Source organism: Acinonyx jubatus, chromosome B1 (genome assembly GCF_027475565.1).
Source record: "Acinonyx jubatus isolate Ajub_Pintada_27869175 chromosome B1, VMU_Ajub_asm_v1.0, whole genome shotgun sequence".
NCBI classification, from domain to species: Eukaryota; Metazoa; Chordata; class Mammalia; order Carnivora; family Felidae; genus Acinonyx; species Acinonyx jubatus.
Window position 1 is genome coordinate 119,323,811 of NC_069382.1, and position 118,007 is coordinate 119,441,817.

Here is a 118,007-nt window from a genome sequence, read left to right on the forward strand (position 1 = left end):
AGATTTTGATACATCCAAATGAGGAAATACTATGAAGCTGTTAAAATTAACTGGGAAACTCTTCAAATGCTGCTACGGCAATCATAGCCAAAGTTATTGGTAACTGGGGGGAAATGGTATATTACATCAACCCTAGATGTCACCATAAGCCAGGGGGATTTAACAAAATCCAGAAATGGACTCATCCAAAGTCTAAGAACAGAGGAAGAAGGCTTATGTGTATCCAGGGAAGAAAGGAGAGAGGGATACAGGTTAGAGAGGGGAAGAAGGCTCTTGAATCCATAACCCATGGTTACACACCTGTGGTGGTCCTGGCTGTCTCCAGGAATCGGGGAGAAATAACTTTCAGACACAGAAAGCAAAGCAAGACTAAAGAGGATTGTCCCCAGGAGATGACAAAGTGGTGCTGTGCGTGCAAAGCCAGAGGGACACTGAAGCTGACATTTCAAGCTGAAAGGGCCTGAGATTTTATTTGGAATCCATCTAACCCTTTAATTTTTACATATGAAGAAACTGAACCCTAGAAAAGTTGTGACCAGCCAAAAGTCCCACGACCTGAACGTAGCAGAATTAGGATCGTAATCAGCATCTCCTAACTCCAAGGCCAGTGCGTTTTCTACATATAGGCATTCATTGCCTCCCTCCCCATAAATGAGCCTTTTATACAGCCACTTTTTCCATTTTCAGTATGAGAGAGATACGGTATGGAGGACTATTTTCTTCTTGTTCTGGCAATTGTAGAGTCAAGGCTGCTACAATTCTTGGTCTTTCAGTTTGGGACGACTTCGTAGGCTGGCCTCCCAGGAGGAGCAAAGTGAGCCCCAGCTGGGTTAATGCTGTGCTGTAGTCAAGGCCGTTTTTTTGAGTGTAAAGATCAGAAACCCATTTGAATTAGTTCAGGTACAAGAAGAGCCTATCCTGGGGGTACGGGAGCACTGTTCTTGGAGTTTACATAGTCCAAGGACAGGAAAGGAGTTAGGATGGGTTTCATATGAAGTAGAAAGTTTGGAAGCAAAAATTTTTTCTACACTCTCGCTTTTGCATCTGACAGGACAAAAATCTACAAAGAACGGACTCAGTTCTGCAGCTTTATTTTTAAAAGCCATTGTAGGAGGGGCGCCTGGGTGGCTCAATCGGTTAAGCGTCCAACTTCAACTCAGGTCACGATCTCGCGGTCCGTGAGTTTGAGCCCCGCATCCGGCTCTGTTCTGACAGCTCAGAGCCTGGAGCCTGCTTCACAGTCTGTGTCTCCCTCTCTCTCTGACCCTCCCCCGTTCATGCTCTGTCTCTCTCTGTCTCAAAAATAAATAAATGTTAAAAAAAAATTTTTAAAGCCATTATAGGAAAATGGAATGAGTAAAATATGGCTTAGGCATCCGCTATTGTAAAAACAAGAAACAAAAACAAAACACTCTAATGTGAACTTAGAACATATTAACAGAAGCACAGGGCCTAGGATACCAAAAGTAATTTTTTCTGTATTATTCATACAGTATCTGGAATATTGTGCTCCATTCTAGGCACCATGAGAGAAATACAGAAACAAACAATATCAGTAGTCAGACTGGCAAAAATTCTGAAAACCTAGTCTAGATGAAAGACAGCATCAAAAGGAATGGGATGCTCTTTTTAAATGCTTGAAACATTGCCTGAAACTAATATAACACAGTATGTTAACTATATTGGGATTAAAATTCTTCAAAATAAAAATAAATAAAATTGGGGGCACGTTGGTGGCTCAGTTGGTTAAGCGTCCAACTCTTGATTCACGGTCAGGAGATCAAGCCCCGTGTCAGGCTCTGTGCTGACTGCTTGGAATTGTCCCTCTTCCTCTCTCTCTCTGCCCCTTCCCTGCTCTCTCTCTCTCTCTCTCTCTCTCAAAGTAAATGAATAAACATTTTAAAAAATAATAAATAGGTTACCACTATATTGTACACCTGAAATTAATACAACAATTTATGTCAGCTACATGGAATTACAATGAAAAATAATTAAAATATTAATAGATATAGATAAATAAATGTTTGAGGAGCATTTGCATGGGGATATTGTGTGTGGCTGCGGGAAACTAGGACGGGCTAGTGAGAGGTGTGGAAATGGAATGATCTGTGGGGCCGGCATTCAATGAGAGGGAAGAGTCCAGAGCAAGCTGACTGGCATGGATGCCACATGCTTGGCTGAGTCCTTTTAGCACATGGCCCAATTCAGGCAAAGAAAATATTTGTGGAAAACATTTTTTTTTCTTCAATTCAAAGGAGCTTTCTTGAATTCCATTGGGGAAAAGGTTTTACAACTGAGGTTACATTTTTTAACAAACAGCAGAATGTTGGGACATGTTAGCACATCTTTGTAACCATTAAAATGTTAATATATGGATGGACATGTTTACAAAACAGCAACTTTTTATTTTTTTTTAAAATTTTTTTTTTCAACGTTTATTTATTTTTGGGACAGAGAGAGACAGAGCATGAACGGGGAAGGGGCAGAGAGAGAGGGAGACACAGAATCGGGAACAGGCTCCAGGCTCTGAGCCATCAGCCCAGAGCCTGACGCGGGGCTCGAACTCCCGGACCGCGAGATGGTGACCTGGCTGAAGTCGGACGCATACCCGACTGCGCCACCCAGGTGCCCCAACAGCAACTTTTTAAACTCTGCATTGGTACAGTGCTTGAACACACAAAATGCTTTTACACGAATCCTTTCATTTCATTCTTGAAACATCTCTACAAAATAAATATTACTATCCTCAGGAAACAAATGCAGAGAGGCAAAATCATTTGCCAAAGATCCTAGCAAATGAGGATGATGCTCAGGCAATACTTAGTTTTTCCATTCAGTGCAAACTCTAATGATCAAGATGGTTCCCTGGAGATTTTTTTTTTTTTTATTCACTGCTTAGTAGAATGCTAAAAAAGAACAAACCACTCCATTCCAAGCTAGATATGCCTAGTCTTTCTATTCCCCAGAGAATTTTCAAATGACATTGCATTTATTGAAACAAATGAAACATACTTGATGCAACTAAAAGAAGGCTTTGCTTTTTAAAAAGTAGCATACTGCAAGAATATGGGGACTATACATCCAAGAAATAAAGAGGCATCATGATGAGCTCAAAGATCACTGGGGTGTACCTAGCACCGAGCATAATTCCTAGCAAATATTAGTCACTTTATAATTATTCATTTAGTAAAAGGACTTTTTCTTTTCTTGTTTAAATTTTAGTTAGTTAACATACAGTGTGATATTGGTTTTAGTAGAATTCAGTGATTCATCACTTACATACAACACCCAGTGCTGATCACAAGTGCCCTCCTTAATACCCATCACCCATCTAGCCCATCCCCCACCCACCCCTCTCCATCAGCCTTCAATTTGTTCTCTATCATTAAGTCTCTTGTGGTCTGTTTCTCTTTCTCCTCTTTCCCCACCCTTCCCAAATGTTCATCTGTTTTGTTTCTTAAATTCTACATATGAGTGAAATCATGTGGTAGTTGTCTTTCTTTGATTAACTTATTTTGTTTAGCATAATACGTTCTAGCTCCATTTACATTGTTGCAAATGGCAAGATTTCATTATTTTTGATGGCTGAGTAATATTCCAGTGTGTGTGTGTGCGTGTGTGTGTGTGTGTGTGTGCGCGCACGCGCGCACGCACACATGCCACATCTTCTTTATCCATTCACCTGTTGATGGACATTTGGCCTCTTTCCATAATTTGCCTATTGTTGGTAATGCTGCTATAAACATTGGGTGCATGTACCCCTTTGAATCTGTATTTTTTCATGCTTTGGGTAAATACCTAACAGTTCAATTGTTGGATTGTAGGGTAGTTCTATTTTTAGTTTCTGGAAGTATCTCCATGCTGTTTTCCAGAGTGGCTACACCAGTTTGCATCCCCATCAACAGTGCAAGAGGGTTCCCCTTTCTCTGGATCCACACCAACATTTGTTTCTTGTGTTGTTAATTTTAGTCATTCTGACAGGTATGAGGTGGCATCTCATCATGGTTTTGGTTTGTATTTTCCTGATGATGAGTGATGTTGAGCATCTTTTCATGTGTCTTACAGCCATGTCTTCTTTGGGAAAATGTCTATTCATGTCTTCTGCCCATTTCTTAACTGGGTTATTTATTTTTGGGGGTGTTGGGTTTGATAAGTTCTTTATAGATTTTGGATACTAACCCTTTATCTAAAATGTCATTTGCAAATATCTTCTCCCATCCCATCAGTTACCTTTTAGCTCTGCTGATTACTTCCTTCACTGTGCAGAAGCTTTTTATCTTGATGAAGTCCCAATAGTTCATGCTTTTTTTTGTTTCCCTTGACTCTGGCAATCTGCGGAGTAAGAAGTTGCTATGGCTGAGGTCTAAGAGGTTACTGCCTCTGTTCTCTTCTAGGATTTTGATGCTTTCCTGTCTCACATTTAGGTCTTTCATCCATTTTGAATTTATTTTTGTGTATGGTGTAAGAAAGTGATCCACGTTCATTCTTCTGCATGTCGCTGTCCAGTTTCCCCAGCACCATTTGTTGAAGAGACTTTTTTGTAAAAGGACTTTTTCTAAGGAAAAAAAAAAAACAGACTTGAACAGGGTCTGTACACCAATATTCATAACAGTGTTATTCAAAGCAGCCAAAAGGGACAAACAACCCAATGTCCATCAACAGATGAATGGATAAACTGGAATATCCATATAATGAAATATTATTCAACCTTAAAAAAGAATGGAATTCTGACACATTACAACATGAATGAACCTTGAAGACACCATGCTAAGTGAAACAAGCCAAACACCAAAGAATAAGTATTGTACAATTCTACTTGTATGAGGTCCTAGGGTAGGCAAATTCATAGAGAGAGAAAGTAGAATAGTAGAAAAGCCGATGGGACAGAGGAATGGAAAGCTATTGTTTAACAAGTACAGCATTTCACTTTGGGAAGATAAAGAAAATTCCAGAGGATTGATGGCAGTGATGGTTGCACAGAAATGTGAGTATATTAAATGCCACGTAACTATATACTTAAAAATGGTTGAAATGGCGAGTACCTGGGTGGCTCAGTCAGTTAAGCATTGACTTTGGCTCAGGTCATGATCTCACAGTCCATGGGTTCAAGCCCTGTGGGGGGCTCTGTGCTGACAGCTCAGAGCCTGGAGCCTGCTTCAGATTCTGTCTTCCTCTCTCTCTGCCCTCCCCGACTTGCACTCTGTCTCTCTCTCTCTCTCTTTCTCTCTCTCAAAAATAAACATTAAAAAATGTTTTAAAAATTAAAAAAATGGTTAAAATGGTAAGTTTTATGTTATATACACTCCAGCACAATTTTTAAAGTTAAAAAACATCAATTATTTACTTTAGTATTATGTAATTAGAAGTTATCCTACTATTCTACACTGATGTCTTTGAGATTTAATGTAACTTAGATTTCTAAATAATATTTTCCTTAAAAAACCATTTGGACTTTAGGTTCCCAGTTGAGCATGTAAGAAACTTAGAGGTCATCCCTCTGTCCTAACAAAAGGTACAAAGCTGAACAAACAAAAAAATCAACGACTTTTGTTGGATGTAGTAAAAAGCAAATGAGATCCCAGGGCAAACCTCTGTCCTCAGAACTGGAGAGAGAGCAGACAAATACAGAGAATCCCAACTTACCAGAGCAGAAACCTTTGTGGGAACCAGTCCTGGGGTAGGAAAACCTGAACCATATTTGATTAATTGCTGGAGGCTCAGTATGGACAATTTTAAGTGTTAAAGACTCCAGGAGGATGAAGTCATAGGGAAGCCCCCTTCCCCCTCAATCCTCCCCCCTGCCCCCCGCCCGCTATACATTTTTGTAAGTATTCCCTCCAGGAACTTGATCTTGTTCTCACAGTGACAACCAGAGAAAAATTCCTTCAAGCTTCAAGGAGGAGGAGGAGGAGGAAAGAAATCATTTTGAAATACAACATAGCACTTTTTCTTCTTAACATAATCTGCCTTCAGGAGAAACTATTTAACCAGAGTCTTACCTGTTGGAGTTTTATCAGAGCTTAAACAAACTGAAGGAAAGGAGGTACCTGACTCTAACTCTATCCATCCTCTCCTACCAAAAATGGGAGGGAAAAAAACCCTGAAAAACACTTGTAAAGTTCACAGTACAGACACAGGCTCACTAAAAGCATAAGACCCAATCATAGGACAATAGAACACTTCCCTTATCCCAACACCTTGCCGCCATATTCTACTTTTTTAATTTTTTCAAGTTTATTTATTTTAAGAGAGAGAACATGTGTGTGCACATGCAGGGGAAGGTCAGAGAGAGAGAGAGGGAGAAAGAGAATATCAAATGATCCACACAGTCAGTGCAGAGCCCAATGTGGGGCTCGAACTCACAAACCATGAGATCATGACCTGGGCTGAGATCAAGAGTCAGGTGCTTGACCAACGGAGCCACCCAGGCGCCCTGCTGCCAATAGTCTTAAAGGCCTATTTTAAGCATTTCCTTTTACCCAGTACATTATGCTCAGTGATTAAAAACAAACAAACAAACAAAAAATTACAAGGCATGCTAACAAAAACACAAGTTGAAGAAATAGAGCCAACATCAGAATCAAAGATATGGCAAAGATGTTGGAATCATCAGATGGGGATAATAACTAAATAAACAGTATTTTAAACAACAACAACAACGAGACACCATTCCCCATGTATTAGAACGGCCAAAATCCAGAACTCTGACAATATCTAAATGCTTTCGAGCACCAGGCACTCTCATTCACCCCTGGTAGGAATGCAAAGTAGTGCAGCCATTTTGAAACACAGTTGTCTGTTTCTTACAAAACTAAACAAACTCACCCTATGATTCAGCAATTGCACTTTTTGGTATTTACCCAATATATAAGGCTGAATGAAACCTTACATCCACACAAAACTCTGCACACACATGTTTACAGCAGGTTTATTCATAATTGCCCAAACTTGGAAGCAGCTACGATGTCCTTCAGTAGGTGAATGGATAAATAAAGTGTGGTACATTCAACAAGAGTGTATTATTCAGCACTAAAAAGAAATGAGCTATCAAGGCATGAAAAGACATGGAGGAAACTCAGCTGTACATTACTAAGTGAAAGAAGCCCACCTTTTCAGGCTCCATGCAGTATGATTAGAAGGGAGGGAAGGATAAGTAGGTGGAGCACAGAGGATTTTTACAGCAGTGGAACTACTCTGTATGATACTGTACTTGTGGGTACATTATACATGTTTCTAAACCCATAACATGCATAATATCGAGAATGAACCCCGATGTAAACTATGCTTTTTGAGCAATAATGATGCATCAACGTAGGTTCGTCAGTTGTAACAAATGTGACATTATGCTATGGGATATTGATAATGGGGACAGCTATGCATGTGTAAGGGCAGAAGGGGTATATGGGAAATCTCTGGGCCTTCCTCTCAATTTTGCCGTGAACCTAAAATTCTCTTTAAAAAATTAAGTATACTAAAAAAATCAGTTGCATTTGAAATAACTTATTACTAGATAAGAAGTAGAAAGATTAGGGGTGCCTGGATGGCTCAGTGGGTTGGGCATCCGACTTCGGCTCAGGTCATGATCTCACAGTTTGTGGGTTCGAGCCCCGCATTGGGCTCTGTGCTGACAGCTTGGAGCCTGGAGGCTGCTTCGGATTCTGTGTGTGTGTGTGTGTGTGTGTGTGTGTGTGTGTGTGTGTCTGCCCCTCCCCCACCCCAGGAATGGATAAACATTAAAAAAAAAATTAAAGAAGTAGAAAGATTAGAGGCACCTGGGTGGCTTAGTCAGTTGCGTGTCTGACTTCAGCTCAGGTCATGATCTGTCAGTTCATGGACCCAAGTCCCAAGTTGGGCTCTGTGCTGGCAGCTGGGAGCCTGGAGCCTGCTTCTCCCTCTCTCTCTGCCCCTCCCCCACTCATGCTATCTCCTTCTCTCTCAGAAATAAACATTTAAAAAATTTTTTTAAAAATAACAATGTGGATGGTAGACGTATGTGACATTGTTCATAGCCTTAAATAGATTGGCATAGGGGCACCTGAGTGGCTTAGTCAGTTGAGATCCGACTCTTGATTTTGGCTCAGATCATGATCCCAGGATCATGGGATCAAGTCCCAGGAAGGCCTCCAAGCTGAGCGTGGAGACTGCTGAAGGTTCTTTCCCTATCCCTCTCTCTCTCTCTCTCTCTCTCTCTCTCTCTCTGTCTGTCTCAAACTCTCTCTCTTCCCCTGCCTCTTTCCCCAGCTCATGCATGCTCTCTCTCTTAAGAAAATAAATACATAAATTGGTATAGTTGAACAAATATGGCCAACAGAGGAAAATTAAAGAGAACAAGCAGTACAGAGACCAGTGCTTCCCAGCTGGTGCCACTCAAAGCCATGAACAGGTGTTCTCCACGTAAGGCAGTGCTTTGGTAACAATTCATCAGCAACTGCTCCTCTTTAACATTCCTGTTCGCCACAAATGACATGTGCATTTTCTGCAGATTCTGCCAGCCAGCCATCTATTATCCACCCGTGACTTTGTGACTTGCTTTGGAGTAACAGTGAACACTAGGTTGTTGCCATGATCCTTAGTTTTCTTTGTCCAGAAGGTATCTTTGATGGGGTCCCTCCCAGCCTAAGCTTCCTGCTAAGGATTATCTTTTGCTATCTACCTTTCCTCAGTTACCTTAGCTACCTGTTGTTACTATATTTCATAGTATGTGTTTAATATTATTTGGCTTTAGTGCTCTGTCATTGCCATGACACTAAAATACATTTATTATTTTCATCTTATAATTGAATTTCTAAGTTGTGTTTTACTCATATAAAAATAAAACATGCATTCAATATACTATTGTAATTCTGATGCCATTAAAAATTACTATTAAAAAATAAATAATTTCAGGGAAAAAAATGAGCTGTTCCCATCATGCCAGATCCAGGTTTTTCCATGGGTAAGTGAAATTTGCTATAGGCTAATGACTGGCAAACACTTTCTATAAAGGGCCAGATAGTATCCTTTAGTATTAGATAGATAATAAATAGGTAGTATAGATAGAAAGTAAATATTAAAGGCTTTAGGTGCCATATGGTCTCTGTTATAACTACTCAGCTTTGCCTTTATGGCCAATCATATGCTGAGTTCCAAGACAACTTTATTTACAAAAACAGATTGTGGTCATAGTTTGCAGACCCTGCTATAGACAATACGAACCAATAGCAATTGGAGAATAAAACTCATATATTTAGACTATATATGGAAGGATAGGCAATAAATAGTGTATTCTAGGGAGGGGAAACTGAATGTGAGGCAAGACACAGGCATAGAATTGACCATTAGTAGAACAGGTAGGCACAGTGAAAGAATTCATTTAGGCCTGGGGATAGCAAAGTTGGAAGGTGTTTACATGAATGTTGTAAGTCATGGTGAACAGATTATTAATGGCCCTGAATGGCTATTTGAAGAATGTGGACATTATAGGTTACGAAATTATTATTTATGCCTTTATTTCATTTTAAGCATTATCAAAGGCTATGGCATCTATTTGAAATGTGTCACTGGACAACCTGCAAATCATAAGTAAAATCTCAAGAATTTCAATAGCGTCAGTGATGGGGAGTAGTAGCTGGAAGCAGAAGCATGTGATAATCGCAGTACAAAGACTTTCACACGCATTTTCATTTGATTTTCACAGCCCTGTGGGAGAATTAACTGTATAAAATCATGTATCAGTGTCCCTTTTATAAATTATCCAGCATAATAAGAAAGATATTTAGTTATATAGTATTAACACAACCCTATTAACTAAGGTAAGGCTGTGCGGTAACTCCACTGGACTGACCTGGAAGCTGAGACTCAGAATGATTGAATTTTCCAAGGTCACAAGACCAATGCAGAGACCGTACTGGCAGTACGGGGTAGCAGCAAAGTTGGGTGGTATTTACATGAAGGTTAGAAGTCAAGAGTCAAGAGTCAGGTCATTAGTGAGGTTTAAAAATAACTGCTGTTGTAATTAGCCGTGTGATCTTTGGAAAATGAGTCACTTATCCTTCTGAGTATGCTTTTTTTTTTCTTTTCTTTTTTTTTTTTTTTGAGGTTGTGGGGGGGGAGGGGTAGGGGCAGAGAGAGAGGGAGAGAGAAAAACCCCAAGCAGGCTCCATGCTCAGGGAAAAACCCCAAGGTGGGGCTCGATCTCACAACCGTGAGATCATGATCTGAGCTGACATCAAGTTGGAGTTCAATCAGCTGAGCCACCCAGGCACCCCTGAGTATTATTCTTTTAATTTATGAATTGCAGTTGGTAATAACAATATGACACTACCACAGTAGCTGTGAAAGTAAATTAAGATGATGTATGTCTTAGCTCTTCTAAGCTTTCTCTTTCTTCTCCCTTCACTTTTCAACTTCTTTATTTTTTATTTTTTTTAAGTAGGCTTCATGACCAATGTGGGGCTTGACCTCATGATTCTGAGATCAAGAGTTGCATGCTCTACCTACTGAGCCAGCCAGGCCCCCCTCAACTTATTTGTACCCCAATAATCTGACAGGAATGCGGTCTATCACTTTCTAGTGGTACCTCTTGGGATCTCCTGGTGTAGTCCTTCTTTTTCAATTTCCACTTATATCTAAATCAGCTTTGCTACTCTTCAGTTCAACATCCCAAGTGAGGAAATACAATTGGTTTTGGGGAAAATGTGCCAAAAAGACCTTAAAGCTGAGCAGTCAGACTGACAAAATGAACTCCAAAAAAAAAAACAAAACAAAACAAAACAAAAAAACAAGGGGAAGGGGCACCTGGGTGGCTCAGTTACTTGAGCCTTGGACTCTTGATTTTGACTCAGATCATGAACCCAGGGTCGTGGGTCAATCCCCACAGAGGGCTCCTTACTGAGTGTACATCCTGCTTGGGATTCTCTCCCTCTCTCCCTCTGCCCCCTTCTCTCTCTCTCTCCCTCTCTCTCTCAAACCAAAAATAAATACATCAATTTATTTAAATAATAAATTAAGAAAATAAAATGAAAAGAAAACGGGGGAATTGTGGCTAGAGGTACAGGTTTCCCCCACTTTCTGAAGGCAGAACATTCCTAAAACCTTTCATAGGCTGCGATGGAGACGCCATTACCATTAATTTATATGGAAAACTTTTTCGGTGCTCCCAGACCATAAAAAACAACCTCTCTTAGGCTTTTATGATACCTTAGGACACGTGTTGCCAACAGATGCACAAGATAAATTGAGATAAAACACAGACGCTCACAGACACAGTTCAGGGTTGTGGTGGCTTGATAATGAGGTGCTTGAGTGTACTTCCCCCCAGAAGAACTCGGCGGGACCACCCTCACTGCTCAGGCTGCATATTGCCTCTGTGACGGCTGCTGTGAGATGAGCACTGAATGTTATGTTCATGTTTTGCCTTTTTTCTTAAAAACTAAAATCCTCTTCAAATTTCTTTTGATTAGTGAAAACAGGGACTAATAGAGGTCTTCTGTAAAAACAAAAAGCAAAATAAAAATAAAAAACAAAACAACAACAACAACAAAACACAGCGGGGGTAAAGCAAACTTCCAAAGAGCAGGGAATACCTGTACTTATAGTGGAAGTACTAAAATATGAAATATTTTGTTATTGTTGTGATTCATAGTCTAGGGTGCCTTCTAATGTTCCACACATTGAGAAAGACACACTGTAGTGGGGAATTACCTCCTGGGAAATTCCAACGACCGATTTTTTTAATGTAAATCTCAAATGGTAAATTAGTTACTTATGGACTTCATACTTCATTATTCAAATTTTCGACCAGTGGAGAGAAAACCACACCTTATTCTTAGACTTATGTGGGTGTTTTGTAAGTGAATATTTCATTTCTAATCAGCCATTTTTGCTCCATTGGGCAATTCCCAATGCAAAATACTTTATCCTTTAATGACTTATATAAACCTAAAGCTCTTTTTAGGAGATAAAAATCCCCTCTCGGAGCGCCTGGGTGGTTCATTTGGTTAAGTGTCAGCCTCTTGATTTCAGCTCAGGTCATGATCTCATGGTTCGTGAGTTCGAGCCCCACTGCACTGGACTCCATGCTGACAGTGCAGGATTTGCTTGGGATTCTCTCTGTCCCTCTCTCTCTCTGTCCTTCCCCCTTCTCATGAGCTCTCTCTCTCTCTCTCTCTCAAAATAATTAAATAAACTTAAAAAAAATCTTCTTTAAGATACAGAATGTTAGAGTTGGCAATCATCTTTGAGTTAATTTAGACCAACTGTCTTATTTCATAGATGACTAAACAGAAGGTCCTAAGAGATACAATGACTATCCCAAAGTCTAGAAGCTGGCTGGAGGCAATGACTGTGTAGAACCTTGAGTTTGGATTAGCTCTAGTACAAACAATAGCACTTTACTTTCCAATGATACTATATAAATGAAATGGAGTTTTCCCACATGTATACTTTCCAGGTAACTAAAATTTAAGCACTAACTAAATAATTGTCAGCCATTTTTTTAAGTGTCCTGATGTGTCCTAATTTGAAATGTCCTAATGTACTTTTCTGCCTTTGAAAACAAAGTAAATTGACCTTCACTTTGCTTTTTATGGATGACTCATTCAGCTTTATGAACATTAATTGCTGTGTTACTATATAAGGAAATCATAAGAGACTACTGAAATACAAAAAGGTTGATCAATAGTGATTATCTATGTCTTAAATTTTTTTTAAAGTATGTTTACTTATTTTGAGAGAGAGAGAGAGTGAGCAGGGGAGGGGCAGAGAGAAAGGGAGAGAGAGAACTCCAAGCCAGCTCTGCACTGTCAGCACAGATCCCGATACGTGGCTCGAACTCACAAACTGCGAGTCCACGACATGAGCCGAAACCAAGAGTTGAACATTTAACCGACTGAGCCACCCAGGTGCCCAGTGATTATGTATGTCTTAGTAGAAACTCCATGAATATATGCCAGTGGATTGCCTCCACGCTGTTGTCTCTTATTCTTTACTTGTTAGTAAACATTACTTTTCGGTGATTCAGTTTTTCCTCATCCTCCCTCACACCCCTATTTTTTCAGATGCATGATCTAAAGCTTCCTAAATCATAAACCTGGTTTTACCTGAAAATGTTATTCCTGTGGCCTTAGGGCAACTTTAGTCCTCCTTTTTAGAGAAGAAGATTGGGGTTCATGGCAACTATTTTTCTCAGGCACTTCAAAAGAAAAGTTGAAATCTGGTTCAAATCGAAGGCTAATTCCAGATTGGCGTGGGCTATGTTCTGAATGTTTATTTCCCTCCCAAATTCATGAAATCCTAGTCCCTAAGATAAATACAATTAGGAAGTGGAGACTTTGGGAGATGATTAGGTCATGAAGGCAGGCCCTGGTGAGTGGGAATCACTCTCCTTGTAAAAGAGGCTCCAGAAAGATCATGGATTCCTTTCTACTATATGAGGAGGACACTGTGAGAAATCAGTGTTCACAGCCCAAAAGACAGTCTTCACCAAAACCTGATCATGTGGGTGCCCTGACCATAGACTTCCAGCCCCCAGAACTGGGAGAAATAATGTTTGTTGTTTTGAGCCACCTAGGCTGTGTTTTGTTTTGTTTGTTGTTGTTGTTGTTGTTGTTGTCGTTGTTTTATAGCAAATGAACTAAGACAGCATGGTACCATAACATACATGTATTATTTTTTGTTTATCAAAAAAAAACCAATTACTCAAATTTCTTTTCTCCATCCTCTTTCCTTCACTTGAACTTTCCCTTCCATTCCCCTTCCTCTTTCTGAACAATTCGGTCGAAAAGACATTAGGTGAAGAGATCGAGGCAGAAATCCACCTGAAGGGGCTGAACTGCATGAGGAGTCAGAGCCCACAAGGAATGAGAAGGGGACCCACACTGGGAACAGGGTCCAGTTCGTGGGGTCAGGGTATGAGAAGGGTCAGGAGGGCACCCATTCAGGGAAAGGGGCCTCGAGGGAGATGCCAGCTCCCAAGTGGAGAGAGAAAGGCCTCCATACAGGAATGGAACTTGGGTATGGAGACTTGGAGCCCAAAGGAGTGAGGATGGCATGCTTGAGTGAGAGCAAACTGGCATCAGGTGTCAAAGCCAGAGCTGGATAAGGAGGGCTTTCAAATGGAGTGGGATGGAGGGAGGAGTAGAGCCTGAGCAGGGTAAGGAGGTGTTATACAAGGGAAATGTGTGGGATGGAGTATCAGAGCTTGAGCAGAATGAGGATGACATTGACCTGGGGGGGCAGCCTGTGCAGGGAATCAGAGCCTGAGAAGGATGTCCTTCCTTGGGGACAACTTGGAATGGGGATTCAGAGATGGAGCAGATTGAGAAGGGAGTCCACATGGGAGAAAGCCCAACTTGCAGTGTCAAGCAGAACAAAGAGGCCATTCATGCAAGGAAAGGCCCAATGCAGGGTGTTAGAGCCTAAAGGAAGCAGGGTGGGGGGGTGAGGAGATCATGCACACAAGCAGAGTGACCTGCGGTGGTGCATAAGAGCCTGAGTGAGGAGGGGCGCCTGGGTGACTCAGTGGATTGAGCTCCTGACTTCCACTCAGGTCATGATCTCAGGGTCCTTGAGTTCAAGCCCCGCATCGGGCTCTGTGCTGACAGCTCAGAGCCTGGAGCCTGCTTCGGATTCTGTGTCTCCCTCTCTCTCTGCCCCTCCCCAGCTTGCTCTGTGTCTCTCTCTCAAAAAATAAATAAATAAATAAATAATTAAAAAAAAAAAAAAAAAAAAAGAGCCCGAGTGATGAAGGTGCACTCACAGTGGGGAGGAAGGTACCCAGTGAAGGGAATCAAAGCCTAGGCTCCAGGGTGGAATGGAGGAGCTTCTACACGGGGAAGGGCTGCAGCAGATTGACCAAATAAACATAAAAAGGGAGAAAACTGTTAACTGACTGAATCTACCCTGTGTATAATGCATCTTTCAAGTAATATCTTCATTTATTAAAGTTTGTGAACTTCTGTGTAGAAGGGTACCAAGGGGCGCCTGGGTGGCTCAGTCGGTTGAACGTCCGACTTCGGCTGGGGTCGTGATCTTGTGGTTCCTGGGTTCGAGCCCCGCGGCAGGCTCTCTGCTGACAATTCGGAGCCTGGAGCCTGTTTTGGATTCTGTGTCTCCCCCTCGCTCTCTGCCCCTCCCCCACTCGTGCTGTCTCTCTCAAAAATAAATAAACATTAAAAAAATTTAGAAGCATATGGAAATAAATGTATGCTTAACTCATTGAAAAAAAAGAAGAGAGAAAACTAGAATGGAAACTCATAGTTTTCAATACTTAGAGATGGATGTGGAAATTAATGCAGTTGTAAATGTGTGCACACGTGTGCATACACACACATGTATACATATATCCTTACCTCTTAACCACTGATAAGGCTTTGAAGCAGTCACTATCCCCATCTTCATCCCTGCTCCCAATGTCAGTGATTTCATGTCTCCCTGAAACCAATGTAACATTGTATGTTAACTATACTCAAGTTTAAAAATTAAAAAAAAAAAAAAAGCCTGGGAATCTTGTGCTTCCAAACAAGGGAATGTTCCAGAATGATAGGGACATGTCAAAAACACACCAGCCAAATCTGGGACCATTGAGAATGATAGGAATAGTGGTTAAAATTATAATGCACTGATTAAATGGGAAGTCACGGGTCAATGATTAGATAGATAGATAAATAGACAAGTAAATGAATAAATAGAAAGTTTAATGAGAAATAGAATGAGAAACAGTTTCGAAGTACCTCTCTACAAAACACATATTAATCACAAAAAAAGAAAAGAAATAACTCTCAGAGGAGAAACCTGGCAGATTATACCTTAATCACGTTATTCAAGTTAATAGGATCAATAATGGGAAAAATTAAAATCATGAGCCATTAGATAGAATGCAATGAGAAGAAAAGAGCATTATTTCTATGATATTCTTACCGAAGGTGCAAAATCCGAATGTGCTCATGAGGGAAGATCAGACAAACTCAAACTGAGAGGCATTTTACAAAATAAGAATTTCAGGGTCATGAAAGTCAAAAAAAAGGCTGATGGATTATTCCAGACTGAGGATGAAAAAGACAAGGCAACTAAATGCAATCCACGATTCTGAACTGGAGCTGGCTGCAATAAAGGGCATAATTGGGACAAATGGAGAAGCTTGAATGGGGTCTATGCACCTGATGTGGACTTGATGGTAGCAATGTGAGAATGGCAATTTATTAATTTTGATGGTTATATTGTGTTTATGTAGGAGAATGTCCGTGTTCATAAAGAATATACCCCAAAGTGTTTAGAGGATATGGGTATCAGGTCAGGTACTTACTGTCCAATGGTTTAGGGAGGAAAAAAGAGTTGTTTGTATTGAACCTTTAACTTTGTGTAAGTTTGAGATTTTTTTTTTAATTTTTTTAATGTTTTTTTTGGTTTTTTGGGGGGTTTTTTTTGTTTTTTTTTTTTTTTTTTTTTGAGACAGAGCACGAGCAGGGGAGGGGCAGAGAGAGAGGGAGACACAGAATCCGAAGCAGGCTCCAGGCTCTGATCTGTCAGCACAGAGCCCCATCAGGGGCTTGAACCCATGAACCGTGAGATCATGACCTGAGCCGAAGTCAGACGCCCAACCGACTGAGCCACCCAGGCGCCCCGAGATTTTTTTTTTTTAAGTATGTGTTTGCATGACTCTTGATCTAGGGGTTGTGAGGTTGAGCACCGTGTGGTGTATAGAGATCACTTAAATAAATACAACTTAAAATAAATAAATGTGTTTGTATTTTAATGCTTCTTTAATGATCCAAAGGTCATCTTCTCAGTGAGGTCCTCCATGACAACCCTTTTAAAACCGCAACTTCGATCAGCACAACTTATTCCCCTACTCCGATTTTTCTTCACTGTACGTATCCTCAAATATTGATATAGTCTATTCATTTGTTCTCTGTGTCCCCATACTCCATCCCATTACTAGAATGTGAGTTCCTTGAAGCAGGACTCTGTTTTTATTCACTCTTGCAAATCAGTACCTAGTGGCTGTTATGTTGGGTACTCAATGGATACTTATTAAGTTACGGAATATAGTTGGTTATTCAAGGACAGGTTCTATTTTCACTCTATAAATTGATGGCTCTTTGATCATCAAAACCCCCAAAGGCATTTTGTTACATTAAGTTTAGGTCCAAGTACGTTAAATAAGGTAAGGGGTTAAGAATTCTTAGAATTAAATTAATTGCCTCATCCCAACTTCTAATTAAAAAAAAAAAAAAGTGAACATGAGTACATATCAATAAAGCAATAAAATAGATCTCACAAGTGGGTAATAAGATACATTGCTACATCTCACGCATTAATATGTGGTTCATTTAAAATCATTCTTCTTGCACATGGATGAAAAAATGCATAAAGAAAATGTGGTATATACATCCAATGGAAATATTACTCAGCCTTTAAAAAGGTGATCCTGTCATTTGCAGCAACAGTGATGAACCTGGAGGTCGTTTTGATAAGGAAAATAAGCCAGTGACAGAAGGACAAGTACTATTCAGTTCCACTTATATGAAGTACCAAAAACAGTTAAACTCATAGAAGCAGAGAGAAGAGCAATGATGGCCAGGGGCAGAGGGCAAGGGAAAATGAAGAGTTGCTAATCAATAGGTGTAAAGTTTCAGATAAGCAAGGTGAATTAAGGTCTAGAGATCTGGTGCACAACATTGTGCTTATTGTATTGTACCCTTAAAATCAGTTAAGAGGGTAGATCTCAAGTTGAATTTTTACAACAACAAAATAAAAATTTAAATGCTAAAAATATACATCTTGCTTATATTCAGATTTTGCATATAGTTGTCTTTATATATTAATTCCTGAATATTTTGCAACATAGTTGTCCATATATATGAATTCCTGAATATTAATTATTTCTTACTGTTCCATGGACCACTCTTCATTACATCAATATTTTGCCTAATATTTATGAATTTCACTTGTATTGAGAATGGCTGTTAAGTATATTATTGAGTCATAGGAATGTGGCACCACCATACATATTTAAGCCTATCTTGAGTAAAGTTGTTCCAAAAAATGTCACTTAATTGCAAATTAACATCAGTAATTTAAGGCAACTTGAAACATTATTGGTGAATAGTTGTGTACTTTTAATTCACAGTCTGAAAAATCTGTAACATTGTGAAGCATCAGCATTTTTCCCCTATCATACAACTTAAACTAGAGATTTGGCTTTGTTTCTTATGCCCTAGAAATATACTTCTTTGTTCAGAAATAGGGCTACTTGTATACAGCACTGCATATCTACAAAGCACGTCTGAAAACGGCAATGCAATAGTTTCTTGAATAACACAATATTGTTTCACAGGAATGCTTAGTGTCCACTTTTTTTTTTGCTTTTTTGTGTGTGTCCCTTTGTGGTTTCAGAAATATTCATAAACTAGCAGAAAATCATAATTGCTCATAGTAGCTGAAGAACTTTTTACAACATTAGATAATTCATATTACAATTGAATATGTCAGTCTAAATATAGCATCAGTCAAGTGTGCTAGAAATTCTTTATGTTACTATACAGATTTAGATATTGCTTTAAGAGACAGTATGAATGGCAATATAGGTAATGGCAATGAAGTTTTAAATGTTTTGTTAAATCTTACAGAGTAACAATAACTTACCACATATGAACCCATTATAATGCTGAAAATAATATTTAAAATTCACAATTCATTATTATAAAAACTGTATTAAAGGGCACCTGGGTGGCTCAGTCAGTTAAGCATCTGACTTAAGCTCAGGTCATGATTTCACTGTTTGTGAGTTCGAGTCCCATATTGGATAAGCTGGATAAGTTCAAGTCCCAGTTCAGATGAGCAGGAGCCCTGCTTCAGGTAAACACGAGCCCTGCTTCTCCCTCTCTCTCTCTCTCTCTCTTCCTCATGGGATTCCCTCTCTCTCACTCTCCTTCTCTTTCTACCCCTCACTCACTTGTGCCCTCTTTCTCTCAAAAAGAAAAAAAAAGAGAATTGTATTAAAAATCCAGATATTTTTGCCTCAGTTGAGTGAAGCTTTGCCCAATTTAAATTAATTCTGGGGGTGCATAGGTGGCTCAGTCAGTTAAATGTCTGACTCTTGGCTTCAGCTCAGGTCATGATCTCACCATTCATGAGTTCGAGCCCCACTTCAGGCTCTGTGCTGACAGCGTGGAGTCTGCTTGGGATTTCTCTCTCCCTTTCTCTCTGCCCCTCCATGGCTTGCTCTCTCTCTGTCTCTTTTTCAAAAGAAAATAAATATATTTAAAAAAACTAATTCTAAAAACTATTGAAAAGTTTTAATGAATCAAGAAATGTTGTCTAATTTAGCATAATGTCAACAAGTACCAAATGAAAATCTTGATCATAACAGTGATTTTTCTAAATGAAAGGAAGAAAAACAATCCTTACAGAATAAATATAGTTTATTAATTCCATTTACCTTTATACGATCCAAACACCCCTGGTCCACTAACAGAAGGCCAGACATGACAACCATGATTAAAGTCAGTCATCCTTTGCATTTTCTAACTTAGAGTTACATAAAAATAACATAGCTCTTCACATTTAAAAATTTTTTCATTATACATGCAATTTTGTCATGTAGGAGGATAAAGCATATTTTATTTGACAATGCTGGCTTAATTTTTGGCATGTAAATATTCAGGTATGTAGAATATGAACCTCCACAAATGCTAGGGCTGATGCATTAGAAGTCATTATGCTGGGTGCCTGGATGGCTCAGTCAGTTGAGCATCTGACTCTTGATTTGCACAAGGTCATGATACCAGGATCATGGGATCGAGCCCTGGGGCTCTGCACTGAGTGTGAAGCCTGCTCGGGATTCCCTCTCTCCCTCTGCCCCTTTCCCCAGCTTGTGCTCTTTCTCTTTCTAAAAAAAAAAAAAGAAAAAGAAAAAAAAACTCATGACATAAATGAATAAAGAAACAGTATCTTTATTGGGGCTTTATTATAATCTGATAAATATAACATGTATAGATACCAGTAGAATTATTAAATATATCATGCCAGACTTCTATTATGAATTTAAAAGATCTTAACAGAACTATTATAAAATAGTAGGTTTATTATATTAGCAAAATTCAATTAAAATCTTAGGGATGTAAATTTAATAATTAAAGTTATATATTGACCATGCTTAGTCCCATTAAATAAATAAATCCGTGATAAAGATGACAGCTTTGATCCTGACACAGGTACTTTTGAGACTCCCCTATTCCTAAACTAGACCAACACTCCTAAATGTGAATTATTCTTGACTCTTAGTAAAAACATATGTGAGACAGACTTTATTTAATAATTTCTTTCTTCCCCAAAGTATCTCTTCCATATCAAGCAAATTTTCCATGGCTTCCTTGCACTCAGGGAAGAAGGAAAAGGGATGTGTAAAGAATGTTTTGTGAAGTTTGCCATATGGTTTGCTACTTAATCCATCCTCCTTCAGTTTACAGTGTTAAAGTGAGTTTGGTTTGTAGGTTATAGTTTTTTCTAACAGCACTAAAGAGAAACACTTATCTATTAAGGTAAAAGACATTTCAACCATTTACTATCTTAAGTCATCTCTAGGCACAAATGATATGTTGAAGTGTGTGGAGACAACAGAGGGCTTAGGACCAAGCTCTGGGAAAATGCCATCCTGAAGTCAGGTAGATAAGAGGCAATAGAAGGAGAGGAGAAGAGCAACCTTGTGGTGTCCTGGAAATCAAGAAAAGACTATTTCCAACAAAGTGAGCCTGCTGTTAAGAAGAGAGAAGAAGGCAGAAAACTGATTGTTGGTATTGGCAACATGACAAGTAACACCAACAATACCATTTTTGCATGCCTGATGGGAATGAAAGCCAGATATAAGTGAGTTGAAAAGTGACTTGGAGGTTAAAAGAAAAAAAAAAAGACAACTATCTGCATAGTAAAGCCTTATAAGAAGGTTTTCAGTGAAGGAGAAGCAAAGAAAATATGGCAGCTGGAAGGATGCCTGGGGGAGGAAGAGGAACTCTCTCTTACCCACATCGGTAGCAAAGCAGAAATGGGTACGGTTGCATGAAGGGGTCACGTTTGACATTGGTAGAAAGAGCATGTTTTTATGAAATGGGGTCATAGTCTGAGATCGAGGGCATGGAGGTGGGCTAGGTTACTGATTCTTAAATTTAGCTGCAAGTTGGAGTCATCTGGTGAGTTTTAAATAGTGCTTATGCTTAGATCCCACCCCCAGAGATTCTGACTTAATTGGTATAGGGTAAAGCCAGGACATTATGAGTTTCCAAACCTCCCCAGGTAATTCTTATAGCAGCAAATTTTAAGAATTACCAGGTAAGGTTTTTGAAGATAGAGAAGGTATTAGGCATCAACTATTTGCATGAGTCCAGACTGCCTGTTGTATGGAAAACAAAAGAAACAGGAATCAGTTCTTGCTTTCAAGGAAACTACAAATCTGTAAGCTGTCCAGAAACCTCAAATCTGTTCAGGAAATATGAAAATGATTAAGGAATATTAGCAATTTTAAGCATATTTTTAAAAATTAGGGTACAGGGGCACCTGGGTGATAGTCGGTTAAGGGTCTAACTCTTGATTTCAGCTCAGGTCATGATCTCACAGTCTGTGAGGTTGAGCTCCCAGCTCAGTGCCTGCTTGGGATTCTCTCTCCCTCTCTCTCTGCCCCTCCCCCACTCATGCTCTCTTGTTCTCTCAAAATAAATAAATAAACATTTAAGAAAATCAGGGTACAAATTGTATTCAATTGTGCAGAATAAGGAAAATAAGGGATCTATTTTAGAGGTGATGGCTCAGGGAAAGCTTATTAAACTACATTTTGAAGAAGGGAAGAACAAAAATTGAAAGGTGTTTGAAGGACATTTCAGATAGGGGAAGCCATATGAATAAAAGCAGGTGATCAAAGAAATTTGGGGAAAACACATATTTCTGGGTAATTGAGGGACAGGCATGGGAGTGAGAATTTTCACTACATAACTTATTTTTTTAACATTTAAATGTTGAAACATGTAAAAGTTTAACCTTCTCAAAAATAGATAGATAGGTAGATAGATAGAAAGATAGATAGATAGATAGATAGATAGATAGATAAAATTGTTCATGGGAAAAAGATCAGTTGGGATTGGAAGACAATTAAGACTAGTGAAAAGTGAGGGTGAGGAGACAATGAAGAACCTGTTGATAAACGTACTGGAAATGCTGACAGTATTCATAGAATGTATGGTTTTTCTCTCATCTCACCTGAAAAGATGGAATATTTACAGCTTAACTAAACAAGGTCTAACATTATTGTCGTGAAGTGGGGCTTAGTAGGCACCAAGTAAAGAGACAATGTGGGAACTGTTGGGCTGATCTAATCCCTCTACTGATAGGAACGTTAGAATCTGATGAAATGTGTTTCTTAATGCTGTTTATTAGTGGGAAGAAACCATTTTTGCTCTTTCTTCTTGAAGTTCTTTGTGATCCTTAAGCCTTTATTTATTTAAAGAGATTTCATGTTCTTTCATGTGGCCCCTTTTTTCTGAACAGAGGATAGGGGAAAAATACGTTTTCTTCAGATCCTTTTCATGACTCAAATTATATCATAAGGACAACTTTTCATATTAATGCAGGATGTTTAACTGCCTTACACAGTTTAGGAAAAGCTGCATTCTGGGGCACAGCAACACTGAATATTGATTGCAAATTGAAATTATAAATTACTGAAAACAGGGACACCTGGGTGGCTCAGTTGGTTAAGCATCTGACCCTTGATTTCGGCTCAGGTCATGATCTCACAGTCTGTGAGTTTGAGCCCTGCATCCAGCTCTGCACTGATAGTGTGGAGCCTGCTTCAGATTCTCTCTCTCTCTCTCTCTCTCTCTCTCTCTCTCTGTCCCTCCCCCGCTCACATTGCTTCTGTCTCTCTCAAAATAAATAAATAAACTTTAAAAAAATAATAATAAAAAAATAAATTACTGAAGACAATCTGAGTCACAGTTAATGTTGTCTGTTGCTCCTTTGTATGGTACTAAATTTACCTGCATGTTTTTTAAGAGTTACAACTGTATTAGGTGCTGAAATAAAACACACATACACACACACACACACACACACACACACACACACACACACCTTGATATATTAAAGATAAGGCCTAAAACAGCAAAACTGAGGCAATGATCCGCATTGTAAAATTATTACTTCTTTACTCTGGTATCTTTTAATGGAAATTTTCAGTTTGTTTATTTGATTTCTTTAAAAATCAGTATAGATGTTTCACTTTTGTAAAGTGAAAATGGTCATGTGAGATATTGCCAGGATTCTTTCTTTTTTTAATGTTTATTTATTTTTGAGACAGAGAGAGACAGAGCATGAATGGGGGAGGGTCAGAGAGAGAGGGAGACACAGAATCTGAAGCAGGCTCCAGGCTCCGAGCTGTCAGCACAGAGCCCGACGCGGGGCTCGAGCTCCCGGGCGGCGAGATCATGACCTGAGCCAAAGTCGGATGCTTAACCAACTGAGCCACCCAGGTGCCCCCAGGATTCATTCTTCATGCTAATGATGTTTTATCTTGTTATGATGCTCTGGAGTTGAAAAAAATACCTCATGTAGTTCATGCAGTCTTTTTTTTTTTTTTTTAGGTTTATTTATTTTGCAGGAGAGAGAGACAACAGGAGTGAGGAGGGGTAGAGAGAGAGAGGGAGAGGGAGAATCCCAAGCAGGCTCCATGCTGTCAGCACAGAGCCTGATGCAGGCCTCAAACCCATGAACCGTGAGATCATGACCTGAGCTGAAATCAAGAGTTGGATACATAACCAACTGAGCCACCCAGGCACCCTTCTCATGCAATCTTCTTAGATAGCCCTAGAAAAATGCAACGCCCAGAGCGAGATTTGACAAAACATCTCTTAGCTAGAAAGTATCAGTGTCAGATCCCTGTTGTCTGAATTCAGTTTCCCTCTTTTTCCCCTACTCTGCCTCATTGCTCCTTCTTTTTTGTAGCCCACATTGGTACCCTGTAAACTCTTGCACAAATTCCCCTGCATGTTATTTTAGTAGAGCCAGAGCAAAACAAAATTAACAACAAAAACATTCATACAGATAAACTTATCTGTTAAATACAGCTAAGCTCAACTTCAAGAACATATCCTTTACACGGTAAAACCAGAGTGGCTGAGAAGCCAGCCTGGTTTGTTCAAATCAGATATAAGGGTTGCCCTTTATTACAAAAATGTTTAAAGGGCAAAACTATGATGCAAAACATCGTTTGGGCCCCAAACAAGGAGCAAACTGCATGACTGCAAAGTTGATCATGTTTCCCTTTTCTACACAAAGATGTCATTTGTAGCACCTTCATTGCCATTGATTTATTTATTTGTTTGTTTATTTTTATTTACTTACAGAGAAAGAGTACAAGTGGGGGAGGGGCACAGAGAGAGAGAGGTGGAGAGAGAGAATCCAAAGCAGGTTCCATGCTGCCAGCATGGAGTCAGACGTGGGGCTCAAATCCATGAACCATGAGATCATGACCCGAGCTGAAATCAAGAGTCAGATGCTTAACTAACTGAGCCACCCAGGCAGGAGCCCTTTGTTGGAACATTGTAAAGTAAATTCCAAAAATCATTTCCTCTTCCCTCTAGGTATTTGTGTGCATCCTTTAAAGTGATACTGTAGGGGGCATTTTCTTACATAACCAAATGCCATTATTTTTTTTCTTAAGATTTTATTTTTGAGTAATCAACTCACAACCCCAAGATCCAGAGTTGCACGCTGTACTGACTGAGCCAACCCGATGCCCAAATGCCATTATTTTATCTGATAACTGTAATGCCCCCGATTTAGAATCCGAGAGACCACCAAGGAGCCGATACCGATGCAAATGCACGAGGGTTTATTTGCAAGCTCCAGCTTGGGCCCAAGTATACCCGACACCGCGGAGCAGGGACTTGGGCTCCTAGGTTAAGAGGCGTGGCAGTTTTATAGGGGCCAGTGGCCAATGAGATTGTAACACATACAGAAAGTTGCATAGTCATGTCAGTCCACACGCAGGTGGCCAATTGAATTACAATTTACCCTATAGTAACTGTTTGAACTAGCCTATCACTCTGGTCAGAATTGGCGTGCAAGGTTGTTGGGCAAAAGGCGGGGTTTACATTCTTTGGCGGTTAGGGGTTCCGCATTCCTATATGGGCCGGTTTCCAGTAAGGGTGTGCTCAGCGGCTTGACTAGGGTGGGGGAGTGTCTTAAGCAATAAGTAGGTCATGTGGGGGTTATACATGAGATGGTGGGTGTAGCACAAAATGGACTTAGTCTTGCTCTGCTTGTCCAGGGGTAGGGGATTTTTGTTAAATTCCTTGGGTCCCACAATAACATTAACAATAATTCCTGAATATTATTTAATGCTAAGTTCATATTCAAATGTCCCCCATTATCTAAAAACTTTAAAAAAAATTAAAAGACATCAGCTTTCAAACAAAGTTCAACACATTTTATTGGTTTATTCTGAATCTTAATTGTTTGAAAAAATCTCTTAATCTAAAACAGCTTTATTCTCCCTCTCTCAACCTCTCTCCTTTCTCCTTCGTCTCTGATCAATGCTATTTTCTCGTTGAGGAAACCAGGTCAATTTCCCACATCCTCCATGTGGCTGATGATTCCCTGCATTGCCTGTCTGTTGTCCTTTGATTTCCAGTGGCCTAAACACTTGAATAGATATGAAGTCAGGTACACGGCCCTGTCTATAAAATATTCTTTCAAAAGAATATTCCAGGTAAGCTTAGAAAGAGTGTTACTTTCAATCTTCAGTGGAATATACTATAAAGACAAGATGGTTTTATCATACACTGATGTGAAGATTACAAAATAGAATTTTTTTCTATTATTTCTTCTGTGTTTATCAGCTGGAATTCTTTAGAAGAAGTTTTTCCTCATCAGTTAGTTCAATATAAATGGAAATGTACTTCACAGTAGAACAATAAGATAAATGTTCACTTCCTCACCTTTAATTATCAAATCTTCAGAGTGATAAGTTGGTGCTATCCACACTTCCAGTGGCATCCAGTGAGTTTTCTCTCCTGTTTCTCTCTCCTTCCCTCATCCTGCCCTTTCTTTCTCCTTCCCCCTCTCCTCTCTCTGTCCTCTCCTCTCTCTTTTTTTATCTTAAATTTGAGCTTATTTCTTTTTCTAAATTTAATGTGTTTGACTCAAACTTGTGGTCATTATTCTTTTGATGTTCAAATTAACCCACTTTGGCCAGTGGGAGGTTTTTCTAACTTTTTCCAGTGTTCTTTTTGCAGGGATCCACAGTCTTTGATAGTGTCCTTACTTTCTGGGACTATATAATCTCACAAGTTCATCATGTATATTTTCTGCTGTAGCTCTGGAATCAACTATTTCTCCAGAGATGCCTTTAAGTGGCAAATGGTATTTAGAAACCAAGATGTTGCCACTAGGGATGTTTACTGCTATTGGCTTGTCATTGCTTCTAAGGCTTTTCCTTGGACAAAGCTATCTTTTTTAAGAGGATGGGAAAATCCTAGGTTCTCACTGATATTCCCATTCAAATATAAGATCACAGGATCTTAATTGTATTGATTTTATATCTCTTTTTTTTCTTATGCTAAATTATTAGTATTTAAGAAAAATTAACATACCTAATAATTTGCTTTATCCTGTAATATACATATAATAATTTTTAAAATAACAGTATTGATATAATTTCCGACATTAACTATTGAATTAAGTGTAAGACTTCTTGGTAGTTCTTTTTGTCTTTACAGTATATCTCACTAAAGATTAAAAGTAATATTATTTCTAAGTTTACTTGGACTAATTCTTTTCTATTAGAATATGGCATCAACTTAATATCCAGTTAGGTTTATTTAATTAAGTTTTCTTTCAATATTTATAGATTGCTAATTAGAGGGTTTTTTATTTTTAATTTTTTTAATGTTTATTTATTTGAGAGAGAGAGAGAGAGACAGCACGAGTGGGAGAGAGGCAGAATGAGAGGGAAACACAGACTCCAAAGCAGGCTCCAGGCTCTGAGCTGTCAGCACAGAGCCTGATGTGGGGCTCGAACTCACAAACTGCAAGATCACGACCTGAGCTGAAGTCAGATGCTCAACCGACTGAGCCAGCCAGGTACCCCTAGAATTTTTTAAATTACATAAAAACATTTATAACACCTCACAGTAAAAATTGTGAAACAAGAAGTTTTGCTTCCAGTCTCCTCTTTTCTTTCCTCCCCCTTACTATAATAATTTTTATTAATTTTTGGTCTATCCATTCACCATTGATTCTTTTTGTAAATATGCAAACTTTTACACAAAACATACTAGATACCGTATTCTGCACTTATTTTTCCCTAGTATTTTTTAATTTATTTTTAATTTGTTTTTAATTTTTTAATATGAAATTTATTGTCAAATTGGTTTCCATACAACACCCAGTGCTCATCCATCTTAATTATATATTTAAAAGATCACTGTATTTTTCAGTGTATATATATCAGTGTATATTTTCCATATTCCTTTTTATAGCCCCATCTTGCTTCATTATGTTGATATACCAGTTTATTAATACATTCTCTATTAACGATAATCTGGGTTATTTCCAATCTTTTGCTATTACAAACACTGCCACAACAAATAACCTTTGCATACATTATTTTGTATTTTTGCAAAGCACCCTCTTTTTTAAAAGTAAGGAATAATAAAAACAAGAATTCTTTAGTAAGGAATGCTTGCCAAAATTCCTTCTATTGTATAGTATCAGCAAATGAGACTAGCATTCTAATAATGATGGATCACACAGATAGAGGTCTCTCGAAGACATGTTGTTTGCATGGATTGTTCTGTGGCCATAAACAAGGTGCATTACTTAATGAGGGCTAACTGCTGTAATAAACAAACAACAACATTGTGGTAGTGACAACACAATAAAAGTGTTGGTCTGATGCTTCTCCTTGGCAAGTGATTTTTTGTGTGATCAATCTTGAGAATCTAAAATCCTCTCTTTCTTTGGAGTCTCTTGCTTTGTGTACAGTGCTCAAATACGGAAAAAGAGAGCAGAGAAGGCACACTCACTTTTTAAAAGACATGATGTAGAAATGACACATCCCACTTTCACACACCTTGACAAGTATCCATCACATGGCCACCCCTCCTGGCAAGAGAGCCAGAGTTCTTGTGGAATGCTCAGTAAGAAGAAGTGGGTTTGGTGAAGGATGATCCAGTCTCCACCATTCTGGGCCCTGATTACCTACTTCATATACTTCAGTGGATTTACTCAAATGTATCCAAATCTAAAACCCATATACAGATTATGTCAGTGAAAAGGCACTGTTTCCTTTCAAGATAGCCTTTTGAAGTGTGTGAAGCAAATGGAGCGAGGGAATTTGTGACAGGTGCAGTCTTACAAATGTCTATATTTTTACATGAGCTATCATTCAAGGCAAAAATCTCAGTACCCAAGGGTGTCTTCGGGAGATTTTGGCCACCTCCAAAATATGCAGTTTGAATAAAAATGTAGAAACTGCTTTGTAGAAGCAGTTTTAAATCATGCCCCCCAGTCTTTGAGACCAATCAGATTGCCACGGGCAAGCAACGAAGAGTAGATCCTCAATATCTCAGATCCTGTTCATCTGAAATTTTCAATATGTCATCAGAAATTGAACTATAGTTTGACTTGTCCATAAAGAATGGTCATGAAACAACTTAATAGAGAACATAAGATGTCGACATTTTCAAATATATATTTTAAAAGTTCTTGAGCTTTGAGGGGCGCTTGGGTGGCTCAGTGGGTTGTGTGGGGCTCTGTGCTAACAGCTCAAAGCCTGGAGCCTGTTTCAGATTCTGTGTCTCCCTCTCTCTCTGCCCCTCCCCCACTCATGCCCTGTCTCTGTCTCTCTCAAAAATAAATAAACATTAAAAAAAAAAAAGTTCTTGAGCTTTGATACATTTACAAATAATGCTATCATAGAAATCTTTTTTTAAAGCAAATCTACTGGTATTTTTCCTTGGCAATACGTTTAGCAGCTACTTGGAGTGTTATATATATATTCATATGTGAAAGTATTATAAATGTGTTATATATTTATACTTATATGTATCATATATGTATTTATCTTCAAGATATTGTGTTTATCTTCAAGTGCTCTATAATTCATAATATTCATTAATTTGAACAAACCCTTTTTGTAGATTAAAAGTTTTACTACATTACAAAATCAGTGTTGTGAAACAGGGACTTCTACATTATAATAATATATAATAACTCTGACTTGCCAGACTTTTCCCTCTCATGTATTTTGTAAAATTCCTGAATTGTCAGCTTATTTTGGAGAAAAAGTGACTCGTTTCATTTTTGAGAATTAAGATGAGTACACTGTTTTAATTTTAAAACAGGAAATAAAAAATCTAAACAAAGAGCCAGCATGTAAATTTCCATATCCTGTGGTGAAATATGATAAATGACCTGGACAGTTCTTGCCTAGAGTTGTTGGATTAATCTATTAATGGAGGAAGAGATCGTCTCAGACTGTTTCCTGCTGAGATTTTGAGCAATAGAGAGAGCTTACTGAAGAAATTAATGACTATTTCATGAAACATCAGGACACTACAAGACAGTGAAAACAGTGTTCAATTAGAAAGAATACCACTGATGTCTTAAAAGTTGTTTAGTTACCGAGTCTACATAGTTCATTTAAGACAGAGAGATTCAAGGTATGTATGGTCAAAGGCACTAATTACGTTCTCTCCTGAGAAGTTTTTCATTCAGAATCTCCTTAAGGCAACTACAATAGCTAACAAGATGATTCTCAGATAGCTGTATGAGTTAGCTTTCCCTAGGTTGTACTGTGCTCATAAACAGTTTCAAACCGCTCCCGCTCTTCCCCAAATACCACACAAAACAAAGCTGGGAAAACCTAAGGGTGTGGAAAAAGCTTCAGCTGTTTCTCTGAGCCATTTCCGTCCAATTGAGAGGACTGTGGGGTCACACTTATCTCTACAAAGTTTTAACAATGGATGTCACAGCACCCCTTTCATATGGTTTTTGCCCTGGGGCTGAGTCTGTGGAGGGGTATGAAGTATAAATTTCATGGTTTTAGACTCCTCTTTTTTTGCACTGTTTCCCTTTCCTCCTCAGGATGAAGAAGGCATCTGGATTCCCTTTCATACTAAGATAGCTATGTGGAATTTCAAACTTAGAGAATTTAGCCAATGGGCTTTTCTTAGTTATCATTGCCTTGTAACATTGGGCATAAGAAATTTACATAGCAACCAGGAGTGTAGATAAAACCAGATTTAGTCTCAGAATCTCTAGCAACATCATCATTTTTGGTAAACAGAAGAGTAAAGATCCAAAACAGATTAATGGTCGTTTCCTAGAGCTAGTGAGACACATGTGGAAATGTTTTGGACATCATCTTCTTAGATACTGTCACTATAGGGAATTTTCTAGTTTAGTAAGGAATCCTGCCTGGTGAGACATCACACACACTTAAATTCTTTGGGTCTTTTCCTTAGGTTGCTCATTAGCTCTCAATTGTATTCACTTTTTCCTTGGTGTGGTTATCTGTGGTGTTAAATTAATTAAACAAGGAGGCCATTAGACTGAGGTGGCTCTATAGTCAAGGCAGCCTAAAATCGTAAGCCTGTAAATGCCTCAAGGTTTTGAAATAGAGACTTAAGACAACCAATGAGACAACTGAGCTTTAAACTATAGCTAATCAAGTAATTTCCTTTCTTTGCTTCCACCCTGTATCTAAGTCTTTTTCCCCAGCTCCTGTCAGTGGAGGACCCCTGACTATTTTCTAGTTTGGGGTTGCTCGATTCCAATCAATTTTTGCTCCAATGAACTCTCAAACTTTTTAATGTGTGTCAGTTTATCTTTTAACAGTTCTGACATCACTACCAAACTTTTGTGTTAGGCATACTCCTTGGGATATATCTTTGAAACTTTTTTCCTTTCACAGGCTCCTGCCCTTATTTCCAACATACCTACTTGAAAATTCCTCTTGAATTCTTATGTAATTTAATGTAAACTTAAATATTTCATGACTTTCCTGACTTATCTCTTCTCCCCTCTGTCCATTCACATCCACCTTCTTGGCCTCCCCATTTATTTTATTTTTAATTTTTGAATTTTTATTTTAGGTAGGCTGCACACCCATCACAGGGCTCGAATCCAAGAGTCCAAAACCAAAAGTCACAGTCTCCACTGACTGACCCAGCCAGGCATCCCTCCCCATTTCTTTAGATGCTACTTTATATCCCAGACCACCAATCTAAAAACCTAGGTATCTTCCTTTAAGTCCCTTCATTTATTCATGTCCACCTCCCACCTTCCTAAATGTCATATCAGTTACTAAATTTTATTGATATTTTCTTTAAGATGTTTTACATCCTTCTTTTGGTTACAGCATGATGCTGGTTTTAGGCTTTATACTTAAGTGACATACGTAGTCTTTGCCAGGCGTCTAACAAAATTCTCCCTTTTATGATTTGCTTTATACCTCATGCCAGATTAGTATCATAAAATCGGTGAACGCTGTATTTCCCCTTTTCAGAAGTATTCATTTTTATTTTTTATTTTTTTTATTTTGAGAGAGAGAGAGAACGCGAGCATGAGCAGGGGAGGGTCAGAGAGAGGAGAGAAGGGATCTCAAGTAGGTTCCACACTGTCACTGCAGAGCCTGATGAGGGGCTCTACCTCATGAACCGTGAGATTATGACTTGAACCAGAATCAGGAGGACATTTAACTAACTGAGCCACCCAGGCTCTTCCCTTCTCAGAAGTATTAACTGGTCTCTCAGTTCTGCAGGGTAAAGTCTGCTAGCTTCCTCCAAGATTTACGATGTTGACATATTGTAATGGTTAAGATCAGGTTCAGCTGCAAGTGATAGACAATCCAAAGTGGTTCAAACAAAGTAGATGTAAAAGTTCAGAGAGATCCAGGGCAGGTTTGATACTCCATAGTGTCACTTGGTTTTTCTATCTCATTATTCCTCCATGTGTGACCTATATTCATGGTCCAAAATGGCTTTCCCAGCAGTTTTCATTGCAGTCAGCAAGAAGAAGAAAAAGGCTTGTCTTTTTTAAGCAAACTTCCTGGATGTTGTTCCTACTGCTGCTTATAGTCTTTAGTGAAAACTCTTTTTGTGGCCAAATATACTTATACTCTGATGAGCAAATGTCCCACTAAAAACTGGAAGTTCTACTCCTCAAGAAGATGGGAAAATAGATACAGGGATATGACCAGGAAGCTCCTCCACATCTACCTTCTAACTAACTGCTGCTTCCTTACACGAGCCTGCCAGTCTAGTTAAACTCTCCCCACGTGCATTGAAACAAATTCTTCAAAAACACTCCAGCCCGCAGTTGTCTCTGTCCTTTAAACTAGAGAAACTGTTGATTTGGCAGCCAATCAGGAACTTATTTTGTAACAGCCTTATTAACACAGTCCTAATGATTAGAGCATTGTTTAAATTTTCTACCTTGTCTGATCCTTTCAGCTAGATGGAGGGAAGAACCTAAGCCCTACATATCCTGTCTCCCAACTGCTATCAATTGGCATGTTGCCTGGCACGTAATACAACTTAATGACTATGTTCTAGTTCACCTAACAGGCTGGCAGCACCAACCTAGAATATATCACTTCTATTCCTTTATTAGGGAGGGATTTTGCATCCTGTGTTATGATGTGCAGTATTTACAGTTTAGCTGAAAGGATAGGTGTTATAAGATACTAATATAGGCAAAATCTTATTTGGGAAAACAAGATCAACACAGAGTCCCTTCCTCTACCCAATAAATCTTAAAGACCAACAATAGATAATGAAAGGATATGAGAAAAAAAAATCTTCAATATTTTATTTTAAAAATAAAAAAACAAATTTTCAAACATTCTGAGGACTGTTATGCATGGAAAACAAATTTAGGGCTGTATTAGAAGATGTATTGGGCCCCATGACCTTTGAATTGCTTTTTCTGAAATGGCAGTGGATTGGGGTAGAGTAGATTCAGATGACATTCTTTGTAACCTATGCCCTGTATTTATGAATTAAGAGTATGAAATCTGTGGTCATGGGAAGTGCATAACTGGACAACTGGGAATTTAAATCTATGGCCTTGGTTTCATCATTGCTGTAACACATAAGTTTCTCTTAATGTAATCATACTTATACGATGAATTTCGGGAGGATTACAGCCTTTGTTCCACAACTAATACATTCCTTCTTATATTCTTTATACTTCATGAAATCCTCTCATAGTTCTTTGAGGTTAGTTTATCTGATCCTATGAATCTTTATTTAATAAATGAAGAAACTGTGGCTTAGAGTTTAACTTACTTCAGGCTGTATAACAAATGAGTGGCTATCCAGACTCAATCTGTTTTTGTTTTCGTTCTCATTTCTTAACCCTAGGTCATTATGCTGTATTATATGACATTGGAACTCAGAGTCATTGAAGGCACATTCTTTTCTGGATGCCCTTGGTAGACACCCAGGATTCTCATGTGGATTTCCTCAAGAGAAGAATTCTGCCATTATCTATCTAGACTAATATCTTTTGAAATAACTTGCAAGTCTGTTTGTATTTGCTTAAAAATAAGTGTTTACGGGGTGCCTGGGTGGCTCAGTCAATTAAGTGGTTAAGTGTCTGACTCTTGATTTTGGCTTAGCTCATGATCTCACGGTTGGTGAGACTGAGCGGGTGTCGGGCTCAGTGCTGACAGGGAGGAGCCTGCTTGGGATTCTCTCTCTCCCTCTCTGTGCCTTCCCTGCTCACATTCATTCTCTCTCTCAAAATAAATAAACTTAAAAAAAAAATAGGTGTCTGGGGTGCCTGGGTGGCTCAGTCTGTTGGGTGTCCAAGTTTGGCTCAGGTCATGATCTTGCAGTCTGTGAGTCTGAGCCCCACGTTGAGCTCTGTGCTGACAGCTCAGAGCCTGGAACCTGCTTTGGATTCTGTTCAAACTTTCTGCACCTCCCCCACTTGCTCTCTCTCTCTCAAAAATAAAGTAAACATTAAAAAAAAGAACAAAAAATGGGTTGTTTAAAGCAAGATGTATTTGAGAAATTTAAGATTCCCAAATGTGAGATTCTGAAATTTTCACCGTAAAAAGAAAAACAACAACAGCAGTTAACATACATGCTAGTGTTTGACACGAGATAGTAACAGGTCATAGAAAGTTTGGCAGAGTTAGGATAGGGCCATTAAGGAGAGAGTCAATAATATTGGGACCATCTACTTCATGTTAGTTTAGATTTTCATGACAAAAGAGGACTTAAATAGCTAATTAGATATGGCATTGAACAAAAGAATTATATTGCTCTGGTATGTATATTATATATGAGTATTGGTATAAACACAAGTATAGGAGAGATAATCCAAGAATATTAACATATTTGCACCACACATTTTCCAGGGAAGCAAAAAGAGTAGGCAATCACAAAACTGCTGTGAAACTGAGGAAAGTGATATTATACTGTTACCCAGAGGAAGAGGAAAACTATGGAATGTATTAAACTAATTTTGGATTTTAGTTTGGAGGTTGGATGACTTGGTTGTGTCTACTTGGGCAGGCCTCAGGCTTGCTGCTTTCATTTCAAAGGAAGACAATGTACTAGACAGGAAAAAATATTTAGGAATCAAAGATACTTTATTTCAGCCCTCCCCAGCTTCCAGTGTAGAAGATAATCTCATAGTTATTTTTTAAAATTTATTAGTTTTTAAAAATGTACATCCAAGTTAGTTAACACATAGTGCAATAATGTTTTCAGGAGTAGAATCCAGGGATTCATCTCCTATGTATAAGATAAACCCACAGTTATGATTGAGTGCTTACTGTGTGACAAACACACGTTAGAAGGTACATTGCATACCCTCTCTAATCTTTCAACAACTATGTGAAAGATTTCTTTAAACTGGTTTTTTTTTCAAATGTTTATTTTTGAGAGAGAGAGAGAGAGAGAATGAGCGGGGAGGGGCGGAGAGAAAGGGGGACAGGGGATCTGAAGCCAGCTCTGGGCTGACAGCAGAGAGCCCAATATAGGGCTCAAACTCACAAACCGTGGGATCATGACCTGAGCCAAAGTCAGATGCTTAACTGGCTGAGCCACCCAGGCGTCCCAATACTATACCCTTTCCATAGAAGAACCAGAAGTTCCAAAGAGTAACTAAGATGACACAGTGAGAAAGAAGAGTAGAATTCATTTCTGCCTATTCCTGAGCTCATTCTATTAAACTCTATATGGTGAGGCAACAGTGAATTCCTTTAGTTGAGCCTCATAACAAAGAGAACATATTCTCTAAAATGGAAAATGTACTAATGTCGGTTTGTGAGTTATGTATCAGAAAGGCTCAATGGAGGCTAGGTTAACCATCACATCAGGTTTCATAGCTTTTTATTATCATTATATCAGTGCAGTTGGGGAACTAATTAACTTTTGCTATTGATGACATCATTAACAATTCCTCAGTCCAAGGGGGAGGAATACCTTAGTATCAAAATTGAGAACCTCTTCTCTAGAATATATCTCTCAGAAATTAGACAAGTCCTCTAATTTGATAAAATCTTTCAAACTGAAACCCAATCTAAAGTACGTAAGAATACAGAGTTCACAATTTCTTCACGTCGGAAATACTGTTAAAGTGTAATAACTGTAAATATGAAAGATTTAGATCACTACGAGTATCTGGAGATGTACACAGGTGTTATTAATCTATTAGTTGGAAGACTAAGTAGCTGGCATTACGATAGTACTCTGTGTACAGGACAATTTTTTAAGCCCACCATTTGCAATTGATTACATGGACCATCTGTAACTGTCTGTGAATCATGTTAGAAGTTACCCCACTGACATTTATCGAACATTTGTCATGTAGCAAAATGTTTTGTATAGAAAAGTTGACACATAATGGCTTTCAGGTTTCACTAAATCAACTTCAGATTCCAGGCTATAGGTACAACCCATTGATGTGTAGTATCCAGAAAAATATGGCTTATGATTCGATTAAAGAATACGGCCTCACTCCAAGCCCTCTGTGCGTAGACCAAAAGGTCTTTTGTTGACACCGAGGTGACTTTGCTCCTCCGTTTGTTTCCCTGGAAGTATCTCGTTGGGGGGGGGGGGGGGGGAGCTTCAAAAGTGGTGAGGAAAGAAAACGTGGGAGATACAGCTAAAAATGACGTGGGAGTAGCGGGTCGTGATCGGTCGGAGGCAGGGTATTTGCCCAGGGGGAAGAAACGCGAAATGTCTGTTGAGCTTCTGGTTCACTGAGGAGTGGGGGCTACTCTCGCTCGACGCGTACGCGCCACCTGTCAGACCAGAGGAGACGCTGGGGATGGAGAGGGGGGTGGGGAAGAGGGTGCCCCGGGCCCCGGAAAAAGGCGGCCGGCGGGTCTCGTCCTTCGAAGCGCTCCAGTCCGGATGGTAGGGCGGTTAGGGAGGGGGAAAAGAGGGCGAGCTAGACCCGGAGGCCACAACGCGTAACCTGCGGGATCAGGTTGGGAGACTGGGGGCGCTACCCCGCGCCCTCCCCGGAGCCTCTCAGCTCCTCCTCCCAGACACGTGACCACAGCCGGCGGGTCTCCTCGCTCCCGCTGGGTAGCTCGCTCTGTTTCTTCCCTCCCGCCGCCTTGCCCTTCTTCTCCTCGGTTCCCATCCCTCCGCCCTCCCCCCCACCTCCTTCCCCACGCCCCAATAGCGACTCGAGCTGAGAAGTGCCCGCCCCTCCGCCCTATTCTTCGTTTGTTCATTGGCTGAGGCCTCAAGGACGCGTCCCGAGGGCGGGTGGCAGCCATTGGTGGGATGAGCAATCCGAGTTCCCGGATGAGGGAACATTCTGCAGTATAAAGGGAGCGGGGAAGGCGGGAGACAGCGCAGTTTGAATCGCGGTGCGACGAAGGAGTAGGCGGTGGGATCTCGCTGGCTATCTGACTAGTCTTTTCTCTGCCTTGCTTGTTTGAGCTTCAGCAGAATTCGAAATGGTAAACTTCGCGGAAGCGCTCGCAGACTCCGCGGGTTTTTGCCGATGGGAGAAAAACCCGTTACACACGGGAGATGGGGGTGAAGTGGCGACGGTTGGGAACGCGCGGAGACAGGATTTGGAAGAGCGGGGGGGGGAGGTGTTTTGTCGGCGGCGAGCGGAGCAGCCTCCGATCTCGCGGCGGGCGGCGACGGTTGGGTGGCGCGCGCAGCGCCGCTGGGGGCCGGCGGGCGGACGGAGGCGCGCGGCCGCGGCGGGCGCGCAGCGGGGGGCGGGCGGGCGGGGTCGCCCTTGCAGCGCGCGGCTGGCCGGAGACCCCGGCTGGGCACGGGGCCGCGCTCGCGCCTGGGCCGCGCCGCGGTGGGGGAGGGGCACGCCGCCCTGGTAATCCTATATTCCCCGTTCCTCCTTCGCTCGCGGGCGTGTGCGCGCCGCAGGCTGGCGGTAAGGCTGGGAAGGACTCCGGAAAGGCCAAGACAAAGGCGGTTTCCCGCTCGCAGAGAGCCGGCTTGCAGGTCAGTGGTGGTTCGTGCAGTCCGGGAGCCGTGGTGTTTTTCTTTACTCCTCTTTTCTTGTTTATCTTCGGTCTAGACGGGCGTTTCGTCTTTGCGTGGGTGATGCGGTGTCGCGACTTGGTTTGCCGATACGATAAATATCGAAGGGGGGGCGATCACGTGTGTCGATGCTGGGGCGCGTTGCTGCACCAGCGTCCATACCCCTTGCTTTGGCGCGCGTGTAATATTACCATCTTGGACGCTAACATCTTTGTGCATTTATGTTTGTGTGCTTAAAATTAAGTTCCCGGTGGGCCGTATTCATCGACACCTGAAATCTAGGACGACCAGTCATGGACGTGTGGGCGCGACTGCCGCTGTGTACAGCGCAGCCATCCTGGAGTACCTCACCGCAGAGGTAAATGGGTGTACGCTTTATAATCTGGAAAAGGTTTGGGGGGGTTGGGGGTGGCGACGAGAGGGAAGGAGGAAAGTGATGCAAGAAAAACTCCCAGGCTCTAAACGCGGCAAGAAGCTTCTGAGAACGCTAGAGGGGGCTGGTGTTCATTACGAGATCCTACTGAGCTTGGTTGAGTTTGCTGCTCTTGGAAATAAAATTGCGTGCCCACTTTTCAAGTGTTGCCATTCAGGTAGGTAGTGGAGGAAGGCGACATTTGGTAGATGTATCTCCGTGAAGATTCGATTCTACCCCTTGGGCATTGGTCTTTAAGGAAAGTTGGAAGGAGATTGATTAGAATCTCCCTTGTAGGTACTTGAATTGGCAGGAAATGCATCAAAAGACTTGAAGGTAAAGCGTATTACTCCTCGTCACTTGCAACTTGCTATTCGTGGAGATGAGGAATTGGATTCTCTCATCAAGGCTACAATTGCTGGTGGTGGTATGTAAATACTAAATTTTATTCCTTTGGAGAAAACATTCTTCAGTTCTTAGTAGTAATTTCTAGTCCAGAAGTACTATTTTCACTGATCTTCAGTGTGGTTGCATCATGAAATTTGGTTTATGTATATAACTGAATGAGTTTTTACATACTTGAGCTGTACATGTAAAGACACCTTCCAAGTTAAATGTCAGACTGTCTTGTTTTTAAGTATGGTGTGGTTTTTAAAATGTGTATATTAAAAAGTGGAATTAATCCCTGTCCCTTTCCTAGGTGTCATTCCACACATCCACAAATCTCTGATTGGGAAGAAAGGACAACAGAAGACTGTTTAAAGGATGCCTGGATTCCTTATTATCTCAGGACTCTAAATACTCTTAACAGCTGTCCAGTGTTGGTGATTCCAGTGGACTGTATCTCTGTGAAAAACACAATTTTGCCTTTTTGTAATTCTATTTGAGCAAGTTGGAAGTTTAATTAGCTTTCCAACCAACCAAATTTCTGCATTCGAGTCTTAACCATATTTAAGTGTTACTGTGGCTTCAAAGAAGCTATTGATTCTGAAGTAGTGGGTTTTGATTGAGTTGACTGTTTTTAAAAAACTGTTTGGATTTTAATTGTGATGCAGAAGTTATAGTAACAAACATTTGGTTTTGTACAGACATTATTTCCACTCCAGTGGATAAGCTCAATAAAGGTCATATCCCAAACTAGTTGTGTTTTAAATTTGCTTGATTGCAATAGGAATTCCTTTTTTTTCTTTTTTTTTTTTTTTGAGTAGGTATCTCATACAACAGTAACCTAAGCATATTTCTTTTCTTGAAATTGAACTTGTAGATCAACCAAGTCAGAAGACCCAAGTATAATTTTTTTTAATGTTACATAATGAGCTATTAAAATTTTTTAAAAAGCCAGAAGCTGGAATGGGCCAAGTTGCTGCTGCTTAGGCTAAGCTTGACCGTCCCAGCTCAGATTGGCTGTGCCTGCTTTATGTGATGTCATTTCCCTGGTGGGCTCTTGCTGTGGTGGAGATGGGGAAGGAGAGGGCAGGTAAAGGAGGAAGTCCTGTGTTACAGCTACCTCCACAGAGTGAACTTTCAGTTTAGACTTTGAAACGTGTTTTCTTATGCTACAGTGTTTTGAAGTCTACTTGAATTAAATTTTCAGTAGTTAACCCTTTGGGAGGCCATGCTATTCCCATTCTTAAGAAGTATTTCTTTGTAAGTCCTGAGTTAGGTGTTTATTTGCATGCAAACAATAGCTTGAGTATTATTTTGGTTGAGTTGAATGGCTCATTTTGATACTTGCTTTGTGAGCAGTCCCTAAATTTTTTTTTTTTTTCTTATTTGGAGGACATTACCAAGCAATAAGTAAGTGGTCCCTTTCCCCCTTCAAAGAGACCAACATGACATGGTTCAGCATTTCACGAGGAAATGTCCTGAAAATGGGAGAGGGGAGAAAACCCAACAAGTAGTTTATTTCTCTGATGGTAACACATTAAAAAGGTGGCTCCCGCCTTGTTTGGGTCATAAAGGATGAGGATTTGGGCTTTTCACGAGAAAAATTTGCAAAAAGTACAAAGTGTCCACACCTTCTGGATGTACTGAGAGACAATTTAATGGAATATGGGTCAGAAAAATGGTGTGTAGCTGAAATAAAACAACCCGTGGTTAGGACCAAACGAGGCTCTGATGCGCTTCTAAACACCTGTGCCGGAAGCGCTGCATAGGGACTGACAGCGCCGGTACTCACCTGACCGAAACCTCCCAAGGCTTAAGGGGGCCCAGAGGCGAGCCCTTCGATCCCTGGGAATTTTCCTGTAGGGAGCGTCCCCAGACCCTTCCGTCGCCCCGGCCGCCTGGAAGGCGGTTCCTGCCTGCACTGGCCGCCCTGGGAGGTTAGGGGGCACGGCGCTGCCGACGCGGGTGGCCGGGTCCCCTACCTCGGCGCAGTCCCCCGGAGGGCCCCGGGGCTGGTATCGCCCGCCTCCCCTCCCAACCCCGAAGTTGGTCGGCTCCGAGCCTGCCGGCGCAGCGCACGGACAGGCGAGTCCGCACCGACGTCCAGGCCCGGGAGCTCGGTCCGGGGGCCCGGAGGGATGCAACTCGCGCTGTAGCGGCCCGCGGGGGGCGGGGAGGCCGCCGTGAGGAGGCGGAGCCGAGAGCCCGCCAGTCCGCCGGGGCCGCCGCCACGGTCCTCTGCTCTCCTCCCAGCTCGCCACCGCACGCCCCCACCCCGGGCCGGCTCGCCTCCATCGCGGCCGCGGCTTCCGTCCTCCGTAGCTGCGCCGCCGGAGGAAACGGAAGAAAGCGCAAGCCATGGAGGGGAACCGGGATGAGGCGGAGAAATGTGTCGAGATCGCCCGGGAGGCCCTGAACGCCGGCAACCGCGAGAAGGCCCAGCGCTTCCTGCAGAAGGCGGAGAAGCTCTACCCACTGCCCTCGGCCCGCGGTGAGGCCCTCGGTGTCCCTTCCCTACCTGCCGGGTCCCCAGGCCGCCGTGTAGCCCGCCCCCGCCCCCACCATCGCCCCTCCGGGAACCGGCGGGGGGCCCCCGGCCTGCCAGATCCCGCCTCAAGGCCCCCGGGGGGAGCATCCCGACACACCCCCGCCCCTTCCCCGACTGTCCCGGGCCGGGCCGGGCCGGGCCGGGCCTGGGATGGGCTCCCGGAGATTCCCTCTGCACCAGCTTGCCTTCGAGATGCCGGCTCTCAGCTGACTGGCGAGTGTTGCCGGTACCCCGGTCCGTTTTGTAAAGACTAGCTTCATTCTCCTAGGAGATTTGTCCGTCTTACCTGAGTCGGGCGTTATATATGGATGTTTGGTTGTGTGGCCCCCCCTGCCAATGCATCCTCACCCCCAGATAAGGCCTAGGCCCCTAATGAGGTGAGGAATAGGGAATTCTAGTGGCTAACGTACAGGTCTCGGTTCCACCACCTCTGGGGTAGAACAGTTTCCAAAGCAAACATTTCGAATACCTGAGATGACATTGCTTTTCCCTAGTCGAGAGTTTCTTTAGAAGAGAGGAGCACAAATTTGGCAAGAATCATAGTCAGCAATGTTTTCCTAAATAGTATCTGGTTTGGTAACACCATAATTCTCGATAAATGAGGCAAATCACTAAGGAATAGCGTACTGGACTGACTTTAGTTGAATTCGCTCTGTTCATGTCCTGCTCTGCAGGCTTTAAAGTATTAACAATAGCCAGCATTTATTGAGCACTTACAAAGTGCCAGGACTTGTGCCTAGTGTTTTATATGAATTGTTTCATTTACTTCTCAATACTATGTAGAGGTGAAATTCATTTGACCAGGTTTACCCATGTGTAAACAGACTTTTTGATGAATGAATGAATGAATGAATGAATGAATGAATTTTAACCAAGGTCACAGAGTAATTAGTAGCAAAGTCATAATAGTACTTGAGCTTTCCAGCTGCAGAAATCCTTTAAATACTCTGCTCTATTTTCTTGCCAATAGGATACTGTTTCACTCGAGGTCCAAGGTATTTCCAGGTTAAAAAATTATCGATAAGTTCGAACTCGAGGCTGTTTTATTGTCTTCTCAATTTTTTTACATTGTTGAAGCCTTTGTATTCTTTGCTTTCCTCATTTTCTTTACATTCCTGTTGAATACTGTACCAGGGAGGACAGGAAAAGGAAGTGAAAGAAAAAGGAATTAATATTTTTTTAAGTGTGGCAAAAATACATAATAAAAGTAAGTACTTAACCATTTTTGAGTATACAGTTCAGTAGTATTAACCATTTTCATACTGCTGTGTAACAGATCTCCAGAAGTTTTTCATCTTACAGAACTAAAATTATGTGCCAATGAAAACAACTCCCCATTTTCTCTGCCTGCCAGCCCGTCACAACACCGTTCTTTATTTTTAAAACTTGACTACTTTAGATACCTTATATAAGTGAAATCATACAGTATTCGTCTTTTTTGACTGCCTTATTTCCCTTAGCATAATGTCCTTTGAATACATGTTGTAGCATGTGATGTGATTTCCTTTTTTAAGGTTGTATAATATTTCATTCACACACACACACACACACACACACACACACACACACACACACCCCACATTTTCATTATCCATTCATCCGCCAATAGACATTTAGGGTGTTTTTATATCTTGGTGTTGTGAATAATGCTGCTGTGAACATATGGGGGGAAGTATCTCTCTTCAAGTTTTTCTTGTTTTCATTTCTTTCCGATATATACCCAGAAATGGGATTGCTTGATCATATTGGTAATTCTATTTTTAATTTTTTGAAGAATTACTATATTGTTTTCCGTAGCAGTTGCACCATTTTACATTCCCACCAGCAGTGAGCAAGAGTTCCAGTTTTTCTACATCATCACCAAAATTTATTTTGTTTGTTTTTAATGTTAGCCATGTTGAAAAGTGTGAGGTGATATCTCATTGTGGTTTTGATTTGCATTTCTTTAATGATTAGTGATGTTGAGCATGTTTTTATGTTTGTTGGCTTGTTTATATCATCTTGGATAAATGTCTATTCAAGTCCTTTGCCCGTTTTTTAATTGGGTTATTTGTTTTGTTGTTGAGTTGTAGGAGTTCCTTATATATTCTGGATGTTAACCTCTTATCAGATGTATGATTCACACACTTTTTTCTCCCATTCTAGTAGGAAATCTTATTGTGTCCTTTGATGTACAGAAGTTAAGTTTGATGTAGTCTCGTTTGTCTATTTTTGCTTTTATCGCCTGTGCTTTTGGTGTCGTATCCAAGAAATCATTTTCCAGAGTTAAAATTTTTGCATACCGTATGGATACATGATTTCATTTTAGTCATTATCTAGTCCTAGAGGGACAGTTTTGACATTAAGCAAGTAACCCTTAAGACAATACCTTGGCATTTGAAAGCCCATCTCCTCCACCTACTAGTTTGTAACGTTAATCTTGGGCAAGTAGGATAACCTCGCTAGCCTTTGGCATTTTCATCTGCAAAATGGGACAATAATGTACCAATTTCATAGGGCTGTTGTGAGGATTAAAAGAGTTAATACACATGGAAAGCATTTGACAGTAACCTCTCAGGTGGTTCAGTATCATTTCTATTTAACAAATGTGAGGCTCTGAGAAGTTTTAAACTTTTAGCCTGTCATTTTTATATAACCAATTTGAGGTTTTTGTTATTTGTCTAATGCTTCATTGAGAAACTTTATTCTTTGAGTGTTTGTTGTCATTGTTGTTTTAAGTAAGCTCTCTGCCCAACTTGGGACTTGAGCTCACAAGCCTGAGATCAAGAGTTGCATAATCTACCAACTGAGCCAGCCAGGAGCCCCTATCAGATAAGCAATTTGAATCAGTCTGCTAAAGGATACTGTAAGATCTCAAAGCACAACACAATTTTTGCTCTCAAAAACATGAGTATAGAAAAAATTAAGAAAAATAACGGTGAAAATTAGTGATACAATGCCTTGTAGAGACAGTATGTGATTACCAAGTAAAGTGATAGGTTACGGTTGTGGTGTAGTCTGAAAACCTTAGTTCAGATGCAGACTTTGCCTCTGACAGTTTTGTAACCTGGGACAAGTTACTTAGCATCTCTAAGCCTTGTTTAGTTATATGTGAAATGAAGATTTCATCACAGGGTCAATGTGAGCATTAGCTGAAATAAAGTTATGCCCAAATACTTAGCAAAGTATATTTTACATAAAATGTTCTCAGAAGAGGTTTATTGGAATCATTTAAGAATTTAGGGGAGGGAAAGGTCTAGAACATTTGTGTAAGTCCTGAGGAAATATTTAATGTAGAAAGAAATTGAAGCTGTCAGTTAAAATGAAATTTTAAAGTGTTATCCCTGAATTTCCCTTTGCTCAACTACCGTGAAACTCTTATAACTCAGAGTTTTGACTACAGGTTTCTCTGGATGTGTTTTCATACTAAGATAGATAAAGGAAAACATTGCATTTTGACTTCTGTTATTCTTATACAGTGAATGGGAAAATGTAAGACTAAATTCTAAGTAAATTCCAGAATTTTTATTCTCTACATTTTATTTTTGCCAGGTGAGCAGTCTGATTGATAAAACACTTTGAAAAATTGGCAAGAATTTTCCTTGAGGAAAAACTTGATCTTCAAATGGATCTAGGACATTATTGCTTTCTATGTTTTTCATTGAGGATATTATTTTATGGATCATTTATTGCAGTGGACTTCTAAGTGAATTGAATTTTATAAATATCCAAATATTTTCATACTGTGAATTTAATTTATGTTCGAAAGGATTGATATGTAATGACTACTACATAGGAAATGTACATATTCTGGAAAAATAATTTCAGCAGGCAGAAAAGTAAATTACATTTTAGTTTCTTAAGCTGTATATTTGTTGAATTATTGATATATTTGGACTTGCACAGAGGGATACAATCTCACTGTTTTAACGCTTTACATTGCTATTTACTTAGCATTAACTTTAATGTTTCATACTAATTGGGGGGCAATTTTTAGTATAGATTTGTTTGAGGAGGGTTTTATTTGGAGAAAAGTATTTTGATTGTTTTTAAGAATTTCTTAGTAATTTGAACCAAATGGTGGCCTGCAACTTCAAAAAAGGCCATCCTGTGTCCGCTTTAATGAGTGGATAGCTCATGTGTGATTTGCAACATCTCTCGGCACTATAACAATTAAAATAGTCCTCTGTTTTTCCCTCATGTGAGAGCTATGTGTATAGATTTTTCCTTTTTTTTGCTACGTTATTTTAAAATTTAAATCTAATAAAAAATTCAAAGTTCTGTTCCTCTTTTGTCACTTAAAATAGTAAAATAAAGCTTTTTAAACTGTCATTACACATCTGGAGTATTAGCCAACCTATTCCTTTTAAGGCAATTCCATTTTCTTTCTATTTCTGACTTAATTAAAATTTAGTGACAAGTACAGATTATACATTCAGAACAATTATTTCAGTAACATTGAGTTAAGTGTTATAAAATGATTTCCAAATTTCAGCTAATAGCCAACTGTTTCAGACAGTATAGTTAAGGAAAGAATATTAGGTTTGGTTTTGAACCTTAATTTAATAGTTGTGTGACCTTGCATATGTGACTATCTTTTAGAGCCTGAATTTCTTCATCTATAAAATGGGGATACATTTATCCTAACAAAAAGGATCTTACAGTATCCTTTAGCAGACTGATTCAAATTGCTTATCTTTATCATCTATAAATTGGGAATACATTTATCCTTACGGAGTCCACACTTCTTTGTAGCTGGGGAGACCATGAAAAATAAGACAAAAAGCCCTTGTCCTCTTAGAGCTTCCATTCTAGAGGAATGAAGTATAAAGTATCTGCCTTACTAATAACAGCTCAATTCCTGTCATTCTCCTTTTCTTTGTGGAAACTTAGTTATCTCATCTGTAATTTTCACAGGATTATTATAAGGATAGTATGTTATTAAGTGCTGTAAGAATGTCATGTATTATTACTATGGCAAAAGTATTTGGATACTGCCTCAGAGTCAACAGTATATTATTTATCTCTTTTCTGTCATTTTTAGTGACCTCGAGTACAAAATAATTGCTTTAAGATTACTCTCCATTTAGATTCAGTTATTCATTCCATGCTTAGTTAACATGTGGTTCTTCCCGTGTTGCTGCATTCTTTCCTTGTGCTGTGCTATGTATATAGCTGTCCTTTTCCTAGATTAAAAAGTCCTTTGCCATCAGGAACTATTTTAATCTTTATTTATTCAGTTTTTGTACCTCCTCAGAACCTGATAGTGTTTGTTTTGGCATGTATAAGCCGGTATTTTCTGGAGTGATAACCTGTTTATTTAACTTTATTTCCTTCAATAAAGATGATTTGCTGAATAAGTAAATAAAAATCTTATAGCTGTAAGGCTTATCATGCTAATATATTCACAAATGAAACTTTTCAGTAATTGGGTAAGTGTGCAAAAATGTATATATAAAAATTGTCACTAGCAAAATTTGGAAAGAGTATAAATGTTCATCAGTGGGAATTGATTAAATAAATCGCATTGCTCTCATATACTATGCACCTACTAAAAATGATAATATGCCTCAGTAATTTTCCACCCACTGATCCCTTCACCCTGCTTATTGGCCATAAGTCCCCAGCAGTCTGCTGAATTTGGAGTTAAGCCTGATCACTCTTCTATTGCAATAGTCCTGCGTAAGACCTTAAAAAAAAAAAAAAGTGAACCAATATTTATTGCTATAAAATGAAACACAGGGATGCCTGTCAGTCTGTTAAGCGTCCAACTTGGGCTCAGGTCATGATCTCAAGGTTTGTGAGTTCAAGCCCTGCCTCCGGCCCTGTGCTGATAGCTCAGAGCCTGCGGCCTGCTTCAGATTCTGTGTCTCCCTCTCTTTGCCCCTCCCCTGCGTTCGCTCGCGCTCTCTGTGTCTCAAAAATATGTAGCAAAAAATAAAATGAAAAACATGATGTATTATAAATTAAATAAAGGTAAGCTATAAACGTAGATTATTCTAATTTTGTTTAAATAGGTATAAAAACTCGACAGTTACCTAGAGTAATTAGAGTTAAATATATCAGAATGGTTGAGTGATTTTTTTTGTGTGGGGTTTATAAGTGATTTTTACTTTGTTATGTCTTTTTTGATGAGCTGAGAAACATTACTTTTATAATCACAAAAGCTGTTTCTAGTTTGTGAAGAGGAGGGAAAACATCCATTTGTTTTTCAAATTATGTATTTTTATTTTTAGATTTAGCTAATTATGGACACTACATAACAGGTGTGCAGTAGAAACTTATGAAACACAAACATATCTTGGTTCTTCAATTTTGGATTATTTATGTAAACATTTTTAATATTGTTTATTTACTTTTTTACTTGTCTTTAATATGAAGTATACTTAAATTAAATGCAGATTCCATCAGGGGCACCTGGGTGACTGAGTTGATTAAGCATCCGACTTCAGCTCAGGTCATGATCTCCCAGTTCATGAGTTCAAGCCCTGTGTCAGGCTCTGTGCTGATAGCTTGGAGCCTGGAGCCTGCTTCGAATTCTGTGTCTCCCTCTCTCTCTGTCCCTCCTCCTCTCAAACTCTGTCTCTCTCTCAAAAATAAACATTAAAAAAACTTTTAAAAACATGCAGGTTCCATCAAAACCCCAAAAGCAAAGCAATAGGTGTGGAAAGTGAAGGCATAAAATGATGTTGTATAGTTTTGAAAACAAAAGTGAATGTAGTCTGGTGTATGAGTACTGTATCTGCCCAACTAATTGCACATTATTGCAGATGAAATCTCATGTGATAGCTAAGAAAAATCAGATATGTTCTAAATTCTGACAGTATTTGAACTGAATCATATTACCTTCTCTGGCATTGGTTCCAGAGATTATTAATACAGAAAACCTTACTGATTCCATTTTTAAGATGCCAAAAGTGGATATTGAGACCCAGAGGTAATGGAACTTGTCCAAATTTTCACTCTTTGGAGTCAAAGGATGTTGGGTGTGAGTGCATTTACCCATGTAGCCATTGTTAAGCAGAGCCCCTATGCATGATATCGTAGAAAAATTTTCAGTATCATAAAACTGTTGAAAATAAAAAACAATGGTGTGATCCTGCTTTAGCAATACTCAGCATCTATTAACATGGAAGGTGTCCAGAAACACACTGGAAGAGTATTTTTGTGCTAAGAAGGAAAGGGAATGTGCAGATAACATCTAACTTGCATGCATAGGGACTTTGTGTCCACCTGTAAATACTAAACACATAAAATCATTTTCATATCTGGCTCCACAAGTTTTAAAAAATAATTTCTTAATTTATTAGCTCAACTATGTCTATAAAGAGATATTTCCCCTTACCTGTCTTACGGTTACACAGTAGTGTAGTTCATACAGGAAAGACCAGATAAGTGCTTGATTGCTTTTACTAGTTTTCAAGAAAAGGAGTTGGTTCCCTTTGTTTTCTCCAAAAGCAGCTAATTGGCACAGTTGACCCTGGAACAACATGGGTTTGAACTGTGTGGACCCATTAATCAGATTTTTTTTCAATAAACATAGGATAGTACTGTAAATGTATTTTCTCTTCCTTAATTTTCTTAGTAATGTTTTTTCTCTGGCTTTTTTTTTTGTAAGAATAAAGTATATAGTACATACAACATACAACATATATATTACTTAATTATTTATGTTGTCGGTGAGGCTTCCTTCCAACCAATAGTAGGGTATTAGTAGTTAGGTTTTCAGAGAGTCAAAGTTACACAGGGTTTTGTTTTTTTGTTTTTTTTTTTTAAGTTTATTTATTTATTTTGAGAAAGAGAGAGCACGAGTGCAAGTGGGAGAGGGGCAGAGAGAGAGAATCCCAAGCAGGCTCCACGCTGTCAGTGCAGGGCCCGACTTGGGGTTCAAACTCACAAACCCAACCTAAAAATCGTGAGGTCATGGCCCGAGCTGAAATCAAGAGTCAGATGCTTAACTGACTGAGCCACTCAGGCGCCCGTATGCAGGTATTTTTAATTGCATGTGGATTGGTGCCCCTAACTGCTGGGTTGTTCAAGGGTCAGCTGTATTTCTTAAGTCTTTGGCCAGTAGGGAGCCCCTTTAGATTAGCTCCTGAGTATAGATTCCCAATAGTCTTTAATAGTTTTTATGCCGTTTGGTATAACAATGTTTCAGTCTCTTCTTATACTTTTTTGTAATAGATCTGGAATCAGTTATATCTCCAAAAGCCCTTGTTTCTTTTAGTGGAAAATGGTGTTTCAACATTACAATCTGGCACTAAGGATGCTGTAGCTACTAGATTGTTCAGTGTTTCTGGGCCATTTCAGTGTACAGACTAGGAAATAACTTTTTTTTATTTTTAAATTTAATTTTATTTTTTTTAATTTTTTTAACGTTTATTTATTTTTGAGACAGAGAGAGACAGAGCATGAACGGGGGAGGGTCAGAGAGAGAGGGAGACACAGAATCCGAAGCAGGCTCCAGGCTCTGAGCGGTCAGCACAGAGCCTGACGCGGGGCTTGAACTCACGGACCGCGAGATCATAACTTTTTTTTTAAACTAAAACAGCTTATGAGTTTATGCTGTTACTTGTCATTCAAATTAAGCACTTTGGCATGTTAAACTTCTCTAGACTGTATTTCTTTCTTTATCTCTTTCTTTCTTTATTTCTTTCTCTTTCTTTCTTCCTCCCTCCCTCCCCCGCTTCTTCCTTCCTTCCTTCCTTCCTTCCTTCCTTCCTTCCTTCCTTCCTTCCTTCCTTGTATTTCTATCTCTTTTCTTCCACAATGGTAATACTTGTTTTCAAGGCCATGGCAAATGATTATTTTTTTGCTTTCAGCTACATCATATATATAATAGGTTCAGAATAGCATTACCAACACTACTCCACTAATACAATTACTGAAGACAGGTAAATTGTTTTCAATATACTCCCCATTTTAAGTTTTTTTTTTTTTAATTTTGAAATAATTAAAAATTTCTAGAAAAGTCACAAGAGTATTATAGACTTCCCTTGTGTATTTCACTCAGGCTTCCTATTTGATAAAACTTACTACGTTTGCTTTATCATGCCCTTCCTTTGTTCCCAGCTATCTCCCCCCTCCCCACGCATATAGGCACAATTTGTTCTGACTGTATTTTTTCCTGAACCAATTAAAAGTAAGTTGTGGACATGATGCCCTGTTACTCCTCAATAATTCAATGTATATTTTCTAAGGCAAGAACACTCTTACATAACCACAGAATAATCATCAAATTAATGACTGAGCTACCCAAATGCCCCTGGTTAATGCTAATTTTGATCGCTTGTTTGAGTTGGTGATTGTCAGGTTTCTCTATTTGAAACTTCTCTTTCTTTTCCCCTTTGTAATTAATAAATATTTTATAGGAAAATACTTTGAAACTGTGTAAATGTCCTGTCCCCCAGCAAACTCTCACCAACGCCTTTTAGCATCCATTGATGAGTGTTTCCTTAGTGTCTTATGGTTGTCAAATGGTAGTTTTCTAATTCTGTCATTCTTTCTATAATTTATTAGTTGACATCAATTTTACTTATTAGTTTGGATTCATGGTTTCTTATTTAATCCATTACTATCATTTTTAATTTCGGCAGAAGGAACCCCTTCAAGCTGACTCCTGTGTCTTTTTGACATGTCTTCATCATTCCTTGAGCTTCCTTACTTTCTGGCACAAAAAAATTTTCAGGCTCATTTTTTATTTTATTGCCCTGGGAATCAGCTATTTCTCCAAGGAGCTCTAATTATTTTTAGTGGACAATGGTACTTGGAAACTAAGATATACACACTAGATAGGCTCCTTGCTACAAAGGTGTCATTGCTTTTAGATCCTCTCAGTAGACAGAGGTAGGAAATACATGTTTGTATGAATATATGTACGTGTATGTAAATCTGTGTGTTATATGTGTTTGTATGTGGGCATATGCACATTTATAGTAATTTAATCTTTATTAATTTTGATATTTGTTTAAGACTCCCAAGCCTGCCTTTGCAGTCCACCAGAGTTCATTTTAGCCTTCTCCATTTCTATATTTGTAATTCCATTCTCTGACAGTGAGAAATGTGGCTCCTGTTATCTTCAGTATACTTATTTGTTCATTTTCCCCTATATTTAATGAGTTGCCTCCTTAACCCCTTTGGGGCAGGCCCTATCAATCTCAGCCATGTTTTTGACTATACCTGCTTCTTGATTCCAATAAACTTCCTTTGTCCCGGCTTCAGCTGCCAAATGGTAGAGAAGGGAAGGGAAGAGAAGACCAATAATTTGTTTTTTCAAGTAAGAAAGCTGTTCAGTTGATTTTACTAGAATATATTTGGGTGTTGGTTATTTTGGGTCACATATTCTTGAATATGTGATTTGCCCTTTCAGACAGTTAAGCATCCAACTCTGGATGCTGGCTCAGGCCATAATATCACAGTTTGTGGGAATGAGCCCTGCATTGGGCTCTGCTGCTGACAGCACAGAGCCTGCTTAGGATTCTCTCTCCTCCCGTCTCTCTCCCCCGCTCACGCTTGCTCTCTGTCTCTCAAAATAAATAAATAAACATTAAAAAATAAAGTAAGATAAACTCTTACAGGCATAGAAACTCCAGTCACTGCAAACTCTCAAAACTAGTCAGTGAAAAATCTTGTCCAGAACAAAGCCATACTGAGAACCTGATGGGAACAGGACCCAATTGAAGAGAGCAGGGGCAATAGAAGAAATGAGTAATTCCAGATAAAGAGGGGAAAGAGAAAGGAGTGAAGAGATCTTATATAGCAAGGAGCCGTATTTTCAAACATTACCCAAAAACTGGAGAAGGATCTCTGTGTATTTAGAAAAGCTAACTACCCTAACATAAAAATGACTTTAAAAAATGAGTATAAAAAAATGATAGAACTGAAACTTGATACAAAGTTATTGTAAGAAAAAAAAGCAAATAGGAATAAAATAAGTCTCTAAAGACAAAGAAAATACACCACAAAGACTTGCCAACAAAACAGGTAAACACTATACACCAGTACTTCAAAACAAGCTGAAAAGACTAAAAAGTTACAAACAATACGAAAGTACACCATAAATTAGAATTAGAACCACTAAAATTATTCATTCAGAGCTTAGATGATAAAACTGAGGAAAGAATAAGAATGAAAAGAAAAAAATCAAAAAAGAAGACTAGAAGAAAAATTAATAAACTACAGTTAATGTTGTGTAAGCAAAAGAGAGTATTAAAAGGAGGAAAAATTTTAAATTAAAAAAAATAGAAAAAATGGTAAATACTGAAAACAGTTAAAGGACATCCAACAAACATATAATAGGAGTCCTGAGAAAAAGAAAAATAAAGCAAGGGAATAAAACCAATAAAACAATAATTAGAGAAAACGTTTCTGATAAAAAAAATCTAAAACCATAAATGAAAGGCGCCCCATATGCCTGTAGGAGTTTAGTGTTGGTCCTGTCACTCATATGTTACTATAGTGAGCAAAACTCATTCTTTTTACATGCTTTCCTCAGTTTTGTCTTATGTGTTGTAATATAGAAAGTCCCTGTAGGTTATTTTGGAGTTCTTTTGTTCTGTGGACTAGCAAATGTCCTGTTAACACCAATGGCAAAACCGACATAGATCTTGTAGCTGTTGGTGGTTCGTCCCTCCCTTCTGGTATTTGGGGATTTTGTGTATGAGGTTTTGATTTTGCTATCTAATTGCTCAGACTTTATGAGGGAATTGGCAGAGATTTAAAATTTTTAGCTGCTGTCACATCCTTCTTCCCAGAATTCTCACAAAATTTTTCACATTTAAAAGTTGTGAACCCCTAATCTCTAGACCATGCTGGCTTCTGCACTCAGTGTTAACATTTTAATGCATTAAATACAAACTAAACCATAGTTAACAATTAACTATATAACATGTGTTACACTTATCTTGTTAGTAACTAATAGGTTGGTATCTAAGAACTTTTTTGTATTGTCTAAAGCTAGATATTATAAAAACTGAATTTCTTATGTATTTACTCTTGAATGCATTAACTAGGGAAAAGATACGTTGAAAGAAGTACTCATATATAAAAAATATAAATAGGGGTGCCTGGGTGGCTCAGTCGGTCAAGTGTCTGACTTCAGCTCAGGTCATGATCTCCCAGTTTGTGAGTTCGAGCCCCATGTTGGTCTCTGTGCTCATAGCTCAGAGCCTGGAGCCCGTTTTGGATTCTGTGTCTTCTCTCTCTCTGCCCGTCACCCCACTCACACTCTATTTCTTCTTAAAAAAAATCTATCTATCTATCTACATAGATATATAGATATATATGTGTGTGTGTGTATATATATATATATATATATGAATAAAATAAAACATAAAACAACTATATGTTTGCAACTTGCCAACACTGATGGAATCTTTAAATATATATATATATATATAATTTTATATAAATTTATATATATATGTATATAAATAAGACAGCTTTATTGAGATATAATTCACATATCCTACAATACATTCATTTAAAGTATACCATTTCAGGGCCCCTGGGGCTCAGTTAAGTGTCTGACTCTTGGTTTCAGCTCAGGTCATGATCTCATGGTTCACGGGTTTGAGCCCTGTGTCAGGGTCTGCTCTGACAGTGTGGAGCCTGCTTGGGATTCTCTCTCTCCCTCTGTCTCTGTCCCTCCCATGCTCTCTTTCTCTTTCTCTCCTCTCAAAATAAATAAATTTTAAAAACGTGTTATTAAAAAAAATAAGGTATACCATTCAGTGGGTTTTAGTACATTCATAATTGTGCAGCCATTACAGCAAACAATTTTAGAACAATTTTTCACCACGAAAAGAAACCCTGTACTCATTAGTAGTCAGTCCTCATTTCTTTTTTTTTTTAATTTTTTTTAACATTTATTCATTTTTGAGAGTGAGAGAGACAGAGCATGAGCGGGGGAGGGGCAGAGAGAGAGGGAGACACAGAATCTGAAGCAGGCTCCAGGCTCTTAGCTGTCAGCACAGAGCCTGACGCGGGACTTGAACTCACAGACTATGAGATCATGACCTGAGCTGAAGTTGTACGTTTAACCAGCTGAGCCACCCAGGCACCCCAGTCAGTCCTCATTTCTCCCTGATTCCACCCTTTTCTCCCCACTAGCCCTTGGCAATGACTAATCTACTTTCTATCTCTATACATTTGCCTATTCTATACATTTCATATAAATAAAATCATACAATATTTGTGACTGGCTTCTTTCACTTTCATCTATGTTGTAGCATATATCAGTACTTCATTTCTTTTTATTGCTGAATAATATTCCATTATATTGATGTATCGCATTTTATTTATCCATTCATCAATTAATGAACATTTGGATTATTTCCAATATTTTTCTATTATGAACAATGCTGTTATGAACATTTGTGAGCCAGTTTTTGTGTAGATGTATGTTTTTATTTCTCTTGGGTATACGTCTTTTGTAGAACGCATGATTTTGCATGATTTCATAAATAGGTTCTCCCTTTCTGTGGATTATCTTTTTACTTTATTGATAATATTATTTGAAGGCATAGAGTTCTTAATTTTGATGAAGTCTGTTTTCTCTTGTTTTCCTTTTGTCACATGTACTTTTATCTAAAAATGTTTTGCCTGAATCAAGGTCATAAAGACATACTCCTATATTTTCTTCTGACGGTTCTATAGTTTTAGCCCTTACAGTTAGGTATGTGATCTATTTTAAGCTAATTTTTGTATATGGTGTGACAAAGGGATCCAAATTCATTTTTTTGCATGTGGACATTCAGTTGTCCCAACTCCATTTGTTAACCCACATGTTCTGATAAGTAGTATGTTCATTTTTGTTCAATTCTATTTTTTAATTTCTATTATGATTAATTCTTTGATACATGAGTTGTCTCAATTTTTTTTCTAACCCATTTGTGATTTTGCTACTTAAATTTTTAAATTGATTTCTTACTTAAATGCATTGTGCTCATTCGATTGTGGAACATATGATTAATTCTTAAAAAATTCAAAGAGAAGTCATATAGAGAAAGACAGAGACCGTATGTTTTCACTCTTATGTGGATCCTGAGAAACTTAACAGAAGACCATGGGGGAGGGGAAGGGAAAAAAAAAGGAGGGAAGGAGGCAAACCATAAGAGACTCTTAAAAACTGAGAATAAACTGAGGGTTGATGGGGGAGAGGGGAAAGTGGGCGATGGGCATTGAGGAGGGCACCTGTTGGGATGAGCACTGGGTGTTGTATGAAAACCAATTTGACAGTAAATTTCATATTAAAAAAATTCAAAGACAGTAACATAGTCTAAGTATATAATGTAGTCAATTTTTATTCTTTGTGTGCCTGTATAGAATGAATATTCACCAATTGTTGGAGATAATGTTATGTCTCCTAGCTCAAGCTTGACAAAGTAGATGTTTATATCATTTGTATCCTTGGTGATTTTTTTCATCTACCCTATGTCAGTTAATAACTGACATTGAATTGTGTTAAATTGTGTTAAACAGAAATATACTAAAATCTTTTGTCATCAGGGTGGATTTCTGTTTCTTTTATTTTTTTCCCATGTTTATTTAGTTTTAACTTATCGAAAGTTTCAAGCATACACAAAAGGAAAGAGAAAAGTATAATCGATTCCTATTGCCCTCTCATCTTTTATATGGCCGATGTGTTTTCTCTGCCCTCTTATGTTCCTCCAGTACTTTAAAGCAAATCCTAGACATAACTATATTATTGTTTTATGGACTCAATGTTTAGAATTTTTTCATACATTTACCACAGTATTTGCATGCCATTCCCTTTCACATTTTCACCTATCTTGAAGCATTTTCCTTCTCCCCAAAACATATACATTACAGTATCCTCTAGTGAAATCTTAGTGGTAAGTTTTATTAGTTTTTGTTTCTTTGAAAATGGTTGTAATCTTGCACATTTTCTAGAAAGTAAGTGCAGAATTCAAGTTTGACAGTTATTCACCCGGAACATTTTGAAGATACTATTCCCATGTCTTTCAGCGGCCATTATTGTTGTTGAGAAATAAAGAGGAAGTCTAATTTCTGTTTCTTTGTAGATAATTTCATTGGCTTCTTTAAAGACTATCTCTTTTTCTTTGGTATTCTGTAGTTTCACCATGATGTGACAAATGAAAGTATGTCATAAGGAATTAAGTGATAGTAATTTTGAGTTTTTAGGTTTAATTTAGTAATATTCTGCTTCTAAGTGATGATTAGTGGTGTGTAAACAAGTACATAAAGGAATTAAAAAAAGAGCCTTACGTTAAATTCTTTCGGAGTACATGATTCTTAATTTGTCAGCTTTATAACTTTCTTCTCAAGATCATATGTATGTACATGATGTTACATGGCATAGTGTGCTTTATCTTTCCACAGCACTATTGGAAATAATTATGAAAAATGGAAGCACGGCTGGAAATAGCCCTCACTGCCGAAAACCATCAGGTTGTGGTGACCAAAACAAGCCTAATTGCACGAAGGACAGCATATCTGGTAGTGGTGAAAGTGGAAAAGGCTACACCAAAGATCAAGTAGATGGAGTTCTCAGGTAGGGATAAACGTGAATTATATCTCAACTATAATTGATACTAATGTAACTTTTAAATGTTGTAACACCTAAAAAAAGTGTGTGAACTATTATTCAGTGGAGGAACAAACATGGAGGAATTGAACTCTGGGTGTCTTATATTTTATGTTATTTTGTCACATCAGTCTGTAAAGTACCGACTCTATGGAAGGTTCCATCTTTTAAAGTAACTATAAGGCACAAAGTTTCTTCCAGGTATTTTTCTCTTGAGGAATATTATTTTTATTTTTTGACACAGCATAGTATTTAGATAACTGTATTGAAAGAGGATGAAGAATTGTTTTGTCTTATGTATGCATGAAAGGGAATTTCATGAGAGGAAAATTGAGGACAATAGCAACAGCATTTTCAGTTTCCTACTTATATTAATGTAGAATAGTTTTTTTTTCTATTTATATTCTTTCTTTAAGGTCATCTTTATACATAGGCAAACATCATAATGTCCTCTCCTTTTTAAAAAATTTTTTTAATTTAATTTAATTTTTTAATTTACATCCAAATTAGCATATAGTGCAACAATGATTTCAGGAGTAGATTCCTTAATGCCCCTTACCCATTTGGCCCATCCCCCCTCCCGCACCCCCTCCAGTAACCCTCTGTTTGTTCTCCATATTTAAGAGTCTCTTATGTTTTGTCCCCCTCTCTGTTTTTATATTGTATTTGTTTTCCTTCCCTTATGCTCATCTGTTTTGTCTCTTAAAGTCCTGATATGAGCGAAGTCATATAATATTTGTCTTTCTCTGACTAATTTCACTTAGTATAATACTGTCTAGTTACATCCACGATAGTTGCAAATGGCAAGAGTTCATTCTTTTTGATGGCTGAGTAATACTCCATTGTATATATATACCACATCTTCTTTATCCATTCATCCATCGATTGACATTTGGGCTCTTTCCATACTTTGGCTATTGTCGACAGTGCTGCTGTAAACATTGGGGTGCATGTGCCCCTTCAAAACAGCACACCTGTATCCCTTGGATAAATGCCTAGTAGTGCAACTGCTGGGTCGCAGGGTAGTTCTATTTTTAGTTTTTTGAGGGACCTCCATACTATTTTCTAGAGGGGCTGCACCAGCTTGCATTCCCATGTCCTCTTCTTTTAATATTTTTCTTACTCTAATTATTCTGCCTCAGTGTTTTTAGTTTTACCTCCTGATACTCTTCTATTTACAGAGAAGAATCAGAGTTGGAAAATTGTGAACTGGGTTTTGGGTCTCTGGCTTAACTGATTTTATAATTAGGAAAAGATTTTCTGGGAATAAAATGAACCTTTCAGTGTGCAACACTAGAGAAAATAATGTTTTGTTTTCTGCTACAGCTTAGGGATGCCATATTAATATTGTACTGATCTCACTCTCTAGGGAAAGTAAAATGTAAGAATGAAGGACTCTAAATCGTGATTAATCAGATAATTCACATGGAGAGTGAATTATAGTACAGTGAACTAGCTAAGTGAAGAGTAGGTAAAACAACTTAGATTGTCTTTCTCTTTACCTGTTTCTGTTTTTCTTCTATTCTTATTTCCTGTTTTTCTCACCTTTTTTTCTCCATTGCTTTTTGGTTCATTCTTTTTTTTCTTACCGTAATTTAGAATTGAAGTCCTTTAAAATAAAATATCAATGTATTTATATTTTTCTTTTTTCCCCTCTATATTTAGATGCTAAAGCTTGATTGTAACATTTTATCTGAGTGTGACCACAGATGTTGGTGTTTGGTGGGAAAAAAAAAAGAAAAGAAAAAAGACTCCCTAATCATGGTAAAGCCATTATGAACATGAATGGTAGTGAAGCACTTTTGGGGTATAAGTAATGTTGCTCACTACTTTTATAACTAGTATTGTGTCAGAGGTGGCTGCATAAGTGAGATTAAGTGGATGAATAACTGAGAGACTTCCTTTTGAATTTCTTCAAGAAGAACCTTTAAACAGTGTGCTGGAATGCATTCCGGGAAACCATATCTGTTTGAAAACAAATTGTATTTTCTTGTAGAATTTATGTTTGATTGGGAGGGTATGTTCTTAATGAAAGACCTAAATGAAGTTAATTGTATTATATGTGATTTCTATTTAGAATCATTTTTGTGATTTCTTTTAAAAGGCTATAGAACCACTTACATGTTTTGAAATATCACCAAAAGAGAGTTGAAAGTTTGGGAGCATAGGAATCCCCTAATCTAGCACTATTCTTTAAGAATCTTTTTTCTTCATTTCCTCTGCTCTCAGTTGGAAAGGAAAAGAGGAGTAGTTCAAGTCATAGTAGAAATAAGGAAGGAAGAACAGTGCTTTGTTTTGCTGTCTCTTTGAGTATTTAGGCTGGGGACATTTTGAGAATGGAGGAATGAAAGATGATAGTGGGTACAGATACACATTGCATAGGGCCAGCATTGGAAAGATGCAAACACAATGTTGAGGAAGTTTCTGTCTGTTGGCTTCTATATTCTCTGTGAAATTGGAGATGAGGTTATCCTCTGGGAGTTAGGAGAAAAGAGATGAGATTGAAAGCTTGAGGAGAGTGGTACAAGGATGGAAAATTTACAGAGAAGAAAGGCAAAGGGAACAGAAGGGTCGCTGGTTAGCGTTGAGGCCCAGCCAAGTTTGAGACCATGAATTCTTATTGGGTATAAGTGTTAGCTTAGTAGTATAGCTGTATTAGGGATTGTTTCTCTGGTCAATAATTTTATTATCCCTTTTTTTATTAAATGCAGTTTTTTTTTTCCTTTGAGGACTAAATATGATTGGAACATTCTTTAGTAGAATCCCTAAGTTATTCAAAATACTTCAGTTGGTACCTTACATGAGTTGCTTAGCTGAATTATGTAACACTTATTCATTACAGTAGCCCTTGTAAGTGTTGCTTTAGTAAGGTAACAAATCACCAGCAAACACTTACATGCTGTATGTTTTTGTTTTTTGTTTTACCTATACACAGGGGATTTTTTTCTGAAGAAAGCCATGTTATCTTGTGGTAGCACGATTATGCAAACAAGTTGCTCAGTGACAGTTTGGCTCAATGGGAGAAGCCATGCAATAATACTGCAGCCATTGCATAAGTACGAGCTAGCTTACAGTAAGACTGAAGAAAAAGTATATCACTTTGTAAAGCTAATATTCTGTGTGGCTAAACCCTGTTTGTTGTCTTTGAGTTGAAATCTATTGAAAAATTATTGAGAAGAAGTGTCATGGATCTAATGCGAAGAGGTTTTGAATTTCTCACTGAAGAAAAGCCCATCTTTTATTTTAAAAATTTACCAGATCAGTGTGAAAGCATTAACCAACTGGGTCATCTTTCTATTTATCAATTAGGAACGCTTGTGTTACAATTACTAAGTCATTTGAATTATGGGGATTTGATTAGGATTTGATTTAAGCTCTAGCTCTGTAGATGAAAAGAAATCATTTTGCTAAACTTATAAAATAAATAGTCCTTTGTCTCAGGGACGAACAGCTATTTCCCTAAACACCAGTTAAATTTGGAGTCTATTCAAATGATCAGCTATAATGTGAAAAAAATAATTGAGAGAGGACTGTCCTGCCCTACGCACTACGCTTTCATGCACGTAAAGGAAGATGTAAAGGCTGCACCAGACTGACTTCTCAGTTGTTGAGCTTGCAGTCAGATCTTTCTGGACTGGTTGTTCATATCTCCTTCCATAAGAGGTAATAGATCACCTCTTCTTAATTTATTTTCTTGTTTATTTCTTTCCTTTTAAAAAAATTTCTTTGGTGAAGATAGAGAAGAACGCTTGAAACTTTAAGCAAGGAGTGAACTGTGTATATATATATATATATATATATATATATATATATATATATATATATAAAAAGAATGACAAATGCATTGAGTTGGTGAAGGCACAATGATCAAAAATATAAATTGAAATAAATATATGAATGGTAATTCATTCATGTGTGAAATATTAAGTAAATGAGTGTATTTGGAGCCTTACTTGAAATAATGGAGTAGTCTGCAGCCTGTCCACTGGTGATGTCAACTTTATACCTCTCTGCTGGCTTCTCAGAAAATTTCTCTTGTTAACATGTGATGAAAAACTCAGTGCAAGGAGGATATAGTAGAACTAGCTACACTTAAGAATTAGTGAAATAAGGGGTACCTGGGTGGTTCAGTCAGTTAAGCGTCTGACTTCGGCTCAGGTCATGCTCTCACGGTTTGTGAGTTCAAATCCCACGTCAGGTTCTGTGCTGACAGCTCATAGCCTGGAACCCTGCTTTGGATTCTGTGTCTCCCTCTGTCTCTGCTCCTCCCCCGCTTGTGCTCTGTGTCTCTCTCTCTCTCAAAAATAAATAAACATTAAAAAAAAAGAATTAGTGAAATGATTGTTTTTCTACCTCTTTTTGTGACAATTCTTAGCTTTAGACACATCTGCAGAAGATTGCGAATTCCATCCTAATTTTCCTACCCTATCCAGCAGTCCTCTCTTGGGCTGCCTTTTCCTATTGCCTAGCCTTTTATGCTCAGGAAATCTCAACAAAACAATTTTGGAGGGTTAGTCTGGCATATAATTTATCATCTTGTGCATGCAAACCAAGTAATAATGACTTTAGGATTGTTTAGTGTTTTATCGCTGCCTTTTGTTTTCTGCATTCACATAGTGTCTATCATATTCTTGGCTCTATTCCTTGTCCCACAGTCTGTTCTCCTCTATTCCAAATTAACTTTTTTTTTTAATGTTTTATTTATTATTGACAGAGAGAGACAGAGCATGAGCGGGGGAGGGGCAGAGAGAGAGGGAGACACAGAATCGGAAGCAGGCTCCAGGCTCTGAGCCGTCAGCCCAGAGCCCAACGCGGGGCTCAAACTCGTGAACCACGAGATCGTGACCTGAGCTGAAGTCGGACGCTTAACCGACTGAGCCATCCAGGCACCCCCAAGTTAACTTTTGACGCCAACTACATTATAGCACTTACCACCTTTGACCGTTAGATCCTAACCGTTTCTGCCTTCAAATTGGGCCATTCATCCATCCGTCCATCTATTATACATCCATTCACCACATATAGTGAACAAGACATAATCTTTGCCTTCAGGAGGTCTATAGTCTAGAAGAGGGCTCGGACCAGGTAGGTGCAGTACACTGTGGTAATTGCCGGGGTAGGGCTCAAGTCCAGAGGGTTTTGGGGAAGATACAGCAGGAGCACCAAACTGAGTCTTGAGGAATTGGAGTTCTTGAGAAAATGAAAAGCCAAGCTGAGGTCTGAAGCAGTTGTGGAAACTAACTAAGCAAGAAGCAGAGAAGGCACGTTCTGGGCACCAAAACCAACATTTGAAAATACCTGGGAGAGAAAAGTCTGTTTAAACACTGATAGGAAAAGTGGATAGAAAGGAAGAGGTGGGTTACTCAGGTGTCTGAAGGGTTCCTTTTCCTTACCTTGGTTCTGAGGGCAGAATTTTCAAGTCAGACAGACTAAGGTTTGAGTCCTTACTTGTGAGGCCTTTCCTCATCATCCTATTTAAAATAGCTGCCTTCTTGTCCATTCTCTAGTCCCCTTTGTCACTTTATTTTTCTCTACTTATCACCATACAATGTACTTTATATTTTACTTGTTTATTTGTTCATTGTTCATCCCTCTCCCAATTGTAAATTTAATGTGAATCGTGATTCTTTTCAGTATTTTATTCACCACTATAGCATCTGAAATAGTGTCCGCAGAAAGTAATTGATCAGTAAATTTTTGTTGAAAAAATAAACTCAGTTCCCCTCTATTACTTTGTTATATGACTTTTGGCAACTTAACCATTCAAAGCCTTGATTTTCTCATTGGTTAAATAGGAATAACATCTAATGAGGAGGAAATGAAACAATTTATGTAAAATAGCCAGTATAATATGATTCTGCAATTCTCTGTGTGAAATCTTTGTGGACCAAATGTAGGTTGGAATTCAGAATTGTTCATATTTTAGGAAGATAGTAAGGAGCATATGTTATACATTACATAGCAACACTTAACCTCTAGTGAGCAGCCCAGAACCTAATAGTAACATTTCTGCAGCAACATATTCACACCTAAATGGGATAAATGAAAACCCTATAGCAGCTTCACATCCAATCAGGTCAAATTTTGCCTCTGAAAGAGTACAGTCAGGTTTCTGCATCAAATTGGTTATAGAATAACTTTCGTTTTTCAGAGCTTTATGGATTTTGGAACATGGATATGTGATTGTGGACCTGTGCCTGACACACAGTAGGTGTTCTATAAATGTCCCCTTTCATTTTTTTTCTGTCACATAGTTTCTAAACATATCTGGGAGAATGGGTTCTACAAAGGCAGGAAGCATTCTCTGTTTTATTCACAAATATATCTCAAGTGCCCAGAACACTGTCTGTGACATAATTGGTGCTCAATAAATATTGCTGGTTAAACAAAGGAAATATCATGTTTATGGAATAAAATGTTAATAATTATTATCAAAGTAGAAACATCCAATTTTAATTATTTTTATCATAAAGAAGACCGCAAAACAGATTTTTGTTGATGTGTGATTATAAATAGATTTCTATAATCTTATACAGTGTCTTCTCTCTTTTTTTTTTACTTTGTTCATTTAACAAATGTTGAATACTGTCATTATTATTTTTTTTAAGTTTATTTATTTTGAGAGAGAGAGAGAGAGAGAGAGAGAGAGAGAGAGAGAGAGGAGCATGTGTGAGGGAGGGGCAGCGAGAGAGGGAGAGAGAGAGAATCCCAAGCAGGATCCGTGCTGTCAGCACAGAGCCCAAAGTGGGGCTCGATCTCATGAGCCATGAGATCATGACCTGAGTTGAAATCAAGAGTCAGGTGCTTAATCAACTGAGCCACCTGGGTGCCCCTGAATGCGATCATTATAAAAGGAGGGCTAAGGCTCATTTATTCCAGAAATATTTACTGAGAACCTATCTTGTATCAAGCACTGTGATGGCTTATAGGTTCAGTAGTAAAATAAGATCAATCATGTCTCAGAACTTTAAGTCACTCTGCAGTTCTTTAGCTGCCAGTGAACAATTATTTCTTAGCTCTTTATCCTGTTGCTACTTCAGGCGACTCACACATGGAACACATCTAAAGTCATACAGTACTCCACAGAAGATGTTTAAAATGTTACTGTATTCTAGTGAAGGAAAATTAGTAAGTTTGGGGGAGAATATTAACATTTAAAAGTATTAGTGTTCTCTGCTCCAGTCAGAGTATTTTATTTCTTCATATTCTTTAAAGACTGCGGGCTTAAATCTGTTAACACCTTTAGTTAGCTATGTCAGTAATCTTTAAAAGTATGCTCATCAGAATGAAAATTGGGTGTAACAAACATTTTTGAGTCCTGTGATGTACATTATTATGAGGTTTTATCTTTCTTAGAGTGACACAGATGAGTTCTCTTTAGAATAGCCAAACTGAGTTAATTTGCATTGACGTTGAAACCATAGAGTACTTGTAATTGTTTTACATGCACTGAATATTGCTGTGATATTTGGTGAGGTCTGCATTGTGTGACAATAGAACTCTTGGAATGCAGTGTGTATTAAATTAACCTTAGCTACGACATACTTGGGAAAAGTTTTGGAATTTCTTGGTGCACTTAAGAGTACTATAAAATTATTTTCACTCTCTCATTCTAGCTTCAGTGTGTGCTCTGTCCTTCATCCATGATTGTTACGGGCTTTGCTACTTCTCTGTAGTTGGGATAAAATGCACCAAGGACATTCTCATGGCCAACTCTCCATAGGCTGGAAAGAGGTTAAGGGAATGGTCTGTGGTCAAAAAAGAGAATGAAGCAATAACCTTTAATGGGATAAGCTATCATTTGATACTGAGGAAATAGTCCACAGACAGTTCTTCTTAGTATTCTAATAAGTAAAAATTAGAGATATTTCCTGAAGTTCTTCCTTGAAATTTACATTATAACACACTCTCTTGTTCACAGCATAAACAAATGTAAAAATTACTATGAAGTACTTGGAGTTACCAAAGATGCTGGTGATGAAGATTTGAAAAAAGCTTATAGAAAGCTTGCTTTGAAGTTTCATCCAGACAAAAACCATGCACCTGGAGCAACAGATGCTTTTAAAAGTAAAGTAAACCTTTTAAAGCAGTTTTACTAAGCTCTTTATAGAATCCACTTTACAGTGTTTTAGAATATTAAATTCTGCCTTTAGACTGGTTCATTTAGAAGCCAGCTTAAGCAAGTGTACTCAAAATCCTTTAAAACTTTATTATTAATTTGTTATACCAAGAGCCAAACAAATACACTGTGGCTTCACAAGAGCAAAATGCCAGTTTGGGCGAAGTCGTAAGTAACTTTTCTAGATAATCATGCATGCTTTCTAGTTCACTACACTAGTGTGTGGTATACGTAAGCTTCTAGTGCATTACCATCTGTTTCCAAGGGCACTGAAACAAAACATAGCTTTTGCGAGTTTTTAGGATAATAGAGACTGTCTAAAATTGGGAAATTGCTTGGGAATTTCTGTTTGCCCAGTGTTGTTATATTTCTGTTAACTGGCCAATTTTTGCATTTTTTTGTATGTGGTTCTAACTATGGTGATTTTTTTTTTCTTTTTAAGAATTAGTATCTTGGGGCACCTGGCTGGCTCACTTGGTGGAGTATGCAACTCTTGATCTTGGGGTCATGAATCTGAGTCCCACCTTGGGCATAGAGCTTACTTAAAAAAGTCTTTTTCCTTTTGCCTACTCATTCTTCCTCATTTTCTTAATATTATTTCAAGGTTTTTTGTGGTTGTTGTTGCCGGTTTCATGAATGAATGTCACCTCATTTTATAATTTCGTATTTTGTTACATGCAATTTGTTCATAGTAGTTAACTTCTAATTCATAGGAAAATGCTTAAATTTGTCATTGCCCCCAGGAGCCTGGTGGCTTGGTCGGTTAAGTGTCTGACTTCAGCTCAGGTCATGATTTTGCGGTTTGTGGGTTTGAGCCCCACGTCGGGCTCTGTGATGACAGCTCAGAGCCTGGAGCCTGCTTTGGATTCTGTGTCTCTCTCTCTGCCCTTCCCTTGCTTGTGCTCTGCCTCTCTCTCTCTCTCAAAAATAAACAAACATAAAAAAAATTTTTTAAAAATTTGTGATTGTTCTTCTTGAGAATTAGGCATTTTTACAGTCAGCATATCATGTTTGCAGTGAAACGCTGGGGTCTTGGAATAACAGGATGGAGACACTAATTTTTAAAATGCTCCTAAAACATAGATGATTCCATTGGTCTTTCACAAAATACTGTTGATATTATTTACAAAACAATTTTATTTCTTGAAGGAAGCTGCCAAGTCCAATGTATTTTGGCAATTAATATATTCCAATAAAAGCAGCTGCCAAAGTGGTGCCAGTAGAAGTAAAATATCCCTGTGACACTGAGCACCTTCTCTGTTTTCTTCAGTTAAAAGTGGCATCTTGAAAATAGAGAAAATGTTTCTTTACTCCAAAGCACTAACTTTAGCACATAATGTGGAAAAAAAATAATTTTTTTCCACATTATGAATTAAAGTCATTTAATTTAAAATTGTTGTTGTTGTTTTCAGTTTTATTTAAGTAATCTCTACACCCAACATGGGGCTCAAACTCATGACTCAGAGATCAAGAGTCGCACGGTCTTCCAACTGAGCCAGCCAAGCACCCCAAATTGTTGGTGCTTTTAAATAGTGAAAAATATCTTGGCAGTGAGTTATTTGCGTGTTTGTGATCTGCTAAGTGATTCCAGTTTTAATTCTTCATTAATATTAAAAATGTTAAACTGCTCGTTCCTCTCACTTCATATTGAAGTCGTGTTAGCATTATTAGTCTTGAAATAACAGTGAGTGGATCTACCAATATTTTTACATGTTATGTTACATTTCGAAGAGGTGAGCAGCATAAACGTCACTCCAGCTAGACATTCGGAAGGAACTTGACAAAGGTGATTATACTTTGATATGGTACATTTCAGAGTCTAATGCTCCGCTTTGCAAACTAGAAACTTAATATTTATCAACATGCTGGGAGGTGGTTCCTCTCTAGAGGAGAGGCTCACATTATTCAGTACACAGGAGGTTATCTGTAAATCAGAATGCCAATTTATTAATCCCAAAGAGGATCAGAATAGGGAATTGGTTGATGAGCGCGTTTTTCATTGAGTGGGTGGAAAACTAGGTTGTAATTCACAGATGCTTGGTGTGCAGAGGTAGTTAATTAGAAGACATTACGGCTAGTGTCATCATACAGAAATCATTTATTCAGCACCCAGGATCTTTTCATTATCTTGTGAATCCTCTTAAGTTTATTTATTTATTTTGAGAGAGAGAGCAGGGGAGGGGCAGGGAGAGAGAGGGAGAGAGAGAATCTCAAGCAGTTTCTGCACTGTCAGCACGGAGCCCAACGAAAGGCTCGATCTCATGGCCTGAGCCAAAACCAAGAGTCGGTCACTTAACAGACTGAGCCACACAGGCGCCCCTCATTTTATTTTATTTTTAACCAATTGATCCTAACTTCTGTTTTTGGGATACTAAGCTGTTTGTTTTAAGCAAATATTATAGTTTTTTCTTTTGTATGAAAGGTAAGTATAGATTGATTGCTCTGTAACTGCCAAAAGACATTTTACAGAAGATGGACACCATTTGCTTTTTATTTCCTTCAAGAATAAAAAAGAGGAGGTAATCAGTTTCGGGAATTAAATTAGAGAGAAGAGATATTTTCATTTGTGTGGGTCTTTTGTTTTGTTTTGTTTTTTAAATAAGCTTAATGCCCAATGTGGGGCTTGAACTCACGATCAAGAGTCACACACTTTACTGGGTGAGCCAGCCAGGTACCCCTTCATTTGTGTGTTTTGTAAAGCTTTAAAAATAAAAGATAGGTTGCTATCAAGGAGGATAGACTAAACGAACTCTTAAGTTCTTTACAGTTAGGATTGTAACTGAAGTTTCTCAAAGCAGGGAATATTTTGTTTACATCTAGAGAGTAAATTGCACAGTATATATGAACATACTTTAAAAAAATATTTGAATGAAATGGATCCCTTTCCTTCTGTCTGATGTGGATGTCTTCAAAATATACCCCGTCTACTTTATCTTCAAAGACTCCCAAGTATTTCAGAGACCGTTTGAACAATACCTATACTGTATATATAGTTATACACCCTGACCAAGTAGAGTTTATTCCAAGAATGCAAGGCTGATGTTTGAAAAATCAGTCAGTGTGACCCACTATATTAACAGGCTAAAGAAGAAAAATCTCATGATTGTATCAATCAGTGTGGGAAAAGCATTTGAAAAATTTCACCACTCATTTGTGATAAAAATTAACAGAAAAAAAGCCCTGACAGAATAAATAGGAATAGAAAGGCCTTGCGTCAAATAGATAAAAGAGCAACTACAGAAAACACTATACTTAATGGTAAAAGACTGAATGCTTCCCCCAAGATTGAGAACAAAGCTCAATGTTTCCTTTCACCACACTTATTCAGTATAGTGTTGGAAATTCTAGTCAGTACATTAAGGTGAGAAAATAAAAGAGATAAGTATTATAGGAAAGAGATAAAACTGTCCCTGTTTACAAATGATCTAATTATAAAAAATCTCAAGAATGTACCTCATCCCCAAATTTTCAGAATCGATATATATATTCTGCAAGATTTTAGGATACAAAAAGCAGTTTTTCTCTTTAGAAATATTTGGTACATTTCAGTATACTAGCAGTGAATATATAGATACAAATTAAAAATTCATTAAATTAGTAATCAGAAACTCCCAAAAAGAAATCAGATGCCTTTCCTGGAGAATCCTACAGAACTTTTAAAGAAAAATTTAAACTAATTCTACGGTCTCTTCCTGAAAATAGAATCAATGTAATCAAACACATACACACAAGAAATACTTAGGTGTAAATTTAACAAACCTTTTACAGGATTTTTATGCTGAATGCTATTTAATACTAGTGAAAGAAATCAGAGGAGATGTAAATAAATGGAACAATATATCATGTTCATGGATTGGAAGACAGCATAGTAAAGATGTCAGGTGTCATCAAATTGATATGCGTATTTAACACAGTTCCTGTCAAAATCCTAGGAAGCCTTTTTTTTTTTTTTTTTTTTTTTTTTGTAGATTAAAGTAAGTTTGCTCTAGAACTCATATGGCAAGATAAAGAACCTGAATAAATAAGAACAATTTACTAAAAGAATGGAGTGGAGTCATCAGTTTATCTAATTTCAGGGCTAACTTTATAGCTACAGTGGTGAAAAGAGTGTGGTATTGGCAGAGGGATAGACAAATAGATTAGTGGAACAGCATGGGAAGCCCCGATATTGACCCATACAAATATACCTAACTGGCTTTTGACAAAGGTGCAAAAGCAATTTAACAGAGGAAGGATAGACTTTTCAGCAAATGGTTTTGGAGCAATTAGATATTCATAGTTGAAAAGAGTTAACTTTGACCTAAATCTTATACTTTTTACAAGAATGAACTTGAAATAAATCATAAACTATAAAACGCTTTTTAACTCTTAGCAAAAATCATGGGAGCAAATCTTTAGGATCTTAGGCTAGACAATAATTTCTTATACTTAACACCAAAAGCACAGCTTATAAAAGGAAAAGTTGATAATTTGGATTTCATAATTTTTTTTTTTTTTAAAGTTTGCTCTGTAGAGACCTTATGAAGGATGAAAAGACAAATACCAGGATGGGAGAAAATATTTGCCAAACACGTATCTGGAAAAGACTACTATCTAAAATATATAAAGAACTCCTCAGACTCAAAAATTTAAAAACAGGCAATTCAATAAAGAAAATGAGTAAAAGACATTTCACTGAAGATGACAAATGGAAAGATACAAATGGAAAATAAGCAATGAAAAGATATTTAACATCATTCATTAGCCTTTAGAGATAGTGTAAAGTAAAACCAAATGAGATATCACTGATGACTAAAATAAAAAATAGTGACGGGGCGCCTCAGCGGCTCAGTTGGTTAAGCCGCCAACTTCGGCTCAGGTCATGATCTCATAGTTCGTGAGTTCAAGCCTCGCGTCTGGCTCTGTGATGACAGCTCTGAGCCTGGAGGCTACTTCAGATTCTGTGTCTCCCTCTCTCTCTGCGCTTCCCCCATTTGCTCTGTCTCTCTCTCTCTCTCTCTCTCTCTCTCTCAAAAATAAATAAAACGTTAAAGAAATTTAAAAAAAAGTGACAACATCTTTGGTGTTAGATGTGGATGTGGAGAAACTGGATCACTCATACATGGTGGATGGGATGTAACATGACACAGTCATTCTGTAAAATGGTTAGTTTGGCAGGTTCTCAAAAAACTAAATATTCAGCGACCATACAACCCAGCAGTTGCGTTCCTGGACATTTATCCTAGAGAAATGAAAGTTTATGTTCACACGTAAACCTGTACATGAATGTAAATAGCAGTTTTATTCATAATACCAAAAACTAGAAACAACCCATTCAGTGGGTGAATGACGAAACAAACAGTGGGACATCCATACCATGAAGTACTACTCATCAATGAGAAGGAATGAACTGTAGTAGTCCCTTCTTACCTGCAGGGGTTATGTTCCAAGACCCCCAGTGGACTTTTGAAACCACAGATAGTACTGAACCCTATATATACTGTGTTTTTTTTTTCTATACATACATACCTGTGATAAAGTGTAATTTTATAAATTAGGCACAGTAAGATATTAACAACAATAACAATAAAATACAATTTTAACAACATACTATAATGAAAGTTACGTAAATGTGGTGTCTCTCTCCCCCTCTCTCTCTCTCTCTCTCTAAATATCTTATTGTACTGCATTCACCCTTGTTGTGATGATGTGAGATGATGAAATGCCTACATGATAAGATGAAGTGAGATGAGTGAGGTAGGCATAGTGATGCAGCATCAGGCTACTATTGACATCTGATGATAAGTCAGAAGGAGGATCATCTGCTTCCACACCATGGTTGATTAAGGGTAACTGAAACCATGGATTGGAGGTAAAGGAGAGACTATGGTTTTGGCTTACCTAACAACCTGGATTGATCGCCAAAGAATTATGCTAATTGAGAAAAGCCAATCCCAAATGGTTTCATTCCATTTATATGCTGTATTATTTTTCTTATATAATATTCCTGAAATGCCAAAAATACAGAACTAGAGACTAGATTAGTGGTCGTTAGGGATTAAAGAGGGGATGGAAGGGAAGGAAATGGGTGTGGTTTTACAAGGGCAATGAGAGGATGCTAGTGGAAATGTCCGATATCCTGATTATATCAGTATCAATATCCTATTTGTGATAGTACTTTAATTTTACAAGATATTGCTCTTGGAGAAATTCGGTAGCAGGTACAGAGGATCTCTCTGTATTATTTCTTACAACCTCATGTAAGTTTAAAGTTACCTCAGAATGAACGTTTGATAAGGGGTGCCTGGGTGGCTCAGTCAGTTAAAATCTGACTTCCGCTCAAGTCATAATCTCACGGTTCGTGAGTTCAAGCCCCACTTTGGGTGAGCTCTTGTCCCACTTTGGGTGAGTGGGAGCCCCACTTTGGGTTAGCCCCACTTCTCTCTCTCTCTCTCTCTCTCTCTCTCTCTCTCTCTCTCTGGCCCTCATGGGATATTCTCTCTCTCTCTGTCTCTCTCCCTCCCTCTCCTCCTCCACTGTCTCTCTCTCTCTCTCTCTCTCTCTCTCTCTCTCTCTCTGCCTCTCATGGGATTCTCTTTTCTCTCTCTCCCTCTCTCTCTGCCCCTCACTCACTTGAGCCCTCTTTCTCTCTCTAAGAAAAAAAAAAAAAAGAAGAATAAAAGTTAAATTAAAGAGAAGAGACTATGGTGGAAGGTACCTTTGGTGAAGTAAGTGAGACTGGGGTAGAAATGTATTTTGTACAGCTTTTGAATACCAAAATAAATTTTGGGCTTAATTTTTTAGGTAATAAGGAACTGAAAAACAATTTTTATTATGGGTATAGAACAAAGTAAATGAATAGAAAATTAGAATAGATAAATTGTCTTACATATACAATTATGGGTTATGACAGTATTTCACGTAGATTTTCTAAAATAGCTTGCTTTTTTAAAAAACAAAACCTGTTTTAAAATAGGATTGAGATGCCAATATATCAATGATGTAAAAAGTAACAGCATTATGAAATTACTTGGAATAGTCTATTTGTATATAGACTGATATTATTGGAAGTACAACTGATATTACTGGAAGTACAACTTTGGCAGATATTGATAGATATGCTTCTCTTTTAGGTATGGTTTAATACCTTGATGTTGTTTGTAAGTACATTGTTTGGATCTCTGATCATGCTTTCCCGTTAGAGCAACATTATAAATCGTGGCTATATTTCTGAGTCATAGATCTATTTGAGAATCTAAAGAAAGGTTTGGATTATCTCCTTAGATAAATGGACCATCAAACTAATTTTTCATATACTGGGATTCACAGACCACCTGCAAGCTATCTCTGAATCCCAGGTTTTAGTTTTAGAATCTCTATAAGAAGAAAAGTTCCAGAGTATATGTGTATAATTAATTTCAGTGTGATATCTAATCATCCAAAAATAACTATCTAATGAGCATCTATTTGCTTGCACAGTACCTATGGCAGCTGCCACATGGGACCCAAAAAGTGTTTTTAAAATACCCCATATTGCGAAAGGTTTACAATCAACTTTAAGAAGCAAGCTGTATTTATGAAATGATTATTAGAAGTGTCAGAATGAGAATAGGGTAATTCCTGCTTGGATCAAAGCATTACAGCTTTTGTAAATTACCTCAAAAAGACATTTTTGTAACCAACATACCATTGCCTCTTCTGGACGTGGGAGTATGAGAAGGGAAATAGAATTCTTTATAAATAAATACCACAAACTTAGTGAAGTGAGATAGGAACACTAGAGACCATCTGGATCCATTCAGAAGCAAATTCAGATTTTACAAGTGCACCATGGGGATACTGCAGTGAAAACATAGACATTGTCCATAACCTCATGGAGTTTCCAGTGTTAAGAGGAATAAATTGTTCATGAATAGAATGAAAAATAGCACATTGTGGGCTGGCATGTGCAACAGTGTAGGTTGCATAGAGTATACTTACTGCGCTAACAAACATTTTGACCTTGAACAAGTTTCTTAACCTTTTTGAGGCTCAGGAGGCTCATCTGTAATTTAGGGATAATAATGAATAATGTAATAAGATACTGTGTTCAAAGCCTGGCAGTTGGTCACTACTGTTACTATTATTGGTTTGAGTAGCTCTAATGAATGACTAAATTAGGGTATTCAAAAGGAAGAAGTAGGATATTAGGGGATGGACCATTAGTAGTAAGAAAGCAGGATGTACATTCCTTTATATGCAAGATAGTAAGGAGACTTACCATCTCATAAAAATTTGAATGGGAGGTAATAATATGTGTAATGGCAGGCAATGTATGTCTTTTTAAAAAATATATACGAAAATAAGTTATTAACTGTTTTACTATTTCTTGATTAGCCTTAAGTAGGATTTGTTGGGTTTTTTTTGTTTCTTGTCTGTATATGTGGGGGTTTTTTTGTTTGTTTTTCGGTTAACATGGCAGTAGCTTTTATATGGGGAAGTCTTTTATAGTATAAAAACTTTGCTTACCAACTGTTACTCATTACCTTTTCAGAGATTGGAAATGCTTATGCTGTTTTAAGCAATCCAGAAAAACGAAAACAATATGACCTCACGGGCAATGAAGAACAAGCATGTAATCACCAGAACAATGGTAGATTTAATTTCCATAGAGGTTGTGAAGCTGATATAACTCCAGAAGACTTGTTTAATATATTCTTTGGTGGTGGATTTCCTTCAGGTATTTTAATGTTAGTTATAAATATTATATTTAATGAAGCTAGAGATTCTCACCTCCAATTAGGCTACGTAGAGATTTATCTACTTTCTCCGCTACATTTCTTACAGTATTATGATCCTCCGATGACTTTTCATGAAGGTAGAAAAAAATGTTAGATTTATTACCTTCAATGTAAGTCTGACTTTTTTCTAGAACATGTTTTAATTTTTTTAAAAAAGAAATGAGTACAGATATTCTCTATTTTATATAAAGCTGAAGAAAGGATATATAAATAGGAGATCCAGTGGCAGTGTCTTAATTAAGTGCTATTACAATTACAGGAGGTATCATATACCCTAGATGACAATTTGACATTGGTTCTCTGAAGATCTTTGTAGACATTTCATTCATCGCATTATAAATTGCTAGTTTGGATATATGTAGAGGTACTTTTCATTGAAATATTAAAATGTTTGATTCATAGGTTATATATAAAGTAAGTGGTTTTTTAAAATTATTTTAGGATAGGGGCGCCTGGGTGGCTCAGTCGATTAAGCGTCCGACTTCCGCTCAGGTCACGATCTCGCAGTCCGTGAGTTCGAGCCCCGCGTCAGGCTCTGGGCTGATGGCTCAGAGCCTGGAGCCTGCTTCCGATTCTGTGTCTCCCTCTCTCTCTGCCCCTCCCCCGTTCATGCTCTGTCTCTGTCTCAAAAATAAATAAAAAACATTAAAAAAAAAATTAAAAAAAAATAAAATAAAATTATTTTAAGATAGAAATAATTGGTTGAATTAGGCTATCAAAGTAAAATATTGTAGAAGTACTACTAAATGAATAGATTTTATAGTACCAGCATAAGTTGTATTGAATGCTACTTTATTTACTATGAGTTGTGTGAGAATTAATGTTCTCTAACTGTATAGCTCCTGTAAGATAGTTAAAATTATAGCTCCAGTAATGTTGACATCATTTATTTAAGGTACTAAGTTAAACATTCGATTCAAAATTAGGAGAATCTTCATGAATGTAGCAATATAATTTGGCCTGATGGCCCTGCCTGAATATTATTGAGAAAGATTGTGGTCGTTGACAGGGCATTTTGTAAAGCATCCTTGAAGGAAAGAGAATGTGTAAATGCAAATTAATGAATGAAAATACAACATGTATTTTGACATATTATGACGTATAATTACTTCTCACAGAAAAGTTATCCAGACTAGTAATTTTGATGGTAAATATGTAGGAACAATCAAGAATCTTTTGGGTTAATAGTCAAGTTTCAGATAGTTGAGTTACAGTTCTTTTGCTTGTTATGACATAATTTACTTTGTCAGAGGTAGCTCTTTCTGATTGGTCACCTTATTTGAAAACAACCTGATTGTCTATCAGCAGGAGAATACTTGAATAAATTGTGGTTCACCTCTACCATATTCTATTATACAGCTGTTTGGTTTTTTTGTTTTTAATAAGTTCTAGCACTGTCTTGATTTCTAGAGGTATTTGTGATTCATTGATAAATGCAGAAAGCAGAGTTTGAGAGTAAGACCCAAGATTTGTAAAAACAACCAACCACAACAAAGTCCTCTATGGATGAATTTATTAGGGAGGACTCTTATTTAGGTTTTCATAAAGAACTTCCGTCTCCAAGGAAGCAAAGTCTGGGAAGGATCATTGCTGTTTCTATCCACCCTTTACTCACAGGAGGAAAGGGCAATAAGCATTCCCTACTCAAACATGTATTATTTTAGTAACTTTTAAAAATTAAATAAAAATGTAAAAAATATATCATTTTTCTGATCACAGTTTCTCTCCTTAGTTTTACCTTGCTTTTAATTTTTTAGGTAGTGTACATTCATTTTCAAATGGACGAGCTGGTTATAGCCATCAACATCAGCATCGACATAGTGGACATGAACGAGAAGAAGAAAGAGGAGATGTATGTTTATGATATGATTAGAAATCTTCAAAATGGCACATTTCAGTTCAGGAAAAGCAATTAGGGTTGTCTGAAAATAGGGCAAGTTGTTTTAAAAGGAAGTAATGAGTTTTCCCTTACCAGAGGTATTCAATAGAGACTAGAGTCCTTCAGGGATATTGCGGGAGCAGGGGTAGAAGTCAAGGTAAGAGGGTGGTGGGCAAAATGATGCCTTGGAGTTTGGTGTTCTATGATTCTGATGAAGATACCCCTGCAGAGTGCATGCTTTGAAGAAAGCTTCTCGTTGTTGGTCCTAAAGAATTTAGAATTAATACTGAAAAACTTAAGTTAGAAGTTACTTTCCTTGTTCTAATACAGTTATACCCAATTGCATATAGCACTTAAATTACATGAAGTGGAAAGGTAAATAGAAAGAACGCTGGACTAGAAATCAAAAGGCATGGGCCCCAGCTCTGACACTCGTCTGCTTCATGTACCACTCTGAAATTCAAGGGAAAAATAGTTTTGCAAGAGAGAGAACTTCTTCATCTGTTACATGAGATCAGTTTATATCAGTGTTTTCCAAATCAGGATATCTACAGATCTACATATCTGCATATCTCCACCTGGAAAGTGGTATTTTTAAGAATCACTCCAGGAAGCTGGTATGATCAGGCAGATTTGAAAGCACCGAGACAGATGATGTCAAATGTCCTTTCTGCCTCTAAAAATATATGACAACTGTTGGATTATTGACAACTACAGTTATGTTACAATTTGTTGTTTTTTGATGATTTTTTTATAGGGAGGTTTTTCTGTGTTTATCCAGCTGATGCCCATTATTGTATTGATCCTCGTGTCGTTATTAAGCCAATTGATGGTCTCTAATCCTCCTTATTCCTTATATCCCAGATCGTAAGTAGCTAAGTGAAGTTTTACACACACACAAAAATGTTTCTTATCTAGCTTCCTTTAAAGGGCCTTGTGCTCTCTTCAGCTTTTAAGTAATTTTCTATTGCTACAAGTGTACCAGATTTTAAAATTTCTAATTTAAAAAAATCGTTGCTCAAGTGATAAATTTGTATTATCTTGTTAGTTTACATTTCTGTTCTATTGTGGATAAAGACAGAAGTACTGTATTTGAGCTTAATAGCAATTTATGTAATAGGTAATACGATGAGATCAAAGACAAAAAATAGTTTGAAAGACAAAAGTAGAATTATAATTGATGTTACATAGATTTGTATCATTGAGGGGTAAACCACTTCACTCTTTTGTCTATGAAATGTTAATTAAATAAAAACAAATATTACTTTTTTGGTATATGAGGTATTTTTCCACAATATACTTTATATAAGATCAGGACATAAAGGAAATTTAATGCAGCATCCATTCTAGAAAACTTTAGTGTAATACAGTGAACATACAAGAAACTTGATAAAATCATATTGCCAGTGATTTTACAGTATTAAAAGCAGATTGGTGTAAAAATAAGAAATAACTTTTCCTTTCTTCTAAATAAGATTTTAATTAACTAAAAATTGAAAGAACTTATAAGAACGTATATTAAAATAGGATTACTTTTTTATTACATGAATGGTGGTTTTAGGCAATTTGAAATAATGTAAACAAATGATTACTAATGTTAACTTTTTAATTATTTTTAGTTGTTTTGTTAACTTGGTTTGTAGTAGCAGGATCAGAATGTACAATTTTAATTAAAAAAAATAATGATCAAGCATTTCTTTTGCAGTGGATCAGGGCAAACTATTAAAATGCAGACAGAAAACTTGGGTGTCGTTTATTATGTCAACAAGGACTTTAAAAATGAATATAAAGGAATGTTATTACAAAAAGTAGAAAAGAGTGTGGAAGAAGATTATGTGACTAATATTCGAAATAATTGCTGGAAAGAAAGACAACAAAGTAAGTTTATGAAATGTTTAACATTTAAAAACTTATTCAGAGTCTTTGGAATTGATTATTGTAGATTTCCCTCCTCCAGAAATGTTCTAGAATTGCCTGGCACATAATTGGAGCTCAGTACTTGAATACGACAATACATTTTAATGTACATGTGGCCTTATAATAGTATAAACACATAGTTTACATAGAAAGCACTTAATAAATGGTATGTATTGTTATCAGCAAATATTTGGTTGAATAAGTGAATAATTCCAAATTTCATTGTCTTTAAGATGTTGTCAATTGTAACATGCATCATTATTTTATGTATCACTATAAAAGAAAAAATTCTGGTACATTTGTTATGTCATCGATTTTAATATGCATCCTGTTTCAGAGTGAAGTTTGAAACTCTTCATTAACTTAGCTTAAGCATTTAACACTTAATGTATAATGAGTTTTGCTGACATTTTGTTTTATTCTGTACGTGAAGTCCTTGGGAACACTTAATCAATTTGTTTAGCCTTTTCCAGCCTCAGCTTCCTTGATTTAAGAAGCAGTTCCACCCATAAAAAGCTTGACCGTAAGAATTTGCAGAGATGGTGCATGTGAATCTAGTGTTGTCACGGTTATTGTTTTTCTGACTGTTACATATAATAATGTAGACCATATAAAGTAGACTTTGGGGTTAAACAAACTAAAGTTGAATCCCAGCTCTGTAATTTTTCGCTGAGTGATTAGGGCCAAATATTCTAACCTCAATGAATTTCCTCCCTCAGGTGTGAAATGGGTGATGCTGACTAGTGGGAAGAGGAACTAAGTGTCATTTGTATAATACTTAGTTTCAGTCACTGTCCCAAGCACTTTATATATATTAACTTATTTAATTTCCACAACACCACTGCGAAGTTATTATACCCATTTTATATATGACGAAGCTGAGACACAGAGAGATTTAGTAACTTGCCCAGGGTCATAGAGGTAGTCTGTGATTCAAACCAGCCAGTCCAGGCACTGTGCTCTGTAATCTTCTCAATAATGCCCAACTTTATGGGTTTGTCATAAAAATTAAATCAGACAATAAAGTGTTTCACATGGAGTAAATGCCCAGAAAAATGGTAGCAGTTATCATCATCTCCCATCCAGTAGGGAAGAGTCGATAAAACATAACCTTTGTATACTTCCAAGAAAGTTCTTGTCTCTGACTTTGGAGTCCTCATCTGTATAGTGGCAGTTAGAAGAGAAAGTGGAAGTTAGAAACCTTCTTGGTTTCCAAGTCTGAGTCTGTGAAATCCGTCTGGTCTCAATGTGGAGAAGGTTATACTAGACTATTGGTTTTCAACTGGAAATGATTTGCCCCTGCTTCACAATATGTTTGGTAATGTCTGGAAACTTTGTGTGTGTCACTATGGGGTGGGGGTGGGAGAGATTGCTGCTGGCATCCAACAGACCAGACGGGGGCCGTGGTCTGCTAAACATCCTGCAGTGCAGGGGACAGCCCCCACAACAGAGTTCTCTGGACCAAAATATCGATATCACTGAGGCTGAGAAACTCCATTAGCAGAAGGTCTTAAGGACAGAGCACACCAAATATTATTTATTTCATTTTATTTCACTTTTTGGTCTCTGGTGCCTTGCACAATCCTTGGCATATCTTGGCATATCGTAAACTTTTGATGGATATATGAATAATTGGATGAAAGATTAATGAATTCATAAGAATGAATGTACGAAAGACGTGCGTATTTTGTGTTAAAAGAACGACTAACACATTAGATCTATCACCTTTCAAATGCGAATTCTAATCTTCAACCACATATGGGTGATTTGGGGATTATGCATACTTAAATTCTGTTACCTTAAATAATTGGGAAATTGGCTGAATAAATAGAAAGAAGGAAGGAAAAGATATTCATGTTTGTGGAAGATAGTGTAATGTTATGGTAAGAGTGAAGGCTCTGAGACTGCCTTGCAAGATAAGATCCTGGCTCCACCAATATGTGACCCAGACCAAGTTACTTAACCTCTCTAAATCATAATTATCTCATCATTAAAATGTGGACCATAACAGATCATATATGTTACACTTAACATAATATCTTGCGTCTGTAAGTGTTCAATAGTATTACTTATGGTATTTATAATCATTTTTTATTCTATCCATACTATGAACCAAGTGTTTTTGCTTGGCATACTTCAGTTTAATCTTTTAGTAATCTGGCAGGATTGGTATTAATGTTCACAGACTTTGAATCTGTTCTGTTTACCAAGTTGTCTGCAGCTATATTGTACACAGTTAACATGTGTGTCTTTTAAAGTTACTATCGGAAGGAAATTTTAACTAAAATCTGATTTTAGTAAGTCATTATTTACAAAACCACTTGGTTGCATTCAAGAGTATCAGTGGAACAAGACAAAAAGACTAAAGACTTAGAGACTAAAAAGAAATGACAACTAAATACAATGTATGATCCTGGATTGGCTCCTGGGCGGGGAGGGGAGGAAATGGCTGTAGTGGACATCCTTGGGACGACAGGTGAAATTTGAGCATGGACTGTACATTAGATAAGAGGATTCTACTGTTGTTGAATTTCTGAATTTGAAAATTGTATTGTGGTTATGTAAGAGAATGCTCTTGTTAGGAGAAACATGCTGAAGTAATTAGGAATGAAAAGTCATGACTTCTGCACCTTATTCTCAAAAGGTTTTGTAAAGTAATAATCACCACCACAACAGTAACAGCCTTTATTATTGAGAGAGCTGAAGCAGATTTGACAAAAGGTGAAGAATTGGTCAATCAAGGTCTAAAGGGTTTTAGAGCGTTCGTTTCAGTACGCTTTAACGTGGGTTTGAAATTTTCAAAATGAGATTTAACAAATTTAAGTGAAGATGGAAGTGGGAGGAGCTCGGTATGACACTAATTAATCCATTGATTGAAAGTTTTACTTGTTGATTGGGATAAGTTCATCTTGTTTTATAAATTGATGTCATCAAAAAGGTTGTTGGCCAATAGATTTCTTTTTACCAGAGTTTTTCTGTTCTGTAGTCACTTTTAACACTGTGTAATGTCTAGATTGGTAAAGTAGGTGTTTTATAAAACACAAGCAATAATTTGAAGTAATGGAAAGAATAAAAGGGTAGCGGTTTGGAGGTTTGGCTTGGAATCTAGACCCTGCTGTTGACTAGCCCTGTGAACTTTGTTTTATCTACCTCATCTGGGAAGAAACATCTGGGAAAGGATTTCACAAATGCTTCATTTGTAAATAAAAGGGATGGAGCGATTTTGACTGAGTTGTTAAATCCTAGCTGGATTGACGGAATAAAGATCTGTTCTGAAGATCTTTGCCAGTAGAATACACTCTTACTGTGAGTATTATCTTGAATGTGGTCCTGACTGATGTCTTTTACTTTGGCCATTGTTTTCCAGAAAGTAAGTGACTTTTTTCTGGGTCTTGTTACATTTTTTTCCTAAGTGCCCCCACCCTTTGGAAGTGTTAATAAACAGTGAAATGACTGAGAGTAACGGAAAGATAGCAAGGAATAGTTCCCGGAAGATCTCTCGGAAGATTCCCATTTGTTCTTTTTAGTAATGCTATCCACATACTGAAGAACATCTTAGTACTTATTTGCTAAATACCACTACTATGATTCTGTAGCAAGCTATTTTCTGTTACGTGTTCCTTCAGTAAGATTTTTTAAATTTAATTTTTATTTTTTTATTATATATTTTTTTAAAGTTTATTTGTATTTATTTTGAGAGACAGAGAGCAAGCAGGGGAGGGGCACAGAAAGGGAGACAGAATTCCAAGCAGGCTCTGCACTGTCAGCGCAGAGCCTGACGGGGGGCTCAAACTCATGAACTGTGAGATCATGACCTGAGCCAAAATCAAGAGTCAGACGCTTAACCTACTGAGCCACCCAGGTGCCCCAAGATTTTTTTTTTTTTTAATTCAAGTGAACTCAGGACAAGATTTCAATTTTTTCTACTCAAGTCCTGGCATAATGAATTAATCTGAACCCTTAACAAGAGGTCACAGCAAAAACAACCACTAGCAGGATTGAATAGCATATGATATCTTCAGGATGAAAGGTTCAGACGATGCTTTAGAGCAGTAGTTTTTAAACCACTGGAGACAGGAGTGAGGGAAATGGTTGATAGGATTTTATTTTCATTTTCTTCCCAGAACAGCTCTGTGTTGGTTTTACATGCTAGGCTTCCAAAGGCTTTTAGGAGGAATACTTGGATTTCTTTCTTAAAAAAAAAAAAAAAGTCAGTTAATAGAAATGTATTGAAGGGCTTCTATTAACCATCATTTCGGTTTAAATAACTAGGTGACCTAAATTAGTATCTACTTAGCAAAATGTTTTTGTTTGTTAACAGAAACAGATATGCAGTATGCCGCAAAAGTATACCGTGATGATCGTCTCCGAAGGAAGGCAGATGCCTTGAGCATGGACAACTGTAAAGAATTGGAGCGGCTGACCAGTATTTATAAAGGAGGATGAACTGGGATTGTGTTTATACCTTCTAGTGTACTCTTAATTTCTTCCGTAAGTAAGTTTAGTTTCATCATGAGAGCTAAAGAAAAAGATTGGATGTTAACAACGAAACTGAATGGTTGGTCCCTGAAATCTTGGACTGTTTGTGACCTACTGGCTCCTTTAAATAGTAAGGAACTGAAAACTAAAAGTAACATTTTCGTTATGCTTCTGCAGTTATTTTCACTTTAAAAGCTTACATTATTCCTAAATAAAATGTTGTGAGAAAGGATTATCACACCTGTGGCAGTTTCCAGTTTTAGTAGTTCTCCATGTTTCCTTTTGTCATGTAAATATTTCTGGAATGATCATTTTGTGTACATACGGGTTACTACATTTTTATTTAAATTCTTTCAGCATTTAGCTCCATGAGACACTTTAGTTTAAACTGATAGAATAAATGTCCTATGAGAAAATTACGTTTTCCTTCTCAGATGTCGAATGTTGGTGGAGTTTAAGCAATGAAACTTTTTCAAAAAGAAAAGAAAAAACAAAAGCTGTTTAACTTTGTGTAAATCTTGTAGCACTATCAGCTTAGAGGGAATTGATATTTTTAATATTGCCATTATATTCCAGAATATATATTGAGATAAATGAACTGGTGTAGAGTATCAGTTTGCTATTTAGTTTTATGAATTGCTAAGCCATGCATAGAAATGAAATGCTATACTGATAGATTTTAAAGAAAATATGAGGAAATGGCTATGTAGATATTAAACAGAAAGGGTCTTCAACAGTAAATTGCACTTATGTCATTTGCAATTCCAATAATTATAAGCCCCTCAAATGTTTATATATCTGTCATTGAAGGCTGCTAAGATTTATGAAGAAGAAGACCCACCTGTTTTGTCCCCCATGGAAATTTTAGTTTTTTCTTAGTTATCATTTAAGCAGGATCTCAAGTAAATGGGTTCTTCTACAAATGAGTAATAAAAAAAAAAAATACTACTAAAATGAAGCTTCGTGCCTTTTAACCTGATTGCCAACTCTTAAACATATAAGTAGATTACAGCACACTTATTTGATCAGAGCATGATCTGTTTGGCCATATGCAACAGTGAGCAGAAATATAGCAGCAGGTAGAATAGTGATTTATAGCAAGTTATCCTCACAAAATTCTGAGCTAAAAATCTATTCACCATTGAGTAATTCAATTAGTCTAATAGGAATAAGCTCTCTGTAATTCAATCCATAATATAAATTAGAAAAATAAGCTGGAAATTGAAGTTTTTGGTGCCTGTATATTGAGTATGAACCTATTTGATTTCTAGTCTAACAGCTGTAATATTTTAATGATTTTGCTTCATACTCAGTTAATGGAACACAAATGCATCTTTGGTAATTTTTTTTTTGGTATGTGAGGGAATGCCAGTTAGAGTGGCAGTGTTCTTTTATTTAAAGATTTTTTTTCTGAATGTAGTTAATTTTATAGCACCTGTTGAATAAAACCGCTAAAATGATCATTCTTTTAAAAAATATTCTCTGATATCCCCTTTCCAGGTGAATCAGTAGAAATACCTGAATGAATTAGTGGGTTAAACGAAACAACATACTGTTCCAGGAAAACTGGACAGCTAAACCAGTTTTCTTTTAGAAATATTTAAAGAAATAAAATAATAGCAGTGCTAAAAGAAAATACAAATTTAAATATGTTCTTGAGCCTGTAGAGTGATTTTTTTAAAAAATAAGGTCATAGCATTCTAATTAACTTTGAAAGTTCATGTACATCAGAAAACTTACAAAAATTTAAGAGAAAAAATCTCATCCTTTTATTTTTCCAGCTTTAGTGGGAAATTTACACTATTGTGATTGATGCTAATGTGAACTGAACTCTTGTTGAGTGATTCTTTTTCCCTTAATCTCGGCTTTTTAAGGGGATTCATGTAGTTATCAAATGAAGTGAAGTTATACATTATGGAGTCATGTGTGGCTTTTGGACAGTATTATATTTCAGTTGCATTGCTGCATTCCATCACATTTCATAAAATGTTTGGGGGAGTGTGTTTGAGAAAATAAAATTTTCAGACAACTGTGTGAAATACCTGATTGAGTGCCTGATAATTTAAGCCACGTATAAAGTATGCAAGGAAAGATTAAGTCCTTAATGTCATCTATATTTTGGTGTAAAGACCCAACCAAGTGTCTTAGAATTTGGGGTTAATTCTACAAAGTAAGAGGATTTTAACTATCTTGAGATAGAGGATGTTCATATTTTCTACTCTTCTGATAAAAATCTCAACTTTTACCATCTCATTTTTAGCTACATGAGCTTTGCAATTTCATTTGATAACTTGTACTATTCATTTTAATCATTGCCTCAAAGCTCTCAATCTCTGAGTATTGCTTTACTAGCTGTTCTGACTAGTATTTGAGAAGTTTGGCCGCAACTATATTTATTAATGCTTTACATTTTTATCCCTTTTTACATACATACATATAAACATCATTGTCCTTGTAAGGATTTGGGGGAAAGTAAATAGTATCTTTTCTCCTCCTTTTTTGATTCCTTAGTTCCCAGATAGACTGGTGCTAGTCATTTATAAGCTTCAGAATTTATTTTGATCAAATCTGAGAATGTCATTCTCAATGAGAAAATTCAAGTTTTAATCCATCTAGTATGTAAAAATAATATATTTTGGGGACGGATTGCATTTGAATGCTTAAATAAGTATTTGTTTCATAATCATTGCATTTTTATTTATAATATACACAGATTTGGTAGAATAAATCCTTAAGGCGTATATATGCCAATGCATTAAGCCACTCTGCTTTTGTGTCAGCTCAGGTGTTCACAAGAATAGGAATGTGGAGTTTCAGCCCTTCACTGTAATTGCACTTTTATGCTTAAGTTTTCTTCCTGTTAAATCTTCAGCTACACTAGTATGTAAAATAGTGTATAGTAAGAGAAATGATCACCCTCTTCATTTCTCTTTGTTGCTCTGTTGTAATAGTTTTAAATGCATCTGTTTTTTAATAACTGTGACATATTCTTAATAACGTATTCCCACATATTTCGTTAAAAATTAAATCTCCCGCTTGTGTTAAGACAATGAAACATTTTTTGATGTTGACTTGAGAACCAAATGAGCCATCTTTCCAGTTAAGTAAGTGTTACGGCAGAGGACCATATAGTTCAAAAGGAGAATTTGTGCATTTATTTAGTTTCCCCAAATGAAGGTTCAGGACTACGCATGTTACTATCTGTCTTCATACTGAGTGTAGCAAACTGAAAGGGCATCATAATCTTTTTTTTTTTTTTTTTTTGTCTGAACAGAAAAAGTCCTGAAAATGAACAATAAATCTGAATTTTAATCTTTACTAAGTCACCGAGAAACCATGTCTGTTGGCCACGTTGGACAGTTGCCTAGTTAAAATCCATAACATCCTCTATAAACCAATGAAAAAGGAAAGAATAGTATAACAATAACTTATAAAACATTTTTTGATTTTAATTTTTAAGTACAAAGAAAAAGTGAGTAGAATGAGGATCTTCAAGGAATTCTTACACATCCCTTTAATAATCTGACAGGCAACACAGTCCTAGAATTCAGGCTTCCTTTTTGGTTTCCATTACTATTAAATAGACACTTTCATGTAAATGGAAACATTTTCCCTCAAAACATTAACTCAAAACATACTCCTTATATTAAGGATTATATAACCGCGTGTTTTGTAAGTTCCCTGTGTGTAAATTTTTCCTGTTGGTATGTGATTCGTTCTCATTTAATTTTATTATCTGCTGGTTTTGGGGCCAATGGACTTGTGAATATTCTGTGGACGTGTCCATGTATAGGTGTATATATATATATATATATATATATATATTTTTCCAGCTAATACCTCAAATGTGTGATTGTTTAATATATACCACACTATGTTTGCACAGAGCAGGGCTTCCAGTAGCCATGGATATTCTTATTTCTAACTTTGAAAATCATTCCACAGAATTTCATTGGTGTGAATTCTTTCTATTGATCCGTTTCAAATTTTAAACAGAGATTCCTGTTATAAGGCTCATACTTCAAATATAACTGTATGTTTCTGTATCTAGCAGTGGAAATATGTCAGGGTAAGAAGTGTTTCTTGAAGTGTCTAGTTTAGTAAGTTTTTATTAACAATTGGGACTACTGGTCACCGGGCTGTCTACTGACTGCACAGTGATGACACCCGGCATGAATTTGAGCAAGTCTTACTCACTTTGGCACAGGAGTCAGGCCATTCCAATCTGATTCTACTATGCCATTTAAGAGTGCCACTAAAATAATAGAGGTTTTCGAGTGACACTGTAGTATTTTAAGCATCGATTTCAAAATGAATTGTTTTTTGAGTTGGCTGACCATACCAATGAGAAGAAAGAAACTCACTCATAAATGGTATTTTATAATTTATTTATATTAAGAAATGCTTCTTACCTGTTTTGGTTTTGGTTTTGTTTTTTGGATAGCTACATAAGACTTTTCCACTTAAAGTTTAAATCATGTGTTTTTTAAAGCTGCAGGTAGTTTTCAAGGTGTGATGGAATTTTAATGGAAGCCTTGTATAAGTTAAATGAAGTGATACTGGTAAAGGAGAGCTAACTTTATTTGTCTATAGTGCATTCAAGATTATACAATTAGATTTAAAAATGAAATGTCTGATTTGTAAAATACTTACTGTTATATCAGACTTATAAAATAAAATTTTCTGTGTGAGAACTCTGTTAAAGAAAATGCACTTGATTTTTAATGAATGTTCTGCTGAATGATTTGTGATGAATTTTTGTCTTTCAGTCTCTGCAGTTTATCTCAATATATGAATAAAAAGAAGGTCTGTTCTCACTGTAAAGGATTTGTTTTTCTCATGTTTGATACTCTTAATATGCACTTTCTTTCATTCGTTCAACCATTCAACAAATGTCTGAATGCCTGCTGTATCCCAGGCAGTGAGCTGATTGCTGGGAATTAATCACTGAACAAGACAAACATCCTTATGGAGTTTATATCTAGCCAGGAAAATAAATGTCAAGTAAATAACTAATTATAATTATGATGAATAGTACAAAGAAAAGTCTAAGGTACAACGAGAGCATATGTCTAGAAGATGTAACCTACTCTGGGAGGGATGATTAGGGGAAGTTTCTCTGAGAAAGTGAGCTTGAGCTGAAGCCCAAAAGATGAGATAAGTAGTCGAAGTGAGGTGAATGCTAGAGATACGGTTCCAGTGGAGTGTGCTAAGTTGATAAAGCATAGAAACTTTATACCGGCGTGAAAACAAGCTTGCATGAGAACAAACTTGTATGATTATGGCATAGGAAAGACAGGGTAAGGTAGGGAATTAAAATAGGATAGGGGCCAGGTTCCATAAGATCATATATAGATTATGATGATAATTGGACTTTATTAGAAAACCTTTGAGATTTTTAAGGAGGGAGTTACATAATGAGATTTGAGTTTTTAAAGTATCATTTTAGTTTTGTGCCAGGAAGACTGGAGGGCAAAAGTGAATGTAGGATTGGCAAAGGAGAGATAATCATGACTTGGACCAGAGTAGGAATACAGATAAATGAATGATTTTGAGAGAGATTCAGGAGGTAGAATCAAGAGAATTATTTGTTTGATTGGATTCAGGATAAATAGAGGCAGCAATTAAAAACTTTCCAAAAATTTGGCTGTGAAAGGGAGCAGAGAAGGATGTTAGCTGGAAGAGGATGTGGTTTCTTTTCTTTTTTAACATTTATTCATTTTTGAGAGACAGAGTGTGAGTGGGGAAGGGGCAGAGAGGGAGACACAGAATCTGAAGCCGGCTCCAGGCTCTGAGCTGTCAGCACAGAGCCTGGCGCAGGGCTGGAACTCAAAAGCTGTGAGATCATGACCTGAGCCGAAGTCAGATGCTTAACCCACTGAGCCACCCAGGTGCCCTGAGGATGTGGTTTCTAAAGAAGGCTTCTGTGTTTTCAATTATTAATTGTATGTGATCTTATTTATGACATGAGAGATCTGTTTTATTCTGTTGTTTTTCATTCTTCTGTAAAGGGGCAGGTAGAAAGTGAAAGAGTAAAGATAGAGAAAAGGGGATAGTTAGTAGTAAGTGCCCGATTCGTTCAGAAGATATTAGTCCACCGGCCAGATGGAAGAATTACTTTAACTAAGAGACCACCAGCATTCTTTCAGAAAGGAATGCACAAAGGATGGGTGCAAAGGCAGGTAGGTTTGTAGTGTTGGTAGTAAGATGTCATGGCTTGCTTGCATTGGATTGATGAATAGGCAGTTTCTCTGTATAAAGTGGGGGAGGGGAAAAGAAAAATAAACAGAGGCTTAGGAAGAAGACAGTGTGAAGGAATTGTCAGCTCACTAGTGAAAAAGTAGGATTTTTACAAATGCTGGGTCGGTGACAGAATTTATAGTCCATTAAGTCATGTGTATTTTCTCCAGTCTAACCCAGCAGCCTAGGCATAGGCCTGGAGAATACAATTCGTTAAACTCATCCAAATTTGGGGTTCTGGCAGGCAGGAAAGAAGGTAGGAGAGTTTAAGATGTTGACAAGTGAGGGGTTCAGTGATTGCCTATTGTATGCAAGCCAGAGATGAGTGGAATTAGTGATTACTTAAGTGACTGCTGAAATCCAGGGTGTGATGACAATGAGTGGTAGTAGAAAAGAGAAAGTTATTACACATGATCTTGCAATTGTGTTCTCAATGGGCCAAATCCCAAACCATAGCCAGAATCAATATTAGCAAGACATTTTCCAACTTGGCCAATCTAAGTGATAACATTTTCATTTTTGTATGTTGGAGAATCGGAAAGACTCTCCTCATGAGTTTGAATGCCAACTAGAATTTTCACATAAATACTGGAACCAACCTAAACCAAAATGATTGGTAATTTTTCATAGGAAAGAAGGATTAAAAAAATTGAGGGGTGCCTGGATGGCTTAGTCAGTTAAGCATCTAACTCTTGATTTAGGCTCAGGTCATGATCTCAGTTTTGTGAGTTTGAACCCTACATTGGGCTCTGTGCTGACAGCACGGGACCTGCTTGAGAGTCTCCCTCTCTCTCTCTGCCCCTCCCCTGCTCGCACTCTCTTTCTCAAAAATAAATAACAAAAAATGTAAAAAAAAAAAATCAAGATATCTCTGCCATATACAAAAGCTAAGAGAAACTTAAGCTAAAAATAAGCAGAAACAAAGGCTTTTGATACAACCAATAAAGTTAGAACTTCAACAACATGTGCATGTTTAGCTATTTAGTAATATATGCTAGTACCCTCTCCAGTATGCTGTGTACTAGAAAATTCGGTTAACATAAAAATTTTGGGCGTTCGTATATACAGTTTCTACTAGTTTCTTCCTAAACCTCAGGGATCATCTGGTACACCCCACTTTGGAGATCTAGAACATAGTGCTGATAATCTTTTAGGCCAGTAAATATTTCCCCTAATCCTGTATCAGCAGCAGTGAGTAAATTCAAACACATCAATCTGAGTATGTAAGGAACTCTCCCTTTGACTGCCGTAATTTGGAAATCACCACACTTGGAAATTAGAAATCTTGTTAGTTCTTTCAATTTGAGGACGTGGTGGTATTTGGAGAGCTTAGAAAGCTGTGTTCTCCATTTTTGTCACCCAAAAAGAAAAACAGCAGTGTTTACCAGGTCAGCTATCATTTATTGAGGTCGTTAGGATGGAAAATGTCAACATGAAAAGTAGTACTTGCAGAATTCAAAAGAACTTGCTACAGTTCATTTGTTTTAATGTTGATTTATTTATTTTGAGAGAAGTCAGAGTCAATGGAGGAGGGGCAGAGAGAGAAAGAACTCCAAGCAGGCTCTGCATTGTCAGCATGAGCTGGACCCAAGGCTCGAACTGACAAGGCAGATCAAGACCTTAGCTGAAATCAAGAGCCAGACTTGTAACCGACTGAGTCACTCAGGTGCCCTGAGGGTTCATATTTTTATTAGCCTCTAAACTTGGGGGCAGGGGCACCTGAGTGGCTCAGCTGGTTATGCATCAGACTCTTTGATTTCCACTGAGGTCAGGATCTTGAGATTCGTGGGTTCGAGCCCTGCGTCAGGCTCTGTGCTGACAGCTCAGAGCCTGGAGCCTGCTTCAGATTCTGTCTCCCTTTCTTTCTGCCCCTCCTCTGCTTGCACTCTCTCTCAAAAATAAACATAAAAAAATAAACTTCGGGGCAAATGGTGAGGGTCAGGAGTGGGTAAGTTTTAGTCAGGATCAGGATTAATACTTTTTTTTAAAAAAGTTTAATTTATTTTGAGAAAGAGAGAAAGCACGTGTGTGAGCAGGTGGGGTGGAGAGAGGGTAAGAGAGAATCCTAAATGGGCACCATGCTGTCAGTGCAGAGTCCGACACAGGGCTGGATCTCAGGAAACATGAGATAAAGACCTGAGCCGAAATCGAAAGTCAGATGCTTAACTGATTGAGCCACCCAGGCACTCCAATAGTTTCTTTCAATCACTGTTATTCAACAAATACTGAATGAGTGCCTACAGAGTGCAAGACATTTAGGCATCGTTAGAAACTAATGACCCAGCTTTTTAAACATTATAGTCTCAATTGGGGAAACAAACCAAAACTATGACACATAATTATTCACAAATATCAATTATTCTTGGTAACATATAATAGCATTCAAGAGAATGTGATCTGTGAGAAGATATTATCGGAAAACAATATTTAAATAGCTAAAGTAGAAAGTGAAGGGGTTCAGAACATTTCACCCCAAAATATACTTTGGGTATATTGATTATTTTGAGCTGAAATCCCTAAGAAAACAGATGCACCAGGGGTTCTTTGACTTCTCCCTTTTTACCAAAAAGCAGGTCATAAAATTTCCTGTGAGAAAGGGGACCTTCTTCTACCAGGAAGAGAACATTCTTATCACCAGAGGTGAGACTGATGCCAAAATGGACCTGTACAAACAAGTCTACTAAAATAATCCTTATCTTCCATTAGTTTCACTCATATACATTGTAGTCACTGTCCCACAATTTACCATCCCTTACCCAAGCCCCCCTTTTTTGGTCACATCCCTACAATTTATTGCTCTTTATATAAAAAGGTATATAAAATTTGGGCCTAATGGCTTCTTTGGATCTTCATTTCCTTTTGAATACTCCCATATAAACATAAAGCTATTAATTAAATGTGTTATGTTTTTCATCTGTTAATCAGTTTTGCACCCAGCCATAGCACCTAAGAGGTAGAAGGTAAGTTTTTCCTCCCCTACAAGAGAAACAAGCATTTGAGATTAAAGGACCCTCAAAACCAGTGTGGAGAAATAATAACCAGTGATGGAAGGACGGGGTAATAATTTTGCTGGAGTATAGGACTCACATTAGAATGCATTCAGAAGTAAAAGAGAGTATGTTTGTGTCAGATTAAAGACTGTCAACTTTATCATTGTCTGCAGTGGTACATCAATACAGGTTTTTTGAGCAGCAGTAATATACATTGTTTTGGGAAGGTTTATCTGGCTATTATTAGGTGGTTATTAATATAGTCTTGCTAAAGAAAGTAAGGGTTTGAATGAAGAACTGGAAAAAATGTAGATGCAAAAATCACTATTGGGAAAGACAAGCTGACATAAGGAACAAAATGGAAACAATACACACACGTTAGGAAAAAAAGGTTTATTGGAGAAGTTTTTGGAGCTTCTGAGTCAGAACTGACAATAAGACATGCATGTAGAAATATCCAACAACCCACAAGCAGGTGAAAATCTGAACCTAGAACTCTTGACGAAAGGTGCAGACTTAGGACTCACATTCTCGGGAACCTGGAAAGAAAAAAAACAAAGACAAGCTTTACATGTCATCATCTAGAGAGGAAACTAGAGTGGGTGAGGATCTAAAATAAGTGATGCAGAATCCCAGAAGCTAAGAGATCCAAGGGTTTAAATAAGAAAAAGGAAGTGATCTTCAACCATGTGAGTTGCTGTGGAACTGTCAAGTTCACCTGTAATGATGAGGAGAGGTCATCCGTAACATCTGGGAACTCTGCAGTCTGCCATTTCGTCCTCAAGAATAACTAGGAAATAAGCATCCGACTCTTCACCACGTCTTGGGCTAGAGTTAATTCCTTTTGCACTCCACTTTTAGGGACTGGAGTTGAAGATGAGTTGTCCACCAGTTCTGACAGTCTTCATTTTCTTACCACCCACCGTAGGTTTTTGTTAAATGTGCAAACAAGCAAGACACGAAACAAAATAATACGGGCATCCTTAAAAGGCGCAGAAGGCTGTCCAATGTCTGCATTGCTGATGGACTCCAGAAAGCCCACAGCTCCTGTATTCAATCTAGACAAGACCTTTTGTAAGAGCACGTGGGTGGCACCCAGGAAAAGCCAAGGCAGATTAGGGCACTGGGGTCAGAAACCTATTAACCTGGGACTTCTAATCACAGTCATCGGGCCTGCTGTTCAGTGTGCAAACACCACCCCCTTCAAATTTTTTCACCTACAAGAAAAGGTTTTTAAGGTAACAGACCTGGAACAACTAACGAAACTTACGCACCCTCTCCACACAACAATGTCCCCTTGCACGCATTTTTCTGGGGGGCTTTTAGTGCCGAAAGGTCTAGTACCGACGCTTTTTCCACCACTTTGGGTCCCGACGCCCCCAGCTCTGCGCAGGCGCAGGGAGCAGCCCGCAGGGCGGGGCGGGGAGGCGCGGGGAGGGGCCGAGTGGGTCGGACGCAAAAGCCCCAGGCGCGCTCCGGAGCCACTGCGCTTACCCGGAAATCTAGTGTCATCGGGCCTCGGAGGCGTAGGAAGTGCTTCCTGGAGCACGGCAGAGGTCACAAATCATGTGACGACGGCTTTTGGAGGAGACTGTTTTTGAAGCTGTCCCTGAATTTGCAGCTGAGAGAACACGGCAACCCAGCAAACCAGGTAACTCGAGCCGCTCTGCTCGTTATTCAGCCAGGGCCCGCAGCTGGCGCGGGCGGTGTGACGCCAGGGAAGGAGAGGACCCCTCTCCCTCTTTCCTTTGGGCCTAGATCTTGGCGGGTAGAGGGTGGAGTGGGCTGAGAGGTAGGGCATCCCGGCTGCCGCCTGGGTATTTGGGAACTCCCGACTTAGCTCAGCTTGCCTGGTGCGGGTCCTGGAGCCGGGGGTTCTTGCCTGGCTTTGATGGGAGCTGACTCCGCTTATCAGGTCGGAGGTGGGAAGCAGTCTTGAGGGGAGAATCACCAGGAGTTTCTCTTCCAGGAGTGGAGATTGATCCTGCGGGAGAAAGGGGTTCATCATGGCGGATGTGAGTTCCCACACAAGAGGAAGGGGAGGGTGGGGAGTTTGGTGGAGGCCTACTGGGTGGGGAGAGGTAAAGCTTCCCAAGTAGAAATGTTTCCTTTTACAGCCCACCCCGCCCAAGTATTTTCTGTAGACTCTGGAACGAGTAACTACTATAAATAGATTTGCGGGGGGGCGGGTGTCCTGAGTTTCTGTCCACATGGGGGTCGAAGACACTAAGGTGTCTGAAGTTTAGGAAATTGTATTCTTCCCACTCCCCAGGCCTGCGGGCCTGAGAGGCTCTGAATACCATTTGAATTTGTAAATGATGTTTTGCTGCCTTGAATCTCCGCCCCCTCCCCCGCCCCCCAGTAAGTGGTCATGATGTTTCTAGATTCATTGGAGCAATTTGAGATGATTTCTGATACCCCTTTGGCACAGCAATAGAACCCAAGTTCTAAGTTTAGGAAACTTAATTGTACTAGTTATTAGAAACAACAGGGAACTAATACTACTAATGTTTATGTCTGTAATTTACATCCTGTTATTTTACTTACATACATGCTGGACATTCTTCTAAACATTGAATATAATATACTCATTTAATTCTTGCAACAACTTTTGTGCAGTAGGCACTATTGTCCTTGGGTTCTAGATTAGGATGCTGAGACATAGAAAGATAAAGTAACTTGCCCCAGGTTACACAGCTGGTAAGTTGTAGGGCCAAGATACCAACCCAGGCCGTCTGACTCCAGAGTTTATGCTCTTAAACATAACACTGAATGATCATTCAACATTATTATGAATGTGGTTTTTCTTTTTAGGTTGCAAGATTATGTGTTTCAGTATTTAGGAACTTTGTATGCCTTTATCACTCCATTTTTGGGTGTCTCCCATTGTGTTTTTGAGACCTTATTCTTCAGGCATACTCAAATCACTGTATATCTGTTGAGTGTTGCCTTGCAAAGGTTGTTGTGAAAAAGGCTGTGGGTGAAATAAAGATGACTAAGGTATAATTCCTTAAGGGTTTTTAAAATTAAAAAAGTAGAGTAGGCAAGTGATCATAAATGTATATACATTGTTAATGTGAAACTTCAAAGGAGAGTGGGATTACATCTCGTTTGTGTTTATCAGGAAAGCTTATTTGAAGTATTTGGTAGAGATTAGCTCTAAATGATGAGAAGCAGGGTTTTTTGTTTTGTTTTGTTTTGTTTTTTCAGTAAGATTGATAGAGAATACCATTAGAGTGAATAGTGTAAGCAAAGTTTCAGAGATAGGAAAGAGAAAGATGTTTGTGGAGGAGCTGTGAGTAGTCCACTTTGGGACTGAGGATATGTACAAGGGAGTGGTAGGAAGCAGGACTGTAAAATTAGGTGTGGACTGTATTGTAGAGAGGCTCAAATGTTAAAGGAATTTGTACAGAATTTGTTAAACAGTGGAGAGCCATTCAGACGTTGGTTCTCAACCTTGGCTGCACAGGGAATCATCTGGGAAGCACCTCTAACCCAAGTAGAGGAGAATAATATGGTTATTGGCATTGTGTAGAACTGTGTGGGATAGAAATGGGAGACCAGCATACCAGTTGGGAGGCAAGTCATAAATAATAAAATAAACCTAGAGTGTAATGTCAGTTGAAAAGGAGAGGAAGAGATCATTAAAAAAAAAATTTTTTTTTTAAGTTTATTATTTATTTGAGAGACAGAGAGTGAGCAGGGGAGGGGCAGAGAGAAGGGGAGAGAGAGAATCCCAAGCAGGCTCCTCGCTGTCAGCACAGAGCCTGAAGTGGGACTTGAATCCACGAACCATAAGATTGTGACCTGAGCCGAAAGCAAGAGTCAGACGCTTAACCAACTGAGCCACCCAGGCGCTCCGAGATCATTTTAAAAACATTTGATTTCACAAATCACTTAGAAGTGACAAAGGTGAGGTTAAGGTTAAATATTATTCTGTGTTTCAACCTGAATAATGGGTTTGGTAGTGCCGTTAGTGGAAATGAGATTGAGGAAATCTGGATTTGACATGAAACATTGAGTGGAGTTTTAGTGTGTGTGTTTAAGATAAGAGCAGAGGTAAGATGGTGGTGATAACATGAAATGAACATTCAGGTTTAGAGAATAGTAGGGATTAGAGTTTCAAAACAACAGGTACCTGATTTACTTATGAGGACCTCATAACTGATACCTGGATTGTCAGTGAAATTCCCCAGGTGAGAGGGTATAATGAGAGGAAATAAAACAGTCTTTTATTTCTTTTTATTTTTTTTAAATGTTTATTTTATTTTTGAGAGATAGAGCATGAGCGGGGGAGGGACAGAGAGAGAGGGAGACACAGAATTTCAAGCAGGCTCCAGGCTCTGAGCTGTCAGCACAGAGCCCGACCCGGGGCTTGAACTGTGAACCGTGAGATCATGACCTGAGCGGAAGTCGGACACTCAACCGACTGAGTCACTCAGGCACCCCATCTTTTATTTCTTTACTCCTGGTTATGTTTCATGCTTAACACTTGACACATGTTGTTATTTATATTTACTCATGAAAAGGAACTGAGTTCCAGAGAAGTTAATTTACTCAGGATTGTTACTGCTTCTTGACCTTTTGGCTAAGATCAAGTGTAGTATCTGTTCTTACCAGCTTAATTTACCCAGGATTGTTAAAGCGATGTTAGAAAGTTTATCTGTGGACATGGAAAGATGTTCATAATATATTTCCAAGTGAACATGACAATAGCAACAGGATGTAAAATTGTATGAAAAGTATGATCTAATTTAACAGCTAATGTGTATTTACTATATGTGTATTTTTCTAGATATGCTTATAAGTTTACATGTATCTTCTCAATAAATTTTAACAGCCTTACAACATAGGTTCATGATTATTACCCCTCCTCAACAAATAATGAAACTGGGGCTTAGAGAAAAAGGTTAGATAACTTGTTCCAAGTCATAGAACTAGTGTCAAAATCAGAAAGAAAAAAAAAAACCCACAAGCAAGAAGGATTATGAATGATGACTTAAAGTACCGGAAATGTGGATAGCTTAGTATCTAGAGAAACGGTACAAGGCACATTATTATAAGATAATTTTATATTCTCTTTCAGGACCTGAAGCGATTCCTGTATAAAAAATTACCAAGGTAAAAAATTACTCATTTGATATTAAATAAATTTTGCATAGTATATGATTGATTATGTAGCGTTTTGTTTCTTTTAGACTAATAGTATGGTCCTATTATGCTATTATTTACCATTTCAAATAATGCTAGGTAGCACAAGAACTGTCCTTTGAATTTGCAGGTGAATGCCAGAGGGCTGTTTAATGGATTGTGCTTTGAAGTAGTTAGAGCAATTTTAAGGAGCAAAAAAGCCTGAGAGCTTGGGTTTCCTGTAGTATTACTTTTAAGAGCTACTTGCTGAGTCGGCGTAGCTCGAAAATGCTAGACGTAGGCAGCACTTCATACTTGGAAAAGTCACAAGGCTTTCCTTTGCCTGCACCCAGTCCGTTTGATGTACCACTATCAATTAGGCTCTCTGTTGAGACCGGCAAACTTCCTTTTAGGTATTTCTGTGATTCAAAGGACTTTGTCCCTTTTTTTTTTTTTAATTTTTTTTTTCAACGTTTTTTATTTATTTTTGGGACAGAGAGAGACAGAGCATGAACGGGGGAGGGGCAGAGAGAGAGGGAGACACAGAATCGGAAACAGGCTCCAGGCTCCGAGCCATCAGCCCAGAGCCCGACGCTCGAACTCACGGACCGTGAGATCGTGACCTGGCTGAAGTCGGACGCTCAACCGACTGCGCCACCCAGGCGCCCCAGACTTTGTCCCTTTAATTGAATTAAAATTCACATTTAGTTCGGTGTAAAATAATACATAAGGACCTAAGAGAGAGGAATATAACTCAAGACACTCATTTTCACATTCCAGAATAATTAAATAACCTTTGAGGTGTAATGTAGCAGAATACGTGGTGAGATCCTTATGTTACTTCTTTTTTTATTCTCCAAATGTTTGAACTTAAAAAGTTTTAGATGCCAGTTTATTATTTCTGTCAGTAGATAAACAAAAGGAAAAAATCTCTTGTTTGGAGTTTTGCCTGAATTGTTTGTTGTGATTTGTCTATTGTGCCTTTACTGTGATTACAGACTAGTAGAAATTAATGATATTATCTCGTGGGTTTGATTTATGTATATTTTTCTGTATTCAGGAAGACAATACTATTGAAGTGTTAAGTAATTGTTACCTTTGATTTCATGTTAATGCAGTACTTAAGTTCATTTTTACTCTCTTCCTTGCAGCACTTGCAAACTAGAAAGACAGGTGCTGCTTCTGTTCTCAACATAATGATTAGCAGGCGGTCCTAGCCTTGCACGATAGTGCAGGGCCATAAAAGTGACCATACAAGCTGAGACAGTGTTGTTTTTTTGTTTTGTTTTGTCTTGTTTTTTTTTAAATTTATTTTGAAAGAGAGACAGTACAAGTGGGGGAAGGGCAGAGAGCGAGAGGGAGAGAGAGAATCCCAAGCAGGTCCACACAGTCAGTAGAGAGCCTGATGCGGGGCTCGAACTGACAATCATGACCTGAACTGAAGCCAAGAGTCAAGATGCTTAACTGACTTAGCCACACAAGCGCCCCCGCCTTCCACCCCACTGAATAGCGCTTACTTCTTTGCATAAACATTAAAATATATGAAAGGTATAACCTTAAGATAAGGAACAGGCATCTTTTCTGTACCTTGCCAAATTGGCACACTCCTTTCTAAGTTTGGATCAGCTGCCAACAGTTTTGTCCTTTGTACTATCGATGCTATGCAAAGTTTTTTTTTGCCAGTGTCACTTCCTCTGGGATAGTTTCATCGGTTTCATCACAACCACTTTCCTAATTTATGTCAGTAAGTGCACTTTCACAAAGTTCCTCTGGCTGTACGTCTTGCGCACAAGAATGAAAGTGGCAGCATTCTTCCAGCCAGTTACTTCTAGAACTGTGTACTTTCTATTTGAATTTCACCGCCAGCATTGTCACTTCTCCTCCCTTTGCTATTTCATCTTATAGCAGTCCTATTTCAGTTCTTTTTTTTAAGTAGTTTATTTAAGGGAGAAAGAGCGGGGAGGGCAGAGAGAGGGAGAGATCCAGCAGCTCTACACTGACAGCATAGAGCAGGGCAGGGGCAGAAGGAGGGAGACACAGAATCTGAAGCAGGCTCCAGGCTGTCAGCACAGCACAGAGCCCCATGTGGGGCTCAAACCCACGAACCGTGAGATCATGACCTGAGCCGAAACCAAGATTTGGACACTTAACCAATTGAGCCTCCCAGGCACTCCCTTTTTTTTTTTCTTTATTTCTTTTTAATGTCACATGCTTTATTTTTAGAAGACACAGGGAGATCACAAAACTCCATGCTCTACTGTCTCTGCATACACTGAGTAACAGATGTTCAGTGACCAATCACCAGCACACTCTGAAAGAAGTGATGGGACTGGTTACTGACATAATGTGCATCTGTTATTTACAAAGTTATTCACATAGTGATTTGTGTGAAGAGTTAGTGAGGTTTGTACTTTATGCAGTTATTCAGTTAATAGACCATACTCCCTGAAATTTGGCCCAGGGGGATAGTGTTAGTTAATTCACCTGTGGTAACTAAAATGTGTCCATACTGAAACCGTACAAAATAATGGCCTTCTGTTCTTGTCTGTATCTACTTTGTTGGAAGTTCAGCATATTGAAAGCATGCTAAAGTTGACCTGGGGGGCGGGTGGGGAAGTATCACGCTGGCAACACAATATAGGAGCAGAAGCATAGTAGGTATTTGTATAAAGGGCATTTGTAAAAGTCTAATGAAAATCTTTCTATAGTGAAAGGAAAAGGATTGGGACCGTGTGTTTTGTTTTGTCCCCCATAATGACCAGAGCCAGTTTACCAAGGCACTTAATGGAATATGTTTTTATTCATTTTAAAATTCCCTCCTAAATATAGTTCTTGAATTTATATTTTAAAAGTCTAATTGTGACCCAAAGCAGGCTCAGGCTTTATGATAATCACAACTTTGTGTTTTAAAATAACCAAATGTTTCATTATTATATGAATAAAACAAAGTATGATGTTTGGTTACTAATGCAACATTTCGTTTTTTGGAGTAAAAATGTTTGATTAAGGTTTAGATGTCTGCAGAATATTTCATAATTAAGTCCTTCGAGAAGTGTAGTGTGCCTGGGCCACCTGGGTGGGTCAGTCGGTTAGGCGTCCGACTTTGGCTCAGGTCATGATCTCCTGGTTTGTGACTTCAAGCCCAGTGTCAGGCTGTGTGCTGACAGCTCAGAGCCTGGATCCTGCTTCGGATTCTGTCTCCCCCTCTCTCCGCCCCCCCCCCCCCCCCCCCCGCTTGTGCTCTGACTCTCTCTGTCTCTCAATAATAAATAAACGTTAAAAAAAATTTTTTAGAAGTGTAGTGTGCCTATTAATGCATCATACTTATTTTCGACTATTGCTAAAGTCTATTCATGTTATTCTTTGTTCACTATGTGTACAATTGGAAACACCTTTTATATTTGTAACCTGATTTCTTTGAGTATTTTAAGTGTGTGAGAAATTTTTCTACTCTGTTGGGCATTATCTCTGTGAATTTAAAATCCATTAAAAAGAAAGTCATTTTATTTCTGCTTCCTCTTTTGTTGCATTAGTTGGCATGTAAGTTAATTACCTTGAAAATAGGAGAAAAGAAACCACCTGTGGTGGGGGTGCCTGGGTGGCTCAGTCAGTTAAGCCTTGGACTTTAGCTCAGGTCATGACCTCACAGCTCCACATAGGGCTCTCTGCTGTCAGGGCAGAATTCTGCTGTAGATCCTCTGGCTCTCCCCCACTCATGCACGCTTGCACTCTCTCTGTCAAAAATAAATAAATATTTAAGAAAAAAAAAGAAACTACCTATGATGACACAGATACTTCTAAACATTGTTTTGTAGTTCTCTTTACATGCTTTTAATTTGCTTATTTTTTGAGTAGACAATATATTCATAAAGTTCAAGATTCGAAAGTTAACTGGAGGACATAGTGAGAAGTTTCCTACACCTGCCCCCCAGCTACACAATTAACCCTCTCAGAGCCACCCATCACCTTCAGAGATACTTTATGCACCTGCAAACAAACGTACATATAAGCACATACATATTTACACATACACAGAGGTCTTAGTTGAGGCTGTTATAACAAAATACCACATAGATTGGATTTCCTGTAAATAACCAAAATTTATTTCTCATGGTTCTGGAGCCTGGAAGTCCAAGATTAAGGTGCCAGCATGGTTGGATTCTGGTGAAGGCCCTTTCCTGAGTTGCAGATTGCAGACTTCCCATATCTTCACGTGGTAGAAGGACAAGCTAGCTCTCTAGCCTTCAATAAGAGCACTCTTCCCATTTATGAGAGTTCCAGCTCCGTGGCCTGACTACCTCCCAAAAGCCCCATCTCCAAATACCATCACACTGGGAATAGAGTTTCAACATGTGAATTTTGGGGGTGACACAAACATTCAGTGTATTGCAAACATATACATACACGTGTCATTAACATAATTTGTTGCTTCCTGTATACACTGTTTAAAACTGTTTTTTCATTTAACGATGTACCTTTGAGTTCAGTCCTTCCCGGTACATTTAAAGAGCTGTTTCTTTGTTCTGAATGGCTGCAGAGTATTCCATTGTATATGTGTCATAATTTATTTAACTTGTCCTTCTTGACGACAGTTAGGTTTCCGACCTTTTCCTATTTCAACTGATGTTGCTATTGAAAAATGTACAGACTAGTTTCTGTGTGTGCAAATATCTGTGGTATATATTTTTATGTAACTTAGTTTTTAACTAAGAAGAATTTGTTTTATACGTTAACTTCATAGAGCACATTTTAGTCCGTAGGTAATTTCAGGATTGAATGATAAAAAAATAATACCAGTGAATGTTTATACACAGTTTTTCCATCATTCCTGTTTTTAACATGAGGTTCATAAATGGTGGTATTTATAACATTTTCTCAAATTTTAGTAACACTTCTCTGACTTAAAAGTTTTTGCCAGTAGGATCTTTAAAATTTAATTTCAGGGGCGCCTGGGTGGCTCAGTTGGTTAAGCATCCAACTTCAGCTCGGGTCATGATCTCATGGTGTGTGAATTCAAGCCCTATGTCAGGCTCTGCGTGAACAGCTCAGAGCCTGGAGCTTGCTTCAGATTCTGTGTCCCTCTCTGTCTGCCCTTCCCCACTTGTGCTCTCTCTTTCTCACTCTCTGTCAAAAATAAACATCAAAAAATTTAATTTCAGTATCTTAATACAAATATTTCTCATTTCTAAGTTAAAACATTAAGGTTAACACAATAAGGAATGGATAATGTGGATTATAGTAGGAGCACTGAACATTTCTGAGTAGCAGTCTGTGGATATTATAAGATAGGTATAGGGCTAAAAGTTGGAGAATGTTTTCCCATTTTAATTTTTAACACTTTAGTTTTGTGCTCTAGGAATTCTCTAATGATTTATTACTTAAACTACAGTAATAAATTGTCAGTGTGCACAAATGACACTCTGATGTTAATTGATAATAATATTTTTGAATGTTAACTATGTACTAGCTTCTACTTTACATGCATGGTTTTATTAAATTTTATGAGAGCCAAATAAGTACAGTTATTCCCATTTTCATATTGTTAATGGAGGCTCACAGAGGTTTCATAGCTGTCCCCGAGTAGCACGAATAGTAAATGTAGAAGAGCCTAGACTGGACTGTATGGTTATAGTCTGGACCATTTCTCCACTGTTTCTTATGTAGGCATAGCTGAAAAGATTTCTATGTGATCTTCATTGTTTCCATCCTGTTCCTTCAGCCTGAATGATGAGCTTTCTGCCCCTCATCTCTCGACTAGTGCCTTAACATCTCAGCTCAATCACCTGTCTCAGGGAAGCCTTCCCTGACCCACTTGCCTAATCAACCCACCTTTTATAGACTCTCATACCCCACAGATATCTTAATGGCACTTGATACCATTGTCGTTTAACATTTGTTAGCATGAGATTATTTGATTGACAGTCTCCCTCCTAGACTGTAAGCTTTGTGAAAGCAGTGACTATTTCTGTATCATGGTATCATAAATATCAAGTGCCCCAAATACTAGGCACTTGATATTGAGGGAGAGAAAGAGAAAAATCTGTCTTTTTGTCACTGTAGCCACTACTCCTGATAAACGCCGTCATACTTTCATAAACAGTGAAAGGATAATTAGCAATTTTAACGGAGAGTTACGTTGTTTTAGATCTTTATCAGTAAATTACATAAAGTTTTAAGATTATAAGCATGTCAGTAATACTGTCATTCAATTTATTCAGTACTCTTATTCAGATGTATAGGTGCTTATGAGATCAATAACGGAGTTTACATAGTTTTTCAGAAATATACATGAAAATCCCCATAATGACTTTGAGGTACATGTTTTGAGAAGATGAAATGTTTCATAATATTTTAACTTCTTTTTTTTTTTGTTTCTAGTGTTGAAGGGCTCCATGCTATCGTTGTGTCAGATAGAGATGGAGTGCCTGTTATTAAAGGTAAAACTGTGCACCCCACCAGTGTCACATTTGCTTTTGAGTAAAAACGTATTTATGTCTCAGTAGTGCAGAAGGCAAGCATAGAAAAGCTATTGCAATACTTTCAGGAGATGGTCTTGGTTGGGGGGCGGAAATGTTTGCTTTGGAATGCTGAAGGCTGGGTTGGAGCTTATGACTTAACTACATGTTGAATATATTGTGTTACCATCCAGAGTTTAAGCATGGGTTTATCACAAGCCCAGTTTTTTCTTGAAGACATTTGTAGTATAATGTAAACCATTGGTAAATGTAAGTGCTGAGACCGTGCACATATGCAGCGGGATATATTATACGTACACACTACCCCCAACACTTTTTAATCAGTGTTGCTAGTGGTTTGGGGATAAACTTCATACATTTGAATCAACATACATTGATTGTTTTGTTTACTCTTTGTGGATTTTCTGCCTTTTTACTGGAAATAAAATATTGTTTAAACTTTTACCTTCACAATTATGTTATTTAACCAGACTTTAACAAGACTTGTTCACCTAAGGAAGAGCTTGTTAACAACAACAACAACAACAACAAAAACAGCAAATGTTTTGCCTATTTTTCAGCTTTTTAAAAAAGTATATATGATGTCACTGAGTCAGTATGTATTAAGACTATTTTTACTACTTCTTTCTTATCAGATGGATGGTCATAGTTTATAGGGATGCTATAATAGCCTTACCAAAGAAAGATTAAATAATGTTCTGTATATTGTTTGCAATTTATTTTCCACCCGAGGTTATTATATATGTCAGATAATTTTAGACTTTAGAAAGAAATTTTAAAAATCACCTAATTTTAGTTCTTTTGTTTTGTAAACAAAGATGGTCAAGGGCAAAGTTGCACATGAGTCAGTGAGAAGATAATAATAGAACCCATTATCTTCTGATGTGTGGGTCAGTGTGCTTTCTAACCCACCATAAAACATAGGGGTCATGGGCAAATAAGGCACCTGCCTGTTTCTTTACTCAGTTCTGTAGCAAGAGCTTTAAACGAAATCAAAATAATCTCGGATTTTCCAGCTCTCGTGTTCTTTCTTAGGATCTCTGTGTTAAAGCCTTAAGCTCTGAACTTACTGGTACAACTGACTTCATTCAGGCCTTTAAATGAATGAAAGAAACTTGAAACCGATGACCAGCTGCAAAATTGTCAATATCTATAAGTGATACTGCTATGGGTTTTATGAAAGCAAAGATTTTTTTTGAAGCTTTTTTGACTATTCCAGCTTGGCTCTTGGTTAGCCAGAATATCCAGTTTATTAGTAAACATACTGATTAATCTGTATTTTAGAGTAGAAATTAAGAAAATATAGACGTTTTTAGTATTCTTTAAAAAAACTTGCGAGAATCAGCATTTCTGCCTTTAGCTATTGGTCACTCAATTTCTGACCTTATCTCGCCTAAATTGTAAGACCCGATTAGTGATAGGATTTTCAATATTGTGAAGCATAAAAGCCCTTGTGCTTGATATTTTTACTGATTTATGTTTAAAAAAACAAAGTGCAGTGAACTTCTCTGTATCCTGTCCACTGCGTAATTTTTATGTAAATCATTTGTATTTCCAGTGGCCAATGATAATGCTCCAGAACATGCTTTGAGACCTGGTTTCTTATCTACTTTTGCCCTGGCAACAGATCAAGGGAGCAAACTTGGACTTTCAAAAAATAAAAGTATCATCTGTTACTATAACACCTACCAGGTAGGTTCATAATTATTGAATGGCTTGCTGCTTTCAACTATTATTATGTCTTTTATATAAAATAGCTTATGTTACTCTAAATTTTAGTTTTGAAATGGATGCCATTAGCCTTCAAATTGGTTATGTTGAATTGTAGTAGTTTTCTTTACATTTTACATCAGGAATTAATTAATATGGAAAAGTAATTAAAACTTTTATTAATAAAGTACATTATCCTAAAAAAGGAAGTCAGGCCACTGTTACCTCCAGTAGATGGTGCCCTTAGCTTAACAAATATGATTTTTCAAATGACATACTTTTTGTGTTATTGTGACAGATAAAAAATTTTCCTTTTTTGGTCACATGGTAAGTTATTTGTTAACTGCTGCTAATTCCTTCATTTGATTTGGAATATGTATATATAATATGTGAGGTTATTAGGAAAGAATTTAGTTGCTACATACCTCTTGATCTCTGGCTGCGTTTTCTTCTTTAGAGTAAATTAGTAGCTTCTCCTTTAGAGCAGAGTTTCCCAGGGTATGATTCATGTGCTGCTTGATGTTACACAAGTGATATTTTTTATTTTAGAAGTTAACATATTTTAATGTGTAATGGGCAAAAGACGACCAACCCTTTTGACCTTTAATTTCACCGATAAGGATTAGGTTAAAGCTAATTTTAGGGGGGTTTTTTTGGTGTTCTGTTTTGTCTTGAGAGAGAGAGACAGAGTGCACGCACGCGCATGCTCAAGTGAGTGAGGGGCAGAGAGAATCCCACAAGGGGCACTGAGAGAGAGAGAAGCGGGGCTCCTAAAGTGTGGCTTGAGCTCACGAACCAAGAGATCAGGACCTGAGCTGAAGTCAGATGTTTAACCAACCGACTGAGTATCCCAGGCGCCCAGAAACTAAGTTTTTTTTAAACAATAGTCGATTTAAACTTAAGTTAGTTTAAATTAGGGGCACCTGGGGGGCTCAGTCGGTTGAGCGTCCGACTTCGGCTCAGGTCATGATCTTACAGTTTGTGGGTTGGAGCCCCGCGTCTGGCTGACAGCTCAGAGCCTGGACCCTGCTTCAGATTCTGTGTCTCCTTCTCTCTCTGCCCCTCCCCCGCTCACACTTTGTCTCACTCTGTTTCTCAAAAATAAATAAATGTAAAAAAAAAAATTTAATTTAAATTAATAGTGGTACACAGGAAGCAGAAAAATCTTGATAGTATAACTACTTAAGTGAGAAGTACTGACTTTATTTAGCCGTTTAATTATCAGATATTTGTGGAGCCCCTGTTATGTAATAATTGACATGCTGCTGGGTGTTTAAAGACCGGTGAGGATGACACAGTCCCACTTGAAAGACTTAGGCTAAGTAATATTAATATCTCTCAGAGATAATCGGAAGTCTTTTATGGAAATACTTGTTTTTAGCTCTTTCATATTACATGATGTTACATAGTATCTTATACATTGGTCATTTAAAAATTTTTGAAAGATGGTCGCCTGGGTGGCTCAGTCGGTTAAGCGGTCAACTTCAGCTCAGGTCATGATCTCACAGTTCATGACTTCAGGCCTCGCGTCAGGCTCTGTGCTGACAGCTCAGAGCCTGGAGCCTGTTTCGGATTCTGTGTCTCCCTCTCTCTCTGCCCCTCCCTGCTCATGCTCTGTCTCTCTCTGTCTCAAAAATAAATAAAAAAACATTTAAAAAATTAAATAAAAAAAAATAGTAATTGGTCAGGTAATTTAAAAAATGAGGTTAAACAAAATAATCATATAAAATATGCATATATACTGTCATGAAGTGTATATTTATTTATACTGTCATTAAATAAATACCTCAGTTGAATCCATCACAAAGATCAGGGACTCCTGGGTGGCTGGGTGGCTCAGTCAGTTAAGCAATTGACTTCAGCTCAGGTCATGGTCTCGCGGTCCGTGAGTTTGAGCCCCGCATCGGGCTCTGTGCTGACGGCTCGGAGCCTGGAGCCTGCTTCGGATTCTGTGTCTCCCTCTCTGTCTCTGTCCCTCCCCTGCTCACACTCTGTCTCTCTTTGTCTCTTAAAAATGGATAAATGTTAAATATAAATAAATAAAAATTTTTGAAAGATTAAAATGTCTTGTTTGAGTAGCATCCTTTTTTTTTTAAGTTTATTTAATTATTTTTGAGAGCGAGAGAGCACAAGTGGGAGGGGGGCAGAGGGAGAGAGGGAGACACAGAATCCAAAGCAGGCTCCAGGTTCTGTGCTGACAGCAGAGAGCCTGACACAGGGCTTGAACTCACGAACCATGAGTCCGATGCTTAACTGACTGAGCCCCAGGTGCCCCTTGAATAACATCTTAATTTAGAGCTTACTTTCTTTTTAGGTGGTTCAATTCAATCGTTTACCTTTGGTGGTGAGTTTCATAGCCAGCAGCAATGCCAATACAGGTGTGTATTAAATTAAATTAATAATAGCTTTTAATTTCTTTTCTTTTTTAATCTTTTTTAATGTTTATTTTTGACAGAGAGAGACAGAGCATGAGTGGGGGAGGGGCAGACAGGGAGGCACAGACTCTGAAGCAGGTTCCAGGCTCTGAACTGTCAGCACAGAGCCCAATGCAGGGCTCGAACTCATGGACCACAAGATCATGACCTGAGCCGAAGTTGGACGCTCAGCCGACTAAGCCACCCAGCTTAGCTTTTAATTTCTTAAAACACCTTATCTGAGCAGTCTAACATGATAAGAATAGTAGATTTAGAATCAGAAAACATGAATTCGTGGCCCAGCTCCACTGTCTGTTCCTTGATCTCCAGAAAAGTAACCTTTCTGGATTCTGTTTACTCTAGTTGTGTAATGGAGCTGATATCTGCTTTAACTGTCTTATGGGGTTATTTTCTAGTTCAGATGAGAAATTGTATGGGTAAGTAATTCTATAAGATAAAAAGGAAAATTAAACATTATCTTCACCTCTTGAATGCAACATCTTGTTCACATTAAAACAGCCTAAAACAAAAAGAGAATGAATGGTGAAGATAACCAAACAAAATACATAATAAAATGGTCAGAGATGAGTTCAATTCCATGTAGACCAATCTATTAGAGTTTGTAAAATCTTGAACAATAGTGGGCAAGATTAATGTGATTGAGAATTTTTTTTTGTAAGTATATGCTTTCTTTATTTCTATTCCAATATTATTCATAGATTTTTTTTAATTTTATTTAAATACAAGTTAGTTAACATATAGTGTAATAATGATTTCAGACATAGAATTTAGTGATTCGTCACTTATATATAGCACCCAGTACTCATCCCCACAAGTGCCCTCCTTCATGCCCGTCACCCATTTAGCCCATCCCCTCCCCCTTTACCCCTCCAGCCACCCTCAGTTTGTTCTCTTTATTTAAGAGTCTCTCATGGTTTGCCTCCCTCTCTGTTTTTATCTTACTTTATTTTTCCTTCCTTTCCTCTATGTTCGTCTGTTTTGTTTCTTAAATTCCACGTATGAGTGGAATCATAGCATATTTAATTATGATTGAGAATTTAAAGAGCGTGACTAGGATGAACATATATGTGTTCTTTGTGAAGGTTGAAGAATTAGAGAACAAATACTAGGAAGCTGTACATTTTATAGTAGATCGTAAGATCCCATTATATCCAGTAGCCTTCACTGGGCATTTATGTATAAAATAATGATTGTATTCTGTAATTTATTAACTCATTTTTGGGTAAAGTGGGATTTTTTTTTTAGTATTGTCTCCTTTAGATTTGACTGCTTTTTAGAACTGTTATTTGAGCAAATACAAATAGTTGTTATATTTCCAAGTTGTTTGAGCAAGTTCTATTTCCAGCTGTGTCACTGAAACCTGTCTTTACATTCCTCATCTTAAAGTGAGGGGTTAAGATTGGATGATCTAGAATGTCTCTTCCATTTCCAAATGTTTTGAAGGCGTAGAATGCTATATGTGAAAACACTTTGTAAATTATATAGGATGGTAGTGGTGTCGATATTTTAAATATATTAAACCTCAGTTGTGATAAATCACCATCATGTACTAAGTCATCACTTACAAATTTTGATAATGTACAGAAATATATTTTAGTCCCTAGAACATTTTTTGAGAATCCCAGATGCTTTTATTTTATTTTTTAATGTTTGCTTATTTTTGAGAGAGAGAGAGAGTACATGAGCAGGGGATGAGCAGAGAGAGAGGGAGACAATGTGAAACAGGCTCCAGGTTCTGTCAATACAGAGCCTGACGTGGGACTCGAATACACGAACTGCAAGATCATGACCCGAGCTGAAGTTGGATGCTCAACCAACTGAGCCACCCAGGCGCCCCACAGATGCTTTTATTTTTATTTTTTTTCTTGTCAATATTATTTTAGAGAGAAAGAGAGCGTGGGGTAGGGGCACAGAGAGAGGAGGAGAGAGAATCTCAAGCAGGCTCTGCCAGTGCAGGGCTCTGTCCCACAACTTTGGGATCATGACCTGAGCCAAAACCAAGAGCCTGATGCTCAATTGACTGAGCTTAGAATCTCAGATGTTTTTAATACTCTGCAAAATAGAGGAAGATTTTTGAGCATAAAACAAGCAGTATAAGATACATAGCTTTTCACTCTGGTAAACTAAGGAGAAGCTACTTAATTTCTAGACTACTTTGTCTCCCAGATTCATCACTAAATTTTAAACATGGAAGTGTATGTTTTCTCCTTATACCATTTGTCTTTAAAATTCATTTTTTCACTTGACTTACCCATTTATGCTTTAGCTTTGCTGAATTTATAAAATAAATTTCTAATTCTTTTTTTTGCTTAAGTTTGAAGCAGTCTACCTATATTTTGATAAAAAGTCCATTAAAATTTGTTCAGGAAAAAAGTGTAGCTTTTTAAGTAAAAATCTTGTATCATTCCTGAATCTGTACAGATTTTGAAATAGTAAAGTATAAATTAAAGTTTTCCTTTCAAAACTGTAATGGAGTTACAGTACATATAGTTCATTTTATATCTTATACATAAAAATATTTTTTGTTTATTTACTTTAATGATGAAAATAAACTTCTTAATATGGGGTTTTGATCATTTAGAATTACAATATTTTGCTTTAGTTATGGGGATTAAACTAGATCTTGTTTGTTTTTTGGTAACTAAATTTTGACAGGAAATTTAAGTCAAAGACTTTCAGGAATATTTTTCTGATGTTCTAATTTTTTTAATCTTTGTTTTAGGACTCATTGTCAGCCTAGAAAAGGAACTTGCTCCATTATTCGAAGAATTGAGACAAGTTGTGGAAGTTTCTTAATCTGGCAGTGGTTTTGATGTACACCTGATTTTCATTATAACAGACACAGTATCAATCCAGCAATCTTTAGACACAACAATACTTATATCCATATACTCAAGAAAGGGCCCCTCTCCCACCTTCTTCCACTAAAGAAAGAGCCTATAGATACAATTTATGGACAGATTGATTGTTATCTTTTCTTGTGTAGGGTCTTAATTTAGTGAGATCTGGGGATAGCACAGAAATGGTTCAGTACATCACAGCTCCCATGGAGTTAGTCCAGTCACCAGATATGCATGAGATTCTATTCATTGGGTCAGAATCAAAATGGTACTTTGATCCACTGGAGCCATTAAGTGCTCCCTATTGTATAATATGCCCAGGCCTGCAGAATGAAGCAGACCCTTTTTATTGTGAATAATAATGAGGACATATTTTTCTTTATATTGTTTTATTTCTTTGCATTGAGTGTGAGGAAGATAAAATGGCTTAGTAAAAGTAATAAAATCTGTACAATCACTAACTTTTCTATGTATATATTATTTTGCAGTATAGATTAATATTACTAACTGATTTGATTCTTCTCAGAGGGTGCTGCTCTTTAATGAAAATGAAAATGATAGCTAATGTTTTTTTTTCTCCACTCTGCTTTCTATAACCAATCAGTGTTTTAATGTTTGTGTGTTCTTTATAAAATTTAAAAGTGATTCATTATTGAATTGTTTCCAGTATTGGTGTGTATGTAAACATGGTAGTGCAGCCACTTTTTTTCATACATGAGTATAAATAAAATAGTATTTTTTAAAGTATATAGTTTGAGCACTAAATAGGTTTCTTTAAGAATATAGTTCACCGAATGCACTCTTTCAACTACATGAATAAGTAGTGAGTGTTTCTTACAGACATCGGTTTGGAGACTGTTTTCCGCACCATATAATGTCAATTGGAAAGTACACTGTATTCATGAGCCTAATTTAATCTCTACAAAAGAAGTATCTTGGTTCTGGAATAAGCCATGTATATTCAGGAATGCAGTTCATCATTCAGAGTTGGTAGTTCCTTTCTAGGTAGGTTCTTTGACAATCAGAGTTCAGTTCACACACATCGAGCACCAGTTACTGTGCAGCGTTTCCCAGAGCTGCCACGCTGCGGCATTCTAAGGAATACGATTCATATTTCTGTGCTCCAGGGGTGCCTTGCACGTGGAGTGTGTGAATACTCTCCCTCGGGTTGTGCAGTGAATGGTCAGCCAGACACTGGCTGCTTGCTCCTTCTTCCTGTCCCCCTCCTTCCCTCCTATTTCTTCCTCCCTCCCTCCCTCCGTTCCTCTTTCTGTACAAATATGAAACTAAATTGTGGTACCTTCCTTTGAAGAACTTAAAAGCTCAGTAAATACAAACAGGTACGTACAGGAAGAGCTGTCATGAAGCTATACGGGAGGCTGTAGAAACCCAGAAGGGGGGAATTTAAATGGGACTTGAGCAACAGCATTTATGTGGAAGTAAGCAGGAGGGTAAGTTTTACCTGCAGGAAGCTATAAATAGTTAAGAAAACCTAGTAAAGCATTAGATGCACCCATTAAAATCTAGAATTCCCATCATCTGGACTATTGTTTAATAGTGTCCAGGAGATTGTTGCTAATGCAATGATGCTTAAACAAGAAGACGGTCGATTATAAATGAGGTAGCCAGAACTTTTAATTTCAGGTAATAATAATTATATACCTAAAAATCCCAGGAAAGGAAACTGTAATAATAAATGGAGCTATTTCTAACCTTTGCATGATGACTGCTACTACTATTAAAATTTGTTTGAAGAAGATAGATAAATTGTTCTAGAAAAGTGAAAATCACTAAGAAATGTTTGAAAAGGTAATGTGATGCTAAACTGTTTTTAAAAGGTAGTATAGGGGCGCCTGGTTGGCTCAGTCGGTTGAGCGTCCGACTTCAGCTCAGGTCACGATCTCGCGGTCCGTGAGTTCGAGCCCCGCATCAGGCTCTGGGCTGATGGCTCAGAGCCTGGATCCTGCTTCCGATTCTGTGTCTCCCTCTCTCTCTGCCCGTCCCCCGTTCATGCTCTGTCTCTGTCTCAAAAATAAATAAATGTAAAAAAAAAAAAAAAATAGTAGTATAAACTCAATTAGGTGTACTTTAGACAGATCAATGGAACAAACTAACCCAGAAACAGACTTCAGTACGTACATACGAGAACTTAAAACATTATGAATTTGACATAAGTCCGTGGGAAAAGGATTACTCAGTAAGTAGGACAGGCAATTTAAAAGAAAATATTTGAGAGCACATGAGCCAGGGGAGGGGCAAAGAGGGAGAGAGAGGTTACAAGCTCAGCACAGAGTCTGACACAGGGCTTGGTGATCTCACAACTGTGAGATCGTGACCTGAGGCGAAATCAAGATTCCAACACTCAACCCACTAGGTTATAGGACTTTTTGGTAATCTGTCAAACTTCCAAATGCACATAACCTTTGGCCTAGTTTATTAGGATTCTCCAGAGAAACAGAACCAGTAGGATATATACCTTTTATTATAAGTATGTATTATGACTTTTAAACAAATATAAAAGACTTATTATGAGGAATTGCCTTTCATAATTCTAGAAGCCGAGAAGTACCATGATCTGCAAGCTAGAGAACCAGGGGGAGCCACTGGTGTAAATCCACTGAGGGCAGAAGATAAGATGTCCCAACTCATGGGTGAGGCAAACAAAGGGGCAAATTCCTCCTTTCTCCAGCTTTTGTTTTATTCAGACTCTCCATGAGTTGGTTGAACCCCACCCTCACTGCAGAGGGCAATCCACTTAGTCCACAGATGGAGTGGTATGGAAACATCCTCGAAGACACGAAATGTTTAATTTGAGCACCCTGTGACCAGTCAAGTTGATTAGAAGAAATTGTCCTCCCACCCAGCAATTCCATTTCTAGAAATTTCTACTGATACAAAAGGCGCATGTGCAAGATTATATAAGTGTATTCATTGCACCTTGGTAATGACAAAGGATTGGAAACAACCTGAATGACTCCTCATAGACAGGGTGATCCTATGTTCTGGGCTTAACATACCAGTTATACCTGCTGGTTTTGGTGTAATTATTAACGCTCCTTTCATCTGTCAAGTGTCCCACTTTAGGTAAGAAATTACTTGGTCACCCTAATTGTAGAGGATTGGTTACATTAATGACTACATTTGCCCAATGAAAAAAAGAATGGAGCAGTTCTTTAGTTACTGAGAAATCCACGACATGACGTTCAGTGACAAAAGCATGGTGTGAGATTGCATGGTATGCTGCAGTTTATATGTAAGAAGAAAAATACATGCGTGTGTTCATGTTTGATTGCATATGGTAGACTTGTCTCTGAAGATACACAGAAGAACCTGGTGGCACTAGTAGACTAGGCACCTGGGGGACAGGGAGCCCACAACTGAGCCTGTTTACTGTAAACTTCATTGGTGGTTTCTGAATTTTTAAATTCAAACACAATAAAATTTAAGTATTCAAGCAAACACAATTTATAATAATAAGGTGATGGGGTATTTGGGGAAGAAAATTGTGTCAATCAGGGATTGCCAGAGAAACAGAAGCAGTAAGCTATATATGTATTAAATTGATTTCAAGGAGTGGGTTTATGTGATTGTGGGAACTGGCTGGTCCAGAATCTGTAGGGCAGGTCAGAAGGCTGGGAAAGCTGTGGCAGGAGCTGAGCCTGCAGTCTTTTTTCTTTTTTTTTTTTCTTAAACAAAGGTAAATTGCCACATGCAATGCCTCATTTGGATGTGTCTGGAGTCTTGGAAGCTTGGCTACCCTACGTTCTCCAGGTGAACCTTGAGAGCTTGTTTGGAGGTTCTAGCAGGGGAGTGCAGCTACTCGTATACCCTTGACCAAAGAACAGTCCTCCTCTATTGGGGAAGGTCGTCTGCCTCGATGGAGCACTCAGCTTTGGGAGGGACGCACATGGAGTGGTGAGGAAGGAAAGGGACACCCGCCTCGCCAGCCAGATCAGCCGAATCAACCCTGGCAATCAGTGAGGTGATGTCGCAGCCGGATCACCCTCACATCTGAAGCTGCAGTCTTAAGGCAGAATTTCCTCTTGGAAACCTCAGTTTTGCTCTTAAGGCTTCTTCTTTTTTTTTTTTTTTTTTTTTATGTTTATTTTTGTGAGACAGAGAATGAGTGGGGGAGGGACAGATAGAGAGGGAGACAGAATCTGAAGCAGGCTCCAGGCTCTGAGCTGTCAGCACACAGCCGGGTGCAGGGCTCGAAGTCACGAACCGTGAGATCATGACCTGAGCCGAAGTTGGACGCTTAAGTAACTGAGCCACCCAGGAACCCCAAGGCTAACCTTTAACTGATTGATGAAGTCCCCTCGTATTATCGAGGATAACTCTTATTTAAATTCAGTGGATTATAGATGAGTGTGAAGCACAGCTACACAATACATAACATGTAGGTTCATGGTCTATTGAGTAACTGGGTCCTCCAGCCTCGTAGGCTGACACACAGAATAACATTCACAGTCTACCCTTGTCAGCTTGGCATCGTGTACATCTTCCTAAAGCATCCTTAATCTCCACATAAAGTACTTCTAACATCAAACAACTAACCCACATACAGAAAACATGTTAACTCTCCCCAGAAGAGGATGCGATGTTCTTGGGTCATGCTCACTTCTCTCCTTCATATACTATAGCTTAAATGCTGTGATGTAAGGTTAACCATTTTTAATATATCTTATGGTAGGTAATGAGAGGATACCAGAGGGAAGAAAAAAGATGTGCTTACTATGTGTGTATTTATAATACGTACATATTTGTTTATGTACACACAAAACAAGGAAGAAAGGTAATCAGAGTCCTTGTTTTTCCCACTGGGTATGTAGTTGTAGCTGGTATTTAGAACTGCTTTTTATTACCCATTCCATACTCCCTCTCCCTCAGCAAGCTGGTCATGGCTGTGCCTGGTGGGGTGGCCCAAACATTTATTCCTGAAGAGTCCAGGCCATTGGCTGTCCTCCCTGAATCGAATTGTAGTTTTCCATTGACTATAGTCACAGGACTTGGTGGCACTGAGATCCCTTAGAGGATCCCCTGTATTTGGAACATACTATTACCTCCATTGTGCAGTAGCAGCCCCGTTTCCCCCAGGGAATCAGGATCCGTCATCCCAGCCGGTACGGTAATTCCCTTCATCTGTTGAATCAGAGATAGGAGCCCAAAGTAGCTGGTAGCAGTCTTAATGTCCAGCATGTTGGAATCATTGTGTCGCCCGGTGGAAGCATTCCTTCCTTTGGAACAAATGCCTCTAAACTAGCACAGCGCAAGAACATGGGGACATTGCCCCAGCTGGGCTGTAACCGAGTCTTCAAAGGCCATTCTGCCACTCTGTCAGGCCTGCGACTTTAGGATGATGGGGAACATGGTAAAGGCAACAAGTTCCATCAGCAAGATGAGCGGTATATTGCCTCCGGAATCCAAAGAGGCCCATTAGGTATTGTGCCTTTGGTTGGCTGCGAAAGGGGCCAGATGCAACAAGGTATCCTTTACCTTAGGAAAGATATTTGAGGGGGGCCGGGGTGGCTCACTCGATTGAGCATCCGACTTCGGCTAAGGTCATGATCTCACAGCTTGTGAGTTTGAGCGTCGTGTCAGGCTCTACTGACAGCTCGGAGCCTGTGCCTCCCTCTCTCTCTGCCCCAACCCACTCACATTCTGTCTCTGCCTCAAAAATAAATAAACATCCAAAAAAAAAAAAATTATTTTTTTTTTTAAAAGAAAAGATATCTGACCTGTCCACACCACCGGACCCCTAGAGTTTCAGTGATGTGGAAAGCCCCTGAATTTATTTCCCACCCTCAAACAAATGTCTTACCAAAAAGTCTAGAGTCGTTACTACTTCTTGCTCCTTAGGTCCAATCAGCCTAATGTCATCAGCACAGTGGACCCATGTGACGTCTTAGGAGCAGTGTGATCAGGGTTGGTGTGGACTAAATTATGACATGGGGCTGAACTGGTAAACCTCTGAGGTAGGGTAGTGAAAGGTGTATTGGTGGCCGTGCCGGATACAGCAGGCTGCTTCTGGCAGTCTTTACTAATAGCTATCAAGAAAAATACATTTGCCAGATCAATAGCTGTGCATCAGGGACCAGGGGATTTGTTAATTTCCTCAAGCAATGGAATCACATCTGGCACAGTAGCTGTGATCGTAGTCACCACCTGATTAATTTTGTGATAATCCACTGTCATTCTCTAGGATCCATCTATTTTCTGCACGGGTCCCCCGGGTGGGCTGCATGGGGATGTGGTGGAAATCACCACCCCTGCATCCTTCAAGTCCGTGATGGTGGCACTAATCTCTGAAACCCCTCCCCAAATATTGCTTCTGGTTTACAATCTTCCAGAATAGAGACGGTTCCAGTGACTTACATTTGTCCTTTCCGACTATAGTAGCCCTCACAACGCAGCTCAGAAAACCAGGCTGTGTATCTTGCCAGTTTCTGAGTAAGTCTACACCAATTAAGCATTCTAGAAGTGGAGAAATAACCACAGGCTCAGGAACTCACTGGCCACGCTTCTCTGGTTTCATCCTCGTGGCTTCTGTGGAAAATCCAGTTCCTCTCAGATGTCTTCCAAGTGTCTCTGGGATTCCCCATAGAGCACTTTCCATACGCTCCTGAAACCAGTTTTTGCAGGCATCTGCCAATTTCATTCTCTGGGATGAGCTCGACCCCTGGCCCCTGCCGCTGTGCTGAGTGCCTAGACACTGTGGAAGACTTAAGGGCATGGTCTTCACAGCTATAAATGTGACACAACACACTATCCCAATGTCTTCCCCTTAAGACCCTAGTGAGAACGCTCCTTGTGGCTTGCTGTGGGCATAACAGACAAGAATGTGCTCAGAATCACCCCTCCCCTATGGCGAGTGTCCATAATCCATCAATAAGACATTTGCACCACAACCTTCTCTTCCCTCGGGTGCATTCTTTCTCGAGAAGGCTCTTGGCTCCTTTTATCTGCCAGTTCACTAGACCAGAGCGACTAGAAATGTGGTCCACAAACTGGGCTGTTAACGCCTGTGAGCGGCACGTGACAAGTACAAAAGTAAGAGAGTAAGTGTTGAGAGTCAGTGTTTAAACAACAGCAATTAGGCGGAACCAACTTCATGTCTGTTGTTTTTGATAATAAGAACTTGAGGTTGTGCTATTTGTAGTTTGAGTTCGTGTCTCTAACGACTTATTTTTATCGGATTTTACAAAATCTCAGTCGGTGATAGATCAGAAATTTAAAAAAAGAAAAAGCCTGGTCCTTCACGGCAAATGACTGAGGAAACTGCGGGGCATCATGCCCAGACGGCCTGAGTCCAAAGTGATTGAGTGTAGGCTCTAGCCTGGAATCTGCTATGAAGCATACTTGGCTCGGAGGAGTCTGGCAAAAATACGGGTTTGTTGCAACCGACCTGACGTAGTGGAGGGGAAGGGAAGTAGGATCGATGTTAACGCCATACTGTTCTCTTGCTCTTTGCCTGAAATAGGGACACAGCCTGACTCTCTGACCTGTGCGTGGCGAATGGGAGGGGCAAAGATGGAAGCACCCACATCATGTGGGTGGGAAGAGAAGGGCTGTGGCCCACAGAGTGTTCTGATTCCTAGTGGCTCTGTCATAGCGGACAGGTTGCCCTCAGAGGCATAAATAGCCATCCCTACCCTGGGGGTGACTCCGCTAGTCCAGAGGGAACAGTGTTGCTGTGGGGCAAGATTTTCCTAGGCGGCGTTCTGAGAATACCTGCTAATACTTTGGCTGTGTCTTAAGTGGCACCTCCTTTATGATAAACACATACCTGGTAGTGGAAGGGACCTGATGCAGACACCCCACTGGCTGTTCTCCCAGACGGCCCCACTCCCATCTGCTGTTGGCATAAACCAGCCTCCCTTATCTTGGATTTGGAGAAATAGCAGGCTCCTGGCAGGGGGCAAAAGCGTGACCCCTTTTCAGGGCTGCTGAGAGCAGGTAAAGCATCTAGTGGAGTACAATTGCATAGTATGTTATGTTATAGGTGAACTTGACCTCTTCATGTCCAAACCCTCCAAAAAATGACTGTATCCCCGCTGAAGTATACTCTCCATCGTGTAGCTTTGTGTGCCTCACGTGCAGAATTTGTATTACTTAGTTCTATACGTGATCATGGATGTGTGTGTGTGTGTGTGTGTGTGTGTGTGTACTTTTTAAGTTTTTAAATTTATTTTGAGAGAGAGAGAGCAAGTAGGTGAGCATGAGCAGGGGAGAAGCAGAAAGGGAGAGAGAGACAATCCCAGGCAGGCTTGGAGCTGTCAGCACAGAGCCTGATGTGGGGCTTGGATCCACAAACTGTGAGATCAAGACCTGAGCCAAAACCAAAGGTCAGACACTTAACCAACTGAGCCACCCAAGTGCCCCATATTTTTATTTTTTAATTTTTAAAAATTTTTAAAAATGTTTCTTTTTATTTTTGAGAGACAGAGAGAGAGACACAGGCAGAGCATGAGTCAGGGAGGGGCAGAGAAACAGGGAGACACAGAATCCGAAGCAGGCTCCAGACTTTGAGCCATCAGCACAGAGCCCGACGGAGGGCTTGAACCCACAAACTGTGAGATCATGACCTGAGCCGAAGTCGGACACCCAACCGACTGAGCC

The 118,007-nt window shown here is 38.3% G+C and overlaps 3 protein-coding genes, 1 long non-coding RNA gene and 1 pseudogene across 6 annotated transcripts; 4 read left to right on the top strand and 1 right to left on the bottom strand.

The window, feature by feature from the left end:
* Positions 1-36,807: 36,807 nt before the first annotated feature.
* On the top strand, positions 36,808-39,072 carry LOC106978991 (histone H2A.Z). Its single transcript, XM_027061456.2, has 5 exons — positions 36,808-36,967; positions 37,404-37,481; positions 37,765-37,878; positions 38,230-38,359; positions 38,633-39,072. Exons 1-5 carry the CDS (start codon positions 36,965-36,967, stop codon positions 38,692-38,694), a joined length of 387 nt encoding a protein of 128 aa, XP_026917257.1. The 5' UTR covers positions 36,808-36,964; the 3' UTR covers positions 38,695-39,072.
* A 1,603-nt stretch (positions 39,073-40,675) lies between these two features.
* Positions 40,676-86,391, top strand: DNAJB14 (DnaJ heat shock protein family (Hsp40) member B14). 3 transcript variants are annotated; one of them, XM_027061437.2, is made up of 8 exons: positions 40,676-40,810; positions 56,210-56,381; positions 64,336-64,481; positions 73,046-73,231; positions 75,050-75,144; positions 75,929-76,038; positions 76,877-77,049; positions 81,410-86,391. In XM_027061437.2, the coding sequence occupies exons 1-8, from the start codon at positions 40,678-40,680 to the stop codon at positions 81,532-81,534; spliced, it is 1,140 nt and encodes a 379-aa protein (XP_026917238.1). In that variant the 5' UTR covers positions 40,676-40,677; the 3' UTR covers positions 81,535-86,391. The 3 variants fall into 3 exon arrangements, with proteins under 3 accessions (XP_026917238.1, XP_053073079.1, XP_026917247.1); XM_027061446.2 differs by lacking the exon at positions 56,210-56,381 and having other exon boundaries at positions 40,707-40,810; XM_053217104.1 differs by lacking the exons at positions 73,046-73,231; positions 75,050-75,144; positions 75,929-76,038; positions 76,877-77,049; positions 81,410-86,391 and adding an exon at positions 62,566-62,621 and having other exon boundaries at positions 64,336-64,424.
* Positions 86,392-91,175: 4,784 nt separating this feature from the next.
* LOC106972163 (uncharacterized) lies at positions 91,176-93,257 on the bottom strand. The gene is made up of 2 exons (XR_001429813.3): positions 91,516-93,257; positions 91,176-91,336 (listed from the first exon to the last, which is right to left on the bottom strand). It is a non-coding gene; the product is annotated as an uncharacterized LOC106972163 (long non-coding RNA).
* Positions 92,319-110,135, top strand: LAMTOR3 (late endosomal/lysosomal adaptor, MAPK and MTOR activator 3). Its single transcript, XM_015069097.3, has 7 exons — positions 92,319-92,448; positions 92,767-92,812; positions 95,884-95,918; positions 102,306-102,364; positions 103,962-104,095; positions 106,428-106,491; positions 109,271-110,135. Exons 2-7 carry the CDS (start codon positions 92,804-92,806, stop codon positions 109,342-109,344), a joined length of 375 nt encoding a protein of 124 aa, XP_014924583.1. The 5' UTR covers positions 92,319-92,448; positions 92,767-92,803; the 3' UTR covers positions 109,345-110,135.
* Positions 95,366-95,542, top strand: LOC113600988 (uncharacterized; annotated as a pseudogene).
* Positions 110,136-118,007: the final 7,872 nt, after the last annotated feature.

Bases quoted from the DNA above. Each gene is read 5' to 3' on its own strand.
- LOC106978991 (XM_027061456.2), top strand. The intron at 37,482-37,764 runs GTCAGTGGTGGT...CTTAAAATTAAG, and splicing joins CGCAGAGAGCCGGCTTGCAG to TTCCCGGTGGGCCGTATTCA. The intron at 37,879-38,229 runs GTAAATGGGTGT...TCTCCCTTGTAG, and splicing joins TGGAGTACCTCACCGCAGAG to GTACTTGAATTGGCAGGAAA.
- LAMTOR3 (XM_015069097.3), top strand. The intron at 95,919-102,305 runs GTAAAAAATTAC...TTTTGTTTCTAG, and splicing joins CTGTATAAAAAATTACCAAG to TGTTGAAGGGCTCCATGCTA. The intron at 104,096-106,427 runs GTAGGTTCATAA...CTTTCTTTTTAG, and splicing joins GTTACTATAACACCTACCAG to GTGGTTCAATTCAATCGTTT.
- DNAJB14 (XM_027061437.2), top strand. From the start codon at position 40,678: ATGGAGGGGAACCGGGATGAGGCGGAGAAATGTGTCGAGATCGCCCGG. The intron at 56,382-64,335 runs GTAGGGATAAAC...TCTTGTTCACAG, and splicing joins CAAGTAGATGGAGTTCTCAG to CATAAACAAATGTAAAAATT. The intron at 75,145-75,928 runs GTATGTTTATGA...ATTTTTTTATAG, and splicing joins GAGAAGAAGAAAGAGGAGAT to GGAGGTTTTTCTGTGTTTAT.